Source organism: Anomalospiza imberbis, chromosome 2, assembly GCF_031753505.1.
Source record: "Anomalospiza imberbis isolate Cuckoo-Finch-1a 21T00152 chromosome 2, ASM3175350v1, whole genome shotgun sequence".
Lineage (NCBI taxonomy): Eukaryota > Metazoa > Chordata > Aves > Passeriformes > Viduidae > Anomalospiza > Anomalospiza imberbis.
The window spans coordinates 97,452,160-97,574,055 of record NC_089682.1 but is presented as its reverse complement, the minus strand read 5'-3'; the positions used below and the strand labels follow the sequence as shown (position 1 = coordinate 97,574,055).

Here is a 121,896-nt window from a genome sequence, read left to right as displayed (position 1 = left end):
CCAGTCTGGCTTTAACTTGTACCACTGTAGCACATATTAAAGCTGGTTCATATTCATATGAACATACTCAGCCTGCAGAAGACTTTAGCTCCCCTGACTTAAGTGACATTGTAGAATGCCATGAGAGAACATATTTGAGATCTTAACAAACAACAATATTAAATTAAAAATTACAACCGATAAACCAGAATGCATAAACTAGATGGTTAAACCGGAAAAAAAAAAAAAGAAGAGCAAAATTGTTTGCTCAGGAAATGAGCAGAGTGGTTTGTAACAGTATGAAAATACCACAAATGCGACAGTTTTTGTCAGTTCAGACAGACTGCTGTGGGCTGTGTCCTGAGTGCTACATGATCCTTCTCTGCACAAATAATCATGCAGTCTCAAATTACGCAGAGCAGCTCTTTAGCTCAAACTACAGCTTCTTTTATTAGTGGACAGGGTTAAAACGGTGGCCATAACAACGTGTACTGGGAGTTACGGCCGCCGCTGCCACAGATTTAAACGGGGGACAGTCGCTGCAATTGCCAATTACCAAACGGATACGGATGCTGTATGGCTGGCAAAGCTTTGTCCAGCTACTTTCTCAGGTGGAGGAGACTAGTTACTAACATCTACAGTGTGTGGCGGATTTGTCGTTGACAAGAGATGTTATCGCGATAGCGACGAGGAATTCTCCCCCCCCCCCCCCCCCCGACTAAAAGCTCAAGGAGGAAACACAAGCTTAGGGGAAAAAAGGAGAATTGAAATCAGCCGTAATGAAACTCCTGACTCAGCAGTGCCCAGGGGGAGGCTGCGTAGCACGGCCGCCGCACGGCTCCCCTCCTCGCAGGGGAGAACCAGCCGGGGGAGAGGCGGCCGTGGGAGCGAAGCCGCCGCGGTCGGGAGGTGCCCCGGGACCCCCGCTCCTTGCCGAGACCCTTCTCCCCAGCGACTCTCCGACTCGTCGGAATCAAATCCAACTCAGACAGCGCTTGGGAGCTTCTACAAACGGGGCGGGCCCGGCAGCCTCCCCACCTCCTCTCTGCCGTTCGGCGACCTTCCTCCCCTTGCGGATCTCCTCCTCCTGCCTCTCCCTTCACGGCCAGCCACGCTGCGAGCCGCGGGCAAAGCCCAGCACCCGCGGCCGCAGGGAGGCCGGCAGTACTTGGCAGAAGCGGGAGCGGAGCGCACATTGTGTTTTCCTCTGGAGCCCGGGTCGGTGGGGCTGTCCCGCCCCTGAACCGGGGGTGGCCAGGACTCGGAGCCCTCTCGGGGCGTAGACCCGCCGCTCCGCCCCGGGGCGTTAAGGAGGAGGAGTGGGAGTGGGGTGTCTCGGCCGTCCTTCCCCGCCCCGCGGGCTGACCCCACGCGGGCAGGCAGGAGGCGGCGCGGCGGCGGGGACGAGCCCGGCGGGATGCGCGTTTAGCAGCGGCTCCGGCCGAGCGCAGGCCCCGCCGGCTGCACCTGGCGCCGGGGGAAGCGGCCGCGGAGCCACGCGTCCTGCGCCCGACACCCGCCATGGAGAAGCGAGGGGAGGGCGAGCCGCTCTCCCACCCCCTGGAGCCCGAACCCGAGCCGCAGCCGGCGCCGCCGGGGGAGAAGCGCTTCAAGCTGTGGTACGTGGGTTCGTCGTGCCTGGATAGGCGGACCACGCTGCCCATGCTGCCCTGGCTGGTGGCCGAGATCCGCCGCCGCGGCCAGCGGCAGGAGCCCGGCGGCGCCCCGGGCAGCGGGGCGCCGGCCCGCGAGGTGCTGCTGCTGCTGGGCTCGCCCACGCTGCGCTGCGTGCCCGCCAGCCCCGGCCCCGCCGCCGGCCCCGGCCGCCCCACCAGCCCCGCGCCCGCCGTCTTCATCTTCGAGCATAAGGCGCAGCACATCGCCCGCTTCATCCACAACAGCCACGACCTCACCTACTTCGCCTACCTGATCAAGGCGCAGCCCGACAACCCTGACTCCCCCATGGCCTGCCACGTCTTCCGGGCCACCGACCCCAACCAGGCGAGTGGGGGCAGGGGGCGGGGACGCTGCCCGGGATCTCCCCGCTTGGCTCCTCTCCTCGCCGGGCGGGACCCCAGGCGCTGCGCTCCGCGGCCGTGGAGGGGCCGATGTTGCCCGAGCGGGGCAGGGTGGTGCCCGCGGGACGCGGCGGGACCGCAACCTCCGCACGCCCTCTCGGGGCGTGGGGGGAGCCCTCCCGGGGTTGGCCGTGCCCACCAGGCTCGTCCCGCTGTGCCCCTCCAGCTCAAGCGGCTGCAGCGCCCTTGGGCTCGGCGGAAAGGGGCGGCAGTGGGGACACAGAGCCCTGCGTGGCCATGGGGTGTTTGCCAGCCCCTGCCAGGCCGAGGGTACCAACCTCTGCGGAACGCAGTGCCCGGCGACATGGAGCCCCTTTCTTCCCGGCCCACCCTCCGTGGGGAGGCCTCGCATCCTGCAGCAGCTCAGTGGCAAGGGCATGGGTTGCTCTACGAGCAGGAGGCAGGATTTGTGTTAAAGCGTCCCAGCGGTGCTGTCAGTGTTGGGCAGCAATGGAATAGTGGAGGCTGGTGCTTTTCCTCAGACCCCCGTGGTGCAGAAACGATCGTTCGTAACCAGCGGGTCCTGTTGTGCTCACGGGTCACGCTAAGGACACCTGGCTGTGCTCAGGCATATGCAGCAGTGCTGCAAACAAGGCTAGGTTTGGGTGGGGACATTTTTGATAAAGTGCCAACTGGAAAAAAAGACCTAACAGATTGTATTTTCCTGACTATCTGGCTGGCTTTGGCTGAAACATCAAATGTGCAGCAGACTTCTTTCTCTCTGGTTTAGAGTATGTGAGCAATAGCGGGTGGACAGGTGTGTTGGATAATCAATTTAGCAAGATGACAGCAAGAGAAAGGCCTTTTGATAACAGTCCTTTGGTTGAGTAAGTCAGAATACCTTCTCCTCAGTTTTGACAAACTTGAGGAAGAACTCTTGCAGTTAGAAGATAGCTGGCTTACTGCATTTACTCAACAGCTGCTAGGGTTTCTTTGTTTGTTTGGGTTTTCGTAAATGGGGAGGGTTGGAAGTATTAAGAAAACTACTGAAAAGTTGTCTGCATATTAACTTTTATTTGAGCCAGCATACTTCCAGGGAGAACATGGTGGCATTTAGATTGCATTCATACCTGTGGCTTAAGGACAGGCAGTATCCCAAGTGGAGGTAACTGTGCTTAACTTGTTGGCAACTGCTGTGGGTTGTGCTCTGCCAGGAGAGCATGCAGCAAGAGCGTGGAGGGGATCATTATCTGGCTGGGGAGGACCCCGAATGTCCTTTTAGGTGTTTGGCAGTATGGACCGAGGCAAACTAAGGTTCCAGCTGCTGGCAGAAGATGCTGGATCAAATTTATTTCTGGGGTAGGTCTGTACTGGTACCATGAGTTTGTAAAACAATCTTGCTTTAAAATAGTGAATCCGTAGTACTCCAGTGAATGTGCAAAGTACTACGTACATTTACATTTGGAAGGTTGTTTCTGACTACAGTTCTGTCCATATGTCTGTCTTTCTTTCCTCATGGGGAAAGTGCCCTTATGTGCATTGAATTAAATCAAACTGATACTGTAGGTAAAGTCTTCCTATTGAAAAAAGTTGTTAGTGTGAATGTATCTTGTTCAATTTTTAGTCATATCTGTTAAGATTTTTTAAACTTTTTTATCATTAATAAAGAATATACCCCTCCCAGGAGTGTTACTCAGCACATGATTTTGAACTACAGTGAGGGTAATAAATGCAGAACTAGCAATGTGATTCACAACTATCTGATTAACAGGCAGGTTTTACTAAGGTACCAAAAGGAAAAGGAGGTGGATTCTCACCTCCCACCTCTCCCTCGCCCCGAGTTTTGTTATCCATTTGTCCAGGCTTTGTTGGCTAAGCCTGTGCAGGTATCTAGCTGTTGGTCTATGCTAAAGCTTAATCCCAAGTGGGTAAAGTCAAGCAGCAGGTTACTAGCTCTGAAAGTCTTATTTCTAAGCTCTTTATTGTAGGATTGATGCTGTCCTTGCATGCTTTCAAGATCTTTACACACTTCAGTTTCATAGTGGTTATATGAACCTCGTGTTGTATATTAACTTAGAAAGTATTTTTCACAGCTGTTATTTTAAGACAACCTCATTTTCCATCTTAGGCTACAGTGACTTTTAGCCAACCTAAGTTGGCACTGTTACTGAGAAAAGTGATCCTGTCCTCTTCAAGCCTCAACCCCTTGTTTCTTCCTCTCAGCTTTGTCCTCGTGGCAGCACAAGTGTTTGTGCAGCCATACAGCAAACAGGATCCGGGAATTGAATGGTGTTAAGTTTGCTTTTCCCTTACCTTCTCTGGAGTGTTTCCAAACTGCTTCCCTCATTTGCTTTACTATGCAACCCTAATGACTGTTTACATCGAGATAGGTGGGTTGGAGGCGCATGGTATCAATGACTGGCCAAGAAGGGGAAGGGTCAGATAGCCTTTCCAGGAGTTCTGGAGAAGATAATTTTCAGAGAAGTTGTGGATACTCCATCCCTGGAATTGTTCCAGCTTGGATAGCGCTTTGAGCAATCTGGTCTAGTGGAAGGTGTTCCCCGGCAGTGGGGGTGGAGTTAGCTGGTCTTTAGGACCCCTTCCAAGCCAAACCATTTTGTGATTCTGTGGAAGTTATGCTGACTTTAAATTCTCCAGAGATGTCTGCAAAGCCATGGTATTGTCCACTTTGGCAGTATTAAGTTCAGCAGCACCCTAAGTAACTCAGGAATGAAGGAAAGGTACAGGAGATGTCTTGGGGTCTCTGAGTTAGAAGACAGCTAGCCATAATTTTGAATGGTGGATGTTAATTATAAAAGTGAGAGGTTAATGATTGACTTTCAATGGACTAGTGCTACCATGGTAATTCAAAAAACAACGTAGGTGAGAATGAAAGTTTTGGCTTCAAGCCTGTAGCTTTGTCTACTAGCTGTACTGCACAATGTTTAGGCAGTAGGTGTATTCACTATGATCACAAAAAGGGCTGGTATTCATAGAAAAAAGTATTGCTTCTTGCCATTCTCTGCAAATTTCTTCACAAGATGACCAGTGAAAAGCCAATGTAATATGTGCTCTGATGACATCAGGCGGGAAGATAACATCTTTTAATATTATTTGCTATGACTGGAGAGAAATGAGAGACTGACCTAGTAGTATGAAACAACTTCATATTTTATTTGAAGGACTGCAAATTTTAGGCAGAGCTGAAAAGTAGGGGCCAGTGGGGCGACTCCTGTTCTGGAGTAGTACTTCGGCAGAATGTCAAACCCAGAGCTTGTTGGCATGAGAGTGGATGCTAAGATACTTTTATTGGAGGAGCAGTGTGGGTGTGTGTCTCTTTCTTTTACTGTTTAATTACAAGGGGACACATCTGAAGCCATCTGACTGGTGGAGATGGGAACAGAAATGTTTGCCCTTTTTTTTCCTCCTTCAGAACTTACTACAGTGTTTGCTGCTTCTTGTAACTGTTCAAAGCAGCAGCCAGCTGGAGTGGATAAGGGTAGTTGTCTATTTAGTGTTGCCTGGTAGCTTCTGAGTAGCAGCCAGAGATTTGTTCTTTTGTGTTGCTGTCATTTGAGAATTATCAAGTATGCCCAGACTGTATGAAGACATCAGATGACAGCATTGTCTCATTTTATATTTGACAAAATTTCTTTACAATCCTGGGATCAGATTTTTTTTTTAAGCCAAAAGTTAGAGTTTATAAATATGGCAGGCATACCCTTCTTGCAGCCACTGAGAAAAGGCTGTTTAATTAGTATTTTCAAGCTCAACTTTTTACCATTAAATACTGATTGTATTCTGTAAACCAGATTTTAATTAAGTTTGATTGTGTGGAACAATCAATGCAGTTTAACAATTGCCTTGAGTTCCCTTTTCACTGGGGGAGAGGTTTATGGTATGATCTTTCTGCATTTTTTTTTGAATTATTATCATGCTGATCTAGATTGTGTGTTTCCTGCTTGAAACATGAATAAGCCTGTTTTGAGAGGATTTTTTTAGCCTGAACTGACATCCTAAATCAAATTATACTTTACTTGATTCTTATTAGTGAAAATAGTTGTTTCTTCCAGCTAAGAACTCATTTAATGCATTTGGTTTTCTCTTCTCAAACTTATAAGCATGATGAAAATGTATTGTTAAAAGGTTTCAAAAGTAATCCGAACTGGCTGTGAAAAAAAGATGTTCAGGTGGACAGACCTCAGTTGAATTTAGCTCTTGTGGGTATAATCTATGGCTGTGTCTTTGTGCTACACCTGTGTGTTAAGGGTCTAGGCTTTCTCAAGGTGAAGCAGAAGTAATGGAGCCTTTTGGTGACAGTGTAAAGCTGTGATAAGAACTGGAGAGGCAGAAGCTCAGAGACGAGAGCTGGAGACAGCACACTTGTCAGAAACACTTGTATATTCCAATAATGTGTTTCTTTTCTGTTGGATAATGTGCTTCAGTAAAGCAAGGACGTAAGACAATTGTTCTGGAAAAGAAAGACATCAGTATACAAAGTCTAGTCAAAGGAAGCTTTTATGCAGTGGGAATGTCATGTTACATAAAGTTTCTTACTGAAGAATGTAAGTAAGAAATGTTTGAAGAACTAAGTTTGTCAACTTCACATGCATATTTCTGTTGTCCTTTGATTTTTATGTGATATAGGAGCATGAGCTGAATGGCAGTAAAGTCAAGGTGTAGGAAATACATGTATACAGTATTGTTGGAATTCATATTAAAGTATTGCATTGGTTGAGTTGTCTGATAAGATGTGTTTTGAATAGGTATAACAGACATGACAAAATAGATACCCTGTAGGTTTTGAAGGATTCTGTAGCAAATGGGAGAGCTGACATTTGGTTGATAGCACAGTTTGGTTGCAGAGGAAAGATTTTCCTCTGAGAAAGGTAGAGAAAGATAGGTTGTCCTAGTTTTTACCAAGAAAACGAGTCTTGGAAGGACCAAGAAAATGAATGTTTTCTAAGTTCGTGTGGGTCAGCATTTTGTTTATGGGTTGAGAAACGGAAAAGCAATGACTGAGAACAAAGCATGGATATTAAGGGCTTGCAATGAATACAGAATTGTGTTTGGTGAGCAGCCTTATTATCTTTAGCTTACATAGGCTATACAGCATCTGATGAAAAGTCTTGCACTCCCTTTTTTTGAAACTGAAAGTTGAGAGCTTAAGGTTTCATTTTTGATTTCTTTAATAGATTTGGCACTTTTTTTTCCTTGAAAATGAGAGTACTTTTCATTTTAAGATTGTAAAGCTATCTTTAAATTTTGGTTTTGAACATCCTGTCCATAATATTTTTGTCCCATGTCACAAACAGAATAAATAAAAAAACCATTAAAATTGTTAAATGTTTCTAAATGGTGATATGTAACCTTTTTATTCCTGGCTAATATTTAGGAGAGGAAAGGGAATGGTAAATATCCTTATCTGTCATGTTTATAGAAATAATTAATTAATTTTTCCTTTTGCAGTTCAAAAAAACCACCCATTATTTGTGGAGTAGGAGCAATGTCTTAGAGGACTGTATTTTCAAAAAGACAAAATAAAATACATGAAATTATGTATTTCATGGAGAGTGCTTGTAGGTAACCAGTGACCAGATAATAGGACTGTCTTAAAGAAAGGAGCTTGTGTGTACCTGAGAATACCAAATCAAGGCTTCTCTTCCTATTATTTGTTTCTAGGGTTTGGAGTGGTTTTTTTTTTTTTTTTTTTTTTTTTTTTTTTTTGTTTTGTTTTGTTTTGTTTGTTTTTGTCTTGTCTGTCAATGTAGAGGCAGTTTCTTTTAAAAACAATTAAATAAAAATCTGACTTTAAAAAGATTTAGCTAGCATAAGTGTGTCTTGGCAACAAGGAGAGTCTGATTTTTAGAGGTGATGAAAATCTGACCAAGATTCTTGAAGGTGGTTATTTATAAAAGTGAATTCTAGAAAAGATTTAATTTCTAAACAGCCATTATGAAAAAGTGGTATTCCTGATGCCTATTAATCTCTGCTCTTTGCTAAGGTTTGGTACAGCATTTGATGTGCACAGCTCACCGTTCCTTGGATCTCTTCCATCAATCTTCCCCATTTGCAGCTCCCTGAACCTCTTGAGTTTCTCTGAGGTAAAGTGGTGAATGAATACCGCAGTGAACTGGGACCACTTCAGAGATTGCTGTCTGGTCTGTAGGTCATGCAGATTTTCAGCAGTACTGGCATGGTCCCCTCGTGCTACCAGCTGTCCTCTGCCACTTGGTTTTGTTTCCTTTGTGGTTTCAGATACCATCTCAAGTGCAGGGACAAGAAAAAAAAGGAGGAGTTTATTTCCAGTGTGGCTTTTGTCACTTGTCATGTATGCGAGCTGTAACATCTTCCACATTTGTGTTATGTGCTGTTTTGAGACACTTTTAGAGACCACAAGGAGATAAAAACATCTACAAGACCTTCAGGGGTTAAAATCTACTTGCAGAGGTCATTAAATAATGTGGTGTTTCCAGGGCTGCCGAAACCAAATTTAGGGCAGCAAAGTGAAGTGATTTAATTCAGAAATAGTCTCTGTTCTTTTCTGTTCTCTATCCTCTGTAATACACTGTCACCTTACGTTCTGACACAAACACATACATCAAGACCATATGCAGTTACATGGGTTCCAAAATAAAATAGAGCATCACCAATGCAAGATAGCATTTGATCATTTGACCAACAACTGTATTGTCCCTGGAGAGGTCAAAGTATAAAAAGACAATACTGAATGTCACAGGGTAGGATAAAAATATGGAAGTGGTTACACCAGGGATGCATGAACTATGTGACTTCCTATTTTGGGATTTGTTTTGGGTAACCAGAGAACACACATAAGTTTTGGATGTGCCTGTTTTCATCCATGAACATGTTGGGGTTTTTTACTCCTTTTCGGGTGTATTAATCAGGTGACATCTGGTAGATCAGTGAGGTGGGCAAATAAATATTCTAGATAGTCCTGTAGATCTGAAATTACTCTGGTATTTCAGTTTTCCTCTTGGCATTGGTCAAAGGCAAATGTGTTTGTGCTCGATGGATTTAGTTCTGATAGTGTATTAAGACTTCAGAGAAAAGAACATAAAAACCCATACAAGCAACAAAATCACACACATTTGACTGAAGGGGTTCATGGCAGCCAATATTAGTCTCAAGTTTTATATTTTATAAAAGTTAACTATGTATCTTGAGAAATCCAGTTAGTTTTTATTCTGAATGCAGTCACTCTCTATCAGCCCAAAGCCTGTGGTCATCTCAAGCCTCTCTCCCTTCCTTGCCTCTGCCTCTCTGTAGCAGCCATCCTGCTTGAAATGAGCAGCAACTGTGCCTCGCTGTTTGAGGCAAAGCCTGCTTAAAGCCATCCCTCTTAGGTGAAATGGGCTGCTTAGCCCTCTGCCCCCTCTCCCTGCTGCAGGGAATTAGGACTTAGAGTGAGAAGTTAATTACTTGGTCCTCTTTTGGAGAGGGTGGTGCTGCCAGGATTTCCACTGCTCCCTTAGCAGACTCTTTCTGGATGAAGGAAAAGGAAACAGCTTGGCACCAGCAAGACTATTAGGTATCATTTTACCTTCCCAAGTTCAAACTTTGTGTCTTGGCTTCAGCTGCAGTGCCTTAACATGGTTTTCATGTCCTTTTGTGTGGTTTTAGTTGAGTCAACTGAACAAAAACTTTCAACATGTATCTGTTTCAACAAAGGCTGTCACAGCATGAAGTTCAGATAAGGTGGATGGCATATAGTAAATACACGTATGACATGTCTTAAATTTTCTGTTCAGAGCCTCGAGAAGATGTCATGAGCTAATAATGACATAGTTGTGATACAGCTCCTTTCAGTTTGGATCATTTGTAAGAGTGGCAAAATACTTCAGTTGAACCACTGCAAAAAAGAAGCACTTTTTTTCTTCATTGTTAAATTTTTATTGGACTCCTAATGCTATTCAGAAACTCTGCTTGATGCTTTGGAGGAATTGTATCTATTCAACCACATTTCCTGACTTTATAGGCTACTTGTAGTGGTGAGTTGTCTTAATTTCTGTTCAGATCTGGTTGCTTTCTCATGGAATCCATAATTTTCCTTTTTAAAATAATTTTATGTGTTCAGAATTAGATAGGCTTTTAAAAATAATATTTTCTAGAAATTTGGAAGGGTAATATGGTGAGGATTTTCTTCTGCATCTCTGGAACTGCTGAAGATAGGTAGGATTCTACAGTACTGGGCATATAGCACTTTTCTGAAGGATTAAATAAATTTAAAATGCAAACATGAAAGAGAGCGTTGTTCAAAGCCAGTGTGAAAGACTTGTAGAAGCTGTTGGGTAAGATAAAACTAATACCATAGAAGTGTGGCTTTTTTCCAGCTCTACCATCCTCAGCTTTGTGGTGTTTCCTCTTCCACTGCAGCTGACTTTAAAGGTATATTTCAGCCATGAAGTTCATTTTTTTTATGTTGATAAACCTTGACAAAGAGCTTGCTCTGTTAAAGTGACTGGGGTTATGTTTTGTTTCATTACTCTTCTTGGCAGGAACATGTAGATCTGCACAGCGCTGTTTAGAGATCCTTGATGCATTGAAAAACATGTTGAGGGAAGTCAGAATATTATCCTCCAGGGCATAGCAGTGACTGCCTTCCAGACTGTTCATGATTTTGTTTTTCCTAGCAAAATAAATAAATACTTATTTTTTTAGAATGCTGATGTTAATTATATTTCATGTATTATGTGACACAGATATGGGTTTCCTGCTATGTTAATTCAGAAAAAGGGCGAAAAGCAGCCATGTCCCAGGAACTTTGGGAATAGTCAGTGGTCTGTGGGTTCTTAGGTATTTCTGAAATAGAGTAAATACTCAGTAACAGAGCAGTGAAAGACTAGGACGTGCAGTGCTAACTTGTTTAAGCATATTTTTATGTGCCTGTTCATAGTTGGTTTCTTGCTTTGGCTTGATTATTCCTAACTCCATCTCAAGTTACAGTAAGATTTCTAAATAAAAATAGAGTAGGCTAATGTATATTTAACAGTGCTGTATTTGCCAGGGGGGAACCAGTTGCTTGCTTGCTGTTTGGCTGAAGTGCAGAAATGACGCGTCACACCAACTCCAGCTAAAGCCCGTGCTGAAAGCTGATGTTTGACCTTCAGGTGCTATACAAATGCAAAGGTCTGCAATTCCTGCCTGCACCAGCTCTGTCACAGCGTGCAAAATTATAGCTTTGGTAGTCTAAGGTGAAAAAATTCATTCTTGCTTGTGTGCACATTAGAAGGGGAAGAGATTGTGTGTATGACCCGCTGCTGTACTTGGCAATGAAAATAAATACCAAACTGCATTCGGTGTCATGGTACTTCTGTGGTAATTAAGCAGGTCAAAATTGCCAAGCAAACTACTGTAAGAATACTCTATGAAAGCAAAAAAAACAGGAACATAATTTAAGATCCCAAAATGCTGCTCTGATGTGCAAATCCCATAACAACTGATAAGAGAGCTTTCTGTGGAAAATATTGCTCTTTCTGTAAAATTTGGTTTAGGCTTTTGTATAAGATTTTTTTTTTTTTAAATGGAGAACAATTTAAAACAAGTATCCATTTGTAGACAATACTTCTGGCCTGACTTTATGGTTGTACTCGCTGAGGGCCTCAATTTTCTGTGCAGAATGACTGCAAACTTCAGCAGTACAAAAAATAACTTGTAAAGAGGATACACTTTTTTTGTAAACCAACTATGTTATAAATAGATTAAAGATGTTGGCTTTTCTTCAGCAGCAGTTTTTTGGGTGAACCTTGCCAAAACAAAATCAAATGAGCCTTTCAGTAGGAGCAGCACACCATACTTCTATTTAAATTATTCACGAAGAAACACACCCAGATTATCCATGGCATATGTATGCATATATTCAGATTTAGCCTTGAGAAAATTTGCTGACCTAAACATGGGAGCCAAGTTGGAGCAAGGCAACATGATTAAAGCCAGCTCAGAAGGAGTGGGTTTACATCCTGGCGCTATGCCTTGGATTCCCTGTCTGCTTAGTGCTAGGGAGAACTAAAAATAATATCTGAAGTTTAATGGGATAGTGTGAAGTTTACAAAATGAGTAAGTTTCTTCCATAGTGACCTTCTGTCTGCAGAAATCACCAGAGAAGAAGGTGATATTAAAAAAATTTAAAAATACATATAGAAAGCGATCAATCAATCTATACAAATGCTGTGGAGTTTTTAGGGAATTTTGTTTTCCTTTGTTCAATATGTGTGTTGTCCTTAAAATATACAGCATTACATTTGGGAATGTGAGAAACATAGAGGCCGGACCAGACTGCTAGGTTTGCTTGAGTTTTGTGTTTCTTTATGTAACCAAGTATTTGTTTCTGTATGATTGCTCACTGTTCTGCATTTCATCTGTTTTACTTAAAATTATAGTCTTGCTGGTCGTAGTTGTTTGGAAGTTTGAAAGGGACCTTCATGTTTAGTGAAAATAAGAGGCTAAACCCCATTTTTAACAATACCATCGATAGTAAGCTGAACAGGAGCTTAGTTTTGGTGCCATTTTATTTCTTATCTGAGTTAAAATTTTTGAGATTTTACAACCTATTTGATATGCTTCTGCTCTGAGTTCTCACATGACCACCATAAAAAGGTTAGATTTTGAGAAGATAATTAATTCTTGTATTTCTGCAGCACAACACATGGGATGCTTTAGGATGTTACTTCTAGAAGTGTCAACCTCAGCAAGGCAGGGATTTATATGCTTATGCTACTGTTCATTACCTATTGAGTAACAAATCTGCAAGACTCACATTATTATCTGGATTATTATAAGCTTTCCTATTATGCTAAACTTGAAGTATGAAAATGAAATGTTGCAGTGCTATTTCACTTTTCCAACCCAGCCTCTAATATTGGAGCTTCTTTTAGCTGTTTAGTCCTGCTGTTATGTTTTGCAATTCTACTGTTAGACTTTCTACACGTAGTTTACCATCACCTGAAAAAGTTCGGCAGCGTTCCACTAGCTTTGACAGTCATTTTGCGGATTTTAAAATTCTTCCCATAGCTCTGGGGAAAGCTCAGAGTATTCTGTGGAGTCCCACAGGTTGTTGCTGTCCTTGTGGAAGCACAGCACCCAGCCTTCTCCTGGGCTAGTCTGCTAGAAATAGAGTAGGCTTATAGTGTCCTTTTACACAGGTCAATTAATTCACTTGAGCGTACTGCTGCCACGTGGGCTCCCCAGCCATGGTACAGGGAGCAGTGTCCTGTCGTGTACTGTGAATTGTGATGGATCACTGCTCCTGGAAGGGCTGTTGTTATGCATCCACAAGAGCCCTGCATGAAACTATGCAGGGTCTGCTTCATGCTTTCATTCCCTGTTTAATTGCTTTGGGTTTGTTTCAGGGGACTATTCAGTGAACAACTTTAAGACTGTCTAGAGAGCCCTGCTCTGAATTAGGATCCAAGGCACACAAATCATTGTCTGGATTGCAGTGTTTTCCTGTAGGATCACCAGCTGCTAGAAGATCATACTGCTTCACTACTCTGTTACTGCTTTAAGTGTCATCCTCCTAATAAATAATGCAGTCTCTCACTATTACTGTGTCATAAAAGTAATACTCTGGAAGTTTTTGGTTTCTGCCTGGACTGTTCCTCTTAAAATATCAAAATACTTTTCAGCTCAATTGAATAAACAGGTGACTAAGGATGTGATAGGTTTCTAATTCATTTTAAGTATGGGTTGCTGTTGTCATTTGGAACATTTCAGAGACCTAAGAAAACACAAAATCAACATGCCAGTAGAAGTTTGCATGATTTTGTGGTATGCACCCAGAGCATTCTTCCAGGGGAGCACACTTCTTGAAGGGATGTTTTCTCTATTTGACACCTGTTAGTGGTCACAGTGTAGGTAGGATTGGGAACTGCACCATAAAGGTCATGGGGAATCTGGTACAGAAATCAGAGCTGCCCACAGAACAGCGAAGAACACAGATCCCTGTGAGATCCCTTACTGATTGTCAACAGATGCATTACTTTTGGAATTGTTGGGTTTTTCCAGTCTTCTTACTCTATATGTATAGAAGGTTACTGCTTATTATTTTCTTATGTCATATCTCTTGCTCCTCTGTTTCACTCTTCTCCTTGAAATTGTCCCAATCCAGGATTATAATCTTAGGGCTTTGAAGGAGTTGTTGGTACTGCAGGCAGTGCTATCAATCATGAAGAGTCATGATTCTGACCATAGGGGAAAATAGATAATAATTCCTTTAACCCTACTGCTTACCACAAGCTGCTGACTCCAAATTAAAACTTGAAAGTAAAAAAAGCAGTCATTCATTCTTTTGATTGCTTGCTGCCAGAAGTTGGGCTTTTCAGATACAGCTATCAGGATTATAAAAATTTTAACTTTATTCCTGTTCATATTGCTTGAGTTCCACATTTTAGAAGTATCACCAAGACTAGCTTTTTTTTTTTTTTAAATTGATATTAACAGTTTTTTAAAAATGTATGTTCTGGTAGCAGCTGTTTATTGAATAGAAACTTGAAACTTGAACAGAAAATTTTATGTGAAAGCAATAATGCATGGTGTTAATTTCAATTTTAATAAAGCTGTTCTAATGTTTTTACTTGCTCAAAGTTCCTTTGCATTTGAAGTTTAGTTTCACCTTCACACCCTATTTTTTTTAAAACACATGACCTGGCACAAATTTATTTTTAAGTTGTACTGCCAGTGGCTGATGGGAGGTGAAAGCTGGTCTCCTCGGTGACCAACACAAATGTATTCTGTTTCAGGAGAAAGGTGTGAGTAACAAAAAAAAAATAAAACTCAAACAGATAAAAAAAGCCCCAGCCTCCACTATAGAGGGAAGTGATGGTGTGCTGTATGGTAAAAGTCTGTAATATTAGCAAAATAACTCCTGGAGCCTAATATGAACAGCTGAGTCATTTATAGCTGGTAGTGAGACAAATTGCTGCTGAAGGATGTTTGTTATTTCATGGTTGCTGCTACAGCTGGTGGATTGCCTGGTTAAGAGCAAAGTAAACTTGAACCCAGTAAAAACTGCTGTGAAAAGTACACTTCAGATAAGCATGTTTTAATCTCTGGAACATTTAATTGGTTCAACAGCATTTTCTAGTGCCTCAGGATTTCAAATGTGCAAACATATTTATTACATTGCCATAATTATCAATTTCTAATTTATTCTTCTCTGTCAATGCACTGATAATAGTAGCAGAGAACACATTCTTTTCTACTGTTAATACAGATAGGGTTCATATATCAAATTATGAAGTTAATATATGTCCTTGAAAGTCTCCTGACTATTACTTCTCTGCTTCTGAGTGCAGTACCAGGCTGCTATTGTAGGTCCCCATGCTGATGGTCATGTCTATCTAATGAGGTTTGAATGTGTTTAATATGAGCCTCAGAGTATGCAACTATGTAAAATCCTCTCAAAAATTTATATTCAGTTTGTTATTGCTGAACATCATGTCCATTGGAAGATTGTTTTGATAGATTAGTTAATCAGTTGTAAAAGAAAGAGGCCATCTACCTTCCTTAATACTGCCTTTGCCTCCCAGCTGCTTTTTTTACAAGCAAGCAGTCTCAAAACTGAGCATCAAGAATAATTACAAGCTCCTGCCCCGATGCACTGTGGCAAAGGGTGAGTAGGTATAGTTTTTAACAATCCTTTAGTTCTCTCACTGGTCTTTAAGAAGCTGGTAAATTGATGGGACTTGAAACAATACATTACAAAATTTCAGCGTGCCATTTCGGAGCGGGCAGCAGCATAGGTTTAAGCTAAGGGCAAAAGTAGGGCAATTCCCCTGCTCCGTGGGGGAATAGTAATGCTTCCATGGGAGTCTGCTGGGGGAATGATTAGTGGCCAGTCATAGGAGAGAGAAGCTTTTAGTGTCCTGTATGATAATCAGGCTCCTGAATAATTAACCAGTGACTCTGACAAATACACTCCTCCTATTTCATGAATCGTGTTATTTCTAACACCAAACACAGTTAGTTGCCAGTTTGCTACAAGAGATGTAGCACTACAGCTACAAGTTTACCATATTAGTAACTATCTGAATACCTTCTTGGGCATCATATAGCCTGTTATCCATGTGACCACTTATCTGCACAGTTTGAATAACTTAAAGACAAAACCCCCAAACACAGCAGTATTTTTTTCAAGTATATTACATCTAGCCACTCACAGATTCAAGTCCCACAGAGAACCATGCCCCCCCTGTCTTTCGACCAGATAGCTCAGAGTGTTCTCATAGCTCTTCATTACCCAGTAGCTTCTTTTTGACAACCTGGATGGTCTCAGCCTGTAGCCCCAGCATTAATGACAGAATACATCAGTGCATACATCTTGCTTGAGCCTCCAGAGTATAAACTAACAGATGGTGTTGGCTAAGAAAATGGATGTCATCAAGCAGAAGTGAATTTTTTGCAGCTCATTCTGCAGTTTCACATAAAGGAATCTGCAACTGTGGTGCTGATGGCTGCTTTGAACAACATGAGTCCTGTTTCAGCAAACATCAACTTCCTGTCTGTGGGACTGATCATCTTTAAATGTCCAGCTCTCTCTCTATTGCATAGATAAGCTCCTTTCCTTTAAGCCCTTCCTTCTAGATCCCCTGCTGAGAAAATGGGATCATATCTATAATTTCTAATAAAGGACCTTATTTCAGGTTGTTCCCCAGCTTGTAAACAACCTTTGTCTGTGACCTTGCCGTCATGCCGCCGCCTTGTGAGCTGCAGTTCCTGGCTGAATACAATCGCTCAGTGTTAGAGCTGGGCTGGCACAAAAATGCCAATTATTACACAGAACTACATTATTCTGCTGATTTTACATGCTTAAATACTTAAAAGTGGTGATTCTTTACAAGATGATTTCTAAAGGCACAGGCCTTTTAGGTGTTCTTGGACAACTCTGGCTGACTTCAGGGACTTGGCTTGTGTATGAATATTCCTGAAATTGGCTGCAAGCCCAATATTTGACTGGGAAAGTTAATCTGAAGAGCACTATGGTTAGGTCTTGTTTCCAGATGAAAGCTTTTTGTAAATTTTGTTTTTTTACAAGGCATGTGTTCTTTCATTTATTCACTAGCTGGTTTGAAATGTATTTCAACAGGAAAGCGCGTAAGATGTCACCTATCCTCTTCCAGCAGCTGCTTCAAATAATTGCAAGACATTCTAAGGATAAGCTGTTACTTGTTTTCCCACAAACTTGGGAACTAAAGAACCTGCTATTGGATCTTTTTTTCCATATACTTCTTGTAGTTGATTACAATTTTATGTGATCTTCTGATAACTTTGGGGTGTTTTAGAAAAAGCAGTTTTATTAGAAATGTGGCACAGACATTAAGAGTGAGTCCAAACTGAAGAATTTGCACAAGGCATTTCCAGGTGCCTTGAAAGAGTTGCTTGTGGTGATTTTATTTTTTAACAGAATCCAAAACCCATGTAAAAGTGTATTTCTTCCTTAGCAGTTGCTGAACTATGTTGTGTTTTCTGTTGTATTTTAAGCACTGGAGCATTGTAGTTTCCCTCCAGATGGACTGACAGACCAATAAGAGGAACTGGAGGGAACCCTAGCCTTTGGGGGTAGGGGTGGCTCTAAAAATAGAGATTTCTTTTTAAGGTCATCTTCAGGAAGGATGGAAGATGTTGATGCAGCATCCTTTGCTCATGGTCTCATATTCTTACTTCTGAACAAACACCAGGAGACAGAGCATCTTCCTGGCACAGCAGTTTAAGGGTTATGAAGAAGTGAGCCTCAGCAGACCTGTTGGTCCTCTCTTGTACCTTAAGAGCAGACAGTAAAGTCAGGACACATGGACTATATATTGTGTGCAGTCTGGAGAGCTGGTGAAACCCATATGTGTGCAGTCCAGTGCTAAGCCAGCTTCTGCTAGAAGAGAGCCTAAGGAGATGCTTTTCAGGTCAGAGTAAACTAGGAGGGAATTGCACATCTTAGCCATAAGCATCTAGAGCTAGGTGTGTGATAGATGCTCCCCTGATGCTATGGAAAAGATAGATGAAAATCTAGCTATTCCTGTAAATTCAGAGATGTTAAGAAATACGAGAGTTTTATTAATTCCCCGTGCACTTCAGTTGCAGTAATTTCATTTTCAAGAAAAAGGCCTTCCAATAGCATTAGAAGTAATTTCACAGCTTAAATGAATTCAGTCACGCCTCTGTAGTAAAGAGTGCATTACCCTTTTTATTACCATCTGTGAAAAATGCTTTCTGATGCATTTGAATTTGAGACACAATGGTTAGACTGGGCTATGCATAGTTGAAAGTGACTGATATTTTTGAGAAGGTATTTCCTGATAAATGCATCTGTTTATCAAATGGAGTTTCAGAAGGGAAATGATTACTCATTTACTGAATTTAAAGGACAGGCTTTTCTAGCCTAAATTTTAGTAACCACTCTGAGTGTACATCAACTACTTTTTTAGAATATTAGCATGTATTAAGGGCAGATATGACTTTGAGAGGAAAAGTCTGTCATCTCTAAAAATTTCACCATTTATCTTAAATGTAAATGTGAAATTCACTGATACCTTTGAGACACATATTGAGTATTTAGAAAATAATTTGGGGCATTTCTTCAGATTTCCTTAGGTTTTCATTGATTAACACCTAGATTACCTGTAAAGACAGGTTTATCTGTCTACACACACTTCCATTTCTCTTCAAAGTTTCCAGATCTGTCTGTTGGTAATGGCTGCTTGGTCTCTTAATCTTTTTTTATTGAGTGGAGAAACTGCAGCAGTTTTTAATCACTTTTAGGTATTTCTGAATTTGAAACAATCGGCTTGGACAGACTGCATTTGAGACAGAAGCATATTTGGCACCCTGTATCCATTCAGTATTACAAACTTGTTTAATAGGTTTAAAATAAACAGATCTTATTTTTAAGTATGAGCTGATATGTGAAGATCAAAATTCTTTGCCAGCTGTGGGCAGAGACAAATGGGCCTGACAGGGACAGAGGTCTCTTAAAATACATAGCACTTTAAAGGGTCCGCATATGCTGGGTGGACCATGTGCTTTATTTAACAATTATACTTCACCAAAACAGCCAATTTTACTTGATTTTGGTTGTCAACTGTTTTTATCAGATGGAGTTTATTATGTGCCTTTACAGGTCCAGCTCAATTGCATTTCAAAAGAATTTTAATAATTAACCTAACTAGATGTGAGCATAAAAAATTCAGAAAGTAGCTGAAATACAACTCTCTTGCAGAGAGAGGGTCATGGAGCCTGGCTTCTTTTTGACATAATGCTGTGAAGAGTGAGTACTATATAAAAAATACCCAAAACACCACAACAGAATACAGACTTGATGGAAGATAGTCCTTCAGTTTTCATAACTTTTCAAGAAGGTTGGAACTTCTGGTGATGTGGAGCTGGTGATGTGGAGCACTGTATCCTCACCTTTTGAGTAAGACAGCGACTGGGAACAAAAATTGTTGTGAGTCTTATTGTTACATTAATATACATGAATATATACACACCCCAACTGTGCTATTTAAAGAGAGGAGAAATTCCATTCATTAAGACTTTCACAGTTTTTTTTTCAAGACCGTCAATGAGGTTCAGAAAGCTTTGAAACAAACACTGTGATGGGAGCAGTTGAGTGTTCAGCAGTTATTTACTAGCATATTGTTTCAATTAGGATTGCAACAGGAAGGAAATTTCCATGAGAGATTGCCTCACTTACCCATCAGAGTACCAGTCTGTTTCAGTTGTTCAGTGCAAGCTTTATATAGTTCTAACATGAGTTCAGCAAAATGGCTCTTTTGCACAATTAAGCTTCACAAATTGCACTGTTCTAGTTTTCAGATCAAAGGTAGGTGACAGATTTGTCTTTGCAAGGTGAAATCCATTGGGATTGTTTCTTGATGTCAGAGAATAAACTAGGTCCTTAGTTGGTACTTGTAGTATGAGAAAGACCAGGAATGGTTTTCAGCTTATGATTCTGCTTTACTCTTTCCATGACATAAGGTCCAGGTTCAAGCCTGCCTTGTTGTTCAGAAGGCATTGTGGAATGGCCTCCTCTGTCATATCAGAGTTGATGGCCTGTGTTACAGAAGAGGGTCAGAATCTGCCTCTGGAAACCAAGCATACTAAAAAAATCCCTTTTCCTCAGAAACTGGACCTATTTTCTTACAAGATTTTTTTTTCTGCTGCTTTCTGCCTTTTTGAAGCAGATGTTTGGCTGCTGACTGCTCGCTGATCCCCAGTGTGAAAAGATCCAAGCTATATCCTAGATCTGTTGATGAGCTGGAGCTGAGGCTAGTCCCCAGAGCACTGGTCCTGTCCTCTGAGCAGTGAATCAGAACATGAGAGTTCCTGCCATATGTTCCATCACTCAGATGATACAATTTATTAAAAAAATATTTTAAAAGTTACATGTATGTAGTCTCACTTTACAATGGCCCGAGGTCAACCATGTAGAAAGAACCTTCTAGTTTAGGGTTCCTAACCTACATACAGCCTTTTTTGGAAAAACTAGAATAGTTCTGAGGAACATAACCTTCAGGCACCATGGACAAGTATTGTGTTATGAAGGAGCTATTTTTAAGGTATTAAAGATTAACATTGATGTATAAAGTTAATCAGGAATAAACATCCTGTGTTGATAAAGTAAAAATCATTCTCAATTTGTTAATACCCCTATTTTTAAGAGATCCCAAATTAGATCTAAATCTTGGTTTTTTTTATAGCCAGACATTGCTCCATGTAGTAGTCAATCAGGAATATAACTTTTTTAAAGAAATGTGTTGTTTACAGTGACTGAACATTTTTCCTTCGAATTTTCATCTTCATTATTAAATAGAAAAGGTAGATCTGTTCCTTTACTTTTTCACTATTGCACATGTTAATAGAGGTAGAAAAGAACCTAAAATTTAAGGAAGCACTGATTGTAATAGTTTTGGTTTTTTGGTTTTTTTTTTTTTTTTACATCTAGCATGTGTACAGGCTGAGAAACAGAGTCATTATTCATTTTGGAATATTAATTTGCATTTTGTGGCTCCCAATCTAAATTTGACACAAAAAATACCATAAAAGCACATAAGCCAGTAAGGAAATGATGAGCAGTAGGAGTTCCGGTGATGCATTCTGAAGGATTTTCTTTAAGCAGAACTTGAAAGCAAAGTCATAACATTTCCAAATACTTTTCAGCAGTTTTGCAAATGTTAAAGCTCAGGTATTTCACATGGTTTGTAACCAAAACAAAAAGCTCCCATGTAATTGGGGAAAATGTGGTGCAAGACTGCATGATCCTGCTGAACCTTTTTTTGGCTGCATCTCTCATCAGTCAGAAACCATGGCTGTGCTTATTTCTGGAGTTTGCTTCAGCTCTCAGCAATTATGCTTTATGATTAGCTACTACAAGCTCTCTTGTAGTCCAAATAAGCTTTTAACTCTCAGAAGTGGAATAGAGAATCATAACTTGCACTCAAGAGGTGTCTTGGAAGAGAAATGCTCCTTGGCATACATGGGAGAGGCTTTAGCATTGGCTCAGAATGGTAGGACTTATTCTAAGGACTGCATTCTTCCACATGCAGCCTCCCTTAAATGCCAGAAAGTTTTTATTGCTTCTGCAATTTTTTCATCTTCCTGGACACACAATCTGGCTACTTCCATGGCACCTTTCCCCTACCCATTTAGATGTAAAATAACACAAAAAGAGCTAGTTTGCAGAAGCGAATGAGAGAAGTAGGTAACTTGGAAGCCATGGCCTTGGGGATGTTTTCCTTGTCCTGCCCTGGCAGGGGAAGATTGAACCACAGCAAGCATGTGTTACCTTTCTTCCTACTCCTACCTGCATTCAGACGTTCTCCAGTTGCAAGCCATATGCTGCTTCTCCCTTGGAGGAGTGTGGAGTATTGGTAAGGATGTTAGGACAAAGATGCCTTTAGAAAGGCGCTGCATCACCTGGAGGAGGAGGTAGCAGATGTGGCATCGTTGGACTTACTTCCCTTCAGGCGCTCTTCCAGTGCAAAGGCAGTCTCTAAAGCTGTCCTGGTTCAGTTTCTAGTATTTCTAGCAGTCAGCAGGCTGCTAGCCAGGGTGTTTCAGTTTGTGTATCGTTTAAGCTGTCATGCTTTAATTGAAGGGGAAGGATGTCAGTTATTTGAAGCTTCCTCCAAAGGTTTTCACAAATTAAATCTGCTATAACGGCAATGTTAGTTGCACCAATAAAATGCTTCCATCTCAGCAAAAGCTTTTGCTAGATCTCTTGGATATATTTCTTGAACTGTTTGTCTCAGCTGCTTAACTTCAATTTCACTTGTTCAAGGGCTGTCAGAAAGGTTACCAAACTGGCTGAAGATGTCAGCCAGATACATTGGGAGGCAGCTTAAATTTTTAAACCCCAAATCCTGTAAAATACAGATAAACAGGGAAAATATTTCCTCTACAGTCATTCAGTCATTATTTATACCTCATCGGCTTCTATATTTGTCTTTCAATTTTAATTCCAGTAGCTTAGAAATATAGGAGTAAAAAGATGATGTTTTTAAGCAATAACATTGTGCTGTTCTTTCCTGAAAAAAAATAGTATATTAGATAAAATACTTCATAAGTGACAGGAAGGATTAATTTTGACAGTAAGCTTTGAAGTGATGTGCTTGGAAAAAAATTTTAGCGGATGTGGATATTTGCTGAAGAATCTGGATTTGCAGATTATTAACTATGGTATGAATTACAAATTAAGACTACTTGAAAGCCTCTCACCTTCTACGCCTGCAACGGTGTTCTTAGACTCCATATTCTGAGAAGTTTTTCTTCTCCTAAATTAGAAAGTGCTAAAAAGTAACTCTCAGTTTTGTTAGCTAATTGTTCCTTAATGTTCAGTAGGATAACTGGGTAATAATCTACAAAAGCATGCATTTTGCTAGTTACCATTACAAAAAAAAAAAAAAAACAGCCAAGAAAACATTTCTTTGAGAAAGGAAGAAAATGGCAAGTTTTCATTATTTCTCTTACAATGCTTTTTTTTGTTTGTTTTTAGTATGTCTGTTATAATGTTATAATGCTTTTATTTTAAAATAAACCTGAATGTTTCTTAGGGGGATGAAAGCACGTCTTGCAGAAGAGCTGGGCAAACAGCACCAGAAACAGCTTGGGAACAGCTAAAGGGAAACGAGTTCAAGGGCTGTTCATATCTAAGTTTGGATATCCATTGGTTGAGTTCTATGGCTTTCCACAAGAAAGCTACAGACTAAGAGAAATCCCGACCTCTATTTATAAGAGATGCTGTCATTCCCTATCTTTAACCATAAGCTTTTAGTCTGGTCACAGCACCAAATTATAATTTGCTGTATTTTAGTGTATTTTTTCCCATGTTCTTGTATTTTGTAGGATGCGTGTTATGCTCCAGTCTGCTGACTTAGGGGAAGGTTATTTGATTTTACTCTGGTTGATGCGTGGGAGAAACAAAAAAATTCACGGGAGGTTCAGTAACAAACTTTTACTTGCAAACTTTAAAACAGTAAGGTAGAATAAGGTGCTTCGCAAATTTTAAAATGTGTTTGTGTTGGTTAAAAGTGCAACAAAGGAAAAACAATATAACACAGAAGAAAAGGTATAAGGGAAAGGGAGGAAAGGGTAGCAGCAGAGAGGTATATAGTGACCACCCTTGGATCTAGTGATGAGACCTCGTTGTTGCAATTTCACCATCTGTTGGTTGAAGTCATGGTCCCAGCCTTGATCCACTGGGAGTGGGGAAAGCCTATGAAAGACAGAGCCCAGTGGGTTAGTATATGCTGATGTTAGGTGGGAATGCCCAGGTAATGTTGCAGATAAATAAAGTATGTGTCCCATACTTTTTTTTTTTTTTTTTTAATTTAAGAAGTTTTTTTTTTTTAACTGTTAAATGATAAGCATCTTCCAGCCAAGCATATCGTTCTGGATGGAACATCATCTTACAAAGGTCTGTAGTCTTTAGTTTTATACTTTTTTGTTGTAGCTACAGCAGTGCTTTATTTCACTGTAAGTTGAAAAGCTCATATCAGACAGGTCATGACAGGCAGATACAAAAAAAAAAATCAATGTAATTTAAATTAACTAAGGGCTTCAGCTCACATTGCTGAGTATTTGAAAAGGCTGATTAGCATTTACTTTAGATAATGGAAACTTTGGCTAGGTTTTTTCCTTGGGAGCCAGTGACTGACAAAATCAACACCTTAATCAGCTGCTATGTTCCTCATGCACAGTCAAAGCCCTTGCATGTTTTGTCATTAACCAGGTATATTTACATATTCCTAACTGAAATGTTAGTTCAGAGCAGGTGTCCTATGGACCTGATCTGCCTCCCAGCAAGGTTAGCTGTGTTCATCTTGTAGGCTCTGCCATCAGTTATCCTGATGAAACTCCAGATAAAATTTGCAGCTGTAGGAGAAAGTAGTGCAATTGAAGGCAAAAGTTTACTGTTGCACTTTATTTGTCAGGAAAAAAAAAATACAGCTTCCCCTCTAAAACAACAGAACAATAGTGCTTGATTTTTTTAATATTAAGCTGAGATACCGGAACAACCAATAAAGCTAAAAAAATTACTGGATTAGAAAAGGGAGGTTGTCACTGGGTTACCAGAAAGTTAACTGTCTCTGCTGTTTTTGTGAAGCTACAAAAAAGCACCTGTCCTAAAACACATGGAAATGATTTGTGTCTGCTGCATTGGAGCTCCTGTTTTCTCATGCAAAATCTGTACACTAGTCAGTTTTACTATTCCTTGTTTTCCTCTACTTGTCTTTCTTTTTCTATTTATGTTGTTATGAGAGTTGCGTGGTGTTGTCTTAAGAGTAAAACTATCTAGGATGATGATGGCAGGATTGGCTCTTTAGAACAGGTTGCCATGTGGGTTGTACTTAATATGTCATCTGGAATAGTCCCTTTGGAGAGAAACTCTAAAATGGTTTAGCCTTCAATAGGAAACTCTGATAAGAATAGCTACATTGTTGGGACATCCATTATTTTGAGGTGGACTTTGTACTGCATAAAAGCTTGAATGGAGATGAGAAATAGACAAAGGAAGAGTGCAAAAATCAGAGTATTTATCTTCACAGATTTACAAGTTGCTTAAATACAGAGATTTCTAGCATATATAGTGTTTCTGTGTCTGGCAGAGCTGGGACATCAGTGCTGTGGAGCTAGTGCTTCAGAGATCTATGAAAATGAGGGAGATAAAGGAAAGGAAGCTTGCTTTGGGCAATGGGGTCTCCCTCTTCAAACATTTGAGGGCTCAGGTGGAGTCTAATTATTATGTTCTTTCAGTTGTGGGAGAAGAAAGCTGAAGCTGGGGAAAATAATTCACTGTGTTACACAGACAGAGGCTTTAGTGCATGATGTTATGCATCAGGCTGTTACCGTCTTCTATCCAAAAAGCCTTCACCTGCTACCTTCACATTATAGCTGGGATTTCATAGTGAGAGGTATTGAGAGATGACAGTGAAAATCCTGTGACTGTGCACATATTTCACAAAGCACTACCATTTTGAAATGACATCTCCATCAGTCATACAAGGTGCATCTGTTTACCAAAACACCACTTTGGTGTTCAGATAGGAGCAGGTATTAGACATGTTAAGAGCCCACTCCTGTTAGATTCAGTGTGTTACGATGGGGTTCATTCTTGGAGAAGAGTCTGCTGAAACAGTAAATGTTACACTTACTGATACCAAGAAGCATATGAAGGCATCACTAGTTGGAACATTCTTGGAGGATAATGATGTCAATGAACAGCTTGTGCTGTGCTGGATGTTTAAAGTGTTTTAAGTACAGTTTTGAGTGGCAGATTTAATCTAATTAGCATGGAGCTGATAGCATTAACAGTTGCAATCTCTCTTGCACAGCTGAACAGTTACAAGTCAGCGCTGCATTGCAGAGAGAGTTGTGCAAATGTAAATAAAGACATGATCTTGTCCTTGAAAAGCTTCCTATTTCAATTGATGTATATCCTGATAAAGGTATCTGCTCTGGGAAGTGGTTCTTGATGCCAGCACCAAACAGATGGGAGTCTTGTGTTTGAGCTTGCCCAGCTAGCTCCCTCCAGAGGGTACTGGCTCTGTCCACACTGGCCAGCATCTGCTTGGAGTTTTATCTGGGTCTCTTATGGTCACAGGACCTCCAAGGAAAGGTAGGCACTTTGCATGGTCCAGGAAGCTAAAAACATGAGGTTGGAGTTGGCAGTCGCAGGAATGACACAATGGCATGGTGTTGAAGTGATTGTATCACGTCCTGGGAGTTAGTTGAATCATGGAATCTCCAAATATCCTGAGTTGGAAGGTATGGGAATAAATCATGCAGACTCCATTTTCTTCATGGTGGAAAAAGCCCATTCTTTATTCATGTAAATCATTTTTCTACAGTTTTTCAGACCTCTTGTGTGACTCCAATTGGTTAGTGGCTTTCTTGCCAATTACTTTATTGCTTGATAACAAGTTGTTATCCTGTATTAATTGGTCACTCAGACTCCTGGTGTGTACAGGAAAAGTTGTTTGTGAGAGATAGTTTTCATTTTTCTATCTAATGGTGTAAAAACAGTTTATACAGGTGGCTAGTTGTTTTTTCACCCAGGAATAGATTGTTATGTTAACGAACTGCTCACACCAGGATTGCTTTCACATGGGAACTTGCAAAGTGCTAGCTTGACAAGGCCAGCCACTGACTTCAGGAGAGCAGGCTTGATTTTAAGAGGTTTTTCTTTATAATTTTTCTACCTTACTGCAACAGGAAGGGACATAAAAGGATCATCAGTTCCACTTCCAGCCCTGAACACAATCACACTACGTGCCTGAGAGCATTTTTCCAATGCTTCTTGAACTCTGTCAGGCTTGGTGCTGTGACCACATCCCTGGGGAGCCTGTTCTGGAACTCAACCACCCACTGGGTGAAGAACCTTTTCTTTACAGAAAGAGTAGTAGCGGGTACTAAGGGTGGAAAACAGAACTTGCATGTAAATGTTGGAGGTATAAGGGGTGAAAGGGTCAGATCTGAAGCAGTTTCACTGTTTTTCTGTATTGCCCTGCAAGCAAGTGCTGCTAGGCTTCATCCTTAATGTTTGAGCAAGCCAAAGGGGCAAGATGGTGAAAGCCAACAGGGTACTTGAGAGGGAGTTTGTATGCACAGTGTGGGTGAGGAGGGATGAGACTTTGGACAGAAACGGAAAGCAAGTGGCAGGCTGAAAGGCATCAAACAGCATTTTCAAGGGATTTTATTTTGAGGGCTTTAAGAGCACGAGTGAAAATATTTGGCCAGCAACTTATCCAGAGTGAACAAAAGAAAGCTGCTGAATGACTTGGTAAACTGCTAAGGATCTGATTTTTTTAAAGGAAAGCGGGTGTGAGGAGGCCCTTTTTGACTGACTGTTGCATTTCCCAAGAGGAGCTGGCAGGCAGCTGTAGCCACTCAGACTGGTAGCATGAGAAGAAAATGACCGAACTGATCCCAGAAAAACTTCTGGGTATGTAGGGAGAGTTAGTTGTTAGGAAGCTGGTCACCTCTAATAGGAACTGTGTCTTCTTACTTTTGTAAAGGAAGTAGTCTTCACTGATGAAGAGGCAGTTTCTCTAGGAGGAGGGAGCTCCTGCAGAGAACAACTGCGTTGGACCAGACCGTCTTCATTCGGATGAATGTGGCAGTTTTGGCATCCATTTTTACAGCTCATTTCCTTTCCATTTATGCATGAAGTAGGTCACTAAAAATTGTTCTTTTTATTGGCACAAAATAGAATGTTTGTGAATAATTGTTTATCTTTAGCAGAATGCATCTTAAGTAAATGACTTAGTTATTCCTAAAGAAAATTTATCTATACATTTATAAGATTGTAAGTTATTTCCAGTATTATGCAGGAATATGAAAAGAGTGCTGTAAATTCTTTGGACTATTATTTGTGTCAAAAAAGGAGTTCTCCAGTGGTTTTCTTAATGAATGATGGAATACTTACATGATGGTTGGATTTCACTGCCTTTGTGTTTAATTAATGCGAAAAACATAGACCCCAAATTGCAGAACCATAAGTATTTATGTAATGTTTCCACAATAAGGTTGTCAAATCTCCTGCAGATTAAAAGTGTCATGATGGAAAAAAACCTATAGTAATCTTTTCTGCCAGGATTTGTGAAATTTCACATTGCAGTTTAATATCACTAATGAAATCACTTCCATGCCAGACTAAAAAGATGTGTCAAACTATAGAGACCCAGCCTATGCTAATCATAATCCAATGATTATGGCATTTGGTTGCCGAGAGTGCTGATGTTCTCTTGCTCTGTTACAGTTCCTGTGTGAGTATGGAGTAAAGCTTTTTTTTTTTTTTTTTTTTTTTTTTGCTTTAATGCTAGTATCTGACTTTAAAAAGGTCATTGTCCAACAGTAGCAAACATAGCCATGTGCTCTGATTCTGCTAGGCACTTATATCCTGGGTTTTCTGGTGCTGCATGTTTCTCACATCTTGCAAGAAGGAATGTGTGCATCACTGATTGTGAAATTACAGCAAATGCAAAATACTGATTTAAGATCTTCAGGTCTTTAGAACTAAATTGTTCTCTAGTAGTTGTAGAACCTAAGTGGTACTTAAAATGCTTGTAAGGTATTTTCTGCTGTGCTGCCTTGATACTATGATTTCTCTGGCTCATTAAAGCAGGTACGTAAGTAAGGCTCAAATGCAGGAATAACAAGGTCAGCTGTTGAAACTAAGATGTAGCTAAAGAATCTGGTATACAAACAATGATGTAAACTGCACTTAGTTATGAGCTACAGAGATAGATTAAGAAAATGGGTTAGTAATGGGAAGGGGGGGGAAGAATCAGATAAAACATGCATTATTTCTTACAACAATTACGGGAACTTGTTGTCTCCTTTGCTTTGTTCCAGTTAGAAATTACATGTCTCGTCCCTGCTGTTTATTCTTACACTTGATTACACTCAACAGCAAAGGTGGTTCATGCTGCTTTGGTGGTAAAGAGTGCACATAACATTTGCACAAACATGAACTTCCTGGACGCATGCTTCTGCTATCCATAATCTGGTACACCACAACTGCAGCCACCAGCTTCCTAAGGAGTGTGTATTTTAACCTAAGCTCATTGTTTCATTGACCTAGCTGTATGATGAACTCTTTTCACTCTTCCAGCAGTTTTTGTTTAAAGGAATGTAAATAGAAGTAGTCCATTCATAAGCTTAGTGTTTAAGAGGTCCAGTGGGGAAAATCATGATAAGATGCTTCTACTACACACATTGCAACAATGCTAGAGGAGATGAGTGGGACAGGAGAATTGTTATTGCAGAAAGAGTGGAAATAGTCTGGAGAGAAAAAATAATCTGTATTAGTGTGTCTTTGCATTCTTCTATGTCATTTCTGTGCTCTTGGAGCTCTGTTATAAAACTTTTTTAAAATCCCCCAAGTCTTACTACCTCCTTGTAACCCTGTATTAATCCATTGTATTTTTCCATTGATTTGTGAGGATTATATCTCCATTAAGATGGGAGATTACTTTTTAAAAAAAACTTTTATGTCCATTCCTTTGTAGTTTTTGGAGTTACTTAATGTGCTTATGGAATGGGTGCCAAGCTTCCACATGTTCTGCATTTTTAAACTTTGCCACTAAAACACAGTGCAGTTGTGTGCACTCATGTACAAACAAATGATTTAGCTCTAACTTAGCTACTGTAATGCTTACATTTTTCAAAACGGCAAAATTGGAAGGGTTTTGGCCCTCAATTAAGTTGTTTCATTTATCAAAAATCATAAAACCTTAATTGGAAGACATTCTACACTTATGCACCTCGCTCTGTATCCACTTTTTAGAAGCTGCATGTGTTTAGTATTTCCCTACTCAAGCGCTCACATTTATCATCAATGCAATAAACACTTGCATAGCAATATATCATTTATGTAAAATATTAGTTCTTTCCTGCTTCCCTCACTGTTTCCCACCTTTCTGTCCATGTCCAGAGCTGAATGTGTGAGGCCTGGCCTCACAAAACATTTCTCATGCTGGCTGAAAGAGGCTCCCTAAGCCGCTGCTCACAGGGGTGAGCTGTGGCTGCGTGTGTGCTTCTGTAGCTGCTTTCAAAAAGGGAAGCTTTGAAGTGCTTCAAAGAACCCAGCGGTATCTCTACCTTTTGATTAAAAGGATGTTCAGTACAAATAGGAGAATATACTGAAATATTAAGATAAGCAAATTTTGTGGTCATGAACAATAATTCCTGGGGCAGAGCTGATGGTGACCAAAGTGTACCTAAGCAAAACTGTACTTTCACCCAGCTCATAAGGGCTGAATAAACAAACAAACAACCTTGATTAAAAAAGAAAGTGGACTGAAACACAGTAGTGACTGTTGTTACTGCCCTGTACTAGAAGAGACAAGTTATGGGTAAAGCTAAAATCTTAATGCTTTTGAATTTTTTTAAATGTAAGGTGAAATGTGTCAGGGTTTAGTTTTCTATATTTTACCGCCAATACTAAATAAATAAGGGGACTAGCTATATCTTTTTAAGTGGGTAACCTTCCTAAAAATGTTCTTACTGATGTGGAGGGTTCTTTTTCCCCTCTGGAAAAATGAGGTTAGGGTTTTGGCAGAGGAGAGTTGTCTCTAATGTAACAGAACTTAGTTCATCTCATGCCAAACATCAACACTTGATATCAATAATCGTTGACTCAAGTATTGCTCCTGGGTACATTAATCATTCCTATTGTTCCATAACACAGTGGGAAAAACACTCTTTAACAATTGCTACCCGGGAAAATTGCACAGTGGGAGCTGAAGCTGTTCTTACAGTTGTGTAACAAAACTCCAGAATGTTGGCAACACACTGGGCCTGGAAGGGGATTCTTGTACGTGAATGCTAGCAGTGGATTCAGACTAAAGTGCACCATCATTTTCTCTCTTTGTGGTATTGAGTTACACTGCATGTGCAAAAATGTAATTCTTAAAGGATGTGTTTTTTCTGCTTGCTGTCCCAAAGAGGGTAACTTGTAGGGAATGTATGACTGTCAGATTGTGACAGTATGAACTTGAATTTCCTTACTGAACGACTGTCAGTGTACATCTGATGGGTGATACATTTGTACTGTGTAGTCAGATCAAGCTTTTTTAGCATTCAGTGGTGCTAACCTATACTTTGGAGCATGCACTTTTCAAGAGAAAAGAAGATATAGATTATTTCCCTTTAGTTTCTTCCCAGTAAGAGTAACTAAAAGTCCAGAATATTCTCTTCCCTCCTGTACCTCTCTTCACATTGTTTTTACCACAAACTGCTTAGAAAGAGCAACATCACTTCGTAAGACAAATGGTTTTAACTAAACTTCAGGGGAAGATCCTTCCAACTTCAGAGGATGAAGATTGTTTGAGAAACAAATATTTCTGAAGAAGGAAAAAGATGATGTCTTCCCCTGCTCCCAATTAAAGGAATTTATTTCTTTACATTTGGGAAGGTAATTGGAAACTCTTTGATGCTTAGGTACACTGTTTCCTTGATGCTTTATAAAGTCGAGGAGGATGAGAATTTCGTATCTTTTAAATTGGTTCAGTATGTCTTTGAGTACGTTTTCACTAAACCCAAGCCTTCCTTCATTGGAGGAGGTGGCATTCCTTCAGTGGCACTGGTGTGCAAAGGTTCAGACCAGCTGTGGGCTGTTAGATGTGCAGGTCAGAACACGAGGTGTGTTCCAGCTCTTGCTAAGACCTGTCTGCTTGGCAGCAAAGGTGCAGGGAAAAGAGCTCATTTGCTGACAGCTCCACGGTAGCTGTGCCTTAGCTGTGTTTTACTTGGCGTGGTAACACAGCAGCCATACAGCACTTCCCTCCAACCTCAGCCAGGTGTCAGCACAGGCAGCGTGGGAGGTGCTGTACGGAGAGCAGGAGAGCCTGATGGAGAGCAGGAGAGCCTGATGGAGAGCAGGAGAGCCTGATGGAGAGCAGGAGAGCCTGATGGAGAGCAGGTGAGCAGGTGAGCCTGATGGAGAGAGGTGAGCCTGATGGAGAGCAGGTGAGCCTGATGGAGAGCAGGTGAGCAGGTGAGCCTGATGGAGAGAGGTGAGCCTGATGGAGAGCAGGTGAGCCTGTTGGAGAGCAGGTGAGCCTGATGGAGAGCAGGTGAGCCTGATGGAGAGCAGGTGAGCCTGATGGAGAGCAGGTGAGCAGGTGAGCCTGATGGAGAGAGGTGAGCCTGATGGAGAGCAGGTGAGCCTGTTGGAGAGCAGGAGAGCCTGATGGAGAGCAGGTGAGCCTGATGGAGAGCAGGTGAGCCTGTTGGAGAGCAGGTGAGCCTGATGGAGAGCAGGTGAGCCTGATGGAGAGCAGGAGAGCCTGATGGAGAGCAGGTGAGCAGGTGAGCCTGATGGAGAGCAGGTGAGCCTGATGGAGAGCAGGTAAGCCTGATGGAGAGCAGGTGAGCCTGATGGAGAGCAGGAGAGCCTGATGGAGAGCAGGTGAGCAGGTGAGCCTGATGGAGAGCAGGTGAGCCTGATGGAGAGCAGGAGAGCCTGATGGAGAGCAGGTGAGCCTGATGGAGAGCAGGTGAGCAGGTGAGCCTGTTGGAGAGCAGGTGAGCCTGTTGGAGAGCAGGTGAGCCTGTTGTGGAGCTCTGCTGGGGGGCTGATGTGGTCACTCATTAGCTGCAAAGGTGGCATTTGCCTGACAACTGTGCAGTGCTAGGTGTATGCTTTGACTGCTGACTGGTCATTGAGACACTTAGCATTTCTAAGTCCCCTTTCCATTAAGATTTTGAGTCTCTGTGGTAGTACAGTTGGATTCAAAGGGACTGGAGTTGGGGTTAGAGAGGGATTTCTTTATTAGGAATTGATCCATAGTAGAACTTATCACCCAATAAATGCATAAGTTTTTTAATGTGATCTCTTGAGTGTTTTAAGCATTTATTTCAAGTTAGTAATTCATTCCTCTGGAATGTTTTCATGCTTCCTTTCAGTTGGTGGTTTCAAGGGATTTTAAAAATATCCACTGGCTGGTGACATATTGTTCTGCCTTTATGGTTCCAGCTACGAGGATCTGGTAAATTGCTAGCCTGAGTCTTATGCCTGAGAATAAATATTACACCCACAAAAATAAACTTGCCCTGTCTCAGGCCATCAGAAAATAATTTTTGTTCTGGGTGCAATTATCTAGTTTGCATTTTGTAGTGACAACCACTGTGTTCAATACCTTTATCTGCATGTCTCCTTGGTGCACAAGGCCTCTTCTGTTTATGTTAACGGTTTTGGAGAGATTGCCAGACTGAATCACTGATGTAGCAATAGTATTTTGTAATGCTGAGAGATAGTTCCCTTGACTCCACGCCATTTTCAGGAAAAAAGTCGAGATAGGGAATTATGTGCTGTCATGTAGTGTCTGCCTACATATCGGAAGCAGAAATGCTGTTCCATTAGAGCTTTAGTCTGGGAAAAAATCATTACCTCTTTTGGAATATTTCATGGTGTGATAGTTGGCAGTTGTGACCAAAATAAAGGGATTTTCCATTGTAGGATGTGTGGTTGACAAGCTGTATTCCTAGTTTGTTTTATTGGTCCTTTTAAGTAAAGAGCAACATCTGCCCACTTAGCATTGGATTGGGCTCTCACTAAAGAAGAGATCTCACTACTCTTTGTGCTGCTTTCCCCTAAGCACTGGGAAAATGCTGGCTGCTGCTCTTCTACCCTCTGTCACCGCGGACAAAATCCCTTACTAATTTTTTTAGGCTTCCTAGCAATGTCTTTTGACTCCTGCCACAATTAAAGAAAAGCTGTCATGTGAAAGATCTACATCTGTATAAGATTTAAATTACATTTAACTTTATATCTTATACATCTGTATAAGATTTAACTCCAACAGCATTCCTCATATTTAAAGCTAAAATTCTTCACTCTTATCCAACTGTTTCACCTTTGCAATGGTCTCTATAGCTATTGTAATTTCTTGGATAATATCCTTTAGATCATAGTTGGGGGCAGGAGAAAAAAAAAGCAACAGGGAGAATATGTTAGTACAGCTGGTGTTACACTTGATGAAATACTTTGATAATGGTCCTTATGAGCCAGGAATTAACTGATATGGGGTAGCTTGGTTTTTAGCAGTGCCTTGTTTCCCAGATGAAGGCATTGGAAGGTGCTCAGGTTGCCCTCACAATGCTATGCAACTTCCAGCAAACAGGTTGTTTCCTACAATTTGTCATCAACATTTGTAGATGACACTCTCTGATCTTGTTTGCATCCTTTCACCCACAAACAGTTTTCCAGTTTTTCAGAAATCAAATTGCAAAAGATGATCTCTCCTGTATAGTAACAGTAAGGCTTTTGTATTTCAACCTTGATACAGATTTGTTAATTTTTTTCCTTATTTTTTTTTCCTACAAATTTAGGTGAAAAATCAGCTTTTCTTCTCTAGTAGTTCAAACAGAATCAGTTGTAAGAGAGGTTACATGCAATTGGCAAGGATTTATCTTTCACAGGACTCCATGTCTCAGTATTTTAGCTTCTCTTTTCAGATCTGGTATGCTTTGTTTTGTCTAAAATAATAAAAACCCACAATAACCCAAAAAACTAAGTTTCTTTATATGTCTTCCTCAAGCAGAGATACTGGCTTTGGAATGCAAACATGTTTTCTTTGTATGCATAACTTTATCACTGCTATGAAGCAAATTGTAAAGTTGTCTTTCTAAAAAATCATAGGATGGTAGAATGATAAAGGAGGATTTCTTTGTACAACTTTCTAGACAGATTTGGATTTTCTCCAAATTGCTAATTACTTCTCTAGTAGACACTACTGTTTTCTGAAAGGTTATACACTTTCATAGAAAACTGTCAGTGCAAGAGACAGTTTTGGTAAAGCCACTCCACAAATTAAGGTTGTCATAAAGAACTTTGGGCAGACTCCTTAAATTTCTTTCTTCTAAATTTATATTGTTGCTCATAGTTAAGCGTTTGGACATAGCAGGATCACTTTCCATGCAGAAGAGAGTCTGTATCTCAGACTGACTTTAAAATGTGTAGTTGCTTTCTGTGAGCAAAGGTCATCAAGAAAACATTGATTAATACCTAAAGCTTGAGCAAGGGTTTTTTGGAAGCTAGAGAATCCCTGCTATAAGGGAAGGGCTGGAAGGGTTTTCTGCAGCTGCCAGAGCTGTCAAAGTGTGTGTGATAAATTGTTCAGTAAATGCACATGAGCTGATCCTGTAGAAACTCACTGGAGCTTTGTGATGGGACTCCCTGAGGATCCCAGGCTTGCTAGACACAAATCAGCATAAGCCTCCTTAGGATTTATCCTGCTAACCATAAACTCTGCCCAGAAAGGATCCAGAGCTGGGAGCTGCTCCCTGTGAAATCAATGCCTCTTTCCAGGCGTATGGATTAAGAAGGGAACAAGCTCTTAATGGCCACATGAAGGTGTGGTGGAGGTGGTAGGTCAGGAGTTTTTATTCTGACTGGAGTCTGGATGTGTGATCTTCTTTCTGTTAGCGGGTACTTATTACCCAAGACTAGAAGTGGAAGCCTTTGAAATGCATCTCTTAGATAATGCTGAATGTCATAGGGAATGTCCTGCCTTCCTGGCTGTTGATGCTTTGGATGGTAACAAGTAGTACCCCTGGTCAATGAGCTCAAATGGCAGTTGGTCATTTAGCCAAGCTTGAGGTAACTCTTTGGAAAGGGTTGTTTAGGAGGATATGATGGATTTTTTTTCCTTTATGTTTTTCCTTTAATGCAATTATTCTCTTCCCTGGAAAACAAAGTTAAATTCTGGATAAGGTCAAAATTGAAGTATGTAAGTTGTCATAATTAGGTAGTTGGATGTTAGGAAGTACCCCTGTTGCCTCGATCCATTTTTCAAATGGTATCACTGAGGAATTTATGAAGGATTTGCTTTAGGAAAAATACATTTCTTAAGAGTAAGCATTAATTTTTTACTTTTACAAGGCCATGAGAGAAAGGTAATAGCAAATAACTAGGAAGAGAATGGTAAGTAAATGAAAAGTTTTAATCTACTCAGTATAATTTGAAATTCCAGATCAGGATCAGTAAACTTGGTTCTCATTAGAAACAAGTATTTCCAATTACTTGGGTGGAAAGCAGACTGGATTATTTTTTCTTTATTGTTAGATATTTGAATAAACTGGTGTCATGGTTTAGGAGTGGTATTCTCCAATTTAGGGCTCCCACGCTGCAGCTTCCTCTGCCTCCCCCCTCCCTCTCACAGGTGGCTGGAGAGGAGAATTGGAGGCACAGGAGGCAAAGATTATGGGTTTGAAATAAGAACAGTTTATTAGAAACAGCAATGAGATAAGAAAACGAATCATAACAGCAACAGAGGGTAGAAGAAACTATTCATATAGGAAAAAACCCCACCCAATAATAGATAATAATGGATGGCTCTGTCCACTGTATTTTCTCAACCAGATGGAACTCCTGAAGAATTCAGCTTCTTCAGTCCAACTCGTTTCAGGGGGTGGGAAACAGAAAGCTGTTTGGGGATGGGCAGGGGATGGGATTCCACAGGGCAGGATGGGATTCAGCTACAGGTTTAAGTTCCATCTCCTACATGAGATGGCTATTGTACCTCATTCACATGGAGTAGTAAAACTCCTTTCTATCTTTTATTAACCACTCACTAAATTATTAATCTGGTCTGTTCACTCACAATAAATACTCTTAATACTCTTGCCTAAAGCATGAGAAAGTTGTGTTTTGATTGACAGTAACAGAAATACTGTAAGCATTAATTGCTTTAACTCAGTTTAGAAAAGACAGTCAGTATAAGACTCTGACTAAATAGTTAAATATTATATAGCTACCTAGGATTTGAAGATTCCTGACTAGTCAAACACAGTACTTCTACACTAGCATTTTATGTGCTGTTTAGAGATCATTTTTCTGTTGAAAACATGTATGCCAAAAAGTTGACTTTAATAATTTTTTAATATTGAATTTGATTATAGTTTAGGTAGTTGCAGCATTATCTTACAGGATGGCAAAATCCTTGCTGTCCCTTCCAAGGTTGATTTGTTTCTGTGCATGAGGGTTGTGTAACGCTCCTTGGGTTCAAACACTTAATCATTTCAGTCCTTGAAGGCACATAACAGATATGCCAGCTTGGTAGTATAATGCCCTTGAAAAATACTTTGTGGAAGGAAGTGAGGGGATATCTCTTATGCATTTGGAAAACCTGAAGTCTTAACAGGTAGAAGCTCTGGATGTGCCCTGTGAGACAAGCTGATTGGATGTGTGAGGCTCTCTGCTGTCCTGCTGGGATACAGCTCCATCTTGTTCTTGTAAAAATCAGCTTGTTAAGTCAGCAGTTTGGGCTCAGAGGCAGTATCTAAGCTGGGGAAATGTTGTTCAATGTTTTCAGTGTTCTTAAATAGTGGGTGGTGTTCAGTGACAGCTGCAAAGTGTAAGTAGGAACAGTTTGAGCTTAAACACACAAAATTGATGTAGCATTGGAGATAATGAAAAACGTAGACTTAATGTGCAACATTTAGCTTAGTGCTCTAGAGAGCTATGTCTGTAACTGATGAAATGCTGCAATGTGTGTATGGCTAAGAGGGAGTAGGAAGGAGGGATTCAATTTGTGATCTTCATGCCTGAAATAACACTGTGCTAGCGTTCATGTAAAACTGCTTATCATTCACAAATTGGGAAAATCCAGATTGCTGCGGAACAAACACTCCTGCCACTTCATAAGTTACAGACTTTCTTGTTTTGATCCATTTCCTTCTGTTTAAAAAAGATAAGAAAGATGTATTATAATATTCTGGGTACCTCAGAAGATTCAGCTAGGCCTTCAGCGTTTCCTGGAAAATGAATGTGAAATTGTCCGGTGAGGTGGAGCCAGAAGTAAGAGGGAATGTAAAAACACACAAATAAAATGCACAGTAAGAATTTCTTTAAACTGCTTTCTATAAAGCAGTTTATGAAGTTCTTTGTTTTACACAGTCTTTCAGTTTTCCTGCTAATTCTATGTCCTTGGGTAGTTGCTGGACAAGAAGCAGTGTGTTATGCAGCTGTAGCTGATGTTTGCTGTGCACGCACTCGTGTGTGCCTTGGCCAGCCGAGCAGAACAGATGCCCTCTCAGTACAAGCTTGTCACTTCTGCCCTGTGCGGGCGTCTGTGCTTTCCACAGCCCCTTGGTCACTTCCTCCTCTCTGCAACCCACTTGGCCTTCCCCAGCAAAGGTCACTCTAAAGGTAGACAAAGCAGTCAAACTCAGTGGAAGACATGAGCCTTAGGTGCTTATGAGAATGGAGAAGACAAGAAGGGATTGATGATGTCATTTCAGAAGCCCTTTTTTCAGCCAGGAAAGGAGATGCACAAGGTTCCTGTAGATGGTCCTTGACGTTTCACAAGGGACCTGTGATTATTTCTTCCAGTCTCATGGCTGGACATTCAACTCTTTCATTGTGAGAAGCCTGCTAGCACACTGTGATCCCTTACAAGGCAGATTGGGCACCTCCAGATTAGCTGTGGGAGACCCCAATGAGGTCTTTCACTCTAATTTTCTAAATAGTAGGTGTTTCATACCAAACACTCTTTCCTTTTGCTGTCTAGGTACTGGGAAGCTCTGCTTTTCCTGAGAGGTTCAAATATCTGAAGCAAGGAATGAAGTTTAAGTGCTGCACATTGGGTGCAGCAAAAGAAAGCCATTAAATATGTTTGCTCTATCTGTGCTTGAGGATGCAATTTCTCAGCATTATCCTGCCATTCCTCATGATGCTGGGGATGAAATACAACTGCCTGGGCATGAGCAGCATCCGTATATCCCTGACTGTTCCCCAGAAAATGACTGCACTCACCTCTGTGATAGACTAGGCTCATCTACAAACAGAACCAAGACAGGCAATGTGGGATTCCAGTCCTGTTTCCAAAAACTAGTTTCATGTAAAGAGGAAAGAAAAAGCACGTTGTTATTGTCTGTTACACTGTACCTTCGTTTTGATAGTTTCATTCTGTGAAACAATAAATGATAATGTTTTATAAGCAGAAATCAGCCCTGCTTCCTGTGCTGGAATTTAATATAAACCAAAGAGTTTATGAAAAAACAAATCTCTCAAGTCCTGGTTGCTACAAGCACTTGTTTCTTTATAGGAATGGTTAAGCTGGCTCTGCTTTCAGCAAAAGTTAAGATGTGCAGATGTAGCCTACCACATTGCCTGTTTTTTAATCCTAAAAACAAGCTTTTCAGAACAACTGAATTTCTTCCCAGCCCTACTGAGCTGAACTTAAGAACCATAGGTAGGCAAACAACTTCATTCCTAAGAGGTGAAGTTTTAAGTAGCATGTATAAATGTCCTGTCACTTGTTCATGAGCCACCACCAATCAGATTATGCTCTTCATGATATTTATGTGCTATATAATGTAAATTAGCTTTACTAGGGAATGAAGTATCTGAAATCTCATTTTTTGAAGTATGAAAAAAATAGAACTTGATGCCTAAAAATAAACTTGGATATAAATTGAGTATGACTTCAGAAAGTCAGAGCTTTTTATTTTTTTTAATGCTGTTCTCACCAAATTTGTGATAGTGCTTGGCAGTGCATTGAAGTGTTCCCAGTCAGAATTTGCTGTAAAGCACCTGTTTATCTTATCTTATATCTTATCTGTCCAAGTTCCCCTTCAACTTGCAATGTTGCTGTGTTTTTGATTGCTTGGTGCATAAAGACTCAGTGCTGTATTTACAAAAAAAAAAAAAAAAAAAAGATGGTGGCTATTTTGTGTTGCTGAAGTTTGAGGGGCTGGCATCTTCCAATCTTCCATCTTCCACTAGATTCCCTGAATGTGTAGAAAAATGCTGCTAGCAGAAGTGACTTCAGAAACACTTAACAGAGATACTAAGTGGACACTGCTGGTTCACCTTGTGTGAGCTATTGTATTGCTTGCTAGAATCTGGCTGCTTTGGAAAGTGTCACTGTGCAGTTGAATGTACAAATGGCACAGGTGACATGGAAGAAAAGCTTTGCTGTCATCTACTTCTTGGGAAAGATGGACTTCATTATTTGGTTAAAGTTTTGGGAAGAGAGACTCTCCCCTCCTCCACCATGTGCACATTTAACTTAGTCATTATTGGCTACAAGACGTAATAAAACCTCTTTTTTTTTTTTGTTCATAGATAAGCTGATTTTGTTTAAACATTCTGATACAGATAAAGCTTTTACATAAGTGGTACTAATTCTCATACAAAAATTTTCTTTTTTTTTATTTTTGTACTGTATAGCCTTTGTAATTACTTCATAGAAAACTTACCACGTACCTCAGATCATGAACCTTTGTAGGCATTTAAAACTGATCTTGCACATTGGTTTGAGAGGAAGACCTTCTGTCTTTTCACAGAGTCCTAGAAATGTTGACTAGAAATGATTGATCAGTCTGTCTGGACTCTTCTGGGCATGGCCATGGAAAGAAAGAGATTAAAGCCTGCACTTCTGCAGTAATAGATTAACAGTGCTGGTGTAGGAGAGAGTTTACTGCCAGGGGTCTCAGTTTCTCATCTAATTCTCGAGTGTCTCAGAAAAGCAAGTTTTTTTTCTCCCCAGGCAGTTGTACTGTAGAAAAATTAAATGTTGTGAACTTATCCTTTTAGTGGTAAACTTGAGAGATCTACCAAAGAAATGAAATTGCATTTGTAAATATAATGAATACAGTAGTAAACTATTTTTTATTCCCTCCAGAGTAAAATAAAGAATAATTTAGTAGCTTCTGCTTTTAAAATTAAAAGCACTTGCAGAGGGTCCTCACAGAGCCTAAGAATATGGCAAAACAGTGTCAAAGGGGGTGAGCATTTCAGCCTCTTGGCCACACTTCTGTCCCAAAAGCCAAGCACTCTGTGCATTGTTGCAAGGTTAATTTACTGCACCTTTGGATGTGGGTGTTGCCTGGCCCCTTCCTTGATGACCTCAGGACCTTATTGAAAGAAAAAACAAAAGTCTGTTTTCTGGCTGTCTGAATGGGAAGCTCTTGGCTAAGACACTCAGCCTAATGTGGCTGATGATACTAGAAGGTAAAGGTTAAGATTACAAGATCTCAACTTAGAATAAAAAAGCAATGGCAGCCAGTGTTCTTTCAGGCTTGCAGGTGTGCAGAGGCTTCTCTGTGCAGCTGCTGATTAAATCCAAGCTGAGTACATAAAGCCTGAAATCATCTGTTTCTCTGCTGCTTGTAATAAGGCTCAGGACACATGTTCACATCCCAGTAGGTACAGCTACCTTAGCACAGGGTGTTTTATCAGGAAAGTGCAGTTTGTGTTTTGTTAGATAGCACAGGGTGGTGTTCAGATAAGCAGTGAAATGATATAAATCCACCTTTGTTCTTAAAGTGATGAAGGGGCTTCTTGTGTTGTAAAAAGCAGCTCCCCCTCCCCTACTCAGTCTATTAAATATTTTTTAATTGTCTGAGAACTTAAAAGCTCTGAAACTTCAGTTTAGTTTCAGAAACTTCAGTTTATGAGCAATACCTGCTGGATAGAGTCGCAGCCTCAGTTCTTTGCATTCGGGGAAAGACTGCTCATAAAACCTGTGAAAGTGCTGGGGTGGCAAAATGGGATATTTTTTGTAAATTAATCTTTGAAAGTACACTCTTACCTTCTGTGGGTGTGAGCATCCACCCAAGCTTAAGAGAAATACAGTGATGCCTGCAATCCTATTTCTATGCAGCTATCAGGATAAATCATAGATTTGTTAAAGTTGGAAAATGCCTGTAAGATCATGAAGGCCAACTCTTAACCTAATACTGCCAGGTTCACCACAATTTTTGTTGTGATATCTTGAGAGAATACTGGCGAGGTGGTAGCAGGGAAGCTCTTCAACATCTCAGCTCTGAAATTAATCTCTTGCTTTCCAGCTGCACGCGCGAACCCTTCTGAGGACCAGCTGTTGGGCAGTGGGGTTTCCCTTTCCAGTGGGAGTTTCTTCTGTCATCTTGTCACCACTTGGGTAGTTCTTCTTGTAAATTTGAGGCTTTCCAATTACATTTCATATAATTATAGGTTAAAAAACATTTAGGCTGTGCACTGTAGTTTTGATACATGCTTGGGAGTTTCAGTGTTGAGTTGACATCAAGTGTGTTTTTAGCAGCTTACTCTTTTTAAAATCCTCTTTTTAAATCCTTCTAATTACATAAATATTTTTCCAAATATCTGTTTGGGGTTTTTTTGCAGAATGAAATTGTAGGATATTCCATAAACTGGGCAAAATTATGTTTGTTTTTTTTTCCTTAGAAGAATAAATATTTTACTGTAAATTTGTATACTATGAAATAAGACAAAGTTTGAGGGGAATCTCAGTTTCTGAGTAGTAGGTGTGCATCCCCAAGTTTTATTGAGGTGGGGCTATTTGTGAAGTCTCTGTATTATGAACAGTTCTTATCTGCTTGGGAATTCACAACAAGCAGTCAGTGTATCTAATAAACAATACAGGATTATTGACTAAATCTGCTTGCAAAGATGACTCTGCTTTGTTTATTTCTGGTAAAATACTTGTTGCAGTCAACATTTATTATAGCCACATGACTTCAACTTAATCTTAATTTCCTACTTCTGTTCATAGATAGAGAAGAAATCCCTAATAAAATACTAGGATTTCCAGTTGTTCTTCACCAGTATCCTAATCTTACACTATTTGTATATTTACCATTGGAAATAAACTCTTGGTGTCTTAAACCCTATATTTCACCTTCATGCCACTTGTTGTAACAAGGTATAATACCAGGATATTACTGCATGTCATGCATCTGTTACCTAATCCATTTCTTTGAAGTGCTGCCTTAAAATCATCCTCCTACTTACCAATTTATCCACTTAAACCAGTGACTGATTTCCAGAAGTGACAACTTCTGACACTTTGGATAGTTTTATTTTTTTTAACTCAAAAGACTGTTATTCCTTGGTTATACATAAAAATTTCAGACCTGTCAATCCAGTAACTTGTAACAGACTTTGTTCTGTGTCCCTGTAATTGAGTTCGTGTGTAACAGTCTTTTTTGTTTTTTCTTTTTCCTTTGATTACCTCTTATTTAATGGATTGCTTTCCTCTTGTGTTCTGATTTTGAGAAGAGGGCATAAGTTTTAAATTTGCTGTTCAGTAGCTGTTTTTTACCATATGCTATTAGGGCTTACAAATTCCTTGCAGCAACTCTGTTGTGTCCTTCTAGAACCCCTGCCTGCTATGGTCAGCCTCAGAGCTGGCATCATCTAAATAAATTGGGCTGAGAATGACCATGAATACTTCTACAAACTGAAAGTAACATAGTTTTTCAAGTGTTATGTGCTGGTAGCAATTCCAAATTGTTTAATTCCAAGTCTGATGTTTATATGTGAGGCATCTTTGGAGGAGTCCAACAGATTGCAGGAATTGTGATAAGCATAAATGGCATAAAATGGCTCCTTTCATACCTCCTCTGCTTGGGTAGAGGAGGTGCAGTTCTTTAAGTGTGATATTAAATTGAACATTCAAGTAGTTATTCCAGATAGTTATTCCCAGTGTTCCCATGAGGGAAAATAGGATGTTAAAATCTCTTTATGGGATGTAGGTTTGAGCACATGGGGGAGCAACCTCAGCTGGGTAAGTTGTAACGCTGCAGAAATCTGCTCTGAATTGTCACTTTGAAACTGTACATACCCAGTACTGGATTTGGGAGCAAACATGCCTGCTCTTATATTTTCCTATTACTTTCTCTTAGGATTTTGTCATTGTTTGCACCAATGGTTCATAACCCTCTCATAAATGTCTCCCGCACTTAAGAAATAAACAAAACCCAAACAAAAAAATTGATGCGCTGGTGGACTTGACTTCTGTTTATGAAAAATATGGATGGAGATGCTCATATATTCAGTTTTGTTCCTGTTTGCGTAAATCCCTTTCAACTACATCTTGGTCCGTGAGTTCCATAGTGGCTTCTCAAACGGATTATGTATTTTTTGGATTTTGCTTCCAACTGAAGTCCATATTATTTTCTGAACTCTTATAATTTCTGATAAAATTCTAGTGATACGGTATGAATCTGTTAAACCCGCTTCATTGTATCATAACTCTGTTTTGAAATTACCTAATTTATGCAAGAAGTTAAGTTTTTACAAGAGCAAAAACACAGAAATGATCCGATGTATATGCTATGCTAGCTTCAGCTCCCTGAGAGCTCTTGAACAAACAGAAACTACAGCACTTTGGACTGTGCTAGATGGTTTAAAAATTCCCTAGAGAATAAATAAATCTAACTAGCATTGTATATTTCCATCACATTTGAGATTACCCTTGAACTTGGGATTTTTGTTGTTTCTCCTTGAAGTTTACCAGTATCTACTATAAAGAAATGTATGGAATTTGTCATAGGTGAAACTAGAAGGCATACTTGTGAATCCCACCAGAGAGAGAGACACCTTGTTTTCCAAATTTGGATGCTGGGAATCACAGAAGAGGTAGTTAAGAAATATGCTTAATTTTTATGATGGTGTTTCCTCGCTGGCTCTGCAAAACAAGTTTCAGGCTTGACTTCAGTGGGAACAGGACATTCAGACATGACCAAGAATAGATTCCTTACATAGATAATTCCCAGATCAACTAAGCTCCCCCAGGGGAGAGAGAGTTGATGAGCAGGAGGAATGCAGTTCACTGTTTAGGGGACCTTTTTTCTGATTTCTGTTAATAGTTTGTGTGTTCACTGCTAGCTCTCATCAGCAAGCCGACTTCCAATTGCAGAGAGAAATCTTTCATAATATGAGTTATTGGAAGTAAAAAATAAGCTGTAGAAGGATGAAGTTGTGATGAACTGAATTTTAATTTTCTCAATCAAGAGGGGACTATTGACTTCCATGAAAGAACAACTCACATACTTATTTCTGAAACTTTAAGTTATTTGAAGGTGTATTTTGCTTTGATGGCATCTGAGCATGACAAGTAATACCTTAGGTGAAATTATAAACTCTTGTAGTAAGCTGAAGTGAATGGGATTTACATTATCCTTCCAAATAACTTATTTAAATGTCATGAGAACACTGCTGTGTCAGTGACAAAATCACTCTTCCCTTCTCATCCCTTGCCCATCAGACCAGAAATAGGAGTTTCTATTTCCAGTCCAGACAGGAGCCACATGATGGGATTTGCCATGGTATAGTTAAGTATATTTTTACCAAACCCTAGACATTAGGACTATGCTGCCCTTCTCCTTTACAAGCAGGGAACATACCATACACAGGTATGCAGCTAAGATGTGTTAATGGCAGTGGTGTGGACAGCTGCCCTGGCTGGACACCAGACACCTACCAAAGCCTCGCTCTCACTCATCCTCAGCTGGACAGGGATGAGAAAATATAACAAAAGGCTTGTGGGTCCAGGTAAGGACAGGGAGAGATCACTCAATTACTGTCATGGGCAAAGCAGACTCAGCCTGAATTTAATTTATTACCAATCAAATCAGAGTAGGGTGATGAGAAAGAAAACCAAATCTTGAAAACACCTACCCCCCACCCCTCCCTTCTTCTTGAATTTAACTTTACTCCTAATTTTCTCTACTTCTTCCCCCTCAGCAGCTATGGGGGACAGGGAATGGGGATTCATCACACATTGTCTCTGCCAATCCTTCCTCCTCAGGAGCAGGACTCCTCACACTCTTCCCCTGCTCCAGTGTGGGGCCCCTCCCACAGGAGAAAGCTCTCTACCAACTTCTCCAATCTGGGTCTTTCCCACGGGTGCAGTTCTTCAGGAACAGACTGCTCCAGCATGGGCCCCTCCCACGGGGTGTAGTCCTTCAGGAACAGGCTGTTCTAGCGTGGGTCTCCTGCTGAAGTCCTGCCAGCAAACTGTCTTCACTGTTGACTTCTCTCTCTATGGGTCCACAGGTCCATGCCAAGCGCCTGCTCCAGCATGGGCTTCCCATGGAGTCACAGTCTCCTTTGATCTTCCACTGCTCCAGTGTAGCATCCTACAAGGGCTGCAGGTGGATCTGTGCTCCAGAATGGATCTCCATGGGCTGCAGGGGAATCTCAGCTCTGGCACCTGAGCACCTCCTCCCCCTCTCTTCTTCACTGACCTTGGTGTCTGCAGGGCTGTTCCCCTCATGTGTTCTCCTTTTGCTGTCCTAGCTGCCATTGCATAGGTTTTTTCCTCTTCTCAAACACATTATCCTGGAGGGGCTACCACCATCACTGCAATGCTGGGTGGTGGGTCTGTCCTGGAGCTGGCTGGCATTGACTTTGTTGAACACTGGGGGAACTCTGGGGGCTTGTAATGGAAGTCACCCCTGCAGTCCCCTTTGCTACCAAAACCTTGCCACGTAAACCCAGTAGAACTACTAAAATGAAGATGCTGCTATGGAAGGTGAAGCAGTGTGGGCTTTGCTCTGCATTAATAATGAACTGAAATTCTAGAACTCCTGGGTTAATTTGTCACTGTGTTGCAAGGACTTCATAATGCCTATGCTACTCTTCCTGTGAATATTGTTATCAAAAAGTTAGCTGCAGTTACTTAATGCAGCCTAGCTGTTCTTCTTACCTATGTGGTCTCAAGCCAATTCCAAAAATGCTAGTGTTTATGCTGTCAGGCAGTGCTGTGCACCTGCTGGTGCAGAAATACCTAGCACATACCAGGCACAATAAATTCAGAAAATAAAGTTTAGCAGTACTGAAATAAGTAGCATCTACCAGTAGCAATTAGAGAAGCAGTGTAAAAGTTGCCTTACCTGATGTATATGAAAATGTGCCTAAAAAAATTAGTAGAACCTCCCTGATGAGCTCAGAAACAACTCCTTCCCACCCGTCTTGATTCTATATAATCTGTTGTGCTTTCTTACTTATACAGTGATTAAGTGCCTCTATGTTCCCTTTTTCCCTTCAGTTTTGTAGAACTCATATTCATAACCAAAACAAAATGCTCTCACAGACGTTTTGGAAATAGATGTGATGGGTCTCATGGGTCTTTATCACACCCTTAGCTTACTTCATGTATGTCACTATTGGTGCAAGAGTCTTGACTTATAAAGCTGTTTCTCTGAAAGGTCCTTACTGTCTGTTTACTTTATTGACTCCTTTATATCAAAGCTTTCTGGGAAAGCATTTTCTTTCCTGTTCCCCATGGGTCTTGTGAGTTGTTTTTGTTTTGGTTTTGGTTTTTAAGGTTTTTTTTTTATTATTAGTTGTAGTAACAGTAAATCTGTAGCTCTTTTAGAATTTTTCTATGTCAAAATGTAAAAGGACCATGAATTTAATTCAGCTATTTCAGCTTATTATAAAATAGCTTTATTCAGCTACTTAATAGCTTTCAGCTATTAAATCTGAAATACTTACCCATCCAGCTGTTTCTGTATGGATTTACATTTAAACACTATAACTACCTAATGATTTAATTCTCTTTGCAGCTACTAACAAGCTGATGAAATCTTAATGTTTTAAACAGTTAGTGATTGACAAGATTAGATTAATGTGACTACCAGGGAGAGTAGTATTCAGTGTTTTGTCCTGTGCTAACTTTGCCTTCAGGTGTGATGTTCATTATTCCCCTGACTCCCAGGCAAAGTGGTGGTTCAAGACTTTGGTGCTGAAGGAAGTCTAGTTAGGTGGAAGTTCCCAGCACCTCATTTCAAAGCGGTTGGTAATTCAGCATCTGGATGAGTATGGCTTTGAAATCCTTCCTTGCTGTGTTTATGCTTGGGTGTTTTGCTGGTTGTTATCTGGGAAGAGTTAATTGTAATACTGGTTGCTCAGGCATTTGATACTGTCACAAGACAAGGCAGTTGCTTTTGTGAACTGTGAGATTAGCAGACAAGCTGGAACGTGTGCAGATGTGTATTTCCAAAGTACTAGAAAACTACTGAACATTACTTGGCAGGTATGGCAAAGCTGTTGAAATGCTACTAGGTTGCAATCTATTTTCTTTACACTCTGTCCACATTGGCTGATGAATCATGTGCATTTGTCTTTCACAGTTTTTTAATGAATGTTCTAGTGACAAAAGGAGCTTTGAACCCAGTAGTAGCACTTTTTGTCTCTGCCACAGTATTACCTGCTGCTTGACACTGCCTTTGGTGTCCAAATTTCTGTAAGCAGAACCTTTTTTAAGGAAAGTTTGTAGTCTGAAACTTACCACTGCAGTTGAGAGTTTGCGGCATAATATGGAAAGAAGGAAATCCTTGGTTTCAAGTCATTGAGGAATTTCTAGCCTCATTAAGGGAGCTAGAAGTTATTGCAGTGCCTGACTTTTTGGACCAAGTATACCCATATCTGCTAGACTGAATAAAATCTATCTTTTCCCATCTCCTAGAGCCAGCACTTAATTAAAACACTTCTTCTGAATTAAACCACAATCTTCTGAATTAAACCACAATCTTCTTCTTCAGTGAAAGTAGAAGGTGGTTATTGTAGTGAAAGAGTTTTAAAAGTTCCATGGGTATTGTGGTAGGTTTTAACCAAATCTGGGATGATGCTCACTTTAGGGGTCTTCATGATCTGCCATATAGGAGTCCTGAAATCTTGATCTCTTGACTAAGGAAAAACAGACCAAAGTGTGTTCATTTCATAGTAAATCAACATGTTAGTTAATATTTTAAAATTAAAATCTTGAGAACTTCTATGTGAAGCAACAGAATTAAAAAATTGCCACCTTCTTTAACATGGTGCATGGAGCATTTATTTCAGTATTGCCACTTTAAATCTGCTAAAATGAAGTTCATGATCTTCTGATCTGTATTGGAGAAGTAGATAGTGACTATAAATGGGCAAAATACTTCAATGAGCTCTCCAACTTTCCCTCCCACCCCCTCAAAAGGAAATGAATGCCGAGAATGCATTAATTGTTTGGGACTGTCCACGTGACAGCCTTATCTTCTCAGGCAAGCCCTTTTAAAAATAGGGTATGTGTTAAACATGATGGAGTTTTAAAAACAACATCTTTAATAACCTCTTACTAGAACTGCCAAGTTAAGCTAAAACACAGTTTTCAGGAGAAAATTCCTGGCTAATACCTGAATTTGTACTTTTATAGTTTGTAAGAACTTGTGTTAAAGACGTTTAAGAAGAGCTGCTGTTCCAAGCAAGTTGTATTTTGCTAAGTCTTTGACTGGGAACTGTGGAAACAAATTTGCATATGCTCAAAGTATAAAACTGGTAGATGAATTGTTTTACTAATCTGCATATTCAAGAGCATAAGGATTGTCATGAGACCTCTGTACTGACACTTTTGTGGGTTGCAGAGTACTCAGACTGAGTGAATTTGAGCTGTATCTGAAAGGTGGAAAAGCATCGAGCCTCACTGGCCTAAACATAGGAGCAAAATGCTGAGTGCAAGAATCTTCCTTGTGCTGTGCTGTCACTGCCATCCCTGAAGTTCTTGGATACACCACTGTCGAGTGCTTGCATAAAGAAAGGCACCTATTGTCTGCTCAGGCATCTAAACCATCTTGTAACTCTTAGACATTCTTTCCTGTTAAGTAACTTGATCCACCTTCTATCATTATACTGCTTACTTAAATTTGGACATTTGGCATAGAAGCACCTTGTGTGTGTGTGTGTGTGTGTGTGTGTAGCACACAAAATGTGTTAGGTGAGTTTCCAGCTGCAAATTAGATACTGTGATGGTTTGCTAAATGTGTGCTGTGCAACTCTGGTACTTTTTTCTGCTTGTTGATTGTATCAAAACTCATCAGTGTAAGTAATTCCTGAGTTGGTCTTGAATAAGAATCATTTTGAAAACCGAATTTTATTTTATTTTAACTTACCTACCTATCTAAAAAAAAAATCTCTCTTTAGGGTGTTGTAGTAGTAGTCTTCAACTTTGCCTTTTGTGATCTCCCCAATATGTGGCATGAGGCTGAATGTCAAATACATGCACTGCTCTGTAGCAGTGCTTTAGAAGCAAACCTAGCTGGGTTTTTACCAGTCACCTGGGAAAAATACAGGCCAGGCAAATGGAAGGCTGTCTCCTGAAAGCAAAACTATTCTATGCAGTCTTTTAATATTCCTCTATGCAATCAGTCCTTTAATGTGTCTTCTGATGCTTTAAGCTTTTGCTAAATTCATGAGCCTGTAGAGGAAGAAATGTGAAAGCACTAGCTGCCAGGGATGGCAGTTAGCTTGAAGCTCCGAAAACTGCTTTCACTGAAACTTTCTTTGCCAGCCCCTGTGTTCCAGCTTTCTGCTACTGGGCTTGTGTTGTGTTGGCCCAGACATGCAGCAGAATGAATTGGAGTTGATGGCAGATGCTTATTACTGCCTGCTGAGAACCTGACTTGGAGTTTTCTAAACTGTTATTTTTAGACTGTACAGTAAGTGCAGATGGATTATAGAAATGCTTAGTAATTTGGCTGTTACTCCTTTCTCTTTGGGATAGCATTTCTCTTGGCTGCAAATCCTCCTTATTTCTTTAAAAAAGAAGATACCAGTATTCCTTCAGCAGTAAGTCAGCTCAGGGAGGCAGATTCTTCTGTTCTAGTTTCTAAATGCTTCTAGCATAAACAAAGTCAGCAAATTGCTTGTGTGACTGCATAAGTTGAATCACGCTGAGTTGGTCTTCTATCTTTTTATCAGAAAGATGCATTTTTAATGGTGAAAACTGGTAAGTGGAGCACTTTCACCAGAGTGGAAAGCAGCAGAATGCAGTGGATTTAGAAGTACAACAGGTCTGAATGATCAGAGCTGCATGGCACTAAAAGCTCCCATCTGGATGGCAGTAAACACATTTATAGCAGTTAAAGGAAAACAATTTTTTCCCTCTCCCACCCTTCTTTCTAGTTAAGAATAGTTACGGATATCTGCACTTTGGCTGGCATTTGGTTGTGTTTTTTTTTAAGATAAGAACTTTGCCTCCTTGTCAAATGCATGGTACATAGCAGGATATGATATGCAGCTTGTTTTGTCTCTGTTCATGTTTCACTGCTGTGGCTGGATTCTCCTATCTTGTGGATATGCAAGTTAACACTAATTAAAAGGAGACTTATTCCAGTTGTTCCTAATTTTTTCTCACATTGTGTTGCTTTGTTATAGCTAGATGTCAAACTCCCAGTAATTAGCAAAGCGCAGGGTGTTGGTTTCGGAACAGTTTCCCGTTTCTCTTTTGTTTGCTTTTAAGTGTACATAGCTTGATGATGAGCGGGGTGCATTATTCAAATCCAGCAGCGTGGATGCTTCCAGCCCCAAGTCAGGAAATACTTGACTTTTGAAGAATAACGGCCGCTGCACGGGTTTCTGGCTCTGCTGTGATATCATGAAACGAGCCTGAGGAAATGCCGTGACAGCACTGCCAGCCCTTTGTGAGAGTGGGATCCTTTCTGCACTCTCTTATCCCGGGAATCTGTTCCTGAGTCTTGGTGTTCATGACAGTAAGGTTTGGTGACAGCTCTGCTTGGACATGCCTCTGCTTCTGAGCTGGATCTCACGCCAGAAGGTACTGACTGCTCCTGTCGTGTGTGCGTGCAGTTCATTCATTTCCCGTCTCTTTGTACAGTGGAAGGGATCTGCCGCTGCACTTTGCGTGGTGATGGAGTGAGCAGGCTTGAGCTTTTTCCTTGTCTTGAAAGTAATTGCCTTGCTAGAAATGTTGTCATTAAGTAGCCACATTTGTTAGGCATGTTTGTTAGATTAATACTTCATGGTCACACTTAAGTTTATAAGCCTTACAGTATGAAGAGGGGGCTTTGCTTTGTTAATAAATTCCAGACTGAAATTTTCCATGTGAAAGCTAGACACAAATTAGGAAGGGCTGCAGCTTCTCTGCACAGCAAAATTGTCTTCATCTGTTGAAATCATGGAATCCAGCCAGCAAATTTTGTTCTTCTTCACAATATCCATAGCATTCAAGTTCTAAGTTTGGATTAAAATTGAAAGCACTGCTCAGTAATTACCGAGGGATGCATTTGAAAGCTATCACTCCAGAAAAAAGGGAACATCCCTCTTTGTTCACTGGAGGCTCTTGTAAATTCAAAGAGTTGGGTTTTTTGGGGTTTTATTTTAGTGCTTCTGCTTCTGTCACTGCTGTTCAAGAAAGCATGTAGTGTTACAATGGAGATGTTCTGCCCTTTCCAGACTTATGACAAAATTTTCTACTGTTATGCTGCATCAGGCATGATTTAGTAGGCTCAACAGTCTCTCTATTTTGCAGCTTAAAGATATTGGTGATAAATGCTCAACTGAAGTTCTGTTTAGAGGTCTTAAGGGTTGCAGCAGTTGGAATTAATTGTAACAGAACCTCAGTTACATGACATGAGACAAATTTGGTGGTAATTATTTTTCTGCAGTCCTCCATTTGGTTTTAATCTACACTTTGGTCAGATGAAAGACCTTGCATTGCTTATATCAGTTAAAGGGATGTTTCTTTCTAACATGAAAATACTATTCTGTGTAGAACACAGGGAAGTGTCTTGATGTATAGTAGAATATTTCTTGGCAGTACTAAATTGCATGCCCTTTGTGCAGTGTGCTACTAATGCATGAGGAAGGTGTTTGCTTGCCTTTAGGAATTAACACTGTTGCAGGCCTAGTCACAAGGGACAGAACTAGGTCTAGCCCTTGAATTGCAGAGCTGGAATTAGCTGAGTGCTGCCACCTTTTTCTACAGTATCTGGCCAAAAGGATGATGTGCTGCAGTAGCTCAAAAGGTCTCTAACCAAGATCTGTGTGTGGTACAAACAGAGGAGATTGGGGATTATCTGGTTAAAACTGGTGCTGTCATTAGTTTCAACTATCAAAACTCTACTGCCTGTGGTAAACAAATTTTGTGTCATTGTCATGCTTTACTTATTATGTTGCTTTTTCAGAGCAGAATCTGATTGTAGGTGATGCAGAGCTTGGCCAGTACCATCTGTTCTGATTTGAGTACAGCTAACTTTTCCTTTTTGAATCACCACATATCAAATCTAGTCTGTCTGGGTGAAGACTGGTTCATAAAATCTTAGGCCACTTGGATGTGAATTAAAATTTTGATTTGGATTCCCAAGTGTGGGGTTGTTTTTTTCTTTTTCTGTAATTACTCTTACTAGATCAAATATATTTCCCTGGAGGAAAATATTGCCTCTTCAGTGACATTATAGAGCTCTTGTTACTTGCCTCTTACATTGCAGTCTTGTTTCATTGGTATTGGTCTTGGGGTTTGTTTTTTCGGTTTCTTTTTTCTCCACCAAGTTCTGTAGTGTTGTTCACACTGAAGAGCCAAAGTAGTATCACAGGTTTAGTTTTGTACTTATGGTACCCACTGTCGATCCTTATCTTACTGGGGCCGTTGCATTTGGGGGTGTTGTTTGGAACAGGCCTGAGGAAGGATCTCTGCTCTTGAGTTTTCTTGGCTCTGTTCAGAGATTGAGGAGTTACTGTGAGCACTGTTTCAAGGGTCTTAAAATACACATGCTGCTGTTTCTTCCTGCCAGGTGTGGATGCTCTTGACATCCTAGAGGGGAAGAAAGCTCACCTGAAGCTCTCAGATCCATTTTGTTTGGTTTCATGTTGCTAATACCTGAGAAGGTTCCATGTGCCTGTCACTGTTCAAGCATGAGGTTACTGCTGCTTTAGAGAAAGCTTTGTGTGCTGTTCTAGCATATTTGAGTAGGTGTACTGGGATGGGGGTAATTTCCTTGTTCTGATTCATGAAATAGTATTCTGTTACTCAGCAGTATAGGGAAACTTCATGAATAAAACCTATAATAATGCCCTACATTATGTTTCTGCATTTGAGAACTGCTGTTCCAGCACTGCACCATCAGCTCCTAACTTTCTGGACTGAGAAGCCCTGTGAAGCTCCCTTTGGAACATAGTAATTTCCTTTTCTGTCCAACAATATTTGGAAAAAGATAATAGGCCCCTAGATCATGGGATTTGGGAGAGGCAAAGTCTGGGAGAATTAAGTCTTCTTGAATTGTCCCACCACAGGGTTTGTTTGAGCTGGAAGTGTGCTTCTCTCACCCTGAGAATACAGTGTGTAGCCTTGTCTCATTCAGTCTTTCTTCTTGATGTAACTGTCTTCAAGACTTGACAAAAAAAATCTGAGTGTGTTAAATAGATCAATTGCTTAAACATTTTAAGGATTTAATTTCTTTATATTCAGGTGTATATTGCAAACCTATACAATAACTCATTTAACCTTTTAATTTTGCTCTATTGTAACAGCTGGTAGTAGATGTCCAGGAAGATTGTCAATGGCCCTGTGGGTTTCAGGAGTAAGAATCCCATTTCTCCCCTCTGGCTGCTTAATTTAATGAGACTTCTGAAGGGAAATACTAGAACTTGGAAACACATTAGTAAGTTTTGACTGTTTGAGGAGTCTGTCATCTTAATATTCCTAAACTGATTCCTAAAAGAAGTTAAGAATTTTCATCCAGGTAATTCAGTATTTTAAAAGCTCCATTCTGCTTATTATCTTGTCTAACTTTGCCCTGCAATTTTGACATAATAAACTAATATCCAAATCCAAAAAAGTTACACAACTTCAATGGTGAAACTTTTATGACTGGGGTTTCTTGATAAACAGAAAGGAGGAGCAAAATGTCAAAACCCAATGATATATGTCAAAGAAATGTGTAAAAAGCCATACTGGGATGTGTGATTGATAATTATGTAATTTTTCCTGCATCTTGCATTTCAGGAAAACACAGATGCAAAATGTTGTTTAGACTTCACTTGATCCCACTTAGGGGTTTTGCTCAAAATCAGATCTTTATTTATGAAAATACTGTACTCTGATCATGTACACCTCAGAAATAGCTCTTGGTTCTTGATAAGAGTCACTCTGGGAGTGAAGAAGGTTGGGTGTAACAGCACAGGCTGGCATATTGTCAGTCACTGAATACATCAGCAGCAGCACACAGTTACTCCTGTCCACTAAAGACCAATAAAATTCCTGTGCACAGCTCATAGCCTGGCAGTGTTGGTATCTGTCTTGAATGTTGCACTTGAAGCTGTTTTTTGCACCATGGTACTGAGAGTACCCATGAAACAACTAACAAGCATCTGGAACTGGTTCTGGGCTGTCTGACAGATAGTAGTTACCAATTGTGACATCCCTGTATTGCATTACATTGTTTTTATTTTCATCTCTATATAAGAAAAGTATTCATATCTACAGAGATTAAACAGGTCTCAAAATGTTCACTTTGGTATTTTATTTTAGTTCTGTCTATGGATTGAAAAGAAGAAAAAAAGTGAATGTTGATGAGGGAGTGCCCAAAAAAATAACATAACCTGTAAAAAAGTTTGCCTAAACAAAGCAGGGAATAAGGATTGTTTGGGCTGTATGAACTGAAACCCCTGCTCTAGTGCTAGGATCCCTCTGTACACAAGTGAAAATACTGTAGCAATTTATGTATTGCAAAAGCTTTCTGAGCAGCAGAGATACTGAAATAATATTTGTGGTTTAAATACTAGTGTCTGAAGAGCATACATAATCTGGAAAAGAGAAATTAAAGTGATAAACTGCAGGATACTTAGGGTGGTGGATTGTTCTAAGCATAACTGCAGTTACTTAAAACTCTGCATTTGTGAGGGAGATCTCTGACAGAAGAGGGAATGGATGGGTATTACTGTTGGGGTGGAATTGGTAGTGTCTTATCTCCAGCCTGTTTGGACATTTGCAGGTGGGAGAGAGAGCAGGAAGGATGTGTTAGGACGCTATTGAGTTTTTTTAGAAAGACATAGATATATGGTTTTTTTTTGTTTTAGAGGTGATAAGCGGGAGGCAAAACCAATTATTGGAGTCAAAGTGATGGTACACTTCTAAAAAACATTAAATTGCTGATTAAACAGCTGACAGTGGTTACTCTAGTTGATTGTGTGTAAAATGTATGCATTTTGAATAGAATTATCATTTGTCACTGTACTTTGAATAGAAATATGTGTGAATTGCCCTGTAACAGCTTATGGATTCTAAAAGGGGCAATTTTAATTAAGAGATAGCTAGTTTGTGAATTTTGTTAAAATAGATAACTAAGGAATTTAAATTCTAGAGCTTCTTTAAGCACAGTCCATAGAGAGAATAAGAGACCAATCAGTGGAAAAAGGGTTGCATCTTGGATTACAAACAGGCAAGTGCAAGGTGAGCTTTTGCATGTCCAGCTGAACTGCCATGGCTGGGAGGAAGTGCACCTTGGGTGATGGTAAAACAGCCCGGTAGTGAAAATGAGGGAAGAACAGTTCCACTCTTGTATCTCTGTCAGATCTAGACATAGCTTTTAGCCTCACTGGAAACTGAGATGATGGTGACGTCTAAAGGGATAGAAGCCAAAGGGTCAGCAAACCTCAGGGTAATTGAACTTCATTTTGCAATAAATGAACTGGAAGCAGATTTGAGTTGAATGCCCAAGGGATGAGGAGTGTGTAATGGGAGATGGGGATTAAGATGAGGTAATTTTCCACTCTGACTTGCAGAAGTGTTGGTAGATGAGATTGCTGCCTCAGTAGCAAGCTTCAGCTGGTATCGTGTGACTGAAAGAAAGAGATACTGTAGAGAACATGGATTATTTGAGGTGTGACTTTGAAGTTACCTTATTTTAATAGAAAAATTCTTTGAAAAATTTCAAATATTATAGTGGGAAGCTGTATAGAATACAAAAACTGTTGATTGATTATATTTAATTAGTTGAATGTTGAGAACTGATTTCTCTTGCAAAGAAAATTGGATTGATATTCTTTCTTTATCTCATTGTCACTAGTAACTTCCCCAGTGCATGCAGTGTGATGCCATTCATTATACTTTTAGACAAAATGGGACGTGTGGGAAAGAGGGTATGGTTCAGAAGAGTAGATACTGTCAAAAGAGCAACTATTACTGCTCTGATCTGCAGTTAGTAGAGTTGGGGAAGTCCTTGTTTTCTTTTGTGAAAATGAAAAATGAGCTCTCATATTAAATATGTTGGTACTGAAAGCAGACTCCTCCCAGGGTGATTGGGATAAAATGGAGGAAGAACCAGATGTCTTTGAAAGACTGTGTGATACAGGGCTGAAATTGTGAGTTTCTTCTGGAAATGTGCAGTTTGGCCCTACAGGGTATTGTAGGGGTCTGTGCAGAGGAGAAGAGAGATTTGTGTATGCTGCTTAATGGCACAATGACTGAGGCAGCAGGCAAGTGTGACCTTAAGGTGAACTGTGTCACAGGATGGATGGGGCATGGTTTTTATAGTTGATAATAAGTGAGACCTAATTCCGTTGTACATGGTACTTCAGTAAAATGTCCATATTCTTGCTACCTCTATTCCAAAAGTGTCAGTTGAAACTGATGGGGATCGCTGGTCTCCTTTTCACAAAACTGTTCCCGAAAGTCTTAAGAATAGAATAAGTGTCTCTGCAGAATAAAAACAAAGGAACAGTGATGGCCCTTTACAGAACACAGCAGTAAAACATGCCAATGTGGGCAGAGGACAATGGGAAAGAGAAGGTAGTCTCGGTAAAAACAAAGAAACAAAAAGGATGTGAACATTTGCCAATCGACCTTCTGGTAATTTAAAACCTTATGTACTGGAAGACATTCCAGGAAAAAAATTAGAAATTATTTGCTCTTCTTCCGCTGCATAAATTGTCCATACAGGATTTAGACTTTACTGATTTTATATTCTTTGCCAAGAGGCTTGTGGCATTCTGCTGGAGAAATAGCTTCTGTAAATACGTATCTTAACAAATGTGTTATGCATCACTGTGTCTGCTGTGTCATTTGTGGGTACTAAAAAGGCCTTTCACACTGTCCCCTTAGGTTCCTGATGTCATCAGCAGCATAAGACAAGTCTCTAAAGCAGCACTGAAAGAAGATGCCAAACCAAGTAAGGATAGTGAAGATGCCTTCTATGACTCTCAAAAATTTGAGGTCTTGTACTGTGGAAAGGTGACAGTGGCTCACAAGAAAGCTCCCTCCACACTAATTGATGATTGCATAGAGAAATTCAGCCTCCATGAGCGCCAGCGCCTGAAACTGTTAAACGAGCAGCGGAATAATGAGTCGAGCTTGGACTTGCCCCTGTGTGAAGAAAATGTGCCAGCTTCTCCTCTGGACAGCCCTTTTGAGGAGCTGGACAGCCCAAACAGCACCTCAGGGCGTGCTGCAATGTTTACGATTGGCAGCCAGACCAACTTGACCAACCTGGCCAGCACTCGTGGCTTCTTTCCAGAGCGGATTTTAGAGGACTCTGGCTTTGATGAGCAGCAGGAGTTTCGCTCCCGGTGCAGCAGTGTCACTGCAGTGATGCAGAGAAGGGTTCACGACACAAACCTGAAAACACAGTCCCGCAGAAGACACGCAAGTGCTCCCAGTCACGTTCAGCCCTCAGATTCTGAGAAGAACAGGACAATGTTGTTCCAGGTGTGTTCTAGGACGAGCAATTTCCTGTTGGTTTTGTATGGTATCTTCCTCCCCTGTGCATTTTGAGACAAGTTTTGCAAGATAAGTAATGTGGATCCAGTATGGCTTCATGATTTGTCATAAATACTTTTGTATCTGTTCATAAATGGTTGGAACACAAGTAGCTGAACTTTCACCTCAACTCATGAGCTCAGGCAAATTTTAAGAAAAAATAATTATTTATGGAGTAATCACTTAAAGGAGCAGAGTTTTTAGTGAAATAAGTATTTTATATGCAGTTCTGGATTGTCTGTGTTGGTGATATTTAGAACCTAGCTGAAAAACATGAATATTCTTTCAAAAAGAGAATCAATGAAGACTACCATGCAAAGAAAACCTCTTTTTTTTTTGCACTTAAAAAGAAAAAAAACTTCACTTGAGACTTCCACAGCCTTGTGTTTGAGCCAGTCTCTTTTTGTTAATTTGTATTAATGACTCCTCTTTACCAGATGAGCATTCAAACATCTCTGCACTGAAGGCTTCTTCCTTCAGGCTACAATGGTTATTTCTTCTCTTGCCTGAAGTGCATTTCACATCTTTGGAACTTGTTTTGAGGAAATAGAAGGACGCATAAAGGAGGTGACCCATAAAAGGAAAAATCTTTGTACCTTAAAATAACAGTGGGCTAAATGCCTGGATTTTGTCTTTCCATTTGTTTTAAGGATCATTCTTATTTTTATTCTCTTGGGGAAATGATATCTAAAGTGAGAATGCATTGCCCTTCAGAAAGTCACAGCTTATCACCAGTAATGAACAAGATTTAGCTGAAAAAATCTGAGGTCTATAGAATAAATTCCATGGGCTTGAGGAGCAGTTTGGGAAAGCTGAAAGGTAGCTGCTGCACAAGCTACTCTTTCTTATTTGGAACTACTACCAACCAAAAAGTATTATCTTAGTTTCTCAGTTAATCTATACTATAATTTAAAAACCAAGAATTCCCTTTTTTTCCCCATCTTTTATTTTAGTCACATTGTTTCCTAAAGGTTTTAGTATTGTCTGTCATACATGATTTTTGGACTAAAATAAAGAAGAAAAAAGGTGGGGGAGGGGAAGAAAAACTATGTTTTTTTCCAAGTAGTTTTTGTTATTCAACTGAGTGTATTGTTCTTGCTGAAATATTCTTACAAAACATGGGCAGAATTACAGCACCCTGGCACCCTTGTTCCTGCTGAGTAAGCTGTTGTGCCGAAAGGTACTCTATGTGAGCAAGAAAAGGCAGAATTCTGACATTTCTGTTGCTGTAAATGCTACAGGCATAAATTAGATTTATTTTTTTCTCCCTTAGGTTGGAAGGTTTGAAGTTAACCTCATCAGTCCAGATACCAAATCTGTTGTGTTTGAAAAGAATTTTAAAGATATCTCCTCATGTTCTCAGGTAGGCATTAATAAGAAGCAATATGTAGATCATCAGAAGAAAAAGATTTTATTTGTTCTTCAGCTGTGTTGCCTTGCTGGTCTATAGGCAGGAGAAAAAAAGAAATGTAGAATTCTTTTTCCAGGAAAGTCCAGAAAATATGAGTGCAAAATAACCAGTCTGAGCTGTGTAATAGCAGCAACTTCAATCACTCATCAGCAAACAAAGTATAAACTATTTGTGCTTTGGGAGAGTATTAAGTATATTTTTGGAAGCAGTTTAATCTCCATTTAGGGTGCTCTGAGTGTACTGTTTTTGAGCAGATAAGTTCCTGAAAGCCTTCAGAATGAAAGGAGGAGAGCATTAAATCGTCTCTTTGGAATAACAGCAGTTCACCTGCATAATTTCTTCTGGAGAATATGGTAATAGGTGTACCTAGCGATGTACAGTAATAAATAATTATTTCTTGTAAAGTTAAATATCAAAGGTAAGATGTTCACCTTTCCATCTTGCTCTTGTTCAGCACCAGTTACTACAGACACTTTTTGGTTTGAGGTCTTACTTTATTATCTCTTTTCATTTGCCATGCCACATCACACCAAACCTCCTTAAACATGATTATTCTAGTTTAAAGTATGCTTTTGTTGTTCTCTAAATCTGTATTTCACCCCCAAGTGCATTCATTTTAATGCTAATAACCAGTCTGCTCATGCATGACTGGGCTACCAATGCTTAGACAAATTAGGAATTAGGCAATGCTTGTAACTCAAGTGGAGTCTTGAGCTACCAACTAAAGGTCCAGGTCCTTAAATTGACTCTACATTTTAACTACAATTTGTATTGCTTTTGGTAGAGGAAAAAAGCTAATGCAAACACAGAATGGGACAGTATCATCAAACAGTGTAGTAATAGCTTTATAATAAATACAAATCAAAATGATCTTAAAGCAGAGGTATAGAAAGCAGAATTTGTTGATGGCGTGGGTCTTCTCCTGCTTTTTGGGTGTTCTGAAGTGACACTTCAGCTTTAGGTACTGGGATCCTAGATTGTATATACATACTTATAATAGTCAAACAAAACAATCCTAAGTGGGGACAAGCTTTTATCTGCTGACTTTAAAGTATGGTGACCAATAAGACCATGGAAAACCTTCAAGGCCCATCTTTCCTTCAGGAAAATAACTTCGTACAATAAATAGTGTCAGGTAATTCTGTGTGTTGGACTTTGGAGGTGGTTTTCCCTCCACCTCTTCACTTTCATTTGGAGTAAAGTTTCTGTTACTTTGCATTCTTGAATAACTCAAAGAGGCAGTCACAATACTTTTGGAATTTTTTTTTTAATGCGAAACAGTTACTTTACAGAAGTCAAGGGGGTTCTGAGTTCAATAGAAATAATATACTAATTTTTTCAAGACTAAGCATTGGTTGCATAAACCTCATCAGTACTTCCTTTAAGAACTTGGGGCTAGCTCCAGGGCTCCTCTGTTACAGATTTATAGGGCAGTGATTTACTATGTATTGTGGGACTGTGACTTAGGAATATTTGTCCTTCCAAGCTTTACAAACAATGAAAAGGAGATGTCATTGCCAGTTTGCATTCTGGATTCTCTTAGTCCGGTCTAATAAAGCTATTTTTTATCCTATAGTTTAAGCATGGTTGAGCTGCTGCATTCATGTAATTATCCACACTCCTTACAATTGTAAAGCAGCAGACATAATTGATGATAAACCTCTGTGTGTGCAGTCTAAACTCAGATATCAAATAGCTTTAGAAGTTTTCTTGTTGGAGCCTTCCCCTTGAGGGAACCCAGAACAACAGAAAACCTGGCTCTTTTGTCATGACCTCTTGAAGCCATCATTTTAAAGAAATGTGATGGAAGTACTGTTGATTTAGGAACATACTGTCCTATTTGTGCTTCAGTAGGGCAAGTGTCACATCTGTCTCCCCCCTCAAACTTTCTCCTGTGGAGACTGAGAAATCAAGACAGCAGTAGACTTGTTCAGGCACTGTCAGTAAGGAGGGAACTGGCATCTCACCAAACCACCTTTAATAATTATGTTTTATTGCAAAACAGAACTCAGCACTTCACTGTTCTGTAGATCAACATGTGTATGCATCTGACCTGTATTATTTTATGCTTTTGAAGACTTCATATGTCATAAGAAAATGAAATCAAGATTAGTTGGACTACGGTTCAGCTAATGCTAATTGTCTCATCTTAGCAACCCTCTGCACCTCTTAAGTTTTAAGTGGCACAAAAGTGACTTTTGGAATTTTGTTTTTAAAAACAACAGTGTGTAGTGACAATATGTTCAGTCTGTCACGTACTGCATTTCCAATTTTGTCTAGAGTGTTCTCTGTAGTGACAGGCAAGTTGCTTTGCCTCCTCCTCTCTTTTATGATATATAGGTGTTTTCTTTGGAGATGGATCCAAGCAGCTGTGTTCTGATTTTTGTTGTATTTGAACTTGAGGGACTAGGTTTTCATTTGGAGAAAATCTGCTATTACCATACTCAGATGATAAAAACATTGGCAAAAGCTTTAACAATAGTGAGTCATTTCCCATGAATTGAGATTGGGAATATAGTGCTTCTTAGGAAGCAGCTGTCTTTGATCTTCTCAATGCTGTTTTTAGCAAGGCAGCGTTCCCTGTCAAGCTGTTATACTAAGATCTTGGGAAAAAAGTGACAGTAGTAATGTGTAGTAAGTCTTAAAACTTCTGGTATGTAACTCAGTCTCAAAGAATTTATATCAGAATTTAGTTGGAATTCTGTAGGTTGCCACTCATTCCCTCTTTTTCTTTTCTCTTTGTGTAGTCCTAACACAAAAAAAAGCAAGAGTCTCCTGTTACCCTGATACTTCTCCAATTTTGTGTTTTAGTATGGCTTATAAAATCAAATTTTCACTGTGGAGGCAATTCCAAATGCAACCCAGCAGTCTTTAGTTTGCTTCCCTGAAAATTCAGTTTTGCTGATGGAATAAATTCTGGTCTACCTTTATTGTATTTGGTTTTGATTATATAAAGATCTTTATATAACTTAAATACAAAAAGCAATTTAAAAATAATTATACTACTGGTGAAATAGAACATTAGAGATATGCATTTATAGTTATCCAAATTTTTGGAAACTATACCTGTTTATAAAATAGTCCACTAATGCTCTTTTTAAATTCTTTTAGGGTATAAAACACGTTGATCACTTTGGTTTTATTTGCCGAGAATCTGTGGAACCTGGGTTAAGCCAGTATGTTTGCTACGTGTTCCAATGTGCAAGTGAGTCTCTGGTGAGTATTTATTAATGATCCTAACCATTTCATCAGAGCATTTCCAAGGCATTTCCTGAGCAATAGGAGTCTGTTATTCTGCTGTGCCAGCTGAGCCTCAGTGCTCACATCTGCTCAGGTGCAAGATGTCAGCTGTGCCTATGCAAATTTGCAATAGGAGGTGTGAACATTCTGTTCATACACGGCCATATCGTGCTACTCTGCTGATGCAGATATCAGTAACAAATAGTTGAATCCGTGTGGGTGTGTGACTGGGAGCATATTTGGGCTCTGTATTTGGTTGTAACTCTTCCAATTCTAACTGTTGAGAGACTTGGTTCCCCATTAAAAGTGCAAAGACATGTGTTGAATCAGTAACAAAGCTGATGATAAAACCCAAACATACCCTTCAGGGTAGGATTTAAACTACTGGCTGATCCTGCATGTGTCTTAAGCCTACATCTGGCTTTAGCTTTTTCCCTGTAGTGTGTTTTGTTCCTCAGGAGAAGAAAATAGCAGCATCTGATCACAGAAGAAGAAAACCATAATATTTCTGGATGTATATAACTATAAAAAAGTACATTGAACATTGTATAAAGTATGTATCAATTAACTGAAGTTCCAGATATCACTGATTTTACTGATAACAGGTAGCTTAATAGTGTGAGATGCATACAGGAAATAATTTTGACTACTCCATTTTCATTTTAAAACTGTGGCACTTTAAAAGAAGTTGTTTCCTGTTCTGAAACATGTTTGTTTGATTATGCTGGTAACACCTACTCTTTCTCTTGTAAACTTAAAAATCACTTTTCTGTCTTGCTGAAAATGTAATTTATTAATCCATTGACAAGCTTGAGAGTGAATAGATTTATATCGCTAAAACTTCAAACAGCTAACAGCACCAGATGTACCATGGCAGCTGAGGTTGCATTTTTGTCAAAATGGGAGCTGCTATGAAATCAGCTTTATCATTGTAATAACAGAAAATGTTACGCCTGACCTATTGATAAATCTGACCATGCATAATTCAAAGACTTAAGTGGTGTATAAAACCCCCATGTTTTTTATGAACCTCTTTGCTTATTCTAGTACAGATATGTGTGGGCTTGACCACACTGCAATATGAAATAAACATTCCTGAGCTACTTTCAGATGCAGTCACTCGGATCCTGGTGGCAGTTTGACTCTGGCAGTGCAGAGCTTTCCAGATTCTCCACTGTCAGGCAGGCTGTGTTGGGAGGCTTGTGTATATTTGCTCTAAGCCTACTTACAGTTCTTATATTGTGCTATAGTTCTTATGATTTTAGAGTAGTCATAATCCATATGCTTAGCACTGTTCTGTGGATCTTGCATTGGAGAGGGATTGTAGCCAAATTAAAAATCTTACCAGTCCATGTTGTAAGATGGACATTTACTGTTCAATCTTCTGCTTTATTGCTAAGAAGAGAAAGCACCCAAAAATTATTGGTAATGCTTAAATCTGAGATGTTTAAAGCAAACAAAACAAGCCTACACATACTGGGACACAAACTAGTTCAAATTTCTACATTCAGGTTCCTTTTCTACTTTTTTTTTTTTTAACCCCAAGTGACAGACCTTCAAAAAAGTCTGTATGTTTTTAATGTCAAACTGCATGGTTTTGGTCTCAAATATTTCAGCTTTCTTCTTCCTGCTTATAAAACAAAGTAACAAGCAGAGTGAAGACCTGATTCTGAAGTAGAATACTGATTTAGTTCCTAAAATTGCTCTCAAGCTGCTGTCTCTCTCTTTCCTTGCTAATGCTGAGACTGAGCAAACAGCTTTTAATAAGCACTGTATTTCCCTGAAGTACAGAGAGGGGCGCTCCAAGTGCTTTGTATGCCAGGTCTGGGAGCATATTTGAGCGAATGTGGAGAAATGCTGTGAACTCTACCTTTGTTAGATACAAGCTGAGCTTTTCTAGTGCTGGTGAGTGGGAACATCGCACTGCTGTGTTGGTGGTAGTGGGAGAGGAAAGATCAGGGCAGACTGCAGGGCAGACTGCAGGGCAGACTGCAGGGCAGACTGCAGGGCAGACTGCAGGGCAGACTGCAGGGCAGACTGCAGGGCAGACTGCAGGGCAGACTGCAGGGCAGCAGTACTTAAGGCTGTGTAGTGATTGTGATGAAGCTGGTAGGCAGTCTGGTATCCAGCAGAAAAGTGAACTGCTGTGGGAAGCTCCTGTCTGGCAGCAAGGATGGGTCTATGGGGATTGCTGCTGAGATGGTTTTGTGGTGGGACGACAGAGGTTAAGAGGGAACACGTGCAGTTTACAGGAGAGACTCAAAGCTAAAGAAATTAATGCTATTTAGCCAGCATATATTCAAGCCAAAAATTCTCACTTGTAGTTTCTTAAAATAGTGGGTGCTTTCCCAGTAAGCTTGAGTAGCTGCAGTTAGACATCAAAATTACACTGTCTGGCAGAACTTAAAGATGGTGATTATCTACAGAAAAGGCAGAAAGCTGGGAATTCAACCTTGATCTCTTTAGAAAACAGCAAATGGATTTGTATGGTTTTGTCTCTTTTCTTTTAATTGTAAAGCACCTGTCTGAGATGTGATTTATAAATCTTATTTTGTGTATATGGCATGTATTTTTGTTTATATACTCTTTTCCCTCCTTCCCCTATAGGTTGATGAGGTAATGCTGACCCTGAAGCAAGCCTTCAGCACTGCTGCAGCCCTGCAAAATGCCAAGACGCAGATCAAACTGTGTGAGGCCTGCCCTATGCATTCATTGCACAAACTTTGTGAAAGAATTGAAGGTAGCAGCTGAGTTTATCTTCTTATTACAGTTTGCTGATTTTTCTAGAGGAATAACTTAGACAACGTAAGAGGGAAAAGTATCCCAGTATGCAATTCTTACTGTCACTTAGCATTCTCTGTATTGAGGTGGCGTGTTAGCAGTAAAGATACTATAGTACAGCTTCTGTTATAAATACATACTCTTTCATCATCATACCTTTCTTAAGCAGAGCAGCAAAACCCACCCGTTGACCTTCCACTTGTTTGTTGTTTTTTTTTTTTTCTCAAGTTGCATACTTTCAAAATGATTCATAAAAAGACAGTCATGATCAAGAAGGATCTTTTTTTCCTGTGCGTTCCTTCTTTCCTGTGTGGGGTTATTTTTCCTTCTTTGTGTTTATTCCCTCACACACTTCAAGATCTATTTATATTATAGGAAAATAAATTATTAAGTTAGGAGATTAATATCTAATCAAGAAAATTAAGACAACAGCCTGCCTTCAGATATGAATAGACAAACTTTTGTTTGTGTCTCTGGAAGTGAAGTATGCCAGAACATATGCAAAAAGTCTTACAAGATAGAGTTTTTTAAAAAAAGTTAGGATCCTGTTTTATAGTCACTCTGCTATGTGTCCTTGCAAAGCATTGTGTGCAAAAACAAAAAGCAAGTGTGTTACAAAAAGCAAATAGTCTTGTATTTTCTGGTGTGGTTATGGTGATGCTTGATATTTACAGTTCTCCCATTCATTGAAAGTCACTGTTGCCACTTGCTTCCCTCTGGTGGATGAAAAGCCAAGTGTAAAATCTTAGTGGGATGAAATTTTACTAGGCTGTGACTTACAGTTTCCATGTTTAACAAAAGGTATTCAGAAGTGGTAAGGCTAAGCTGGGAAAGTTTTCTGTAAATGCTAAACTATAGAGGCTGCTGTATAAGGCATTATAAGTAATTTGAAAAGTACCCAGTATCAAAATAAAATCTCTCTTGGAGCAACAACTAGAGTACTGAAGTAGTAGTTTCATAAACTTTCTACTTAGTGACTGAAAAACTTATTTTAGTGTCCCCTTTTTTAATCCATCTGCTTTGAGTCTAGAACCTAAAGCTGCATGATTTTGAAAAAATATTTTATTTGTTCTGATTGCAATTTTCTATAAATTATATCTACCTTAGAAGGAAAAAAAATCTTCATCTGGTTCAAGGGGTTTGTTTTCGCTCACATTTTTTGTCACTTCCTAGAATTACCTCTGTGACAAAATGTGCACTTTATGGAGTACCAGAAATTCTTTCCTTTATTCTTAATTTTTTTTTTCCTTAGTCTTAATTTTTCAGTTAAAAGCATCTGAAAACTTCCAAGTATCCTATGTATTGATTATCTCACCCGCTGTAACCTTGATCTGTTCCTTTCCTCTTCTTCTCCCATATGGTTGTCAGGCTTCCAGCTGTCAGTGATCTCTTGGCATTAGGACAGAAGCCATTGGTGGGGTAGGGAGCACGGCCTTTACACAGGAGCCAGCCACTTAAGTGCTGCTGGTCATACTTTTGCTGCTAAAGAAAGGAGACAAAGCCATGTGGTTTAGCAAAACCTCAATTATTTTGTATCGTGTATACGTTGGATATACAACTGTCATACATTTAACGTGTATAAACTCAAAGGCAGGTTTATGTCTTCTACTGTCATTTTGGTCAAAAAGTGTTTTGAGAGTTCCTGTGAGAATCTTTAATGGTCCATTCTTTTCCTAGGACTCTATCCACCAAGAGCCAAACTTGTAATTCAGAGACATCTGTCATCGCTAACTGACAATGAGCAAGCAGACATTTTTGAACGTGTTCAGGTAATACCTTAGAAGCTGTTCCTCCTAATTTGAAAAACACCTTGATAAAATGAACTAGATATTTTTGCTTTTGATTTGTTTGGTTTGTTGTGTAGTTGATCTAGAATTTACTATTTTTCCACCAAAAATCATACTGAAATAGCATGCTCCAACTTAAACTCATGTGTGATACACTGCTGTTGGAAAAGTTTTATTTCCCAGTTTTGCTGAGATACTCTGTGTTCTTACGTAGACTTTATTTTTTGTTCTGAGCTTAGTTTATCACCTGTAAACATGTTTCCCTGCTTGAAAGTGAAGTGGGAGTAGGCTGAGAGCAGGAGGGACATGCAGGTATCAGGAACATGTCCAGCATTTTCAGAATTTATATTTTCTGACTTTGGCACAGTATTCTGGTGTAAGCCAGTGTACTCTAGTGGGTGAAGTATACAATGATTTAGGCTTCCAAAGGCTGTGCTCCTCTCTGGATTCCTGAAGAATAGAGTGGGTTGGTTTCCTAATGCCACTTAGAAGGCTGTATAATAACAGTCTTAGAAAACAAAATGTATGGGCATAAGGCTCCCTTCTCTCTACAGCCTGCAACATTTTCAGTTTTTGTTCTATCTTGCTCACGAGTGTGAAGGCACACAGACAGAATTGCAATTTGACATAATAACAGTGCACTCTGGTGTTCGGTGTATCAGTGTGTTAATTTCAAGGAATACCTAGGTAGAAAGGAAAAATAAGCAAATCATGACTTGAAAGACAACCTCCTTTCTTTGCTGTTACTCACAGAAGATGAAGCCTGACAATGACCAGGAAGAAAATGAACTTGTGATCTTTCATCTCCGTCAGCTCTGTGAGACTAAGCAGAAAACGCACATCCACATTGGTGAAGCACCGTCGGTAAAGCTTGCTTTTATTATTAATATTATTTATTATTACTTTAATATTTTTTATTATTCCTCTTCCCCTTCCCAGACTATTAATATGCTGTTTTAATTACTTGTAGGACCACTGCTAGATTTCTTCAGGAGTACCAGAAGCTGGGTACTATAATTAAGAAAGGACTGTACAGGAAAAGGAATCTGATTTAATTTATAGTGGCTTGCCTGGGTTTTCTAAGTTGAGGGGACATGACAGGAAGAAAGACAACCAATTCATTTTATGCCTGTATTTCCTTATAGTGTGAGGATAAATCTTCTTTTTCTCTCTCCTTTGATCCCCACACCCAAGCAATAATATCTAGGAAGAATAGGAATGAAGAGAACATCAGTTTTAGTTTAAACTAGGAACTTACCTTGCAAAGGAAATGGGCAACAGTATTGTTAAATTGATATGCTTTTACAATATAGTCTTTGAGATGGAATGTGCCTTGAACTGTAGATTTGCTTGTTTGTTTGTGAGACTGTTTTGGTTTTTTTTAAGCAGGCCAAGGGTATTTTGTTTGTTATGTAACCTGGTTCAGCTCTAGTCTTTGGAAATAGTCTTCACAATTAAAAAAAGAGTTCCCAAAGCTGAATGGTGTCTTTGCTCATTTCAACAGGTCATTTCTAACAGTGCGATTCCAGAAAGCACCACCAGTGGTGGCCGGTTTAAACTTGACATTCTGAAAAACAAGGCAAAGAAATCCTTGACTAGCTCTCTGGAAAATATCTTCTCAAGGGTAAGTTTAACAGCTCATTATCATCAACTGTCCCAGATATCCTTGACAGTAAAGACTTATCAGATTTTTCTTTGTTTTTTCCTCAATATGATAAATGCTTAATGAAGCAATATCCCTGTTGTGAAATCTGAGATTTACAGCTGGGTTGATTGTGACTTAACTGTACTAGAAAGTTTACTGTAAGGCCACACACATTGAGGGGAAAAAAGGACAAATTTCTGAATAATGAACGTTCATTGTAGGTGGCAAGTAAGCTAGCTGAGTATTGTTGGATGTGTTGTTTCAGAATAGAATTCAATCAGGATGGTTGCATGATCCCATAAAGAGACATGTTATTGGTTTTGCAGAGTGTGAATAAATGTGCATGCATATATGGGAAGTCTCTCTATTCTGAGAAGTAATACCTTCCAGCTCATAGATGTAATTGCTCATGTTGTGCACTAAGAAGCTTTAGAAACTAGTAACAAAGTTCCTTTTGCAGGGAAAAAAAAAAAAAGCAATAGTCTTAAAAAGTGAGTTGATCTTCATTTTAATGTTCCTAACCAGATAGAATGTCAAATTACAGATCATCACTGAGACTTTCTTACATTAATTAGTCTTTTGGTAAAGAAGTCTGAATGGCAAGTTTTTCTTAGTGTCCTCTGCTCAGAAGGGTGAGTCAGAGAAGAGGCATATAGAGAAGTACCTGAAAAAGGCTGTGTGCCTGTGTCTCATTACAGAGGAAATGTGATGAACTGAGTATGGGATAATTTGGACTGGTGACATTAAGTTCCATCTACTAGTAACTTCAAAAGCACTAAATTGCATTTGTCATGCCGTTTACATGTACATGTCATAAAGTAACCTACAAATGTAGGATGCCATGGATGTTCCATATAAAGGAAACAGAATACTCTTATCCAGAGATAATCCTTAGAATTTACAGGTAGGTGTCAATTTGATCTAGGACTGAAACTAGCATTAAACTCTCCTGGTCAAATTTGACATCTCTTGTGTAGCAGCCTTTACAAACTAGGGACTTGGTCTGAATATGGAGAGAGAGAAAGAGGGAGTGACTGTATGTAAAAGAGAGCAAAAGAGCAATGGCAGTCCGAAAATTCAGGTAGTTTCAGCAGTTTGGAATATCATCAAATGGTGACAGCTACAGTTGTGCCTTTGATGTGTCTGGTTTCTTTTCCACATCTAAGGGACATGTGACTGGCAAGTGATCTAACTGTAGTGGTGGGTCACTAACCCTGCGGTGCTGTGAAAGAAGTCATCACTGAAATAAAACTTTTACAGCCATGCTGGCACTCCAGTCATGTCAAGAAAAGTCATTTGGATGAAATACACTGCTTAAATTGAACAATCTCTGAAGGGAAATTTCTTATAAATAGATGCTAGGAGGTTTTTGGTGTAGCATGTTTCTTCTTACCAGGGCCACTGAGACATGCTGCATATTATAATATAAGGCTCTACCACAGCCCATGATTAAATTCAAGAGAAGGGGACACCTGAATCTGAATTAGGGCCATTTCGAGTTTGGTGTTTATGAAGTGGATTTGTGATTGTGAGAAAGGTCATCTCATCTTTACCTTGACAGTACAATAGATCAGGAACAGCAGTGTGTTGCAGTGAGTCATGATACACATAGGGGTTCATCCATGCAGATCCACCTAAAGGATGCACAATACAAGACCAAGAAAAATTACTTGGAGTGCAGCTCAGCCACTAATTATTGTTTAAAGCAGATACATACAAGTGTCTCTGTGCAGGTGTGCTGTGTGTTATGTGCATACATATGATACACAATGACTGTTTCAGTAGTTCTTATTCTTCGTCAGGCTATTACAACAAGCCTCACAGATCATGGTTAATTCTTAAAGGTATTTAAGCACTAAATACCTCTTGGTATAGTGGGTTTTCCCTCCTTAAGCCAGGTGCAGATGGTATTGATGCAATAGAGCTAATTATGCATGAGTTGCTATCTTTATTTAAAAGTACGTTTAGTAACAGAGAGACCAAGAAAGAACTTAAATAGTTTTGTTTTGTTTTGTTTTTTTTTTTTAAGTGGCATTCAGCATCTTTTTATAGATTTTTTTAAAATAAGAGCTAGAAGTCAGTGTAAGTTGGAGAGAGTCTTAAACAGCCTCAGTCTTAGGAAAGTTAGAAAGAAAGAGGTATGTAGTAACCAGTGTCTAGGAACACTTTAAGTGGATGGCTTCTTAGCTATGTAAATAGCATCAAGTGACATTTTAAGCCATTCACTACTTGCCTTAAAAAATATGTTGGTTTCTGTGCCCTGGCTTCACATAGTCCCAGAGGAATGTCACTTCTTCACTTGTTTGTTTTGCTGGACTGATCTTGTTTTTGGGAGGTTTGAACCAAAAACAGGCTTCCTAATGAGATACCTCAGAGAAATAAATATAACCTTTCTTTGACCTCTTGAACAGATTTCATCTACTCTGTGCTGCACTAACCTCTTCTGTTGTTGTTCTTTCTTAACCAAAAAGTCCTTCTTGCAGTGCCAAAAGTGTTCATTTTCAAAGGTAGTGAGAAACTTCCAATTTATACTTTGCTCTTGGCTTTTTTGGAGATTCAGTGAAGAGATGCTTCAGGCAGAGTATTTATTGGTAATGCACTTAAGTGGGATAATGTACTTAAAGGGCACTCTAAGTCTTGAAAATAACTCCTACCAGGAAAAAGTAGGCTAAATAAATTCTGGTTATGTTGACAAAACTTCCCCTGGAGTTGCAAGCATACCAAGAGGAGCTCTGTCTATAGTTTTCCTAAAACCTAGGCTATTTTTCTCCTGATAAAGTACTGAAAGCAACTTGCTTCAACTGTCAGAAGTATCCAACAGCAAACATAACCAGGGAGCTAACATTAGGAGTGAAAGCTAGTCAAAAGTGTTGTGGATCTATTTCCTTTTCTTGTAAAACTAAAGGACTATTAAAAATTCAGCAAAGATCCTTTAGCATAAATTCCTAGCAAATTTGCATCAGGTTTATCTGCATTATAAATGAAAAGTCTTGTCTGATGCTATTTGGCTGGATTTGCTGCCAAGAGAACATTTCTCCCCAGTTAGTTCGTACTTTTTTACTCCTTTTGCCCAGGTGGACTTAATTTGTCTGAAATGTTTAGATATTGATAAACTGTATGTCATGGGACTGTAGTGTGTCAGATGCATCCATCAGGAGCAGTGCACGCACAGTACTGAAGTCTGGAGTTTTTTGAGCTCAGCTATTTAAGCTGACTTAGTGATTTTTCCTCAGAAGTGTCAGGAAATACAAACAGTGGGTTAAAACTCCTGGGAGCAATGTGGGAGAAGATGCAGTTTGGCCAGCTAAAGTTAAATGTCACTTTTTGTAAAGTCCAGTGCTTGATGCACGATCTTTGGTCTTATGTCAGACACGTCACATGCCTGAACTGTCTTGTGTTCACCTGTGCAGGTGTTGCCATCTTTGTCTAACCTTCAGAAAAACAGGAAGAAGACCAGATTAAATTTCTTGCCTTTCTTCTCGCAGGGAGCCAACAGAATGCGAGGCCGCCTGGGAAGCGTGGACAGCTTTGAGCGCTGCAGCAGCCTGGCTTCTGACAGAGTACGTAAGGAGCTTAGCTTAAACTGGCGCTTTCGTACACAGCTGTCAGTGGAGCGTGAATACGGCACTCTGCTTTAATTTGAAGGAAGCAGAACAAAGCACATCAACTTACAAAACTCAAAGATGTTTCCACTGGGAGGCAGAGGGTGTAAGAAAGCTGAGGTTTATGTTGACTTGAAGCTTCAGCTTTAATCTGGTTGCCAGTCCTTTTTTCCTACACTTCCCTTGCTTTTACAAAAAGCAAGGAATTTCTGGTTTCTGTCTTGTTTTACTGAAGTAATTAAGGAAGGTCATGTCTCAACAGAAGGAAGTGCTCTGAAGGTGAAGAATCCTTTCTGTAAGTAATAGTTGCTTTAGGGAAGTAAGAATTTTTGACTGAAGCCCTGCTGTTGGGGATGCTGTATGGTAGCAAGAGGGCGGAACTCTGTTCACTTTCTTATTTCCTGTTTTTAAAGTTTTACCTCGCATGAGGGTTGATTGCTGGTTTTCCCAGGAGGTGAAGATTCTGTTATGGTTTTCCTGCTACAGCTACTCATAAACTGGCTGTGTAATAACAGTCTCTCTTCCAGGATGTTGCTGTGACGGTACAGGAAGTATGCTCGCGATATGTCGCGGAAACTAGCTAAAAGCAGTTTCCCTAGTCTTTTCCATTCCTGTGTTTTCCTGAAAGAGACAGAAGTCTGGTAGCTGGAGTGCCAGTCCCTGTGAGAGAATGCCTGGATGAATTAGTATGTTGTTTGTGTTGCGTACACAGTTGTATTCCTCCCTCCGCTTTCACTTTTTGGAAGAAGGACACTGCTGGTTTGGAGTGAACTCTCAAAGGATGTCTGCTTTGGGTGATAATTAGCATACAATAGGCCGTGACCCAGAAGGGGGAGAGGCTTTGGTGCCCTGGTGCTGGCTGCCTATGGGTTAAGTGAGAGCTCTCATAGGGCACAGAGCCTCAGGCCTTACTCTGCCAGCACTTCCTTTCAGGACACTTCTCCGGGCGATTCCCCGCCAGCTACTCCTCCAGCATCCCCCGTGTCCTCGGCCTGGCGGACGTTTCCCGAGGAAGGCTCGGACTCCCCCCAGTTCAGGAGGCGCGCGCACACCTTCAGCCACCCGCCCAGCAGTGCCAGACGGAGGATAACCTTCCAGAACGGGAGGTCCCAGAGCGCCCGGTCCCCGCTGCTGCGGCAGAACGGCGTGGAGGCGGCAAGGTGAGTCAGGGCACGCCGTGCCACCTGCCCGCGGTCCCCTGCCCTCCCGGTGCTCCAGCCTCACCCGCCTCCCTCCTTGTGGAGGCTGCGACAGCCCCGCTTCTGGCAAAGTACGTAAGGAGCTTAGTTCAGGTTGGTTTCTGCACTTCTCTGGGGCTGGTTTGTTCATTTATGTATTTATTTTCGGCCTGTCTTCTCTGCCTCTGAGTAGTTTGGTACTTTGCAGTAACTTAATAGTCCCTGAATTAGTGGTTCAGGGGAGGCATCAATCCATCAAATTGATGATTCGGCCAGATGCCCTGCCAATCTGTTTATTTATTTATTTGTGACCTGAGCTGAGCCTTTTTGGCAGTCTTGTTAGACAGACCCTTTGGAAAAGAGGCTCTCAGTGCTTTAAGTGGCAGAAATGGCAGCCTGAAACATTTATGCCAGGATGAAAAAGGCACTAACAGCTTCAAGTGTCCGTATCCATATTAGCCAAATCTCAGAGTGTATGTCCAGCATTAAAACTGGCGAGGAGTCTTGTAAAATGCCATGAGGATTAAACACATCCACTGAACTCTGAGGCATGTGATTTCCCTATTTGCCTTTCTCCAGAGCTTCCCTCTGTAGCTTCTCTCTGTAACTTTCTGCTTCCTTTTTGGAGACTCTCCAGCTATTAACATATGGAACACTGTTCCTTCAGGAATTTCTTCACTCAGCAGAAGATGTCCCCACAGTTCATTGTGGGCCTCTTTGGTTGTGCCTTCTTTTTCTCCTCTATGCTGGCTACCTGCAGTAAGTGACTATACAAACTCCAAACCCTTTACAAAACTCAGGTCAAGATGAGCTGATTTTTTTTTCTGTTGGAGGATCACATTCTCCAGCTTATTGTCTGTTTCAGTGCTTGGCTGTAATTCTACTGTTTGTGGGCTCTTTCTAAAAATGACTTTAAATAGTAATTTGTCACCTATTTGATATCTACATTAAAATATCAGTGTGAATGCTGCACCAGCTAGGAGAGAAGGGCAAAAAATTTTATTCTGTTTTAAGACAATGGAAGGGAGTGAAGGGTAAGAAACTAGCCTTTATTACATTGTGTTTCCAGAGAGATAAATAATGTATTTTTTACTGAGATAAACTTTTTTCCCACTGACCATATTGTATGCAAACAGGAAACCCTGACAGTTCAAAGTGAAGGACTTGCTGACTATATTAGTTTGTAATAACTTGTAAGAAGTCACTGATTAAGTGGCATCAGCAGATTTTTAGTCAAAACAGTTTGTAGCAGTGTGGTTCTAGGCTGGGATTTTTCATTCTTTCTTTTTGAGGATTAGTCATGAATGTTAAGCAAAAGAAACGGAATTAATTTTATGTCCCCTCCAATACTTGTCACTACTACTAAATAATATTTAACTGTGGAGTAGGACTACCTTTCTTAATTTAATTACTTTACAAACATTTATCCAGACAGACTGCATTTACATAATCTCTACTTCCTAATGTGTTGTTTACAAAAGTAAAAGAAAACTGAAGGGGAAGAAACAATGTGGTTTCTATCGGAAGAAGGTTTATAAGGATATTTTCAGAATGTTTAAGAGGTTCTTTTTTTTAATATGCTTTGGAATAAATAAAGCTAAAGAAATAAGGTGGTCTCCCTGTTCTGCAATGTCATTGAAAAGTTTTTTAATAGAAGTCAGTTCTAATAGCAAAATCAATATTCCCAGAGAACCTGCCCCGGAATGCACATGGTACATTTTATCTTCTGGGAAACAAAGTTAATGTAAGCCCAGATGAGGTATTTGGCCAGTGTCTCTAATCTGGTGGTTTTGTTGTTGTATCCAAATCTGTGCTGACCCATCTGCTGTGTTCTCTTGTTGCTTGCACAGTCCTGTGGTCGGGGTTCGGCGCGCTCTCAGTGAGAGTGAATCTGCGTCACCTGGTCTCCCCTCCTCTCTCTCTGCCCCTTCTTTCCTGAAAACCTTTTGCCAGGGCTCAGGAAGGTTGCTCCAGCACTCAGAAAGTGACCTCCCCAAGAGGTGAGAGCGTTGTCTCCTGCCTAGTTCTCCAGTGCCACTAGCTTAACAGCAGGATTCCCAGTGGAATGCAGCACATGGCATCTCTCCCACTCTGCCTTGTGCTCCTGCATTTCTAACAGATTTCTGTGATGCAAATGGGCAAACAGGCTTTTGGATCAAAAAGCCTGTTAAAACTAGAGGCTTCTATGCTAACATCAAGTAGCTGTCACCTATTTCTGTTGCAGTGTTGCAAATCTGCTGCATTGGTTTGTCCCATGAAATGCAATGGATTTTAGGAGTGTTATGCCAGTTTATTGCTTTCTCTGCTGAATGCAAACCAGCATGTGTTGCCATGATCACTGGCATGTGAAAATAAGAAAAGAGCAATGTGAAGAGTGTACAGTACTAATGTGGGATGCCTGTGCATGAGGAAGGGGAAACACCAAGTTAACTGGGTGATACTAACTGTGAGGTGTTTAGAGATAATTATCAAATAACTTCCAGTTGAAGAGGATTTGGGAAGAAGGAAAGGTATGAAAAGTGGCAAAAAACCCTCCAAACCTGTCTCTTACAGACTACCTCTAATTTGGGTTCCAATCCATCTTTGTTTCTGTGCTCCCTTTAGATAGCAGAGTTGGTCCAAGTTGAACCAGTGCCCAGCTCAGTTTGTGCAGGCAATGGACAGCTTTCTGGGTTTGGGGAATGAAGTCTTGAGTATTGTATGAAAACCGTATTTTAATGCCAAACTGAAATTTCTGAGATAATGTTTTTGGAATTGGTTATGCAGGCAGGTTCAATGTACTCTGTTTCATTATAGTGGAGTTTTGAGCTCTTGGGGTGGGGAGATCTTCAAGGAGTAATTCCCAGAAGACTACCATGTTTCTGCTTAGGTTTTACAGTATACACATTTCTGATTCCATTTGATCTTTAATTTTTATGGAGATTCTTGTGGAAATGGGATCTCATTAGCTATAGGTCTTGCTGGGAGCAAGTGGGCCTGAACTGTTATGGTGAGGAATTTGCAATAGCAAGAGAGCACTTTTAGCATCTAGTTGGATTTGTGAAGGGAATGCAACAGATATGGTCAGAAAGAAGTGCTGAGTGAATAATGCTGATGTGATAAGGGTCACTGAAGTAATCCATCACTTCAACTGGCTAATGGAGAATGAAATATGTTGTCCAACTGGCAGTGGCCAAAACTTGCAAATGTATGTTATGCCATCAGGTTTAGGAATGGTAGGAAGTTCTGATTTTTTTACAATGTGTCTTTTCTTGTGGGTTTCTTCTTTGCTTCGTTGGTTTTTTTTTTTCTTTGGTTCCTTTTCTGAGAGAGGACCACCGTCTATCCCAGTAGGATCAGTGTGAGGTGTTCTTGGCATTCTCATGTGGGTGAGTGTATGATATGTTGTAATTTAGTACAGTGTGTCAGTGCTTTGCAATCTGCAGACAATAAACTGTTTGACTGTTAGGAACCCTAATTAAAATTTCAATGCATTTTCCATAATAATCCTGGTTACTACACATTCATAAAGTGTGGAATTCCTATTGCACACAAGAAAAATTCTGTAGAGTCTCACTTCTTTATTATATAGCTTTGAGATTACACATGATGCAGCAGGCAGCTTTTCTTGGTCTTCTGGCAAACTTCAATGTGTAAGAGCAGAGACAGTCAGTTGGAATTTGTTTTAGAAAGATTTTTGAATTGTAGCAGTCAGATGGGCTTATGAAAAGAGAATGTTATAGAAAGGCGTGGGATTTTTTGATGGTTTTTTTGTTTGTTTGTTTGTTTTTGTTTTTTAGGGCTTTTTAAATTGAATCGCAGAGTGGTTTGGGTTGGAAGGGACCATAAAGATAATATAGCTACAGCCCTCCATATAGTTCCTTTCTTTAAGAAATGAACAGTATAGTGAATTTTGGCATCAACATAATATTTATAGGTGCCTTCAGAATGTTTTTATGGCATTATCAATACATTACTCTGGAGAGAAGGCGAGGATGGAAATGATCTCCACATAATCTTGACTTTTGACAAGTCCGTTGTGCAGCATTGAACAGAATTACAGATAAAGATTAAAAAAATATAAAGGTAAACAAGGTCAATATAAAGGTAAACAAGGCTTTTTAATATAAACACAAAAGCAGCACTTCTAAAAAATGGAACAATCTTCAGTGTAGGTTTGACTAGCCCACAGTTTCTCTGTTCATTGTGTTGCTGTGCCAGGATAATTTAAGCCGAATTTGAACAGATTCCTTTTTTTAAAACAGTTTTGTGTCTCATGAAGGAAGTAAAATACTTGAGAATATTCTTTAAACAAAATAGCAGAAAGTAATTATTCAGAATAAAAATATATGACAGGAGTGAGAACCAATAGAGGGGAGTAAACTGATAGAAACTGGTTTTTCTTCTTCCCAGATGGGAGGAATGCTTCATGTAGTACTCTTACATGTAGGTTTCTGCCAATTTAAAGTGCGGGGAAATTGAATTCTGTGCTTGATCTGGGGGATTTTGTACCATCTCAGCCTCCAAATTGTTAAGTAGGTTGCAGTTATTCAATTGCTGCTTACAGCAATCAAGAAGAGAAATTGAAATGAAAGCAAAATGGGGAAAAACACAAGTCTTGGCATAAGCAACAACAGTCTTTAGTCACAAGTCATTTGGCTTTCATGGACTCAAGTGGAAAATAATTCAGGTAAGTATTATGTAAAGAGTTCACAAGAAATGGGGTAACATTGTGGTTTTTTAAATATCAGTCTTCGGGAGAATTTTAAAGAACAGTTCTGGGAAGAGATTTAGATAATTAAAACCAAGCAATGAGAATATTTGTAATCTGACCAATTTTTTGAGATTTCTTCTTTCTTTCCTTTTTATTTTCTTTCCCTGAAGTAGCTGTCTCATCTTCATGCTATGCATTATCTGATAGAATAGTGAATGGGTGAAACTGAGTTGCAGTTGCCTGAGATGAAACCTTATATGATCGATACTCTGTACTCTTGAGTTCTTGGGATATTACTTCAAACAGCTTAAGGGTGAAAGTAGAGACTGAAATATCTGAGGCATTATACTGAATTTCCAGCTGTTCGTTTTTTATTGTATACAAGCTGATAAATGCATTTTGGTTTCTGTATTGGGTCAGAAGAGTAGGGTAAGTAGGCCTACAGAGAACCATTATTCTCCAAAATGATTTGTGATGCATATGTCTTAAATACAGAATATTACATCATTATCTTTTTTCAGAGATTCTTCCATCAGGTGACCTTGCAGCATGTTTCCCTTGTAGATGGGAAGATGTCCACCTAAGATGTCTGCGTAGGTGGTAGCGAAAACTCTGCTCTGCTTTTCAGTAGCAGTGACTGAACTCTATTTAAGAAGTTGTTTTTCCTGTTCTGGAGATGCTTTGGCTTAGTCTCTCCACTCACATTAATAAACCTCTTCATTTTGTGGGAGCTGATAGCTAACGTTTTTTCTTTAACCCCACCCACTTTAGAGAAACTGTTTTTTGCACCAACCTCCTGAATCTTTAAATTAGGGTAGGAGACCTTACCATTGTACCCTGACTTCTTCCTGCTTTTGCTCTCTAGGGTATTTTTTCACACCTTCAGATCTGATACTAAGCTAGGAGTTGTCAATCTTGAAATCAGGGAACTCTCTTTGCACCATTTCTACCCTCCCTTTCCTAAATCTTTGTGCTTTCTTGGGTTAATATGACATGGTGTGTTTCTGAGCATTGCAAAAGTTTTCCTCTAGTCACTTATTGGACAGCTCTTTGAAAAAGAAGGTGGTTCATATTAGTTGCTTAAAATGACAGGGGATTTTTGTGAAGGGAGGATTTAACAAGAGACATACAGGTCTTCAGAAATGTATGATTTACGTGCTTCATGAGGTAGCGTATGTGATTAGTTCATCCCAATGTAAACTCCGTGACTCAAATGCTGTAAACAGGTTAGTTTTATGCCCAGAAATAGCCACCTTCTTCTTCTGACTTTTCTGTGAATTTTGCTACCGTAAATTGAACACTATTCATAGGACTGTCTAGAGGCACATTAGCTGAACATAGATCTTTGTACATAGCAGTAGAAAAGAACTTTTCATTCCCTTGTTACGTAATGTCTGTTTAGCAAGCCCTGGAATTACTCAGTTTTTGTGTTATAACATGTGATGATATGTAAGACTTGAAATAGTAAGAAGTCGCTCTGTTGCAGTTACTTATAGAAACATAAGTTAAAATTATATATATCCAAACTCAGTATCCCATTTTCAAGAGCTGTTGGACTGAAATACCTTTGAAAACCAGCAGCTATAGGTTCAGAATTAGTGTTACAGTCTAAATAGTCTGTGTTTGGCTACCTTGAGCAGTGGTAATCATCATCATCATCAGAGACACAGAGTTAGACAGAAAAGGTTGTCACAGTTGCTGTTTAGGTTAGTGCAACATGGGGATCTCCTGAGGCCACCTAGCAATAGTGTGGTGCTATAGGGAACTGGGGCACTGTGGCAGCTAAATCAGGAGTGGAGAACAGTTCAGACTATGTGTCATTGAGGGCTCCCAGCCCGTAGTGCTGTTCTTAAGAGGAGAGAAGGGGTTGGTGCCTTGTGCTGGGTAGATGAGTTTGAAGTCACGGTTATTTCTCTGCCAGGATATGGAAGGAGGGTCTGATACCGTGGTATGATCGTGAGCCTGGTTGGTCACTCAGGCTTACAAATATCAGGGAGCTGTTGTAGATCATTAGCATAGCGACAGCTTTGGTGACCAAAAAGGCCAGTCCTAGTTTGGTGAATTCAGCACATTCATTGAGCACAGAGTTCTAGTTATGAAGTGCTGATTAAGATAGTGTAGCTGGTATACTGGTGTAGCTGAAACTTGATAGTCCTCCCTTGCAGATCTCTCCTGTGCAAGCCAGATGTGGGGGGATGGACTCCAGCTGGAAAACTGCAATCACTTGCAACTGCTTTCCAACTAGTGAATGTGCTGGGCTTTCCTTTCATCTAACTTTTTAGGATCCTTGCACTATAGCATTGAAATTTGTTACTGGATGAAGGTTTAAGTGTAGTTACTGTTTTGATATAGCAGTTTTCCCTGTGATGGAGCTGCAGAAACAGCTCCCTCTCTTTAATGCCCTCTTCCTAAAAGCTTGTAATTGTGCCTTGTGCTGTTGACGTTTCGTGGAAGTATTAGTGGCAGATAATCAAAGTGCCTATTGCTATACAATATCTGTGCACCTAATTTAGCACAAATGCAAAATTCTGAAATATTTCTGAAAGTGGATCAAGTACTTACAAAAGTTAAATGTCTTTTCCTCTGGCAGTAGTCAGTAGAAAGGTGTAATTGGTGTGTCCTCCCTGTAAAGCTTTCCTGTATCCTCTCCTTGTTTCTTCCGGCAGCATAAGATATTATTAAAATTAATGTGTAATTATATTTCTACATGGCAGGTGGGGAGAAGATCTGCCCTCTGTTTGCAGGGTCTCTGCTCCTACAGCTGATGAAACATGAGGACATGTGTCCCCATTTATCCAAGTGAAGCATGCACTTCTTGAAGCTTAGGAGAGAGACTGTATGAGAAGGCAGAACATTGTCTCCAATGAAATATTCACCTGTGAGCTCAGCATGACATTTAAAGTGGCACTAAACGGAGTGCTCTGCTCCATTGGAGCACCATCTCTGCTTTTAGGGGTGTTACATCAGATTGCTCCCAAAAGACTGATAGCAAAACAAAACCCATTGCTGTCAAAGTTTGAGGCTAAGTATTACCGTGTTTTCCTCTTAGCTTCTCAAAAAGCTAAGCTTTTATTCTAAGCTTCCAGCTGAGCCCTCTATGAATGCTTTCTGGTGCAAACTTCACAGCATTGTACAACAAGAAAACAATTGGGCACTTCAGTATTCAAAGTGAAGCTCACACACAGCATGCTTTACCTTCTTAAGCTTCCCCACAAATGCTCCTGCAGGTTTGGTTATACATTAGACAGAGTTAATAAAGGTTTTTTTTTTTTTTTCCCTACAAGGAATAATGACTTTAAATACCCGATCTGCTTTTTCTTTCCTTCAGTGATGGGGAGGGAAAGAAAAGAACATCAACCTTCTGCAGCAGTGAATCTCTAAATGCTGCGGGGGCCACGCTCACACCTCGCCGCATCTCCTGGCGGCGGAGAATATTCCTGCAGGTAGCTTCACCTATGAATAAATCTCCTTCCAAGATGCAGCATCCAGGTCTGTGCTTTTATAGAAAATAAACAAGCAGTTGTTACTTAATACTGTACTGAACTGCAACGTGTGATAATATGAAAGGGAGAAGGGAGTCAGTGTGGTACCATATTCGTGCTAGAACCTCGCCAGAGATCGGTTGTGCTCATTTGGCTTTACTGTTTAGGTTTTTGTTGCTTTGAAGAGAGGATTTTGGCATCAAAATGAAATTAATTGCAATCTGCCTTAGCTGCTGTAGCAAAGGAAATTAAGACAGGTCTCTTAATAATTCTTACAACTTTAAGCCATTTAAGGTAGGAACTCCTGAAATAGCTGAAATCATGCTATTCATAAAGTCCCCTTTGGCAGAAATCAAAACCATAGGCAAATGGTAAACTCTATATTTAGTGACCACAAAGTGCTATAGCACTCTGTAGTTCAGGTTAGCAGATGGAAAAAGTAGCTTTAAAGTAGAACTTGTGGTAAATCATAGCAGTAAACAAGCTCAACTGTAAAGGAGGCTTTATGGATAAATGTCTTGTGGTAACTGGAAGGAGCTGGCAGGGGAAAAGTTTGAAATACTGGGTGACCCTTTATCTAACTCTACTTAATTTAAATATAACTTTATTAATGCAAACAAAACACTCTAAAAATAATTCTCTACTGTTGCATTGCATTTTCTCTGGTTTTGGAGTCAGCAAGTCACTACTGAATGTGAAAGGCAGCTATTTTTGTTCTGCTGTGACATAGATTTTCATGATATGTCAAACAATCTGAGTTTCCTGTAATAGCTTTCTGATTCTTTGCAGATGGTCATGATGGAAGTGAATTGTTACCCTTATCCCCTCTCGCTCCACCCCTGGAGGAAGACCCTCTTGTTCTAGTATTGCAAAATGAGGATGGTCCAGATAAAACTGGAGAGAGGAAAAACTCAGAAGAACTACAAAGTCTGTGGAGAAAAGCCATCCATCAACAAATTCTGTTACTTCGAATGGAAAAAGAAAACCAGAAGCTGGAAGGTTAGCTATTTAGAAAATACCCCTAAAAGCTATTGGAGATTCTGCTGCCTGAAGATGAAAATTTTTCTGGTGTTGGGCACCTCAAACAGAAATGTGGTTCTGTAACTTTTTAGTTAACAGTACTAGAAAAAAATCTTTGTTTTCCTAGTCCTGTCTCACGGTTGGTCTACCACGTTCTCTGTCTACCTGACTTTAAATCTTAGTGACAGAAGAAAGTGATAAATTTTCCTTTTTTGGGTGCATGTTAGACAAAGGTTGCTGCAGTCTGTGTTGTATCTGTCTGAGTCTAGGAGTTCTAATGTGAAGTGGAGTGAGGAGAACAGGTGCTGTGTGAACACTTAGGTATGGTAAACCTTACCCTTTCTATCTCGTTTCAGTCCTTTGCAGCTCATGGCCTTTCTCTCCAGGCTTTTTCTTCTTCATTAACCACATCACAGTGGTAATTTATTAATGCTTGAATCCAAATATGATTTTTAAGCAACTGGCTCTTGAGGTATGTCAGAAAGTTCTGTTTTTTGGAACATGAGCACTGTACACTGAAAACTGAGTGCTGTTAGTGAGGGATCTAAAGTTGATCATTCTGATCGTCAACTTCCTGAGCTTCTGGCTAGGACATTTTATTAAGGCTGGTTAAGACTCACACAATTAAAAGGTGAGATGCAATGTCTATCCTAGCATATAGAAATTCTTCAGTATAATAGACTAATAAGCTTTTGGTGCAAGTTGAAAATTCCAAGTGTCCTCTCTACAGCTGCTGCCTTCATCTTCTCCTTTATGCTGTATAACCTATATGGTAGTCTTATTCTTCATACTACCATGCTACTTCAAACATAATGATCTTGTTAAGATCACTTAACTCTTCTTCCTTCTTTAGACTAGCTTACTGGGAAGGCAGGGAGAGGAAAGAAAAGCATCAGGACAGAAGTCTTTCTATGTCGCTACAAGTGTACATCCCTGAATGTATTTCCTACACACATAGTGTATTTCTTGGTGCTGTTTCTCTCTACAGTTTGTCTCCCTGTTGACACACAGTACTGTGGAAACTCCTAGATTCATAGGGAACATTCAGCCAAAATGTTCATTTCATAAACCATTTTAGCAAATAGTCTATTTTTGTGGGGTGAGGAAGCTAGAGATCTGCTGTGGTGGCTACTTTAATGTTATTCCCCCTGACACTTCGAGCTGCTGAGCGATAAACTCTTTGCTATACCTATCCTGTGTGACTGAGGGTACTGAAAACTGTTAAATTAGTCCAGTTCCTTAAGACTCAGTTACAAGTTGTTTCCATTCTGTAGCAGATACATAGAAATCAAGTTCTTCCTACATGATCAATCCTGGTGAAAACAGGAGTGTTGGCAGTGGAGATGCCAAACTGGCATATATTTGCCAGCCCACATTCTTGGTTTGTGCTCTGAGGAGCATGTCTCCATTCTTGTATTCAGGTTCATGAGTACCTCTGGTGAAACTGGTGCTCTTGCTAGCTAGAAATCATCATCTTATTTTCAAAGGGTGAGAAGTAAACTGTTCTAACACCTGTCTCTAGGTTCCCTTCCTGTGGGCTGTTATAACTTGGGCCATTTTATGGACAGGACATGGGCAGAGCCGATACATTCCAAACAAACGTAGCATTGGGTGGTTCTTTGCATCCTAGCCTACGAATAAATTTACATCTCAGGAAAGGGAAATGTAGTCACAGAAATGCAGAAATTTCTTTACTTGAAGCCAGGTTCCTAGCTGTATGTATTAGAGTGGTTCAAGACTGGAATTGCTGTGAAACTATTTCTAGTGGATTTCTGTTAATCATTTGTTGACTTTTATGTACAAAAATATTAATAGAACCTCTTTTCCTATTCCTTTTGCTGTCGAGGAGACTTGAATGCTATTAGTTCTTTATTTTACAGAAGGTAAGTTCTGTCATTTGCACTAACTTGCTTTCTTTTTCTTTTCCTTTCTTTTATTCTGAGAAGCTAGATTCTTCTTTTTCCAGTAGGTCACCTAAAAATATAAAAGCTGCAAAAAGTAGCAGGCCACCTAGCAATGATTAGGAAAAATGTTAACAAGGATGGTTGAAAACAACAAAGGATGGAGTAGTAGAGAGGGCACGTATGATCAACAGGCAAACTTGCTGGCTTTCACTAGGATTAACTGCACAGTTCATGTGGGAGTTTGTTGTCACACTGAAATATGTTACTGCTGTCTTGAATCTGTTGCATGCTGCTTACAAGAGTGAGAATTTTTTGGATGAAATTGTACAGCAGTAGTGTAGCATTGGAAATCGCCCTGGCTGAACTGCAGATTCCTGTGGTAAGATCACACTCCCATTTTTATGGCGGTGCACTGCACCTTGCATAATACCTGCTTCTGCAGGGGCCCCTGTAGTCTTGAATGGGTAAGATCTCAGAGGTGTAACGTTGAGCTTTTGGAAATAATTTGTCATTTTTGAAGTGGGCTAGGCAATGATCATGTGGATTGATCCAACATTGGCTCTAGCTGAAGTGAGATGAGTAGGCGAAGGAACAGATGGTCTCGTTTTGCAGGATGTATACAAATGTGAGCCAGAGTTTGCTTTCACCTGGAGGTGATGGTGGGGAAAGGTGATACAATTGTAAGAGAAAGGGGGCTTCTGCAAGAAGTAGTGTGCACAGATCAAGGCAATTTTGAGATAAGCTCAATTGCAGCTCAGAGGTGGTGTTGGTTTAACTGTTGACAGTTAAACATATCTTTCTAAATTAAGACACATTCAAGACATGGTTTCAGTTTTTTGTACTAGTAGTTAGAGGAACTGGAGTGCTTTTCTGCATGTGAATCATAAATAATAAAATACCCAGAGTTAATTTCTTAGTAATGAAAATGAAAGCTGCTCCTCCATGAAATGCCAGGGTGACAATGCAGCTTTATTTCAGAAGTAGCATAATAAATACTTTGTACCAGGTAGTTCTATGCAGCAAAGCTTTTAAGTTTATAACAGCAAGAGTTCTGTGCTTCAGCACAAATGTGTCTTTCTGGATACGGTTCGTGCTGGTTCATTCTGTTTGCACTAGTCTGCCTGATGATGCCAGTACCAAGAGCTCTTCTCACTCTCTTAAGGGACACGTAAGAACTGGAACCAGTGTGACCGACTTCAGTTCAGAAGACTTGCCTAGCTTGCTTGCCTAAATCCCTAAAAAGAACATTCATATGTTTGGGACTTTCCATACTCAAACAGTTGTAATGTTCATTATAAACAAGAATAAAATTATCAAAGGTGTTTTTGCAGAGCAGGTGCTATGAGATTCTGTTGAGTGGGGTTTTTTTGCCCCAAGCTTTAAAAAATATTTTTATGTGCTTCATGGATTGCTTATATTCATGACCCAGTAAGAGAAGTTAAATTGTTACATGCAACATCTTATGACAACTGACCCCAACTAAGCTATAAACTAATGAATTCTAGATGTATTTATCACCAGTCAGCTTGTTGGATAGATACCTAACTTGAATGGGGTTTGTATATTTGTTGTTATCTTATAATTTTCCGATATTCTGGTTTTCCATGTGCTCTTCCTTTTTGTTCTGCGTTCTAGCAAGCAGAGATGAGCTCCAATCAAGAAAAGTAAAACTGGACTATGATGAAGTTGGCACATGTCAGAAAGATGCCATAAATATTTGGGATAAGAAGTTACTAAACTGCAGAGCCAAAATCCGATGTGACATGGAAGATATTCATTCCACTTTAAAAGAAGGTATTTATGTAGGAGGGCTTTTAGCTCTGGAGTCTCAAGATCATATTTTTTGTTCCCTTCTGATACCAACAGAAATCAGCAATACAGTTTTTCCAGTAGCAAAAAATTGCCTTCTTTTCACAAAGGTGCTGCCTTCTCCTGCCGGACAGAAAATAGGTTCTGCTGTGTCTGCAGGTTACAATGCCAGCAATGCAGAAACATGTATAGTCATACTCCTGAAAGTAGCATCTTGTTTCCATGTGTCATTACATTCAAGATTGAATTTGGAGCCTCTGCAGCCAACACTGTGACCTTTTGGTTTCTGATCAGTGGATCCAGTTCTGAGTTTCAGATGTTCTGATTTTACTTGCTTACTGAGAAGGCAGGACCATAATGTCTACTGTGGACTCTGCCCAAAACCTAGATGAATCAGAGCCAAGTTTTGGAGAGTCTGGAATACAGTCACTTTGTATTTCATTTCCTGGAGTGAAAGGCTGGGAATTTTGTCTTGAAGTAGATATTCCTGTGGACTAGCTGTAGGCCAAGAGGGTATCCAGAGGGTCTTGTTAGTATAATGTTAGTGGTAGGGCTTGATTGCACTGCTCTGCCCTCCTCCATAGAATCTCATGTCTGTGTTACAGATGCTGAAAAATAATTCAGTGTAATCTGGCCATGGTACAGAAGGGAAATTTAAATTGCTACCAAAGTAATTGTCATAGATATAAAGCAGTTCCTCTTAGTGACCTGCAGAAGTCTGCCAACAAATTATTTACCTTGATACCCTCTCTTCTGCTGTTGGATTGCAGTTGAGTTGGGAACAAAGATATGGTTTTTAATTTGTCTTCTTGTTAAATAATTGTTTAGTTAGAAGGTATTAGCAGAGTTGGCATTTTGACTTTCAAAGGTTGTTTTACAGAGTCAGATATCAAAGAAGGATGTATCTCCCTACATTTATGGACTGACATGGGCAGTCCTTTACATATGGAAAGAGGAGTTGGACTTCCCTGAATTTTACACTTTTGAATTTAGTTCAGCTTTTCTAAACAGGTCATTCTACATGCTGAGTGTAGTTGTGCATCTTTTCCTGCTGGAGACTAACAGCTCAGAAGTGGCAAAGGATGGGATGTCTGTACCTCAGTTGCCCAGGATACTGCTCAGTGTAATTGCCCTTAAGTTTGTAGTTCATGTTTAGTTTGTGGACTGAGCTGTGGCTACTGGATGAACGCACTGCAGAGTGGAGTTCACTTTGTAAGGGATCCTCCAGAGTACTTCAGCCAAAATTATGACAAAGCAAATTCTTTTGTTGTAGCACTAAAAGTATCCCCCTGCTTAGGCCTCTTGTTTTTTGGCTGACCTGCAGGTGTACCAAAAAGTCGTCGGGGAGAAATTTGGCAGTTTTTGGCTGTGCAACACCGAGTCAGGCACAGGCTGCCAAACAAGCAGCAGCCTCCCGACATCTCTTACAAAGAACTTCTGAAACAACTGACTGCTCAACAGCATGCCATCCTTGTAGATCTAGGTAAGTCTGTCTGTTCTTTCCCACTGGTTTTGTGGGTCTTTGAGTGAAAAACTCAGCAGTCGTAATAGAAGCTGCTGCTGAAGATAGATGCTGCTCCATGAGCTCCATTTTCTATATCATCAGGATACATTCTGCGTATGCCACTTAAGAGTCCTGCAAGCAGTTGATTTCTTAGGCTATTCCATTCATATGTATGCCCTTCTGCATCTATCTGAAAAGAGAAATCAGGCAGCTGCTTCTGCAAGTTCTGTGCAGATGGGAATATTAAGTGGGTTCAAAAGGTACTCGCTCAAAAGGTCCACAATCAGTGGTAAGATACAGATGGATCTGATGGAAGGCAAACTGCATATGAAAGCAAAGAAAAGTGGTCTGAGGGAGAAGGAATGCTTTTTTGTCAGATGGATTGGGGTTTTTCTTCAGAAGGATTGAATGTCAACTACTCCTCTCTTTTTACATCAGGACGGACATTCCCTACACATCCTTACTTTTCCACGCACCTGGGAGCAGGACAGCTATCACTGTTTAATCTCTTGAAAGCGTATTCTTTGCTGGACAAAGAAGTTGGTTATTGTCAAGGTATAAGTTTTGTAGCTGGAGTGCTGCTTCTACATATGAGTGAAGAGCAGGCCTTTGAAATGCTGAAATTCCTCATGTATGACCTTGGCTTCCGTAAACAGTACCGACCGGACATGATGTCACTACAGGTAAGTCAGCCCTTCTGGAGCAAACCAGAGTTTTAAATTATTTATGAGCTCTTAGGGGCTGCTATCTTCTCCAGGGCCTTATAAAGCTTCTTACACTGTTTTGGAGGTTTTGAGGTACATGTATATTTTACTGTCAAGCCCCTCTCTGTCTCTCAATTTGCAAACAGAGAAGTTAAAAACTTGCAGAGTTTTTCCTGTCACACAGCCCTGTCATCTCTTTAGAAATTCTTTCTGCTATTTTGCCTTTCTTTTTCTCTTCCTCACTGCGCTCTCTTCCTTATGCCAGAAAAAACTGATATGCTTTGTCATGTATTGATGGAGTTTAAAAATTAATTAGATTTTGTTTTTCTTCAGTCCATGAGCATTTGCATGTAAATTTCTCTCTTGTAGGGCCAAGTCAAGTAAATAGTGACACACAGTGGCCAGTCAGTGTATTCTGCTGGCATTTGTACTTGAGGCTGCTCTGCCTTGAATCCTCATTTCACCTCTTTTTCTCTCATTGTCTTCTACTCCATCACCCTCAACAAAGAGAGAAAACAGATGAATTTTTAATAATTTAATTATCTTGTGCAATGATGCATGCTCTGCAATATTATTTAACAGCTAGCTATAGATACTCAAGACTGTTTAGGAGGGAGACAGAAAATTTTTCAGACCTGTATAAATTTTAGGGCTTAAAGTTTGAGAAATCTTTCACCTTGGCATGCAACTGTCCCCTGATTTGAATAATTTTAATATGCTATAAACCCTTTATTTTATAAAGGAATATACCACTGATGAGTTAAAGCTTGTATAATCCACAGTGGAGGAAGAGAAAACAACGCAGCAGATAGAAAAGTCTCCTTTTTTTTTCCATGCTCCCTGCATAGCAAGCACTTACAATTAAGTAAAACTAAAGGGAGGCTTTCATCCCACTTTTCATGGCCAGTCGCTTTAGGTGCTTATTTGGCAAATGTCCAGAGCAATGGTATAGATTGTAGTTAAAGAAACTGTATGTGCTTATTCTAAAAACAATAGAGGTCTGTGGATGTAAGTATGCTATAACAAGTTTGTTGCTGATGAATTAAGAGTGAACAGCCATAAGAAGTATTGTTTTACCTCCTTCTGTTCCGTTTCCCTCCACAAATATGTTTTAAACCAGTGAGGGTCAAAGTGTGATAAATGCATGTTTGTGGGCTTTTTTTTCCCCTAGTAGATGCTCTCTGAGTGTGTGTGTGTATGTTATACTGTAGTTGTAGACTTCCAGCAGCTGATGATTTGGGGGCATTCACATGTCCAGGATTTGACATTTTAGTTCAAATGAGTGTGACTGTTTCATTAGCAGAACCTCTTAGTAAAAACATTTTTAAATTTGAGAAATTGATCCTCTGATTTTGAAACTTAGAGAATCTTAGTATATTTGGGTTGTTTTCTAATAGGAATAGAGTAGTGCAAAATTCTTTTGTATTTACAGTAGTGAAACACAAGCAAGCTTATAGACAGGATTGGCTTCAGTCCTGTAGAAGAGAAATGTTGGGTGATTCTTCAGGATAATGAAAACTTATTAGACTTGGATTTTTAGTTGTTGTCTGGTAAAAGTAGTAATCTAGATCCTTAGTCCATCATGAGCTATCCTAATTGTTTTATTGCTCTGTGATGCAATTCTGACTTCATGCATGTGTTTTGTATTGACATTGTCCAAACTGGGCTTAATTGGTACCTTACACAATTAAAGCAAGAACTCAAATGCATGCACAAATTTAGCTGATTTGCCTAAACGGAAGTGATCCCTCTGCTTGTGTGCAGTGCTGATGAACAGGTAGCTTCAAGTGCACTCAGCTTTTGGTAGGGAACAAGCATGAACTCTAGAAGTAGGAAAATAGCTGGATCTAAAGAGTTATTTTCTTATTGAGGAATAGATTCACCTTAAGCATAAAGCACTGTTGACAATAAAATTGGACCTAACAACTAATCAATATATGTCTTCTTCTTATCTTCTGCTGTCTGAGAGAAGCATTGCAAGGAAATAGCTTACCACAGAGTTATATTTTTTAGCCATGAAGAGCACCTTTTAACTATTTTCCCTTGCAACCTTTTATAGGTTGTACAGCAACACTTTTTTGCATCAGTATCTTAAATTCCACAGGACCACTGAGAGTTGTGCTGGGAAATATATGTGTGGTACACCTGTGTGTAAAATGTATTCTGTGGGTACAGAAACTGTCTAAAGTGATGACTGTAGCATTGGAGCTTTAAATGCAGTAAAAATAAGGCTAAAATTCAAAATTCATTGCTGCAAGACTGAAAGTTCTGATTTGTTGACAAAGCTGGAGCAATATATTCCCTTCTTACCTTAAGTCTGTGAATCTGAAATGATACTTCATTAGTAATCAGGTTCAAACTGTTCTTTGTTATTGACTGCCCTGTTGGTTTTAATTCATTAGTGGCAGGTTGTTTATACATGAGTAAATACCACTTGAGGCCCCAGGAGGCAATTAATGTTCTTTTTACTGTGCCATCTGTACTGCAGTTAATTTCCCTTGAATGAAATAAGAATAATTTGGAAAACTGAGTAAAGCTGAACTTTTCTTTCTTTACTTTCTCCCCCCTCCAATCCCCTCATGCACTGTAGATTCAGATGTATCAGCTCTCGAGGCTTCTACATGATTATCACAGAGACCTGTATAATCATCTTGAAGAGAATGAAATCAGTCCCAGTCTTTATGCTGCACCGTGGTTTCTTACACTGTTCGCATCTCAATTTTCATTAGGATTTGTAGCCAGAGTGTTTGGTAAGAAAGTTTATTCTATTGAAATAATAAGAACAATATCCATTGTGTTTTGAAACACTCCAGGAGTAGTTTTCTACATGCTGGGGACATTTGGGGTGATTGTTATGGGTGGCAAGTAGCAACACTTTTCGTGGTGGATGCCAGCTCTTCTTAAGGGGAAAATCCAAAAGGTATTTCTTGAAATATCAGACTTGAGCAAATGATTATATCTTCTCTTACTACCTAAGAGACTTCTGAAGTGTAAACAGCAGAAAGTTTATTGCTGCAAATGTATTTTATGCAAACATATTCAGTTTATATCAATAGAAAATTTCATCTCGCCGAACTTGCAAACTGAAAAAAGAAAATGCATTTCCGAATTCTGATTCTAAAGTACTTTCAAAAGAAAATTCAAGCAAATTTGAACTTAAAGGCTGGTTTAGGTATTCATGTATATATTGAACAATTTCCAAGTCATAATATGCCTCTCATTTCATTTACCTCTTTGGATAATGTCTAGTACAGAAGGCTAAATATTCTGGGTAGTGTTTACAGTATGAGGATGTCAAGTAATTATTTTTGGGTTCTTTTGTTATCCATAAGAATTTCCATCTTAGTCAAATCTCTAGTAATGCACCTTTTTGTTTAAATTTAAATTTATGTGTTAATGCAAAACTCACTGTACTTGTACATGCACCAAGCATCTAAGGCACTTCCTCATAAATCAGATACTTTTTCCCCATTGATCTTTTGGTTTTCATATGGCACCTTTTGTCCTTTCTTAGGAAATTCAATCTGACTTTGTCTCATGTTTTAATACTGGAGTGTGTTAGGTTCTCAATTTGTGTGGTATGTTGGCTTGGGGGCAGGAAGAGGGTTTTGGTTAGTTGGGTTTGATTTTAAGTTTTGTTTTTTGTTTTTTTTTTTTTTTTTTACCCAGTGCTTTCTCAATTGCGGAGGGTTTTTTCCATTTACAGCAAACACTTTTTGGCTGCTGTCTGGGTGAACAAATGATTGGTGTATCTCTTTCTCAGTGGTGTACCAGTGATGTGAATGCCCATTTCCCGGTGGGATTTCTGAATTCTAGGACACCTGAGCATCTTATGTTTGTGTCTTTTTTGTAGTTTGGTTTTTTCTTTCTGAAATGAATTTTTTTATGGATGGGGAAGATGGGAAGGAGGTTCAGTGTTCACTTCTCTGTAAATAAGCTGAGCAAGGCATGTTCCCATTTTAAAATTGAAAAGTTACTGTGTTATTTTACTTCTTAATGCTTTGGATTCCTGAATTTTCAGTGTCTTATGGGCCATTGTCATATACCAGGAGCAAATGGCTATTGTCTGTCCTTCACAAATTATATACTTGTATTTATGCTGTTTGAATGTCCATCATAGACTTGACAAGGGAGAATTTCAGGAGCTGCATTTGAGGGAGATGGTTGTCTCATCAGTGTCCTTGTGCTGCTCTGTGATACTGGATGAGGCCACGGATGACCTCTTGAGTATCAGGATCAGGAACTGAATTTCTTCAGTTGTTTTGCCCCAAACAAACCCTCTGTGGTGTGACAGAACCAATAGCTCAGGAGGTTTATTTGGAATGCCCATGTGCTGCCTTCATCTCAGTAACTTCAAGTCTACCACTGATTCTGAGGCAGAATCCCTATTTACTGTCCTCAAGATTCCCATTTCTGTACAGTCTGTATCTACTGACCTGCAGAGCCCAGACTTTCCTCTCTTACCTGTGTAGCTATAGCTGAAAGTAAGGGTTTGGGGCTTAGATTATAGCCAGTAAGATCACTACTATGAATTTTGAAAATAATATAACTGGTTATGGAATCTAAATAATTTTTTAAGGACTAGCTTATGCCTGTAGAAAACAGTTGTGTTGTGATCTACCCCCCAGCTGCTTTTCAGTCACAGGAGCACTTAAAACCAGTTAGCAGTTGGTTAGCAGTCTCTGGCAGACAGTGATGAAATGCTTATTGCAGATAACTGCTACAGACATAATAAGCATGCATTATTTTTTGAATGCTCTCTCACATCTGTAATATGAAAGAAAATACATGCTTTATCCTCATGTTGAAATAAGACAGATTGCACTTCTGAACTGAGTAACATCTGCACTGTGATTGATTACAAAGAACATCCCCGTAAATATATGTATTAATCCAGTGACTCTAGCTCCCATTTTCAAGATACTTTAATTATTTTCTCTTTTAGACATTATTTTTCTTCAAGGAACAGAAGTAATATTTAAAGTAGCACTGAGCCTACTTAGCACTCAAGAGACATCTATAATGGGATGTGAGAGTTTTGAAAACATTGTTGACTTTCTTAAAACCACTATTCCAGATATGACTAAACCTCAAATGGAAAAAATTATTACTCAGGTAAGGATGTTTTTCTCTTTACTTTTTCCCCCCATATTTGGTTTACTTTAAAAGAATCATGCCTACACTATATGCAAAAGTCTTCTCAGAAAAAGGTATGTAAAGCTTCTGGAGAAATACTGTCAGTGGCTGGAATCTTCATATCTATAACTTCCTCTGCATTGAAGCTGCAAACTGAGAATGAGCCTGTCTAGTACCTTAATTGTGAAACTGCGAGCTGCGCTGCCCCTTCAGGTGGTAGTTCGGAGATAACAGAAGAGCTCTAGAAAACCATGTCTGTGTGCAGTAGTGGAGTAAACACTTGTGCCTTCCTTTGGCTTGTTAAGGTTTGACTCTTTCAGGTGCTGTTAGATAAGAATTCATTTTTAGACAATGTAAATCTTCATTTCCTTATTGCATTGACTGTCATTGCTGTGCTAAACCTCTGTCAGGCACTTTGGTGTCTTTCACAACTCATTGATTCTGGGAATGATAGAGATGGTAGTTTAACACATTTGATACTCTTAGACATTAAATCTGTTCTGTGCTCTGCATGGGCTGCAGAGCAGCTGTGCTGTGTGGGCAGGGTATAAATGGCTTTGTGCAAAGCCAGGTCTGGTAGAGTAAGAATGGGTTATGTTGCCTGCAGAGCTGAATGTGGTTACATGCAGGGCAGGGCAGCTCAGCCCAGCTCTGCTGGCCTGTGGTGTGGTCTCATGCTGAGCAGCCTTCCACATCTGCATTCATGTGCAGACTGCCTGTATCCTGTTGCTGCTACCTAGCCTGGCTGCAGGGGCAGTTGTTTGGCTCAGTCTTGTAGCTCCCAGGACCATCCTCACATAATGGGTAATGAAAGAAAAATGTAGACATTATGCAGATCTGTAATGCACAGATGATTGATCAGGTAGCTGTGTAGAGGAAAATGGTACTTACCCAGCTTGAACACTGCATAATTTAAACTTCTATCTCATTTGAATAGAATAGAACAGTGAAAGTAATACAGAACTTGGTTTTTCAGGGAATCTGTGTGTGTCTTGTGTTGATGGAATCTTTGTGATCTCTGGAATAAGGAACAGAAAATTGATGTCACTGTAGACATCCTTTCAATCCTAGTCTAAAATGTTTGGTAATTTTCTGAACTGAGAGGCTGTAACTAGATTTGCAAACAGAGCAGGGTCATATGTCCCATCACTGTTAGAAGCTCAGTTCTGTAGTCTTCACAATGCTTTGTCCCTGAAGTATCCCAGTAAGAAAGTAGTGTGTCATCATGCACGGATAGAGCACATGGAAACTGTAACCATGGAGAAGGTTTTTACAGAAGTCTCTGAATGAGCTCTTGGAGTCAAGGGATCCAGTTTTGAAGGCAGAGATCTGATGAATCCCAGATTTTAAAATTTTGTCTTGAACTTCTTAATATTCCTGAGCAACAGTCAATAAAGCTTTGTCATATTATAAAACTCTTGGATTGAATAAGACTTTTCTGCTGATACATCTCGTAGTAAGAGATGGTATTTGGTAATTGTGGAAGACATGATCCAATTTATTTTGAAGTCTATGATTTATTATGGCTACAACTCTGTTATAATGCTCTTACTGTAGACATCCCCTTAAAATACTTTTTTGAAGGGAACAGGAAAAGCATTAATCGAGAAGAGTTGAGTCTTAGTCAGACATTCACATGGAATAAGTCCTCCCTGTTGTAGTTAAAAATGGTCTTTTCTCTCATGGTAGGTATTTGAGATGGATATTTCAAAACAGCTCCATGCCTATGAAGTAGAGTACCATGTTCTTCAGGATGAACTACAGGAAAATGTGAGTCCCTGTGATGAAGGTGAACCTCTGGAGAAGCTGGAGAGGGCAAATAATCATTTGAAGAGGCAAAATATGGATTTGTTGGAGAAGCTACAGGTAAACTGGGCTACAAACTCATGGTGAAGTAATTTCTGTGATTCAGCCAATAGAGCAAAAAGTATTGTTTTAAGTGTATGTGAGAAATCTTACTTCAAGACCTTGTGTAGTTGAGCAGTTCTCTTAATTACACTGATTCACTTTTGCTAGGCATACTTCTAACTCCTCTGTCATTCCTTGGACTTTTCCTTCTTGATTTAGATTTCTTTTTTCCCAAAATCTCTCTACCTTTATCTGCCATAAAATCTGTTGGCAAAATTTGTTTATCTTACTGAAAAGTGAGTTCTCTGTCCCTTCATCTCTCTGCTTCCCTGTTGGAAAGGTTTAACAAATAATCCATAGTGCAGCAGATTTGTTTGGTCCAGGCCTTTGTAGGTAGTGTTGTTTTGTTTCTTTCTGCTGAAACTCATAGTCCTACTTTTGGAAGGTGGTCTCTCCTAGCAGACCTGATGATATCTGAAAGCCCACCAGACTTTGCCTGGTGAAGTTGTGCTTTAAAAAAGCCCTTTCTCCTTCACTATTTACCCTTTGTCTCATAGCTTGGCCAAGACTCGTTTCAGTTGCAATATGTTGTATTGTCTTGCATTTTCTTGAAAGATAAATTCTTGTTTTTTTCATCATCAGGCTATTTCTTGTTATATTTGTTAATTTGAAGCAAAGAGCTCAGAAACCACTTTCAGCTTCTGAAATGGGAAAATGGAAGGAAAAAAGGAAAGATCAAGTCCTCATTATTTTTGTGTTTACGGGCTAAGGGTGCTGTGTTCTTTTGATACGTAAAACAGGAATCACTTGCTAGTACTGATTTTTCTTTCTTATTTTTCTTTATTTATTTACTGCAGCTGTGGCTTTTACTTCTGTTCTGAAAATGCACCAAAGGCATAGAATAATTGAGTGGCTTATTTGAAAGGCTCTATCAAGGCTTTTCTGTTGTTTCACAGTACCTTACAATAATGCATCTTTCTCAGTGCTTAACCTCTTCACCTTTTTGTTTGCATAACTTCTTCATTGCTCTGCTTGTACCCATTCCTAGGAACAATCAGTATTCGTCCAGTTCCCACAGAGGGAACTGCTGCTGCTGTGGTCCAGGGTTTCTTTGACTAGTCAGAGGAAGTTGTAGGTTTTTAATTGAAGAACAGGGAACACAGTCTGCTGTTAGACTTAATGTTGTTGTTCTCCTTCCCTCCAACCTCTCCATTTTTCTAATTTACTTTATCACAGAGAGTTTCCTTTGTTCCATCCCTGTCAGACAGGTCATGTCTTCCAGTGCTACTTCAGCTGCTGATTTCCTTTTTCTCCCTCCAGCTCCAGTTCCTTGTTACTCTCAGCTCTCCCTTGCTTGCTGCAACTTGTATGTCTCCTTCCCTCTCTAAAGCTTTGAGAAATTCTTCAGATTGATCTGGTCACTATGAGGAGATTTTGTGTATGATACACAGTATGCATTCCTTGTATTGTCTGCCTACACAGATGTCTTTTAGAAGTAGCTATGTAAAAATACCATAATTTTAATATTATGATACTATATAATAATATTAAAAGAAAACTATTCAGAATTTATCAATTTATGATAATGTTACTGTTTGCAGGTTGCTCATGCTAAAATTCAGAGTCTGGAAGCCAGCCTGGAGACTGTTTTGACACGAGAGAACAAAATGAAGACTGTAATTCAGTCCCTGGAACAGGAGAAGATAACATATCAAAAGACTCTTGACCAGATAGTGAAGTATTTGCCAGCAGAAGTGTTGTCTGACTGTGAACTGCTCCTGAAGGAAGTAAATTACAACCCAAATAATAAAATATGGAGTAAGCCATAAACCAGGGTTTTCTAGGCAGCATTTCTTCAAAAACAAAAAGGGAATGAAAAAATAAGTATGCTGCTTTCAATAGCTACTTAGCAATAGGCAATGGTATTACCCAAAAATAGTGCTGGGACACTCATAGCTACAGATGGGCCTTCAAGTGTCAGAATGCAAATTCAGGCTATTAGTTTTTTTATGATTATGTAAATAAATCAAAAGGGGGAAATAAAGGATTCTCACATGTAATTATGATGAGTAGATGTATATTTAGATTTGACCTAAAGGAAAGGAGAAATTGGAGTAGACAAAGACAATGGTGATCTGCAAATTCACTTTGGATGTGCTTGTCTTATAGTGAAATGAGGATAGTGTGTCTTTATATATATGTATATTGAATATATTGAATAATACTTGAAGAAAAAAAAAAAGAGAATGTAATTTTCCCTCCAAAGAGCAGCATGTTTCATATCTTCTGTGGAAAATCTGTGTGATCTCATGCGTGCCTCTCTTTAATTCTACTGATATTGTGAGCACAGACCAATAAGCAGAAAAAGTATCATGACATGGTTTGCACAGAAAGAGCTGTAGTGTCATCCGCTGCCTGGGCTGTACCAGTCAGCAGCGTAATTCCACGTGCATGTTGGAACTGGAAACGAACAAGCATCGCATCATAGCTCCGCCTCCCTAACCAGAGCTAAGGAATAGATGTCTGCATGCACTCGCAGAGCTCGCAAAGGCAAGAGCTAGCAGTGGCTGCCACTTCTTTCCTGGCCTGTTTGCTTCCACCCGTCCTGGGGTTGATAGTGATGAGGAGAGAAAGGAAGCACAACGGTGGGATGGCATTTATAATGATGTTAATTTTCCACCAGAGACTTGCCTGTTGTAAGAGTTAGATGTGTCAGGGGCTCTCATTTAACCAAAGAAATGCTGCAAGAAGCCTTGTCTAATTGTATTGGGATGCAGAAGGCTGTTTTAAATTTTATGAAGAAAATTGAGGTAGGTTGAAGGAAGTTAAGTGTGAGTGCACAAGAGAGGACCAAGCAAGTCTCAGATATTATGTACCTTTCAGTTTTCACATATACGGTGGCTATACATTTCAAAGGGGATCCTGAAGTACAGGCACAGTTTTAATAACAATTTCCAGGCTATTCCTATTTTAATACTACTTTGTGGTCTTTTTTTTAAAACAAAAGTCATGAATTTGTGTGTTCTGGACAAAAGGTGGGATAAACTCTGATCATTTCAAGGGAGAAAATATGTTTATAGAGGTATAAAAAGTTGCATATAGATTTGAAAATGTTTTTGAATGGAATTTTTGAGAAAGCTTAGACAAATGTGTAATAGACAAGTATTTTGGAGTGTATGTCTGAACCCTTGATTGCGTTTTACAGTGGCTCGTGTTATCTCTTTCTGTTTATACTGTATTTCAGGAAACACTTATTCTTTTTAGTAAGAAAACCAATTAAGCAAAGTGCCAAATGCAGCAGTGTCTTTTCACATAAGATTGTCCAATTTAGAAAGCAAGGACTGAATATCACTGCTTTCTAAGTATTATGCTTTATGTTACCATAAAAGTGAGGAACAGCAACGCTTACTTGCTGCGCACTGCTGTGGAACTCAGGGGCTTTGGCTTTCCTGGGTTTTTTGTTGTCTTTTACTTCCATGATTTGATTAAAGATACTGATTTACATAACAGTCTCTCTTTTTACATTCGGGGTGAAAGGTCTTAACACTGTATATAAAATTATGTGGAATCTGTCTAGATATTTCAAGAATTTCATATTGTACTAGATGGGGAAATGCCAAGTGAAAAAGCAGTTCTTTGCAGTTTTGTTCAGAGTGAGTTTTAGCTGATGTGTACATAAAAACTAATCCCATAAACTGCAGCACTGTCTGTTACAAAGAACCTAGATTATTCAGATACATCTTTTTTTAAAAGATGCACTGAATGAGCTTTATCCTCTGTTTCAATTTAAATTTTTTTCATGTAATGCCTGGAGAAATTCCAATAAATGTCATTGCTGCATTTCCCATGGCCTCTGGCTAGTTTTATTTTTCTACACTTCAAGTACCAATCTCATTCTCAATAGTACGGTTCACATGAAATATGAAAAGGATCTGGCTTTAGTTTCTACTTGTGGGGAAGAAAACCTGCAGGATTTGTAAAAGTACACAGAGTACAAGGATAGATATTCTTCTCAGAGAGAATAATCTTACTTTGTTCTTAACTGAAGATGAATTTTTTAAAGGTATTTTTGTTCTGTAGCAGTTCAGTTAGTAGTACATATGCATGTTGAGAATAGTAATTTGATTAACTTTGTGTATCTAGCTTTGAAGTGGGAGGAGAGTGCAACAACACATGGGAATAAGCTACAGAAGTCAAACCACAGTGGGGTAAGTGTCTCATGGCATCAGAACACTTCTGATAATGTTTTTAGGCTGAACCCAAGAGTGCCTTGTAACTGGGCATTTCTAGGCTGTGTAGCTTGAAGTCTGCACTCAAGCAGGTGTCCTCCAGACCATCTTCTGATGAGTAACCAGCAAGATTGTCTAGAAGACTGAACTGGATGTGTGTTTGGTATAGACAGCTTTACAATTGTTTTGTGCAGCTGTGAGGAGAGAGGTCTTAAGGTGCAGTTGGTGCAAAGATGCTTGCTTGGGAGAAGGGGTATTTCCTGGGATCAGAAAAATTGCTTTTCTATTTCTCTGTCTTGTTTTTCTGATGGGAAAAAAGTTTTCAGAACAAAGCTAGTGTTCTCTCTCAGCTAAACACAACTCAGTTTTTCCTCTCAACTTCCGGAGAACTAACTGTTGAGGGAAAAGTATCTGCTGCTTTCAGAAACAGGTGACTTAGACTGCTTTCTTCTGTAGAGGGCTTTTTACAAAGTCTGGGAAGACATATGTCCTTCTAGCTCGCAAACTGGCTGGTAAATGAAGAGTACCACTTGGCAGGAATAGAGCTGAAATAAGTCAGTCTGGTAAGCAGGGCTAATGTAGGAGACTCTGGTATTCACTTCTTTTATGGATGGAAAACCTGGCCAGAAAGTTGTTTGTTGCATTTTTTTTCTTCTCCTACAAAGTAGAGTATTTATTTCTCTCCTTAAAAGAGGAATGTTTATTTAAGGTCCCTAAAAATTGCTCACATTTGTTCACTTTTGTCTAAAAAAGCATTAGATTTTACAGAAAATGAATGGGCCTTACTTGAAATCACAAATCTAGTTAATCGTAAGTGGTTTGATTGTGCCCTCTTCAACACCACACTTCCTAGCTTAGTATCACTACAGGAAAGCTGAACAATTTGTAGCATACAAAAGAATTTCAGCAGTTTATCCAAGAATTTAATACTACTGTGATCCAGGGGGGCTGCATCTGGACACTTAATCTAAACCTGAAACCACATAGGTATTAGTGTGAATAGCCTTTTCTGTGCTGAGGTGAATAACCCCAGGCGGTGTTAATAGTGATTATCCTGTCAGTCTTTGTAGTCATAGATGGGTGTTGACAGGCATGTGCAGGTTGTAACATGTCGAGCTTTATGCCAGGCTACACCATCCTTTAGAAGAATTGTAATTGATTCTGTATTTCTGTGCTTCATCTTTTACTGTCAGTGTTAGCTCTTGAATGCATTTAACGTATGCTTTTCCTTCCCCAGTCTTAAGCAAAATTAATGCTCTTTTCAAAAAAAGACATATCCAGTGTTTAGCTGTATCCTTGGTCCAGTGTGCAAGAGAGAGTTTATATGCCTAAAGTTTAACATGTTAGCTCACTCTCTCTGAAAGTGTGTTGAATCCTGCAGTGACAGTAAAAAGCTGTGCAGTGAAGCAGAGATTACAGTGTGCCTTGAGCAGCTGAAGAGTTGTGTACTGACTGCCTTGCAGTGTAGTAGAATCTAGACAGATTGGTGCTTGGTCTGTTTGGTTTTACTTTAATGTTGACCTTAACTGTGGACCAAAGGAAAGAGCTGACAGTGCTCCTTTACCAAAACGTTCTGTTGGTGTTAAATTCTTTGAGTTGAGAAGTCTTCCAGTCCTTAACTGTTCTCTTCAGAGCTCCTGCTCAGCAGGCACATTTTACAAGAGGTTTGGGAATTGTTGTTTGTAGTCTTACCATTAAAAAAAATTCTGGAGCTTATCCAGACTGTTTCTGTGCTCAAATTGTCACTTAAGTCTTCACTCTGATAAAGGAAAGTAAGAAGGTTTTTTTATTACATAGGTTTTATTTTTGATGAGAGTGTGTGCTGAGAGATGACACAAGCGCCATACATCATTTCTTGCTGGAACTTACATGGGGGAGAGTGTGCTGTGCCTGCTGCACCCGAGTGTAGTTGGCCCTTTTGCTGTCATGGCTACTCCTGGCTCGAATTGAACTTACCATCAAACCCATAGTTCACTTTCTGCACGACTGCTCTGCAGCCTCTCATCCCCCAGTTTGTACATATGACCAGAATTGCCCCATCCTAGGCAGAGAATACAGCCCTTGCTCTTGTTAAATTTCATTCAGTCTATCCAGATGTCCCTTTACCCTTGAGGAAGCCCACAGCTCCTCCTAGTTTGATATCAGCAGCTTTGATATCATGGGGACTAGAGATACCCTGGGGTACAGTGTGAGGTGCAGATCTAGGCTAGCTGGAGCCCAGAAGCAGCCACAGTAACATCATGCAAAGCCTGGCTTGCTAACCAGCCGGAGGCAGTCAGAGGGAGGCTCTGGGCAGGCTGGCCATCACTCCATGCTGCATGTTCGGGCTCCTTGCTGCAGGTGAGGCCAAGCCTGGCCTGTGCACTGCGTGCCCATTTGACCCATGCAGTCTGTGCTCCCCAATGTTGTCTTCCAGTTTAGTGTTATGTGCTGGGACAGCACTGGGACGCAAACCAAACTGAAGAAAGTAGGATGAGGGGGAGATGTCCTTTGAAGTGCACACCTGATTCTGATTCAAGCCACTGCTGGTGGCAGTGGGCAGGCCCCCAGTGCCAGTCAGGATTCCTTAGGTACTGCTCCTGCTCCTGCAGGATACAGGACTAGTTCTGTGTGGAGCTGCTGGGCTGTCTGCATCATCCTCTGCAGCACTCAGTAAAGGGTGATTTTTTTTTTTTTTTTTTTTTTTTTAATGATCAGTCTCCTAAAGTTGATGTTCCGGAAGAAATCATAGTTATTAGATTTGTGCTTGAATATTGCCCACCAGGTGTCACTGTTGGTTTTGTACATGCAGTTCGTGTGTGTGTGGCAGTTTGGTGGTTGCTGTGGCTCTTACTTGAGAGAGGAGTATGAACTTAGTCCTCTGTCTGACGAAGCATGATGCTCTATTTCCATGCTGTTTGTAATAAAACGTGATGTTTGTGGTCAAAGACTTTATTATAATGAGAGGACTTATTAATTGACAGAAGGGCTTTCTCAGAAATGGATGTCTTACAGTGCTTCATCTTCGCTCTCATGTAAGAGAATTATGGAAGCACTTCACCCTTAAACAGGCATATATTGTTCCCAGCAATCTGATCCCAGGTATCTCCTTTTGCACTGTTCTGTTTGAGCGGAATTTGTGTTTCTTGAAAGCAGCATCGAGTTGATCTGGTCTAGCTGCTGTCTGATTTCACACTTAACCTGTTTTTGTCTTTTTAAAACAAGGCTTCCTTGCAATAAGCTTCCCTATATCCACTAAATCTCGACTAATTAGTTCTTTTTTCCTGGTTTTCTTTAATTAATTTTACTGGATATTAGTGGTCAAAAGGAAGGTGGAGGATTTGCTCCTAATTTTCCTAGATCTACAGAGAAAACATGATTTGCTGCTTCAATTTTCCAGTTAACACATTTTCCCTCCAACAGCATTGCTTTCATAGTGAGCACTGTGCTCACCCTGAAATGTGAGGATATGTTCAGATAATGTGATCTTCCAGACACAGCTGTTCCCAAATGCATGTGGACAACAAGCACCAGCCACGTTTACCTCCTGACCAGGTAATTATGGCATCAACAATTCCCTGGGGACCTCTGGGCATAAGCAAAAAAGACCTCAGCTCTTCTACGATGCATTTGCTTTTCTAAAAGCACCAAATTATAGATGGGCCTAATGGGTTGAAGGTGCTTAAAGCAGGGCCAGTGCACTTCATGTGCAATATACCATCATTTGAAAAGCTATCACGTTGTGGAAACATCATTCAAGTGCTAATTTAAATAATACTAACATCTGAAAAGAAGGCATGTTCTGACATTTATAGGTTTAATGTCTATTTCTGCACTCTACCAAAATAGATGGGCTGTGGGTGGTTCTATGATTATTGCTGTGCATTAGCAAGACAAAAATCATGTAGGCAGCTGCTATTATGCCTGAGTAAATATAGATGAGGGAGAATCTATAGAGTAATTTTTTGATGTCACATGTTTATTTAAGATATAATTAGGAACAACATTAACTTCAGCAGTGCTTAAGGCTTTGGAGAAGGAGAGAGTATCTTAAAAATTCAGAGACTGCTATGCCTCTATACTGCATAGCCTGGGGACCTGGTAGCAGGGATGGGGTTACACAGTTCTGGGACCAGTGATTCCCTGCAGGCCTTTGCCTGCTGAGCAGTCAAGCAGTCACAGCTAGTGATGCTAGATGCATTGTCAAGCCATCATCCCGACCAAAATGTGTGACTTTTGTGTCCTCTTCCATTGCCGTGATCCTGAAAACTTCAGAGGGCTTTGATAGGCTGAAATGGCTATTTTTGCACTTTGGTATTGCATGTTGTGGAAGGAAGAAAGGTAGCAGTTCTTTTGAAAGAACATAATTCTACCATGTTTTGCCCTAGACAAGTTAAAGCTATATCATTCCTACTCTAAATGGGAAGGGAAACCAGGAATGCTGAGCCACTAAACTGCTCACAGTAGGATGACTGCTTTTAGTAGTTTATATCCTTGGCAGGACAGGATTTTTTTTTCCCTTCAGGCCAGCTGGCCCCCACATGTGTAGCCACTGTAGTCCTGTTTGCAGTCTTCACAAAGTGTGACACTTCTGATCATTTCTTTGACTTGTGGGTGATGGTCTTACCAACCTCAGCCTGCTGGGAAAATGTAGCTTCTAATCTCTTGTGTTTTCCTAAAAAATGTATTTCCATCAGCTCAATGGACAGTAAAATTTCTTTCCATCTTTTGTGAAAAGGGAGAGAGCCTCGTCTGGCTGTTCCTTGGGGTTAGTTTGCATGCTCCTGCAGAAATTGTGCATAAGCAATGCTGGAAGATGTTTCATATGCCTGGCTACAGCTGACCAGTCATTAAAAGGTCCAGGGTTTGGATCTTGGTAACACCCCTAGTAAATGAAGGTGTTGGGTTTTTTATTTCTAGCTGTCTCTCAGTGGAAGATAGCCTGATGCAGTTAAACAGCCCTGGAGGAAACTTCAGCTGAGGGGGCTGGAGATGTGTAAAATGGTTGTGTGTGGGAGGGCAGGAAGAAATGGAATTAAGGTAGGAAATCATACAGGAGATATGACAAACACTTCTCCTTTTATAGCAACTTGTTTATACCAGAGCTCATGATACCATGTCAGCTTTTGAGGAATTCTGGCTTCTTGCCATTTGTCCTACTTACCCCTTACAAAAAGGATATATTTTTCCTAGCACCACCTGAAATGATCATAGCATCCTAGAGAGCCAAAGCACTCAAATGCTGCAAAGCTGCTAAGAGAAGAACCCTTCATTTAAGAAACTGTATTTATTTGTGACGTAACAGTGCCTAGAGAGATGCTACAACACAAATCTCGTGGATTTGGCAAAAGATGCACACTGTCCCAAAAATTTACCATTAAATCAAAGACATGGAAAGAGCAGCATCAGCCCAGGGTAATTATGATCCGTTTAGGCAGATATACAACAGTATTGTAAGTGCCTGTAGAGGTGGGATGATTTGATTTAACCTTCATCAAGCTTTTTGGGGAACACTGACCTTTTGGAGACACCTCCAAAGAGTAAATTTTATTCATCTAATTTTGATGTCCACCTTATTCTGTCTATGATGAGTCCTAAGGTATTTACTCCTTCCTTCTCTGCCATCCACTGCAAATGCCAACAAGAAAAGTACAGGTACAGCACCTCTTTTCACGCCCTCTATATAATAGCTTAATGGTTAGCACAATTGTTAAGAAAACAAAAAGCATGATTTCTGGTAAAAAATGTATCTTGGAAAATTCCAGCAGTGGAAATGTAACATGGACAGCTTCCACAACCTCTTTGTTTATTCTTATATTTAAGAGATTCAAATAATGAGCAGGACTGAACCTTCAAAGGATCTCAATTACTGACCCTCCCATCCCCCTGCCCCCCCATTTATGACACGCTTTGAGGGAAATGATAATGAACGTGCTATTAAACAAAACATGAACCCTCAGGCTATGGAGGCTGTGGCAGTTCCTCTGCTCCTTTGAGTGTGCTCCCTCCCCTGTGTGAGCTTCAGTCCTGATAGGACTTTCCAACCCATTCTTGCTCCCAGACTCCAAAGCTGGGATCTCTAGTCACCAAGCTGGGGAGGGCAGGAAAATGAGAAGAGGGAAGTGTGATGCTGTCACTGTCTCTCCACACATGCCAAAACTGCTGTTCTTCAACTGCAGTGTCACCTGAGCTAGTAGTTTCAGGGGGTTTTATTATTATTTGTATTTTCTTGCTTTTCTTTCCCCTCATATCAGGGGAGTCTGAGTCTGAAGAGACTCTCAGTGTAAACCTCTTAACAGAAATAAACTGTAGTCCATCCTGTGCAATAGGAAAATGAATAGCAATAAAATTTTGCCTGGAGCTGGAGTGAAAGGTGAAGGAGGATTTGCTGCTGCCTGGGGCTGCAGGAAAAGGTGAAGGAGAAGGATTTGCTCCTGCTGCTGCCTCAAGTAGATAGAGTATTCTGGAGTTTAGGGCCTGCTTCCATGTATCTGTGCTAAAATAAATGTGTGCTCTATCACCATCCATAGTGTGTGCACAGCAGCAAACCACTTCAAACACAACTAAAAGTGTAACAGCCCAGAAGCAGGGAAGGAAAAGGTGAAACAGAAGAGAAGGAGGGAACATATACTGCAGGAGAGGACAAGGGCTGGGATTGCATTAGGCATGTGAGAAGAAACCCGTGCCACTTTGCCTGCTGGATGTGCCTGTGCCCATAAGGTCTGGAGTCACAAATTGGGTTGAGATATGTCGCTAGAGCTCTGCCAGCAACCCTCTCCAAGCTGTAAACTTGTCAAGATGCAATGTTTGCTGCTCTTTCACAGTAACAATGTAGGGAGGAGAGCAACAAAATCCTTTGTAGCCCTAAAACACACTGATGGCACCTGCAATCACTGCTCCCCACAGATGGGGTTCCTTTTTCCAGAGGAAACAAGTCACACATGAAGTTTTGCCAGAAACACAAAGTCACTGTAACACTGAAGTGGGTAAAACATCTTCCTCTTCCCAAAGAGCAAGTTCAGCAAGTTCACTTAAAACTTCTGAAGTCATGAAAAGGAAGAGGTAGGCTTCTGAACGAAGATCCAGTGCACAAAATCCCTGCATCTCTTTGACTTGGCCTCTGACCTGCAGGTGAAGAGGGACTCTTGTTTTCACAAAAATCCAAATGCCAAGTCAGGCAGTTAGAGCACACAACCTCCTTGGCATTAGCTTTTTTATAACCCTCCAAATGTAACAGCACCCTTATGGTCTGATTGTTGAACTTTTATTTTTTCTTTAATGTCAGAATATACATTGGTCTGTGCATGTAAATGATAAATATAATTTCATTACAGAGGAATCAAGGACGTGTAACATATTTCTTTGATTTTGCAGGGCCAATAAAACTTATGTACTGAGAGTGGCTTCCTTGAGTCATCCTTTTACCGAAGCTTTCATTACTTCCTTTGCCTTCACTTGAAAAGCCACACATAGTCATGGCTATTATACCATGTAGGATTAACTGAGCTTGCAAAGGTTTGGGATGTTGAGCTTTCTGCAAAGTCTGCTACCTAAGTATTTAAGCACTCTTCTCATTTACATAATCTAATTGTTACATTCATTGAAACATATTCTCTCTTCCAAATCCTACATCTGATCTCCACTGGGTAAATGTCAGAGCAATTAGAAAGAAATGCATTAGATATAGAGATAGAAATGCATTAGATATAGATGGGAGGGAAAAGAAGATCACCAGTTTCTCAGCAGTGTTTGCAGCCCTTTAACCACAGCACAGAGCTGATGTGATCACCAATCCTATCCCCTTATTCAATTTTGCCCCTAAGAGCCATGGGAATAAAGAAATGTCAGTAAAAGTAACTGTTTCACTCAGTTCTTTCCTGACCACAGCTTGCACTAAAAGCTTTATTTTCTCTGCACTCTGCCTGCTGGAGGGAAAGACAGAAGGAAGCCAGGTAGATCACAGAGGGCAAGGTTCACCACAGCTGTGGCAGGGAGGGATGGAGCAGTAGGGCATCAGGCTGAGACAGAGATGACCCAGGCAATTGAGATGTGATGCAAACTTCAGAGAAAACAAGACCATGTCGACGTGCCCTCCCTGTCTGCCTCCCACCCTGTGTTCCTTATGCTGCAGCCCTGAAACCTGAAATGAAGGGGCAGGCGCGGGTGGTGGTGGAGCAGCAGCAGAGAGCTCCACAGAGAAGTGGGGGCAGCAAAGGCAAAGTGGGTTCTTTAGGGCCTGAGGAACACTCCTCAACTTTCCTCTGCTCTTTCACCAGCTCTTTGCAGCCCTCTGATGATGGCTGAGATAGGGCTGTGAAGCAGGAATGCAGCTCTAAGGAAAAGGAGCATAGGTACTGAGGGCTTAGGGAGAATTCTTGGGGAGGACACTTGTCACTGAGATGGGAAACAGGCAGGAGGCAGCTGGGAACATTAAGCTTTGAGAGAGGAGAACAACCTTTCTTTAAGAAAATAGATGGGGGAGGCAAAAAACAGAATAGAGGGAGCATACATGTGGGTCATGGAAGACATATCAAACAGGACATCAGTGTTTCCCAGATAAAGGCTGTGCAATGCCCTCACTGGAGTGTGAAGTTCAGGCTATACTACTAATAAAAATGAATAAATAGGAGGGAAAAAAAAAAGAAAGAAAAATATGGTCATATCTGATAGCCATCAGTAGTCTTGTGCTGTGGAGTACTTGATGATGGTGATAAAAACATCTGCTCTTTTTGTGAAACCCTTGACTGTGAGAGAACTTGATAGGAAACAGTCAAAACTGTTGTTTTTAATTTGTCTCTATCACCCAAATAGAAAACAAACCAATAATAACAAAAAACCACAAAACAAAAACAAAAACCAAACAAACAAAAACAAAAACCAAACAAAAAAAAATCCCCAGAATTGTATTCATTCCTCCAGCAAAAAGAGTTACATGTAATTGCTGCTAGGTTTTTGGAGACTGAAAAGACTAATGAATCCAAACCCCAGGCTTTGTACATTTTAAAATTTGTACAATACACACAATAATAAAATTTTATAAAAATTTTTGGTTGATCTATGAAGATTAAAAGAACCACAGGGCTGTTGGCTGTAGTATCTAATTTTTATCACCTTGATTTCTAGATAAATACTATGAGGGGTTTGCCCTATGTAGTCATGAGCTGTCACTTCAATACTGCCACTGAAGTTTTCCTTAGAAACTGATGACTGGGAGCTAATGTTAATGGGAATCATTTTAGAGTATTAAGCCATGACTCAACTTTCTTAAATCCAAAGGAGATTGGGTGTATGTGAAGAATGATTGCTGCTAGGAGCAGGATTGAAAGGGATGTACTGTATTAAATACATGCTTAAATGCTTCATAAAATGCTTAATAGAATATATACTTACTAAAGTAGATAGTGGAAGAGAATAGTCTTACCTGAAACAGGTAGGACTAGAAATCTTGGCTGTGTCTTGGATGTCCTTCACACTGCTGCAAAGAGAAAGTCTCATCTCAGAGGAGGTCAGTTAGAGGACAGTGTTTGTCCACATTTAGCCCACACTGTTTAGGCACTTATTTGAGTATTTCTATGCACTCTCTGCAGGAGGGGAAGGGTGGGAGACCTCAGAGGATAATCCTGGCTTTCTGTTATCTTTCAAGTAGTTTAGTCTAAGACTAGAATTATTCCCTGGAGGGACCTCTCTTGTTTCACTGACTTTTGAAGAAGTGTTAAATTAATTAGGTGTGCCTAACTTAGTTGGGTAAATTTAGACCTAAACTATGGGATTTCCCTGTTGTTGAACTGGTGCAATTGTGCCATGCTGTGTTGTGGCTGCTGAACTCTTCCTGGTTTTATGAGTCCCTCTCAGAACCTTGGTGGCAGTTGTGATGCCTCTGTGCCAGAGGCCTTCTGGAGCTCTTGGCTCTCCTCAGTTCTCCTTGCTGATGGCAGATTTTAGTTCTGAGTGGTTTTATGCCCCAGGGAAAAGTAACAGATCTCACCAAAACTCTTAGATTTCCAAATGAAAGAATGTAAGTACACGAATTATTACAAAATCCTGCTCACCAGCAGGGTTAAATCTCTCCTGCTGTCAAAGAATATCTCTGAATAGCAGAACTTACCTGTGCTGTTCAACACAGCTGGAAACAACAGGGTAAATATTGCCTAAGGATGAATTCCAATGTGTTATGCAGGTCTTTTTAAAGGTTGTAACTGTTGTATTAGTATTGGTTATTTAAACAAGAAGCTTTTCCTTTGGATCCTGAAAACAGCATAACAAAATTAATTTTTTTTTAAATTTTTGTGTGTGTGTGTTTGTGTGTAACCTCAATCATGTTTCTGTATTTCAGGGCTGGAATATAATCATAAAAGTTAACATAGCTCTTCAGATCGTTCTTCTTTCTGTAAGCATGGCTTCATAATGGAGATTTAGTGGGCTGTAAACAGGATGTCATATGGTGCTCTCTGTCAAAAATTAATGATGGCAATGAAGATTAAATTATTCTTCCGTGAAAATACAGCACATATGCAGGGAGATGTTTGCAAGCAGGCTTAAAATAGTCCATTCCCTGAGGACAGCCTGAGAGTTTACTGGCTGCTCCCTGTTCCTTGTGAGAGTCTGGGTCTACCACAAAGAGGAGCTGTGTTTAATTCCTGCAAAACCCTGGGACACAAAGGGAGGCTTTTGTTTCTGTGCCTTCCAGGTGGAAGCTGTAGTCTGTGGTGCCTGGATAATCTGATACTCAGCTACCTGCAGTGTGCTCCCAGTGCTCCAATTTGCACTGCTGGCCTCCATTTGCTGCCCTTCCTTGTCAGAGCTCAGAGCGTTTCAGTCTGTGAGGATTCATTGTGAATCTGACTCTGCATGTTGAGGTGGGTGGAGAGAGGGGGAGAAGGGATTTTCCACAAATGGAATCCAAAAACCTGAAGCATATCTGTATGAAAAAGGCTTCCATTCCATCATCTGCTCCTGATTTTTTCCCCCTAGATACAGCATGAACATGTCAGTGGGAGAAGAAAATATTACATTTCCTGAGGCAGGTTTGTCCTGATGCTGGCTAGCATGGATAGCTTGATGTGCCAAGCAAAGCTGTTTCCTGTGAGGCATGGTTTTCTGTAAATGCAGCTCTCAGGAAGCCTGTGGGGCTGCTTTCTATTTCATTTGTTGGCGGTAGATGGCTGTCTGCCTCTGCAGAGCCTCAGACCAAGCCAGAGTATTCCCCAAGCTGCCTGCTTCTACACTCCCTGAACCTGTTTTCCATATTACCACTCAGTAAAGATGTAAATATTAAGCAGAAGATTTCATGCCTTCCACAAGGGCACAGCTTTCTCAGTGAATTCATTCCTGATACTGGGGAGAAAATTAGGAAACTACATCTTGGAGAGAAGACGTCATTGTGACTGTTCATTCCCTTGTGAAAAAACTAGTACCAATATTTCAGCTCAATGATCTTTGTCTTCTCACAGCTTCAGCAGTTACTAGTAAGGATCCTGAAATGTGTCAGTTTTGGGGATTTTTACATTTTTTTATGTTTTGGGTTTTTCTCAGCCTTGTGAGCTGCCTTGATTTTTTTTTTTTTATTCCTACCATTTATATCCTGTGTCTTCTCATGTGAATCCCCTTGTGAGTAGATCTTTATAGCTGTATAATCCTTTGACCACCTAGCCCTGGGAAAACACATCTTTCCTCCTTGTTTTTGAAGCCTGTTGTCTGTGTTCACGTATGCTTAGAATTTATGAGCTGATAAAAGTGAAAGAGGGGGAAATAAGGTGACTACGGTACTGACTCCATCCCCTGGCACAGGGAATAAAGTCCTTTGTGGAGGGAAGCAGCTCGCTTCAAACAGGTACTGTGCTGGACCTTTGACACATATGGATGTGTAAACTGAGTCACACCTGACATTTTAACTCTACTTTGAAGTTTCATCACTACAGCAAAACAAAAATATATCTGATATGTAAAAACCAACCGATCCAGTCCCTGCTCCTTCAACTGCTTACATATTTCATGGGGAAAATTACTCCCTTTACAGACTTAGTCTCTCAGTAAGCAGTGAATATTGTTGCTGTTGCTCAGGAATTAGCTGAACAGCATAAATTATTCTGGTAAACCAACCAGTGTGCAAGCATGTCTTTCTGTTTTGATCTATTAGTTAGAGATTATCAGCACTGGCTCCTGTTTTGGGGCAGAGGCGACTTTTTCTTCCGTAGGCAAAGGAACCTGGCAGGGCTTCTCAGTTTTGCCTTTCAAGTGGGGAGATGTGTGACATTTTTGATGTTGCCATTCTTTTAACTGGGGAGTGGTGTCTTTAATGAATTTTTTTTTCTTCTCAGAAAAGTAGTAGCTTTTACTTGATATGCTAAGATATGATCCTTAGTTCTTCCAGCTATTTTGTGGAAACCTGGTAACTGGGATGTAGCCACCTAGCAGGGATTGTCTAGAAGACAGGGTGAGAGCAGAATATGGTCACAGTGCCTCTGTGACCATTGCCCAATACACTGTGTACTCCTGTGCTATGTGATGGGTGGCTGCCTGCATCCATTTTCATCCTCCATCATACATACACTTTCACATTTTCCAATTCTGGTCACTCTGTTGAGATCTCTGCCATGGTTCCAAAGTGTGCATTTTGCATCTCTGAATTTATCACCACATGTTTTATTTCCATGTCTGTGAGTGCAGGTAAGGTCTAAACTACCTTCACAACAGAATTCCTTCAGCCCTGGCACAGATCAAGGGTTTGCCACCTGCTCTGTATATCCAAGTTTGCAGCTGCTTTCATAGCCCAGAGATGAGTATCTGTGGGCCTGGGACAGAGACCAGACATGTGGACAGCCTGTGGAGAGAGAAAGGCAACATGCTCCAAATGGCAGAGAGGTGGAGAAGTCTGCCATGAATTACTGCAAGGCTGCCTTCAGATGTTGTTTGGTCTGGTGTGGGAAAGGAAAAGAGATGGTCAGAGCAGTCATTTGTAGATCACACCTGCTATCCAGGCCGTCTGTTTACAGCTGTGGTATTTCTCTCTTAAAAACAAAGCTTGTGTAGAGTGATTCCTGTGTGACTGGGGGAGGTCCTTTTGCTATGAATTCCATCCAACGTAGAGTGCTTGTCCAAGCATCCCTTTACCACAGCTGCCTGTTTCTCAGTAGGATGGACTGTTTGAATAATGTATTGGCACTTCTTGTAGTGTCTGTCGCACATATTAAGTGCAGACAGTGACAACAATAGATACTGAACTGCATTTTCAGATAACTCATCTGTATTTCTTCATCCATCCTCTGAATTAACTTGGGTTGGGAATTCTCACCCCAGAAGCCCCAGAAATTGTCTTTAAGCCTCAAAGTAGATCAGCTGAAGTTTTATAAATGCTACCTTGTTTTACTCTAGCTGCAAAACTGTTCAAGGAGCACAGTTTAAGCAGTGGTATATCTACTGCTCACACTAGCCTCAAGATGCAGGTGTTTACACTGCCTCCTGGATTTTCCAGACCATCAAAGTCAGTTCTGCAAGGTGATTAAATCAAACCCCATTTTATTTAATAAATAATTTTCCTTCTGGCTTGAGTCATTTAAGTGGTCATTTCTAGATTTTTAAAGAAATCCCTCTGGAAGCTGGCCAAGGAAAGCCAAATCCTGGTACTAGCCATACTAGAAGGTAAAGACTTTGCACCTAATCAATGTGCAGCTCAGCTGAATCTAAAAGTGCTGTTTTGTAGTCCTTGATGGAACAAGCAGACGTAGTGTTTTCAAATAAACTATATTCTTCTTGGACATGGTTATCAGTGAAATAGAATCCCTTCAAATGTGACCTACCTTGAAGGCAGAGTAGCAGAAAATATGAAATTTGTTGCTTGCAACATAACAACTCTGAGTGCAACAGAAGCGGCTCTGAAAAGACTACTGTCCTTCACATACCGAGTGGAAAAACAGAGGTGAAAAGTCAAGAGTGAATGACCATCATTAAATATCTGTGGAAATAAAAAAATAGAGGCCTGAGGCCTCTGTAAGGGTAGCAATGAACATAAATAAGAAATAATGTTTTCTCACTGTAGACAGTCTTCCCACATATGACAAGAATGACTCTTGAAATTATTGAGAGGTTTTGTGTATATTTTGGGAAATTTTCAGCTATTATCATTGTATTTCAAATAAGCCAAAAAATGGATGGTTATCTGAATAAAGCATCCAACTTTTGTCTTCTATTTGATCTTTCTAGCCATATGAGTAAGCCAGTCAACATCAGAGGCTATCTCAAGCCCAGGAGAAAGTAGCTGAGAGGAGATATTATCTTTCTTCACTGACTTATCTCAGAGAAAAAGCCCATGAATAATTTCACAACTTTCTGACACAGTGGACTGCAAGTACATACACAGTGGAAAACATCTCGTTGCTGCTGTATATTTTCAAATTTTTTTTTAAGTTCTTCTTTGAAGAAAAATTAAAATATGTTTTTCCTCAATCCTGTCTCTTCCCCCAGTTCACTGAAGAAATCTTTTTCTGGATACCTGTGTTCAATAAATTCAACCCTGTGTATTCAGTTGCAGTATGGAAAGGGACATCAGACTTAATAACCTCTACTCTTTGTATCTGTGGTGGTCTCAGAAAAGTACAAAGGGAGATAAATATATCTCTTCTCATCAGTACAGGCTATATTTGGAAGATCTCATATGATGTAGATTTCCATTGTTTAATCGTTCCAGAAAAAAAAAACACCAACACAACAAAAACAACAAAAAAGACCCCCTTACAAGTTCTCAGCCCTGAAACGATGAAAGATCGTGATGTCCCCCCGTGTCTGTGGGTCAATGTGTCCTTCGGGAAATTAGAGGAACCTTTGTGCAGCATTTACGAGATTACTGTGGAACTAAATGAGGGCTCTCTTTCCCATTTGAGTTGCTCTTGAACACCAATGAACCTGGTGCAATCAGCAGCTCTATGTATAGGGCAGCAGAGGCTGTCAAACGAACTAGGGAGTACGTGCTGTTGAAACAGAAAATGGGTAGCAGAAAATGTCAAAGGGACACAGACCAGAATGGTGTCTGGAATGTAACTGGCTGGTCTTGCTTGCTTCATTTCTCAGATTGTGCAGAAGAAATGAAAGGCATGAGGGTTTTTTTTGTTTTTTTTAACAAAGCTTACTCACAAAAAGGGGCATGTCCTTGTAGTGGAGACTCTCTAAAATCTCGTTGTCTTTATTCTGGAGTGGGTGGGAAACATGGCTGGTGTATTGTGTCCTTTTTCTTTTCAATACTGCTGTTTCATTCACCCTATTTATCCCTGGAAAGGCCTAGATAAAGTGTGATTTATTACCTGCTTGGATCTGCAGCAATTTATCTCATTCAAAATGCTAATTTGGACCTATTCATGCCCAGGTGAGAGAGTATAATTTTAAAGGCTTATTTAAAATCCTCTATCAGTTCCTAAGTTCTTTATTAGCATGGAGGGAGTACATTAAATAAACTTGAGGTTTTCCCCTTAGCATCAGTGTCATGCTGTGTCAGGCCCATGAGATACATCATGGGTGCTGTGACAAGGATGGTCGTCTGAAACACAGGCTCCTACTTGTGTGAGGCCCAGTGAGGACACAAAGCTGTAGCTCACCACAGACCTTATCCAAAAGTCCATGACTTTGGATATCCAAAGAACTCTATGTCACCATTAGTCCTGAACTTGAATTTTTGTTGAAGTTCAGCTCAAAGAAGAGCAAAGTGACAAAAAAAAAATCCCATTTCACTGGAGAAACAGCCATCATCTTAACAGATGTATGGATGTCTTTGATTTATTTAAGAATCACAAGTAAGATTTCTCTTTATTACTAAATCATTGGTAATGAAAATAAGCCTGGAAAAGCTGGATCCATTACACATTTCTTTGTGTTTCTCTTCATTGGTTAAGTTTTCAATTCCTAAGTATTCAACAGTTCCTTCAAAAGGTGAGTCTAAATGTAGTTCATGTTCTGGACTGCATTTATATTTGATGATTAGATCAAGTCTCATAAATATTGTGTACAAACACCAAAGAGAATATTCATTTCTAAAGTGACTGTAGAATTATCTTGGGGTTGTTAGGAATGAGTTAAAATACTTTAAACATCTGAATTTGAAAAAATTAATCCCACTCATGATGTGATTGCCAATCATCATAATAACATCCAGATTTTTGTGGACTGGAAAGCTCTTTATAGAGGAGGTCGGTATTGTTAGTCCTGACTAAGCTGAAAAACCCGGGGTAGAGAAAAGGAGCTGGCTCAGCATCACTCAACCAGTGATGGAAGTGACAAGAACAAAGTCCAGATCCCCTTCGTCCCAACCCAGTGAACTTTACAGAGCCATTAAACATCACTATCCTCATTTTTTGTAAGGCAGAAATGGACCCTAAGCAGAATGGAAAGGCATGGGACCTCTGTCCTAGCTGGCATCCCAAAACAGGATGTCTCACCTGGGGCATCACCTTCCCAGCTCAGACTCTGGGCATGCTTCCATTCCTTGTACTGTTATTCCTCCTGATTTCTACATAGTCTGTTCTGGCATTTAAAAAAAAAAAAAAAAAAAAAAAAAAAGGGGAAAAACCCCACAACCCTTGATTTTCTTTACTGAATTCCAACCAGACCATTATGTTGAGCTGAACATTTCTGAATTGAAGCAAGTCCAACTGTAGTGGCCTTGCCAGAGGCACACCCTAATTAACAGCAAAAATTTCCATATGTTCCACCCTTCACACAGACATGACTGTTCTGTGACCCAAATGCTCTCATTTGTCTCGTGTAGGAGAGTTTTCACACGGGGGGCCACTTTGACTTGTGTCATTGCGTACATCTGCTTACCTTTCAGGTGGTTTTATATTTTTCTGTCAAGCCTCTGTGGCTATTTTCAATGGCATTTAGAAGCTGCTTTCAAAGGCTTGCTTCACCAAGGATTTTTAACCCCACTGCCTGTTTCCTCTTGCTTCATCTCACCTTAAAGTTATGATGTTGAATTTGTGACGTGGCAATTATTTACATGGTGACAGACTGGCGTCATGAAGAAGAATTATGGTGACTTCACTGAATAAGCAAGCAGAAGTAGCCCAGTTCTGGGTAGAGAAAGTTCTTTTTTAAGAGAACATTAATATCTTCAAAACAATGGGAGTAAAATAGTTAAACTTGCTAGCTGCATGAACAAACCTTGTTATCTCTCTCCTAGTGAGCAAAGCCTTCCACTGATGCACAGTAGATTTTTGAGAAACATTCAAATCCTGGAAACTCTCATAATACTTATTTGTAGTTTACACTTTGATATTTGGATTTCTTTTTTTTTTTTTTTTTTTTTTTTTTTTTTTTTTTTTTTTTTTACTGTGCAGGGATGGGTCTTGACGCCTTTAGCATGAGTCTTGCATTGCTGCTATTTTAACTATTAGTGTTCTATTGTATGTATGGGGAAAGAGGTGTTCACGGGACATTTTGGAGTAATGAAATAATGAGGTTTTGCCTCCAGCTGCCCTGCACCATCTAAATAAAGAAAGTGAATCTTGGGTGAAGCTGGAAATAAACTCTCCTGTGGTAGTTCTGTACTTTGAACTTCAAATGCAGACAGTTAATGATATTTACTATTTGCTCAGGTTTTTTAGCCAGTTTCTCCTTCTTTTGACTACAGCACTGCATGACTCACTGTAGTGTGGGAATAGGCTGGAACAGGTGTGGTCCTTCTACCCCTCTCTTTCATGAAGACATTGTACATTGGGGCAGCCTCTGAAATACCCAGGCTTGTGACAAGATATGGCCTGCACAATGTCATAAATAAATAAATAACCAACAGAAAAGAATAAGACCTGATAGTATTGTTTTTGTAAACATATCCAGTGAACAAATCACACCAAAGCAGAGGATTCCTGTAAGTGGACTTCTACAGCAGAAATTCATCACTTCTATAGCCCTTGTATTCCTGGCCAATAATAGCTGTTCCTGCCTTGGAGAAAATTGCTATGATATATTTATCTCCCCTTCCAGGTTCTAGTGATAGCTGTGTCTTATGTTTTTTGTGGGATGGTATTTTCTGACACCGCACTGCATATTTTAGGAGTCAGTTGGAAACAACGTGGACATCCAAGCCAGACTACTATTCTTTAAGGGAGTATTTTGTCTGCACAAAGGATCTATCTCCACCTTAGCTGTGGAGCCATCAGGGGTTAATAGGGTATTTCATGGGTCTCAAGCCAGCCCTCTGCAACAGGAATTAATTCAGTCTGATCCTGTTCGTGTTAAACCCTATGCAAATACAACATTCAACATTTCTCTCCACCTGGCTCTGAACCACCTATCTTTACTTTTTTGCTAACTCCCCAAAGCCCTAATTTGCAGTGCTGGTATGAAAAATCTGACAGGAACATATGACAGCTCTGGCCAATCTCTCCCCTTAGATGTAAGAAAGACAGTTAATAACCTTTTTAGAAGGATGAGACAAAGAGCCTGTATATATCATCTCTGTGATTTAATATGCTACATATGTGGCCTATCTGCTGCATCTGTCTAGGGAAAACCCAGGTTTCTGATGTTGCTGTAGGCTGCTATTTTCACTATGCAGCTGAAGAACGTGTTGGTGCCATCTTAGCCAGTTAGGTCAATCAGTCACCTGAAACATGTCTGTGCCCCAAGCCATTCAGGCATCCCAGCTAACAGGAACACACCCTCTACCATCATTCAAATTTGGGTTTTAAAAAGAGGATATAAAGAGATTCTTCATGTTGCAGATTCTCTTAATTTTCTGTGTGTTTGGGGAAAACCCCAAATTTTTAATATTTAAAATAGTTATGAATTGCAGCTTTTTTCTTACAACTTATATTTATCACCGATATTTCCTAGGTATATTCTAAGGCATTTCAATGGACTGTGTATTCAGTGACTTATCCTGAAAGACCTTTGTAAGGCTGCAGAGCTGTACTGGGGTTAGTCAGCATTGGCCAAAGGGAAGACAGATTCTTGTGAATGTAGATCCAGAGACCTTTGGCAGTGGTCTCTCTGTGTTAAAAATAAGGTAAGATGCCTGTCTCTCAGCTTCCCTTTAGGGTGATACAACACTCAGAAACAACCTGCACACAGCAGAGGTTTAGGATCAGCCTCTGAACTGCTACAACAGAGGTGGGACGGGATTGTGCTGGTGCTGTGCCCATCAAATTCCTTTGTCTTCTTTCCAAGAAGTGCAACAGAGTGAAAAAAAAAGTTTCGTTCAAGGATCCCAAAGCCAAACTGCAAGTCAGATTTAGCTGGATATCCAAAAATATTAGCTTACAAATGAGAATGGAAACACCCTAAACAGAGTTCAAAATTTTTGGCAGCCTGGCTCGGCCCAGGACTGTTGATACCTCAGATCAACAGAAGTCAGTGGTAGGGACTGTGTGTGCGTGTGCTCGCTGAGCAGTCCACAGCCCACAGGTTTGCTGCAAATCCTCCGAAGGCTCAGCTGCCGAGCCATGGAGACATGGCATGCAAATCAGCTCCTGGGATCCACTGGCAAGGAGAGGCAAAGCCATGTGCAGTCTGTTATCTTGCCTAAATATCTGTGGCGTCAACAAACGCTTTTTGATGATAACAGTTATTTGATTCCCCCAATTTAATTGTGTTACAAGAACATATTTATTACGCGGCTGCCTGGTTTCTGAGGGCAGTGCAACAAAAGCCTTGGCATGGCCAGAGGCTCTGCATTTGTCAGCAATTTGCGAGGCTCGCCCACTGAGTGCTAATTTTGGGAGGGTATGAGAGAAGTGCCAGCAGACAGCGAATTCGTTAAGTGAACATCGGCGGCGATGCAAGGATGCCCCGGTGAGCGCGCCGTGCGGGTGGCGATGGCCTGAGAGAAGGAAACAAAGGGAGGCAGGAACACATTTCCTAATCTGGGGGAGCAGGGAATCCGCTCGCCTGCCCATTCGTCACACGTGATGGAGGCAGGAGCAAAAGGGAGATTTTCAATCCAACTCAGCTGGCTCCTCCTGGTGCTTGAGAGCGGTTGCCATGGATATCTGCTGATTGGAGGGCACCAGCAGCGCCGCGGCTGGGGGACCTGTCTGGGGTGAAGGATGAAGTGGAGGATGCTCATGGGTGTGAGGGGCAACAGCAGGGACGTTTCCAGCAGCAGGGAAGCTGAAGCAATTTTGGAATGGGATGAGGCCTTCCTAAGAGTGTGGCATCCCCCCACCCCCTACGGCAGCACTGATGGGGTGACTCAGGCTACCGAGTTTTGGGATGAATTAGCAGTGCCCTAAGAGCTCAGAGGGTTATTTCTGAACCATAACTTTGTTATTTCTCTCTTTCTCTGTGTTTGTGTGTGTGTGTGTGTGTGTGTGTGTGAGTGCATGCAAAATTTGTCTTTGAAGCCCCTGGTTCTGCTCTCTAGCTGCAAGGCAGGTGCAGAGCTGCCATTGTCCATAAAACTGGCATTGCAGGACTGTGTCTGCACGTGTGTGTATGTGCAGTGCTGTACTGGAGGTTATGGTGTGTGGCTTTTCTCTCTCTGAAACAAAAAACCCAGTTGCACAACTTTATTTTTGTGACCCTGGCTGCTGATTTCAATGGTGGTTTTGAGGAGACAGAAATAGTTCTTGCATGAATGAAAATGCTGTGACTGTTTGAACCTATGTATTTCTTGCTCTGCTGCTCATGTGCTGCAGTCCAAATCCTCTCCTGTTTTACTGTTGCTCAGGAGTGGTAAATGCCCATGTGAAGAATAACAAATTGTAGTTATTCTTCTATTTTGATGAATTAGCAAGAATGAACGCAAGGTGTGCTCTCTGAAACACTATTTAATAATGATATAAAATGTCATATATGTGACTAATTTTTTTTTACAGCCCTGGTCCTTTCAAGCCCTGTACTCATTGGGCTGGCTGCTGCCACAGTAGTTTAATTCAAACCTCCCTGTTTGAGCTCCATCCCAGCATGAACCAATAAAAACAGGATGGAATTTGCCTGAAATATATGAAACACATAGATCTGAACTTGTAATCATGTCCTCCTCTAAGTCAGTGCTCATGAAGTGCTGTTAAAGGCTGTGTTTCCAGTGGGTAGAAACCAGCATGGGACACAGAGGTGAGGCCTGAGGAGGCAGTACTGGCCTTAGCTGACTTGTGACTCATTTAGCTGTGATGTACTGGTGATAAACTAGTCTCACTGAGGACACAGGATGGATTTACTTTCATTAAATTAAAAGAAATACATACATCATTGGTTCTTTATATACTGTGCTTGGAAGCACATCAATGAAAATTTATTCCTAGGGGTATGCTCATCTCTAGGCAATGTTCCTGATTCAAGATGCTCAGGAGCTAAGGAGTGATCCAGTGGCCATGAATATGCTTAACCTTAGAAACATGAATAATAGCCACATTCAAGTGTCATCAAAGTCAAGCTTTTGCAGGATCAAAGCTTTAAGGGTGCAGTCTTGTAGAAACACTCCACGCATTCTGATTTGATGCACGGAAGTATTTGAAAATGGCAATATTTTATGGCTAAGGACGTTTTATGATATAAAATACCAGGGCAGCTATTATGTAAAATACTGAAGGCAGCAACTTCCCAGAGAATATTTTCATGATGGCTTTCTACACAAGTGATTATGGGCACTGGTGGATTTTCACTTTGAGAAAGACTTTGAGCTAATAACAGAATGATTATGGAGTTAATGTGTACCTGCACACACCCTTGGTAAGTGCAACATGTGCCCT

General features: G+C 40.1%; 1 protein-coding gene across 5 annotated transcripts; it reads left to right on the top strand.

Annotated features, from left to right (window-relative positions):
• Nucleotides 1–1,352: 1,352 nt before the first annotated feature.
• TBC1D4 (TBC1 domain family member 4) lies at nt 1,353–99,862 on the top strand. Of its 5 annotated transcripts, none has more exons than XM_068182370.1 (20): nt 1,353–1,598; nt 57,617–58,219; nt 59,544–59,633; nt 62,793–62,897; nt 65,529–65,661; nt 67,380–67,471; nt 68,243–68,353; nt 68,994–69,113; nt 72,620–72,694; nt 73,670–73,896; nt 75,765–75,914; nt 81,936–82,096; nt 82,879–83,088; nt 86,649–86,807; nt 88,147–88,305; nt 88,765–89,009; nt 91,621–91,780; nt 93,976–94,145; nt 95,856–96,032; nt 97,616–99,862. In XM_068182370.1, the coding sequence occupies exons 2-20, from the start codon at nt 57,965–57,967 to the stop codon at nt 97,841–97,843; spliced, it is 3,027 nt and encodes a 1,008-aa protein (XP_068038471.1). In that variant the 5' UTR covers nt 1,353–1,598; nt 57,617–57,964; the 3' UTR covers nt 97,844–99,862. The 5 variants fall into 5 exon arrangements, with proteins under 5 accessions (XP_068038471.1, XP_068038469.1, XP_068038468.1 ...); XM_068182367.1 differs by having other exon boundaries at nt 1,359–1,980; XM_068182369.1 differs by lacking the exon at nt 1,353–1,598 and adding an exon at nt 50,890–51,334.
• The last annotated feature ends 22,034 nt before the right edge of the window (nt 99,863–121,896 follow it).

What these genes read in the sequence shown, in the direction of transcription:
- TBC1D4 (XM_068182367.1), top strand. Translation starts at nt 1,501, where the DNA reads ATGGAGAAGCGAGGGGAGGGCGAGCCGCTCTCCCACCCCCTGGAGCCC. An exon ending in ACATTGGTGAAGCACCGTCG is followed by an intron (nt 68,354 to 68,993) that starts GTAAAGCTTGCT and finishes TCATTTCAACAG; the next exon opens with GTCATTTCTAACAGTGCGAT. An exon ending in GAAAGTGACCTCCCCAAGAG is followed by an intron (nt 75,915 to 81,935) that starts GTGAGAGCGTTG and finishes TCTTTCCTTCAG; the next exon opens with TGATGGGGAGGGAAAGAAAA.